This window comes from Euprymna scolopes, chromosome 8 (genome assembly GCF_053919585.1).
Source record: "Euprymna scolopes isolate OS-2025 chromosome 8, ASM5391958v1, whole genome shotgun sequence".
Taxonomy (NCBI): Eukaryota; Metazoa; Mollusca; class Cephalopoda; order Sepiida; family Sepiolidae; genus Euprymna; species Euprymna scolopes.
Genome location: NC_136489.1, coordinates 71,653,755 through 71,790,820, shown reverse-complemented (window position 1 = coordinate 71,790,820; position 137,066 = coordinate 71,653,755). Strand labels below are relative to the sequence as shown.

The 137,066-nt window shown below is 36.0% G+C and overlaps 3 protein-coding genes and 1 non-coding gene across 4 annotated transcripts in view; 2 read left to right on the top strand and 2 right to left on the bottom strand.

Annotated features, from left to right (window-relative positions):
- LOC145283614 (uncharacterized) overlaps positions 1 to 4,400 on the top strand; it is a 181,805-nt gene extending 177,405 nt beyond the window's left edge. Inside the window, exon 15 of the mRNA XM_080132555.1 lies at positions 3,064 to 4,400. Coding sequence (XP_079988681.1) covers positions 3,064 to 3,126 — 63 coding nt within the window. The 3' untranslated portion in view covers positions 3,127 to 4,400. The remainder of the gene's footprint in view (positions 1 to 3,063) is intronic.
- Positions 4,401 to 15,395: 10,995 nt separating this feature from the next.
- Positions 15,396 to 91,181, bottom strand: LOC145283611 (MICOS complex subunit Mic60-like). Its single transcript, XM_080132553.1, has 13 exons — positions 91,053 to 91,181; positions 69,210 to 69,295; positions 50,580 to 50,771; positions 46,681 to 46,762; positions 43,529 to 43,568; positions 41,439 to 41,666; positions 40,045 to 40,184; positions 39,162 to 39,259; positions 30,836 to 30,971; positions 29,335 to 29,461; positions 24,723 to 24,946; positions 20,824 to 21,052; positions 15,396 to 18,311 (listed from the first exon to the last, which is right to left on the bottom strand). Exons 1-13 carry the CDS (start codon positions 91,089 to 91,091, stop codon positions 17,695 to 17,697), a joined length of 2,238 nt encoding a protein of 745 aa, XP_079988679.1. The 5' UTR covers positions 91,092 to 91,181; the 3' UTR covers positions 15,396 to 17,694.
- On the bottom strand, positions 40,750 to 40,942 carry LOC145284161 (U2 spliceosomal RNA). The gene has a single exon (XR_013868801.1). It is a non-coding gene; the product is annotated as a U2 spliceosomal RNA (small nuclear RNA).
- LOC145283612 (large ribosomal subunit protein bL35m-like) lies at positions 91,077 to 106,213 on the top strand. Its single transcript, XM_080132554.1, has 3 exons — positions 91,077 to 91,228; positions 104,061 to 104,268; positions 105,776 to 106,213. Exons 1-3 carry the CDS (start codon positions 91,201 to 91,203, stop codon positions 106,143 to 106,145), a joined length of 606 nt encoding a protein of 201 aa, XP_079988680.1. The 5' UTR covers positions 91,077 to 91,200; the 3' UTR covers positions 106,146 to 106,213.
- The last annotated feature ends 30,853 nt before the right edge of the window (positions 106,214 to 137,066 follow it).

The following is a 137,066-nucleotide window of genomic DNA, read 5'->3' as shown; positions in this document are numbered from 1 at the left end:
TCTTTTTTGGTTTATAGTCTTTGCGGTTGGGTATGCTAGTAACATATATCAAGGTTAAACTTGGAGCAAATACTTTGACAATCACCCCCAACCCCCATAAAATGGGATGTCTATTCCGAAAGCCATTCTTACCATGGCGAGGTTAGGCGTGTCTATTCCATACGACGTTCTTAACATGAGGAGGTTAGGGGTGTCAATTCCAAAATCCGTTCTTAAGATTAGGACGTTGGGGATTAGCCACCAACAATAATCGTAGTTTAATTTTTTACGAGTGAGGGAGGACATGCTTCCACCGGGCAGCGCCGGTTAACGAGTCCTGCTAGTTTATTTATATATAATTTATATTTATTTATTTATATTTATATATAATTTATATATATTTATATTTATTTATATGTAATTTATTTATATTTATATGTAATTTATATATATATATTTATTTATATTTATATGTAATTTATATTTATTTATTTATATTTATTTATATATAAAAATTTCTAATTCCAGGAATTTTTGTTCGTGTTATTGCTATTTTAACCACACGCGACTGCAATATGTCAATGTCCAAACAATAAACATGTTTTTTTATATATATAAACAAATAGAAACTCGGATAAATTGATACATGACAGATCATCGGACATCATTCGGTGTTTTCTGTTTTCTGGTTATTGATTTTTTCTCTATTCAGGAAATCGATATCCTATTTATTATAAAGCTTAGACTATTTAATGGGCAAGTTTACTCGTTTTTTTTTTTTTTTGTTTTTTTTGTTTTTTTTTTTGTTTTTTGTTTTTTTTGTTTTGTTTTTTTTTTCTTTTTGTTTTTAAAAAGGAAAACGCAATATTTGGAAAACAAAATACCATGTGTGACAGGTGTCTTCTCTTTTTGTTCAGCATAAAACTAATATATATATATCATGGTTTTCATTAGCTTATAATGAAATTCTTGTTTGATGACCTTGTTCACGAGGTCCTAGCCCTCCTCCAATATCTCTCTCTCTCTCTCTCTCTCTCTCTCTCTCTCTCTCTCTCTCTCTCTCTCTCTCTCTCTCTTCCATACTATGGCTAATATCAATTGAATTTTCAATCCTATGAACCAATTTTTAGATGAGACCTTCACTTCAGCCTTCCCATTGCCAGCTCCGTTTTGAGTTCCATCATCGCAGAAGATTTGTAGAAGGTTCCAACCTATCCAGTGTTGCAGCAAATCTTGGGAGCTGAAAAAAGCTGTTGGAAATAAGTTACACACCGTTTATTATGACTATGCAGTTTCTACAGCTATGTGCCTAGGAAACGGATTGTTAAGCCTGGCATATATGATATGAGAAAAGAGGAAAGAAAGTAGCAGTCCTAGTTAAAGTCAGTGTTCCTAATGATGTTGGCTTAAATAGGATTGAACGCGAGAAGATAAAGGAATGCTAAAAACAACATCAAAAAATAAAAAATAAAAAACTGGAATCTTAGAAAGATCTCCATAATTCCAGTAATTATAGAAACAACTTCAAAAACTACCTGGTGACTCGAATGATCAATACAGAGTATTTTAGTGAAGTTGGTCAAAACCTTAACTTGCTTGAGTGACATAATGTAGAGTCAACAGAAAAGGCTCAATTCTTCTCAACGACAATGAAAGAACACACGTTGCTGGACCGACCCTGCAGAAGTTGAATAAATTGAGCTACGAAACCCTGTCTTATCCGCCATACTCTCCAGACCTCTCACCTTCAGACCACCACTTTTTCAAGCATCTCGACAAATGAGAAATGCTTGAGAAATCTAAGCGATATAAAAAACGCCTTCAGCGACTTCATCGTCATCAGAACACAAGATTTTTATGTTATTGTCATAAATACACTTGTTTTGCATTGTTAAAAGTGATTTGATTCTGATGGCGCTTATTTGGATCAATAAATTTTTGTTTGAGCCGAGATATTTTCATCTGAATTTAAAAGTTAAAAATGGCAAATTTAAATGTTTCAAACTCATCTTCAGTGCCATATATATATATATATATATATATATATATATATATATATATATATAAGTTATGAAAATATATATGGCAATGAAGCTACACAAACGAACCTCAAAATATGATAAATTACATTGGGGGGGGGGCATTACAATGACGAAAAATTTCATTTAATTGTTTTTGGAATTAATTTTTGGTAGATCTTCATTTATTTTAGAGGTTTTGTCTACTGGGTTAATTTTTTTTTTTTTTTTTTTTGCGATCGCACGGGCATTCGCTTCTATTTTTATTGAAATAAAAGTTGTAATGATTTATTTTTAATTATTTTTTTTTCGGGGGGGGGGGTCTTTCCAGTGCTCAATATCCGGAAATAGTTTCTTCTCTTTGTATCCCTTCTGCCGAAATATCTGATGGAGAGGGTATCACATACTTCTTTTGGGGGGTGATTACATTTACTTGTTTTTATCCGTTCTTTTATTTTTTGGAAATTGTTGTGGGGGTATCCACGTTGCCCATGATGAAAATGATTAGTAAGCAGGTGTGTCCCAAACAGAACTTCATGTCAACCCAGGCAACGCCGGGTACCCATGCTAGTATATATATATTTATATATATAGTAATAAGAACTGTTCTATGGTGATAAGTAGTAAGATTTTACATCTAAAACACAAATAGGTTTTAAGGCTCCTCAAATTCATATTAGAATTGTCCGCAAGGACTCATCACCTAACAAATAAAGTATGAGATGAACTTCAGTTGTAAAGTTACACTCTTTTAAGTGCGGGTGATACGAAAAATACAATTGCAAGTTATCTAAGACTTCTACCCAGTTATGGGAACGAGATTAAATAAAGGCTTTTGTTGGAAATTCCATGAAGATTTTCGAGTTCAACAGAAAGATTCTAGAGTTCAACAACATACACCTGAAGAAGGTTGGAGGTTACATCAGCTGAAACGCTGTGTGAATAACACTCAACCCTCAAAATGAGAACAGTAGTTCGAATAATCTAAATAATAATTTTGTGATTTTGTTTCATTTTTTTTATATACATGTTTATATACTTTTTTTTCTTTTTTTTTTTTTTTCAGAGTTTAAAGTCACAGTTCAAACTAGATGCTATCCTTCAACTGAATATCAAAGATTGCAAATGAAGATGAATTTTGTTATTTTGGAAGAACTATCAACTATATTCGTTGAATGTTCATCGTTGTTTTGTGCAATTGAGAAGGAATCATTCATCGTATATAGAACAAGAAATTCTTATTAATATGAATCTTTAACACTGATTACTCGCCCCAAAAAAAAAAAAAAATATATATATATATATATACGAGCAAACAATTAATAAAACATGTTAAAAACACTTTGAAAAAGAGTTAAAAACATATTTAATCTGAAAAGGAAACACTTGATAAGTGGAGTCCTAATAGTTTATATATATATATATATATATATATATATATATATATATATATATATATATATATATATATATATATATATATATATATATATATACACACACAAACTGATTAAAAAAAAATAGACATTTTTGTAAAAAAAAAAGTTTAGGAAATTATTGAAAAGTAAAAAAAAAAAAATCAAAAATACGATGGATGGTGGGAAAATCAAAGAAGCAGACAACATAACGTTTAGCCCACCAACACACCGATACAGTGATATAATGAAGAAACTAACTGACAAATCAGAATTTTAAATATCTTTACATTTGGAATTATGATTGAAAACTATTTTTACTTCTGGTGCAAGAATCAAAACGAATATCTTCTAAAAATTTTAACTGATAGCAACCTTTTATTTTATTTATTTATTTTTTTTTAACGCACGCATAAATTATTCAATATTGTTCTTTTGTAAACAAATTGTTTAAAATTTTTTATATCTGCACAAATGTTTTATTTTTATGAGATTCTTCCAACAAGAGTCAAGAGTCGTGATCCACACTTTGGGTAGGGATGAAATGAATAACACAAAATGCTCAATGCTATACACTGAATCTTGGCCTTTTTGTCAAGATCAAAGTCTAGTATCTGTTCTTCAGATGCTGCAATTCCATTTCTTGTTCTCTTTCAGTGGAGGATCAGCCCTTCATAACTGAGACAATTTTTTTATTTTTGTACCTTTTCTCCACATTAAAAAACGACCCTGGTGTCTAACTCTGTTCCGTTGGGAGGCATAGTAAATAGGTACACTGAATATGAAATCTTTTTTCCTTATGAACTTTGTTCATTTTTGTTTTCTGTTAAAACTATTTACACAAAAACAAAGGTGGTTAAAAATGTTAAAACTAAATTTTATTATACAACTTTTTATACTTTGTTATAAAAATAATTTTATAAAAATTTTCTTGTAAATTGTGTCTATATTTTAAAATAAAATAAAATTTCTATTTGAACGTAAATAATGTGTCTGAACTCCTTTAAATTTTACAGTGTACACATATATCTGACATCTAGTTAGGTCAAGGCTACGCAATACAATGGAGTATGTATATGTCTCCACTGGACAATCTGAAAAACGTTGAATAATGATATGGAACAGGAGGAAGAAAGTTGCAACCCTAGTTCAAGTCATCATCCCTAATGATGCTAGCTTAAACAGGGCTGAAAAGGAGAAGATAAAGAAATATCAAGAAACCGAAATTTTAAAAATCTCCGTAATTCCAAGAATTATAGGAGCAACAGAACTCATGAAAATAAATTTCAAAAACTACCCAGCAAATACACCCGGTGAACCAAGTGCAAGAGAGATACAAACAATTGTGCTAAAAGTTGAAAAGCAGTTTCATAGTATATGTTTCATAGACGGATAGCCCTTGGAAAGAAACTTTGCTCATGGAAGTTCAACTTAGCTCCAAGTACATAGAAGAAAGAAAGGCAAATTATTTATTTATTTTTTTACACAGGAATCACCACTTATCAAGGCCCGGAGGCCACTCGAGGATAAGGGTTAATGGGTATACATTAGTCGATGGGATTATAGCGTAGTAAACATAAGTAGTGGAAATTTTGTAAATTGGATTACTTAAGGGGACGGTTCATCAAGAATTTGTTTATGTTGAACTTGAAGACCGTAAGATTGTAGTCAGCTGGAAAGCAGGCAATCTGAAGAGAGTTCCACAGGCGTGCAGTTCTAAGAAAGAAACTTTGTTCATGTAATCTACGTTTAAGTTTAGGTATTCAATTTATGAATAAGTACGAATTTGAAAGAGACTGCTCTGAATGTATGAAATCTAGTCAAAGAAAGAAAATATTTAATGTATTCACAAATATGGAAAACATAAAAACCTTGGTAATAGTTTGGCAAGATATATTGGCAGCAAAAACTAAAAGTTGGGGTTTTTGGCCGAAAAGCATGCATATGATGAATGGAGACAAAATAGCACCTCGTTTCGCAAAAAATCGAAATCTTCAAATCGTGTCTGCAGAGAAAAACAATTGCATTCTTCAAACTGCACTAACATTAGCGTCATCACACCCACATTAAAAAAAAAATCAGTTTTTCTTCAGTATTAGAGCAAAATTCAAAAATCGAAATATTAAATTTCAAGTAAAACCATGTCATGTCCCAGTAATGAACATATCCAAAAATTGTGAAAAATGATAAGGCAGAAAATTAATTATTATATTAATAAAAAGGCAATTAGTGAATATTGAGTTTTGATAAATTGGCCTAAAGCTTTCAGAAAATACTTAACATAATTCAATCCTTCTTAAATAAGAGAAGAATCCAGGTTGTCCTCGATGGCCGTATGTCAAAGCAATATGATACATGTACTTCAGGGGTCGATCCTTGGACCTTTATTACTCCTGATATTCATAAATGACTTCCCTGATAAAATTGTCGCTGAGAGGAGTATATTTGCTGATGACACCACGCTCTATAACAGGCACGAGGGGAAAATAAATTAACACATATCTAAGGAAATGGCAGAAACACTAGTGGAAGACATCTAATCTGTAGTTGAATGGGGGCAAAAATGGATGGTCGCATTCAATACTGCCAAGACTAAGCTTGTTTCCTTCAATAATTACAAGAAACCTTCACAACCACCAATAGCTATGGCTAATGATACATTACCTTAAAGTACTTCATTCAAACTCCTCAGCTTAACGTTCACAGGGAACATGAATTGGGACAGATACATTGAGTGCATTGCCGTGGCTACTGCAAGAAAGGTGGGATTTTTCTACCATGCTAGAAAGTCACTTACACCTGAAAACATCCTGTACCTCTATAAGGCCACCATTCGCCTATGTATGAAGTATTGTTACATTTGCACTGGTTCATCTCCTACTAGTCTCTCACTCCTGGACAGAGTTCAAAAGAGAGTCATCAACCTAATAGGTCCTGAACTGTCAGCTACGCTTCAGCCTCTGTTCCATCGACGAAATGTTCTAGCCCTCTGCCTGTTTTACAAGTATTTTAATAGATGCTTTGACGAACTACAAGCCTTTGTACCCCTCAACGTAAATACCCCCGACAAACCAAACAAGCAGCAAAATCCCACCCCTACACAGTAGAAATCCCCAGATGCCAGAAAGCTTTCTACTCTAATGGTTTCTTCCCCAGAACTGCTAGATTTTGAAATTCCCCTACGGGTTCCTGCTTCTCTGACTGTACTGACATGCAGAAGTTCAAGTGTAATGTAAACAGACATCTTGCTGCTCAACTCCCTACATAGTATCCCTGCAATTATGTCCCAGATAATAGCTCCCTATATCCAAGTGGCACTGAGCTTTGTTTGGGGTGAAAATGCAATAAAAAATAATAAAGATATTACCACCCTTGTTGCTATTCAAACTTTCCAGTTTCTTTTTTTTAGCAAAACTCAATTTTTGATAATTATCTCCAAAAATTGTTTACATTAATAATTAATTTCCTATCTTATAGTTTTTCATAATTTTTAGATATATTTATTACTGTGACATGACAATTAAATAGCATTGGTTTAGCTTGAAATTCAATATTTCTATTTTCGAAATTCGCTTTGATATTTGAAGAAAATCCACAAAGACGAAAGACTCTTAAAGACACGAAATTCGCAACTTGAATGGATTTCTTGATTCAATTTGTAGTTGCATAAGTGATGCGCCTAGTATGCTATCAGGGCTAGTAGAGACTTTCTTCAAGTAAGCTATCTTTCTTAACAGGCAAATCGAGAATTTGGGAGAATAGCGATTATTCTTATCTTAACTTGGTTGAAAAGTTCTTATAAGGTTCATGACAGAAATTTAGCTGAACCTGTAATTTCTTTTACAAGTTCTCAACTGGGAATTAATTCAAACTCCCCACAGTGGTGATTCATCCACAGAAAGCATGAGATTCCAAGAATGCTCCCTTAAATTAGAGATGAACGTTTCTTTCTCATTGAAACATAATTAGTATGCCTTCTCAAAATGAAACCATGTGTCACGCATGCATATAAAAAAAGAAAAAGGTTCAAATATAACCGTTGAAATGCAACAGTAGGAGTGTTCCAGACGGTGTTTTAAAGTTCCATTTGTTTCTGCTACAATGTAAATTAAAACAAATAATGAAGAAGCACAAAAAACTCCAATAACACTTCAGATCAAGGACGATAACTCCAAACTAAAACGAGGAAAAACGAGATTAACTCCCTTTAATAAGATTTCACAGAATAAATCAAACCAAATGAAAGTGACCATTTAAAATTCAATCACCTCTGTTACATGAGGCGATGTATTTGATGGATAGTGCCAATAGATTAGCTGCTACTAATGCAAAAGTTGGCGCCTTTCATGTTATCATTAACATCATAGCTGCAAACAATGTTATTCAGTGTTGTTTAAGATTCTTTATTCAGAATGATGTGTGAGCATCAGACAAGTAAATACTGAATGAAACTAAAATTTGTTGCGGGCCAGGATGTAAATATCCTAACTCGCTACAAAAGAAAATAATGAAACTAATGGAAAGAAGGAAACAAAACTCAATTGCTGAATAAAATAAACATGCTTATTTTCTGTCGAAAATAAAGGGCTTAGGTGGAAAAAGTGTTCATTCAGTCGTTGACGACTACGCGCGTGGAAAAGAAAGGAATGAAGTAGAGGAATGAGAAATGGCAGTCCCGCATGTAGAAAGGGAAAGAGAGAGAGAGAGAGAGAGAGTGTTGGACTCAGCAAAGCCATGCGTGCATGATAGCAGTCGTCCATGTGGAAAAGTCTTCAAGCCGAGAGCTGTGGACGTGAATTTGTCTGGTTGACGAACCAAGGCAAAAGGGAAGAAAGAGGTGGTTGAATGTTTGTTGTTGACTTTTATACTGGGGTCAGTGTTCTGACTGCGCATGTCTAGAATTCCTTTCAGGGAAAGTGACGTTTCCCATGTGTGCGTACATGTGCACATGTGTGTGTACATGTGTGTACATTAGCGTGTGTGTGTATGCACAGGAATGTGAATGTATATACATGAACGTGAATATATGTGTCTGTGCGTATGTGAGTGCGTACATGTGGGTGTGTGTATGAGGATGTGTATATGCATGCGTGTGTGTGCGTATGTGCGTGCATACATGTGGGCGTGTATATGTTAGGAAAAACATGTTCGAACAAATTTAATTATTTGTAAAAATTTTGTGCGATTGTGTGTGGGGAGAAGATGGATAAACTGAATATGAAGTTCTGTGGTGACAACATCCATGCTATGGGGGGGGGGGGGGTAATTTTAGTCTAATGATACTCGTGATTTATCAGATGGAAGTCATGCAGAAAATGCATTAACCTCAATGTTGAATCATAAAATTGAATCGTGCCTGCAATGAAATAAAAATTCGAAACATGACAACAAACATATTTGAAATATTAATAAAATTTAGGGAAATGCATTTTGTGGATCAAAGACGAAGGTCTTAAATATGTGACATTTATTTGGTTGATTTGTATTAGTATTTTGTTTTATGTTTTGAGCCATTCTTGAGACTCCAAAAGTGACAATCTTATGTCTGCCATTTTGTTGTTCTTCTAACTTAGCAACTCGGTACTACTTGTGTTTCCAATTAAATAAATGCTTAAAAATAAGTTAAACCACAAAACACTGCCCAGCTTTCTGGAATCACCTACTGACAAGGTTTGCTCCATGTTTTCGACAATTTTCTGCCAGTAGATGTTGCACTCATCTCTCACAGAACTATTCGAAGGTAGCAACAAAGTAATTTCCAATCAACAAGGGTAGCTTATTACAAATCTTGATGAGCTCCTTTAACATTGGAGTGATCACTTTGCTTCACTGTTTAACCATTCTAGCCAAACCCCTCAGATTCCAACTGTTTCTTTTTATGACTGTGTTATCACTAGAGCTGTGACAACAGCATATTCTTTTCAAGTTTGGACTCTTGAATGTATATCTGTTAATATCTTATATGTTTTTATATAGACTGATGTGGTTATTGGTTGATTAAGTGGGTCTTACTGTGTCGAATATATACTTGAGAGTCAAAAAGAATGAAAAGAATATTCTGTTGTTACAGCCCTAGTTATCACCCTTCCTCCCTTACTGATGAAATTCTGGATGCCATCAAAAAACTGAAACACAATAAAGCGGCCAGAGAAGATGGTCTTTCACCTGAAATCTTCAAATATTTTTCAAATGCGTTTGTCCCAACCATCCACCAAATCTTCAAATATTTTTCTAATGTATTGGTCTCAACCAGTCACCAAATCTTCACCCATATCTGGAAAACTGAAAAACTTCCACAGGATTGGAGTGATGCCGTTCCGCTTCCATTTTACAAGAAAGGTGATAAACGTTGTTGCAGTAATTATCGCAGTATCAATCTTATTGATATCAGTGCAAAGATCTTCGCTATTGAAGTAGTTTCAAAGACAAAGAAACACACAGACAAGACCAAACTAATGCGCATTTCAGTCAGGTCAAGGATGTATTGACCATTTTCACTCTATGAAGAATACTTGAGCATTGCTGGAGCTACCAGCAAAAATGACTATTGTCTCCTCCATTGACTTTGCTACTGCATTTCAGTCTGTTGACCATACAGCCCTGATGGCATGTCTTTGAAAGTGTTTGACCTACAAAGCCTAATATCTTTCCACATGCATCAAAGTATATGCGTATGATTAAGAGTCATATTTCTTTGACATTTACTCTGGCATCCGACAAAGATGCATTTACTCACCTATGTTCTTCAATTACGCCATCAGCTGGATGACATTGAACGTCCTGGGAAACTTTCATGGTTTACAAATATTGGATATCGACTATGCCGACATGATTACCATATTGGGTGAAATCTTCATTGACATACAATTGGCCCTTGACAAGATGCATCTTACACTTTAAAGATCAACATAAACAACCGGTTGTCCCAAACATGGAAAATGTTGAAGAAGCTGACCAGTTCAAATATTTTGGCTCTATCATTAATGCAACAAGTCAAGGGGAGGAAGGCATCCTCAACCTCATCAGTAATGCTCACATGACATTTTGTGGACTTCGATCATGGCTCTGGTCTTGAAAGGAAATAAGGCTGAACACCAAAATCAGAATTTATCAAACCCTCGCCTGCACCATTCTCCTTTATGGTTGCAAAACTTGGCTTGTGTAGGCAAGCAACCTTCACAAACTGGAGGTATTCGGCCATCGCTGCTTATGCATCTTCCATGTGCACTGGCAAAAGTTAATCCCCAAAAGTACAATTCACACTCATAAGATCCACTTCCTTCAAAAATCTCTCATTGCCAGATGCCTTCTTTGGTTTGGCCACGCCCTTTAACAGCACCCAGATGATTTCATCCGCGAAGTCGTCCATCCAGCATCATCACTAGGCTGGAATAAACGTTGCAGTGACCAACTCAAAACTTGGCTCAGGACAGTGAAACAGAATGCTGAACTGATTCTGGGCCCTCAACTTTTTGGAGTTTGTCACTGAAACCGCGAATGACTTACACTAATAACGGAAGCAGGCTTGAATCACTCTTTGATCAGCCAGTGTTTGGGATGCATTGAATTTGTTGAAAAGAGCTGACCCGACCGACCCAGGGTAAATAACACATGACCAAAAAGAACTTATCCAGAAGAGTAACTTATCTTTGGTAGCATTTATTTCTGATGTATATTTGTTTCCCTGACCACTTTTTCGATTCGTTGTCTATAGTAAACAAATGCTTATTAGTTCAACTTGAAAAAGTCAAAGTTTAAATAGTGTCGTTGAGCAGAAGAGAAGAAATAAACACAAAGTTTTTTTAGTTAATATGTAAATTGATGCAGTCCATGAAATGTTATGAAAACATTTAAACAGACTGAAATAAAAATAAAATCCTTTCGTCACTTGCCTTAAACTAGTTGATAGAAGGTTGCTTTAAACCTAATCAAGAACAGCTGTAGAAAGTTTTATATGTTTATAAATAAAGAACACAGAAGTAGGAAGTAAGGATCAAGTATATCAACAAAGTTACGAGAGATTGTTAATAAGAAATCAACTGGAAGCAAATCAAGTTCAATGAATAAAATGAAGTTTTGAGTTCATTTTAAAAACTGATGTTCTCTCTTCATCTTAACACTCAGACAACAATTAAAAACTAAATCAAAAAACAAGCTGGGGTATCCCTGTTGCAGGACCCCAGTCGAGGAAATGCTAAAACATGCATTCTACGAATGCAGCGAACTCAGACAGTACTGAGCATATATCAAGGTGATGGCTCGCATCGATCCCGAGCAACCTCACCCACTATGTCATCCACAGCACCGAGCCGCTGTGAGACAGGGATAGATGAATGGTGTTTTGTGCAATCCTGACCATAGTCAGAATAGTGATATGAACGTCAAGACTGCATGAGAAGCGTGGAGTTGACTCTTTTGCAGATCAGGATCTGATCCTCGTCTTCAAGCACCAGCTGAAGGTTAAGATCAGATGTGATAGGAAAAGATTACATCCAGCAGCTTGTGACAGAAGATGGATTAAAATAGCAAGTCTGTGCATATATAGAGGTGCCAAATTGGAGTTTGTGTTCTCCATCTGAGCATAGTGTGCACAGTTCCAAATATTCCCGGATTCCAGACCCCTGAAAGTGCCTACATTAGGTTCTTAGCTAGCTGAGTGAATGGCCCCTTCCATCTCCGATACAAAACCTCCAAGATGTCAACACCCCAACTTTTTTTTCATCTCCGGCCATCCCAATAAGTGATCTCATCTTGAAGCAACTTCATATACCCCTCCTACCTCATTTTCTTTGATCCTGTCTAGAATTCAGCTCTATTTATAGATCGATCTGCTTGTTTTCAGTCTTCATCAAGCTGGAGAACAGTAAATGCTCTACCATCTAGAGAGGGTTGAGAGGCTCCTACTAACATTGTTTTATTTTTTGGATCCCCCCCCCACACACACACACCAATGAAATAAATAAATAAACATCTTATACATTATTTATACTTATGTTATATGTATACATTGTATTCATAAAAAAAAAATTCAGGGAATCTTAAGTAGGGCAACTCCCGGTATGTTTGCAGGATTGTAGTGAATGATAACTAGGGCTACGACAACAGCATATTCTTTTCATTGTTTTTACTCTCGAGTTTATATCCATCACATTTAGACACAATTAATCAACCAAGGATTACATCACTCTACATAAAAACATAAGATATCAACGGATATATACCTGAGAATCAAAACAAGGAAAAGAATATGCTGTTGTCATAGCCCTAATGATAACCCTAGCTAGGACTAGCATAGGCCAACAAAACAGTAGTGATGAGGATGAGCATAGAGTCTTCCTCTCAAATTTTTGAGTGGCCTTGTGCCTAACTTTTTGTTTTTCTATTTTGTTTTTGTACATTTCAGAGAAATAAAAAAATATATAACTCAAAGAACAAGTTGTTGTTATCAAGTGATTGAGTATCATTTCAGTCAAGAGATGGGTATTTATTTCTCTCTCACGGTGAGAAATGTGACACAAGAGTTGGAAAGTGCGATTGAAAAGTTCACAACCATGAGGAAAAGCACTTGGACCGGCAAAAAGTGTCAACATTCTCCAGTAGAGGCGCATCAGGCGATTAGCAATAACCTAATCCCTTCTCAAAGAGAAGACAAAGCCTGGGAAGTTGAATCTCCTAGAACTACACAGGAATGCATTATTCTGCAATCAACAGGGAAAAGATCATTACAAGAATGATCTACATTTTGTTGATTTTGGTGCTGAGGTAAAACCGTATCTTCAACAGCATTAAGAAAGAACCACAGAAGTCAAAGCACATACTGGATGAACGAAAATGTTTACAAGTCTTTACCAAAGATTGATTTAGAAAGCCTGATTCTATTTTCATTATTGTGGCATCAAAAATCTCAAGTGTGTAAACAAAAAGAATTTGTATTCATGTTGAAGTTTTTCAACTACTGTAATTATTGGGGGGGGGGGTCTGATAGGAATTCTTTTTCTTTTTAATATTTCTATTTTTCAAATTTCCAAAAAAATTTAACATTTTTTTGTTTTAAGTTGCAAAAGTTCTTCAGGTGTACACTTTATAGTTTGTATTATTTTAATTATTCAAACTCACTGTTATTTTTACTCTAGAGTTGTAAGCCATGTTTAGTTTCAGCAGAGTTTCTGATGATTAGGTGTTCTACACAAGTCCTGGAGGTGACTGGTTCTCAGTAGACAGAACAAAAGAGTCTTCACGTGTTGACATAAAGAAAACACTTGCAAAGTTACTACAGAAAAGGTTTAATATTTATGGAGCAATTCTGGTTTCTGATTGGTTGGTAGCAGAACATGAATTAATTCGATTTGTCAGTTCCTAGCAGTATCGTCTATGAATAGAACCTCCCGACTGTGTGGGATCATACCCTATTATAAGGCAAAAATATTGCAGCACTCACTATGTTTTAGACCGATAAAATGTTAAATAATAATTAGTTTCAAGTGACAATTTTCTGGGGGTTGAAAGTTCAATCCTTAGTATAAGTGATACCACAAATATAATTTAGAATTACTTAACAGTTCTATCTGATTATTGGTGAGAGAACAAAAGCCATCTACCATCCATGGATTAAATGAAGGGTTCAGCTTGAGTCTGACAAGATGAATAGAGTTACATCATCCGAACTGCTGTGAGAATAACACTGAAGATGTGACAAATAAAAAAATACAATTAATCCTCATCTCAAAAATTCTGAAACATTTTAAAATTTATTATTTAAAACCATTTTCCCTTAACACACAAGACATACCTGCAACATGTAAAGGCAATTTTAAATGCTCTATCACTAAGAAATAATAATCGCACTTGGAAAGAGAAGAAGATAATGACAAAAAACACAGAAACAACAAATTAAAAATTGTCAAATATTTATTCATCTCAACTAGCAACTTTGTGAATATTACAATTTATATATATATATATATATATATATATATATGAAGCAAGCAAACGATAGCCATCACTATCAAGCTATTGATCTCATTCCTGCAAATTTTAGAAGAATTGCCAAGTCTCTTCAGTCATGTAATTTTTTTTTCTTTTTGTGCATCGCTAAATTCCAGTGAAATTTTGGCACAATCGTGCAACGATGAAACATCAACTGAAGTGAGAGATTTTGGAAATGCTTGGATCTCGTTTGTTCATTGCTATAATGGCGAACGTTTGAATCACAGACAAACAAAAAGGTCGAGTCACCAAAACTAAAAAGCACATTTTTATTCTTCGGTTGGGTTTTTCCTAGTGTTGTTCATTGATTGTGTCACCAGGTAAGAATAGCGTCATTAATATAATGTGCTGGAATTCTTTGGTGATTTAAAATCAGTTCAAGATTGTTTTGTTTTTTTTTAACAAATTTCTTCATATTCCAACAGTAAGGCAATTTCATAAAAAAAAAAAAAAATTAAAAAAAAAAATAAAAAAAAAAATAAAAGATTATTTTTTACTATTTGTGTGTTTTGTGTGGACATAAAAACTCAACTTCTCGGAGATCAAACCAAGACAGAAAATCTTGCACACACACACAAATATTATATAAATATTATATATAATAATAAATAAAAGGAGGTTTACATTAGGCCTCTTTTAATTATCATAGTCATATATAACTTGTTAATCTTTCTGACCAAATCCCCTTCCTACCCTTTCTCTTATAAACGGTAATTCCTGATAAGACAATTAACGTCAATACATCCTGAAGATATTTCCTAGAAAAAATTAAAATAAAAACATCATTTAAATCCATTGTTTCCTTTTTTTCCAAATAAGGAGATGAAAAGAGAGGAGAGGTGATCTCCATACATGTTTTTAAATATGAACACTAATCACAAAACACAATCTTTTGTTTAATAGTGGAAATTTGGCAAAAGAATCATAAATGAAAAAAAAAATGTTTATTTCTAAGTATTAAATGTTAAACTCACTTTTACTTAGAAAAGTATAGATGTTTAGCATTATTTTATTTTATTTTTTTTTTTGGTGGACTGATAAGACTGTAGTATATTTACGCACTAACAAGAATAAAGCAACAAAAAAAAAAAGAAGCTTCCCATTTCAATTATAAAATCAAGGGAGACAAATCTTGAAAAGTTTAAGAAAAAAATTGTTTTTACATCTTTTAAAAAATATTTGTTAGATAATTGCCTTAATCTTTGTAAAACATTTTAGAGGATAGTTTCTTTGTCCTTTTCCAGGTGATGTGTTAATATCTGTGAGTGATATCGTTAGAAGTCATTTAGCGAAAATAAAAAGCCCAAAGCTACTTTGGATGAGCAAGGTAGCACCATCCGAAAACGGCCAAACAAAGCATCCACTGTAACTTTTAATTTACTGTTTATTTTTGTTAAAGTTTCTCTAAAGATTTTCCTACTTCTGGAAAATGAAGCATATAAAGCGATCAAGTGGAGGAAAGTAGAGAAATTCAGAAAAAACTTTTAAGATAAAAAATTATCAAACATTTTAATAGATTTTTATCAACTTTTTATTCTCCCTCCCCCCACCTTCTGCAAATCATGTTTGTTTCTTTTTTTAAAGAGCTCTAGTTTTTCAAGTGGATTTTCTTGTTACTTCCCAGAAGAAAAAGAAACCAATTGAGCTTTTATTTTGTGTTGATGATGGAGGGAAGAGGACTTAGTTGAGACTGAGTTATTTTGAATTGAGATGCAACATTTTAATTCACGGATTAAAAAAAAAAGGCAAGATGCTAATTTTACAAGAGAGACATTTTTTACCATACACCCTTGTATAAGACAAAAACTAGGTAATACAAAAGCAGCCCCCAATTATATTAGTAACTGAAAGGAATGAATCTAGCATAACACCACATCTGGCATCACTCAAGCACAACACATTCCAAAAATGAGAGCTTGTGCAGATTACTAATGTTTTAAACACATTTCAGGTGAGAACATTATTCTCTACTTACATGTAATGTCGAAATAAGTACAAATTCCAAAAATTACGAATAATAATTACAAGTTGATCAATTTATAATTTTATTGCATGTTTAATGTTGAAAAGTTTTAGAGATCAAGGGGAGTTAACTGCAATCAATCATTTTGACTATATAATTGTAATTCTGTCAAAAACAAAATGTCCGAATAGATGTTTTTTTGTTAAAAATACATCTAGCACATTTTCTACTGGATCATTATTCATAATTTTTGGAATTTATACTAATTTCAATATACGTAATAATGTTTTCACCTGAAATGTGTTGGTTTTAAACATTACTAATCTGCACAAGCAAAAAAAAAAAAACTTTTATTTTTAAATGTACTTAATCTGAGAATAATTTTTTTGCCATGTTATATTAATTTTTTACAAAAAAAATACATTTATTTTTTCAAAGAATATTCATAACTTTCCAAATATTTTTATTTTGGAATCCGAACCAATTTACATATTCCATTTACATGTGGAAACGTGTGAGACTTGAGTGATAGTGATGTCAAGAGAAATACTTAGTGCTTATTTCAAATTAAACCTATTTTAAAAAACTAAATTTTTTTTTTTTAATCCTTATGATGTACATAAATGTTACAGAAGAAAGATATATTTAAAAAATCACAAATTGATCAAGTTTTTTTTTATATAGAAAATCATTTTTTTTATGATTTTTTAGTGATTTTAGTCATAAATTGTATTCATTACAATGCTGATTTTTATCTCATTAGTTCAAATTGAGTTGTCCCTTTTATTTACAAAATATAGAAGATCCAAACTCTACATCTCACCAAGTCATAAAATTTGATTATCTTCATTTAAAAAAAGAAAAAAAGAAAAACTACATAATTTATTTTGGAATTTGACATCTTCATTCTGTGACAGGTACATACAAAGGTTGTTTTTTTTTTTAAATTCTGTATTTTTGATTTGAAAATAGGTTTAATTCTAAATAAACACCTAATACTTCCACATAATTTGAGTAGTGAAAATAAATATGGACTTATTACAAAATATCCTTGATGAAAAATTCAAACAATAATGTGTTGATTAGTTGCTCCAGTTTATATGAAATAAAAACTTTTGTTAATGTTTCAGGTGTTATTCAGAAGTGTTTACATGTATTTTAATCCACCTCTACAAATTTATACAATAAGTACATCCAATCAGACACAAAAAAGGGAAAAGGTAGCCGTCAGGTAACTTAGGCAGATTTGTGATTACCTCTTTTTTCCTTATTCATTTGGGGGAGGGAGAGGGGGCTTTCTTTCCTATGTTTTATGTTAGCATCATTCGCAAACCTAGAATAACTTCCCCAGTCCTCGGGCTGCTGAAAATGCAATGAGAGCCTCGGCGGCTTGTCGTGTTTCAAGAAAGAGCTTGGCTTCCTGTAACCAATCAGAGGCCACAAATAGAGACTGGCCGTGCAGCTGGTTCATTAGACGGATGGCCTTCTCTAGCTCGCCTTTCTCGAGGAGGTGGTCGGCATTGGCGAGAATTGAGAACGTGTTCAAATCCTTCACGTCAATTTCCTCCTCGTCTTTGATGTAGGCAGAGTCAAAGATAATGAACGACTGCAGATACGAAAGAAGGTACTTAAATAACGATTCACTCGGTGACTGCACCATAGCAACAGATTTGCACACTTTCTTTACTTTGATAAAACGCTCTTTTAAAGCATCCTCCGTCCAAACACCACGCTCGATAGCCACTTCTGGTATGGACTCTAAAAGTGTGGTGACAAACGGATGATTTTGTCCGGCATCTGTCACTGTTTTGATTTCTTTTTTTAGGGGTTTCAGTTTGTCCTCAATCGATAAAGGATTTTTACGGCCTTGGCGCACAACACCATTCAGAGCAACACAAGCCAACCACAACTCCTGTGCTTGCTTGGCCAACTTCTCCGTCTCTGCTCTTGCTGTAAAGAAAGAAAAACAGTTTGAAATAAGAAATAAACAAATTGAAAGATTATTCATATTATTTGGATTCTACTGTTCCCATCTTGAATCTTATTCATACAACGTTTCAATCAATTTTATCTGTGACCTTCTTCAGTTTAATCTTATCAAACGAGAATCTGTATGACATTTCAAACAAAACGCTTTATTTAATTCATAGGGGTAGCATGCTCTCATTCCATCAGCCATGACTGGATAGAAGTCTTAAGTAATTCGCAATTGTACTTTTGAATTGCCCGCATTGAGAATTGAACCTTTAATCTCGAGGAATGTAACTTTCACATCTGAGTCAATAGAAACATTCCATAGTTTGACAAGATTAACCTGAAACTTTGTGTAAATAACACTCAAGATGAGAATAGTAGTCCGAAGAATACAAATAATATGAATAATAAATCCTCATCTCAAAATTTCAGACCCATAAATTAAAAGATGATTTAGAAAGAAACTTAACATTAGTTTTGTTATAGGTTCATCTGTATTTAAATGAACCACATGAGTTATTCAATGCAAAAAGGTTTTTGAATTTACATTTACGTATAATACCTACCATAAATGGTAGACGGCTACTGGAAGCGGTCCATTTTAAACAATTATTGTTAATTATTTGTTATAGACTAATTTCTGCTGAAGAGAAGTGTTTTATTAATTTATTTATTGCGGACTATTGTCCTCACCTTTCTTAGATGTCGTTTTCACAACGTTTCGGCCAACTATTCCTCTGGCCTTTGGGATCCGTGGCACAGTGGATAGAGACGTTGAATCTCGACGGTTCCAGGTGAGAATTGTCTGAAGATAGCAGTGTCAATCCTATTCAAAAGCCGGTCAGAGGCTTACTTGGCCAAAACGTGATGAGACGACAACAATTATGGATGGCAGTAATTGCTGAGAATGCAGCTAGGAGATTCGGAGTTCCTATCCCGTCGCGGTTACTGACGAAGGCTAGAGGAATAGGTTGTGAAAATGACATCTAAGAAAGATGAAGATAATAGTCTGCAATAAATAAATAATACTCATCTCAATAATGAATTCCAATTACATAATATAGAAAAGTGTTTTGCTTCACTAAAAAATGATCCTAGTACAATCAAACAAAATGTTTTGCAGAAATTCCGTAATTTTTGTGAAAGAAAAGGTTTTATCATTTGGGTTTATAAAACGGAGATATAACATATGAGAAATATTTGGAGTCTCCCCTTGCTGTTATTTAAGATCATTTGAAACCATAGTAGCAAGTTTTAGTTTTCCCACCATCAAAGCCAGAGATTTTGGGAAAATATCAGATATTTTGTAATTCATATGCAAAACTAGGAAAACAAATGACATTTTATGGCTGTAAAAAGTGCCAAAAATAGGTTCTGGATGATAGCTGATCCCTTAAATGTGCAACTTTAAAGGCAAATGACACATAACCCATTACACATTTCAAATCATTATTATTGTTATTAGTAGCCATAGTTGTTCATCCCTTTTTTTTTCGTTTTCCTAAGAGAAAGTTTATTTTGTGTGTACATAAGTTTGCTATCTCACACCTACAGTTTAATAAATTTGGGGGTTATTTATAGTTTAAGATAGCTAATTTGTCATTCAAACATAGTCTAAACAGGTCATCTGGGTTTCTACATGTGTTTACTTGCTGTACTATTTTCCACTCTATTATTCGTGACCCTCTACCTTCTTTGAGCTTTGAGTATTGTCCACCCACCCACCCCCACACATAATTTGTCTTTTATTTCTAATCTGAATGTTTTTAAAGTCTGTGTTATCTTTTTATCCTTATATTTATACAATGATAGGGTCTTTTAATCTGATGTGAAGTATTTAGCTTTGAAATGCCATGGCCTAAAGAGGTTTCTCCCCTATTCTCCTTTCTCTAACCCTTATTAACTTGATAATGTAATAAAGTTCCTTATTCTAATTTTTGCTCCTCCTAATCAAATACTTTTTTTTTTTATCTTAATAGGGTTGTCTTATTAAAAAAATTCTTTTACTATAAATTAAATATATATATATATATATAACATATATATATATATATATATACACACACACACACACATATATCATATAGATAAATATGAAGAGAAATGAAATACAAGATGAAACGGATTAGACGAAAATAACATAGAACCAACAGAAGCAATTTTAACATTTAATAATTCAAAAAACTTACAGCATATTCATCAGATTTTTGTCTAAAGCATTACTAGTCTTTCGTTTAATGACAATAAAAGCTAAAATGTTATTCATCAACATTTATTTAAGCGATAAAAAAAAAAAAAACGAACCAGACTGACTCATTCAATAATCACAATCAGACCTCACTGAAAGAATTAAAAAAATAAATAAATAAAAACGTGACTCACACGAAGTCCAAATTCTTAGAAGTCCTGATTTGTGGCAAATTCTCTGGACGAAGATTAATTACTTCCATTGAAAATAAATTCAAAAAAACAAAAAAAATAAGGTTACCTTCAACAGCTGCTTCAATTCCTTTAAGACGTCCAATCCAACCAGACATTTCCGTTTGGAAGCATGCCCGTTCTTCCAAGAGTTTAAGATTCAGGGTTTTATCAAATTCAGATTCCAATTCTTTCTTCTGCACATCAAGTACATCTTTCAGGTGGTCGCTATGTGCAGCAGCTTGACGGGCCAAATGCGCACGTAAATCTTCCTCAAAATCCACTCGGGCCTCATTCATCTGGAATGGACATTTTAACAGAGTTTACTTTGATTACCTACTTTTATTTTAGTTTCACTTTTATTGCTTTAGTTTTTCTTTTACTTCAAAATTATTCATTTTTTTTAAATAAGATTCTAAAAGTTTAATTTAATTATTACTCTCTTTTCATCATATATCTGGTCTGGCTTCGCAGATATCGATGATCATGGCTCATCAGTCTCTTCTGCATTTGGACTGTTCCACCATGATGTTCTTTGCAGTATAGTAGCTTGTAATTACTTGCTATAGGGACAGTGCTACAGTATACAGAGCAGGTAGTGTTAGCCATTGTACCGCAATCAGTATCATTTGCCTACACAACAAAGAGTTGACCAATTCAGGAAATCATCTGGCTGCTGAACAGTCCATCCATCACTTGCCTGCTGTGACATCACATACTCTGATGGTGGGTGGAGGGGGGATAAAGTGAGTACTTAACCTTACCCAAGGATCTTCTTTTGACTAGTGGAGGGAAGGAGCAGCTTTTACAAGTGTTAGGAATTCAAAAATAAAAAGAGGAAATAAGTTGATCAGCAGACAGAATGATTAATTGTATGTACAGACCCCTTCATACCCTCGAAAAAATTCCAGCAAAACCCTAACAGCCAGCCATAGTTCTCTCCAGAATGTGCCGCTGCCATTGCGCACAGAAATCACTATTTCCATTGCTTCAAACATATTGAGACTAAAGCCGCCTTCAGGACTGTCAGCAACCACTGTAAAAAAGTAATAAAGAACACGAGAGAGTTGTATGCCCAGTCCGTCAAGTCCAAAGTAGCTGAGCAGCAGTTTGGTTCTCACCAGTTTTGGCAAATAACAAACAGGGTCTAGAATAGAAGTGTGTGCTCTATCCCAACCATCATCAATGAACCAGAGGTAATCTTGTCAGCATCGGACAAAGTCAAACTCTTTGCCAAGAACATTGTAGCTAATTCTACCCTATGCGATCAGGGCCGCCAACCTTCCATATTTTCTCCTGTGTCTAAAAACATGCAATGCAACACAAATATCTGTGTGTGATGTTGCCAAGCTAATCAAAACCCTCGATTTCAGTAAAGCAACTGGCCCTGACGGCATTCCTACTATAGTGCTCAAAAAGCTTCAACCAGAACTTGCTCCCATACTATTTAAGCGTTGTCTTAAGAAGAATTGCTTCCCAGTACCCTGGAAAACCTTGTTTCATATTTAAGGTAATTGGTCATCTCCCTCTCAATATAGATCAGTCAGTCTCCTATGCGTTATGAACAAGTTGCTGGAATCTGTTAAATAGAGAAGTAGTCAACCACCTCAGCAAAAATAATCTCCTCAGTGATATGCAATATGGTTTCTGTTTTGTTAAATCTACAGCAGATGTGCTAACAGTTATATCTCATAGGATTAGCAAATCTCTCAGGGGAGGTTTCCTTTCTTGGGCAATTGTTCTCAACATATCAAAGGCCTTTGATAAAGTATGGCATAAAATCTCCAGCTACGGTATAGCTGGAAATGTCTTCTCAATTATTAAATCATTTCTCTCTGATAGGTTCATAAGAGTAGTGGTTGGTGGGCAGAAATCAGAAGCTCACAGTATTAATGCTGGAGTCCCTCAGGGGTCCATCCTGGGCCTAACTCTCTTCCTGATCTACATCAATGATCTTCCAAATCACATTCTAAAAATCATTCGTAGACATTTATGCTGACGACACTACCATCTATGGCAACACTTCAAAGGTTCTCTCTGATTTTCTCTTCTCTGATCTTGATCACATGGTGCAATGGGGAAAGAGGTGGCTGGTTAATTTAATGCATCTAAAATCAAGCTTCTATCTTTACATCATCAACACTCTGGTCCCTATCTAGCATCAACTGAAATGAATGGCTCTTGTCTTGGAAAGGCTCCATGTTTTGACAAGCTTCTGGGTCTGACCTTTACTCCTGATCTGAGATGGAACATGTACATCAAATCTATTGCCAAGGCTACTGGAAAAATAGTGGGATCGTTCTACTGCTCCAGTAGATATCTCACTGGTGATGCAATTCTTTACCTGTATAAGAGCCAACTATGTCCAAGGATGGAGTATTGTTGCCACATCTGGGCAGGAGCTGCTAGAAGCAGCTTATCTTGCCTTGACAGAGTTCAAAATAGACTTCGTAGCGTAGTGGGGGATGCCCTATTCTCTTGCCTGCAACCTCTTTCCTACAGAAGAGACGTTGCGAGCCTTTTTATGCTTTATCGTTATGCTTTATCGTTAGTGATCCAATCTATGGTCCCCCTGGCTTGACTTTCACGAAAAAGCACTCATCTAGCTGAAACCACTATCAATAATTTCCCCCATTCTTTATCTCTACCTAAACCTAAATTTCTTTCTTAGAAATGCACGCCTGTGAAACTCTGTTCACTTTTCCTGCTTTCCAACTAACTACAATATGGTTGTCTTTAAGTCCAGCGTGAACAAGTTCTTGATGAGCATTCCCCTTAAGTAATCCAATTTACCAAATTTCTACTACTTACGATCACTACAATATTTTCTCATTGACTACCATACACTCATTAACCTTTATCCTGTGTGGCCTCTGGACCTTGGTAAGTGTTGACTCCTTTGTGAAAAAAAAAAAAAAAAAGGTATAGGAAGTGAGATTGGAGGAAAGATAATGGAGAGGAAGTAGTTCACCAAGTGCTGTTAGTGATTGAAAATGTTTCTGGTTATTGTCAAAGGAAAGGAAGCTTCGTTGTGATAGCATTAAATGTTACCATCCATTTATGGCCACATTCCACAACAGACTTGGTGCAACAGAGCTGCTGACACGTATGCAGTGAAGATGAGCTAGTATGAGAGAGTTGAAATCCATGTGGCAACAGGACAAAAATTTTTCAAATGTAATTATGATGTTAGGCTGTGTAAAGTGTTAACTTTGGTCAAAATCGTCTGTTCCTTCTTTCATCAGATAATTTCGATTATCAATACTTATCGTAAACATTCCAATAGAAAACCTATCTAAGAATACTGCCAGTCACAAAGTATCTGTGTAAAGTTTCATAAAAATCGAGTCTATAGGGAAAGAACTCACACAAAACGTTCCTTTTTTATAATAGTAGAGATATACATATACACACATGCACATATATATACATATATGTGTGTGAATATGTATGTATAATTAAATAAGAGATGAGAATTCAAAATTAAATAAAACTTTATCATCAGATCAATATGGAAAAAAGAAAAAAAAAGAACCTCTTTAAGTCTAATGCTTCTGATCAGAAGTGGAAAAAAAAAACACAAAAGAGCAGGCATATGGACATTACCTTAAAATTGAGATAAAAACCTGGCTCTTTTTTCTCTTCTGATCAGAAGCATTAGGCATCGAAATGCCATGGCCTAAAAAGGTTCTTTCTTTTTTCTTTATTGATCTGATGACATATTAAAGTTTTATTGAACTTTGACCTCTCATCTTTTATTTTAATTACTCCACTTTTCCATGCAGAGCTTTTTTTTGCTATCTTTATAGTTTGTTTTTTCATATAGAAATTGCTCCAGACAAGGCATGAAGCCACTTGATGTAAGAAGAGCAAAAGATAATTATTGCAAGTACAAAAACTGCCTAGTGACCTTAGTCTTAAAAACATCTAGGTGATAGGATCATCAAAAGAATTCATTGAACTCCTCACCATGGTTTCTTTCTCAATGGCAAACTGGTTCTTCATATGCTGAATTTCTTCTTCAGTTTTTTCCCTTGCAAATTTGGCATCCTCATCTCTCAGTTCACGAACAGCATCTTGCAAACGTTCCTGCTCAAGAGCAATCTGCTTGGCCAGCTGTTTTTGTAGTTGGTCGATTCGCACGTGGGCGTGAGCGATCAAAGAGTTCAATTCATCTTCAGTCATTTTCTTGGCTACAAAAAAGGGATAAAAAAAAATCATTGATATACGTTTATTTAATACGCATATTTAGCTGTAAAAATGATAGATGCAACTCTACAGTTGAACAAACAAATACAGAAAATCTGTATTAGTCATGGAACAAAAAATGCTATATTCCAAAAATCACATAAATTGATCAAGTAGTTTTTTTATAATGGAAATCATTTTTAAACAATTTTAAGTAAAAGTGAAATCATTGGGAGTACTAGGCTTATCTTGCAAGTTTGAATTAATGTGGAGTTATCTGCTCTTGTTTTTTAAGGATTGCGACACAAGACGGTCTCTTTTTGCTTACTTATAAATATTGATTGTTTTAGTTAAAAGAAAACTACTTGATCAATTTATATGATTTTTGGAATATGATATTTTCATTTCGTGATGCAAACATACACCATAAAGGTTTTTCTGAATGTTTTTTTTTTTTTAATCAGGTTGAAAATGATATTTTTGTTATATATTAGTATGCCAGGGCAACTCCAGAAAATCCTGATCGATTATTATTATGATAGTGTTTCATAACTCTAAATGGAATGTCACTTAAAATAGGTATTTTATAATGAAATATTTATTTACAATAACTTTCGAACGTTATAAACCAAGCGACTTGGGAATGTCTAGATAAACAGTATAGATTATGTAAAAACATCAAGTAATAATCATAGTGCTACATCATGATAGGAAGATAGATCTTGAAACATGTACAGTTTTCAGTTAGAGTTGGATCATCGGAGAGAGGAGTTAGAGTTGAGGAGATGACTGGTCATAATGGCTCAAAACACCCGGGGGAGCTAGGAGTCCAACACCTATTAAGTGTAAGGAATCTAGGATCAGCATTGTGGCTTTCCAATGGGGAAACATTTGGAATAAAGTTGCTGAAAAGACAACCCAAGATTTGTTGATTTATTGGGTTGAATCTTTTTTTTGAAGCTTCCAGTCAAACAAGACCCAAGATGGACCAGGTATGTTTCCCCATTGGCCGATGTTAACCACCTCTCCCAAAGAGAAGTTATCTGTCCTTTGTTTGTTTATGTTCATACTCTCATCACTAGACTATCAAATATATCAACACTTAAATATATATACACTAGACGATAACATGCTCATAAATATATATAACTCCCATTTCAAACTTGAGCATAACAAAATAGCATTTTATAAAAATGACCGGGCACATCAGAAATAAGATGCATACAAAAATGGTGCTTTGAATTAACAGGGGAACTGACTAATCAACAGATTGCATGAACATCTACAGAAAAAAACGTTTAAATAACCAAATTACTTTGACGTGTACATAAAACAAACTTAGAATTAAATATAATGCACGAAAAATATTTTCTTAAATTTTTTATTATCAGAGTGAGAGAAATAATCTTTTCTTTATTCATCTATATTTCTTTCAAAGTCAATGTAAAACATACAACATACTTCTCTTTAGGAAAAAAATGATGCAATATTTCATAGCACAACTCTCACTTATGGATACTGACAATCTTCATATGGTCTCTACTATAAGTACCCGATTCTATAAAGAATCAGTGAAACCAATGCCAACAACAGATTAGAAGAGAGGTGACGATGGTTAAGTGGTTATCTGAGTGTATTAAGTTTGAATCCACTTCATTTCAGATACACTTCCAGTTAGAAAGTGAGTGTGTTTTTTTAACGCCATTTTAACCTTGGATCTGTCACTTTTCTGGAATTGAGGGTGTATAGTTTCTTTAGTGGTTGATTCTCTGATTTTGTTGAGAGAATTTTCGATTTCCTTTGTTTTGCTCCATTTGTGCTGGGTTGTTCATTTCTGATTTTTATTTGGCTGTTAAGATTTATTTTTAGTTCAGATAAAAATAATTTCAGTTTATAAAGTATGTTTTTTAGTTCTTTTGTTACGTTTGGGGTTTCTGGAAGGTGATTTAGACCATTGTAGTTGTGTATTTTGTTTGCTTGTAGGGTTATTGTTGCATATGTGTTTTTGGTGCAATTTGTTACTTCTTTACAGGTTTCTTGAAAGCTTAGGGGTTTTTTTGTATTTCATTGTCAGAATTTCTTTTTCTTCCTTGTATATTTCGCAATTTTTTCAAGCAAGAGGGGTATTTTCTAGGCAGTTTTTATATTTAGTTTCATTAGGACAGTCTTCTTTGTGATTTGGGTTTTTTTGACTGCAATTTCCACAGGTTTGGTTTCTTTGGAACTGGTCTTTGTTATGCCCAAACTTCTGGCATTTATAGCATTGTAGTGGGTTTGGAATGTACTGTTCTACTTTGGTTCTTTCATAACCTATATGGTTGTCTCTGGTGTTTAGGAAGAGCTAAATGTTAATATGTAGGTGTTTGTATATATTACCTTTCCAGCTTTCCTGATTATGATTCTTTTAACATCTGTGACTCCTTGGCTTATCAGTACTGTTTTGATTTCTTCTGTTGTGCATACTAAGATTTCTCGTTTTTTATAACTCATTTCAAGTAGTTTAATGTTTGATGTGAATAGAATCTGATGCTTTTTTCATGTAGTTTTTGTAGTTGTAATAAAGTTTTAGTTTATTTTTTTATTTTGTACTTCTACCAATATTGTTAAGTTTCTTAATTTTTTGACATTTTTGGGTGTTATTTAGCTTGATATGGTTTTTTGGATAGGAAGGGCAACATTCTAATCAGTGGTACATCAGAGGTAGCCTCCAGCACAATGAAGTGTGGGGAGGCTTTATCTTCATTGTCATTGTCCAAGTCTGTCTTAGACTCTATATACAGTCTTTTGGTTACTTTTTATTCATAATAAGGTTAGAAGGTTCATCAGCCATGCTCCCCCACCCACCTCGGAGTCCCTTATGGGGAAGAAAAATAAAGGGGTAAATTCCATACCCTCAGTTCTGCAGGGCTACATGGGGAAGATTCCAAGCATTCATATGTAGTTATGGCCACTCAAGTATGGGTTTCCCTATATTTTATTACTCTTGTTGGTTGCATTGATCCTAGCTTGATTGACCCTTCAGCCACCGCTTATTAAATCAGTTTGTTTTTTGGTCTGTGGCGAGTGTGGTTTTTTTTTTTTTTTTGTTTGGTTTGTCTGAATTAATGCTTGACATGACCAACCGATTGATTGGATCGGGTCTGTCTAACCTCTCGTCTAGACTAGTAAGGGCCAAAGTGGTGTGTTGCAATACTGTATCATTATTATGTCTTAGACATGTTCTGCTCAATCCAATCTTAGTGCATTACAGGTTGCCATCCACAGTCAACAGGTTGCCCCATTGAGGGACATTTATCCTCTGCAGGAGGGCAGTCAATATATTCTGATGCTCTATCAACTGGGTCAAAAATAATTTGTGAAAGGTTTTTGTTTTTTAGTTTTTCTGATCATATATTTGTATCTTCATATAGTCATTATTTTGTATCTTCATACATAATGTTTAATTTGATTTGGTTGCTTTATTTGATGGCATATTTTTAAATCATTAATGTTGGGACCTGCCATTTTGGTTAATAGTTTTGTGTTTCAAGTTTTTTATATCTTCAGATATTCCTTCCTGGTGCCTGTTTTAGTTGTCCTACTCCACAGCACATCAACCCTTTTGGAATATTTTTTGTAGAATCCATTTATTGCATTAAAATTGTTGCTTCAAGTTCTTCATATCCTCAAGCAACTACACATGATGTTTGGTTTGGTTATTTTGTTTCACAGTACATCAACCACTTTTGGATTATCCATGCGGAATTCAGCAACTTTGTAGAAAGCTTCTATGTTTCAAGTTTCCTATATCTTTCATCATTAGTTTGTAGTGCTTGGTTTGATGGTCTTGTCATGGATTCTATTATTTTCATTTTGTTATAATACGATGATAAAATATTAACATATTTAAAAAAAAATATATATTTATCATTCAGTTTTGGTAGTTAATGTGCTGCGAGTGTCCTGGATTCTGGAGTGGACAACATCTAATGACTGCTCTTCATGTGGTCTAAGCCAAAAGGTTGATATCAGTCATTGAAACATAATAAAAACTTGGTCAATCCAAAGGAAGAGTCATGGATGAATTACTGATGCCATAAAGACAATGTTAGATGTTTAGATAATATATTCCAAACAAGAATCATCATTATATCCTAAAAACATTCAAATTAACTTCATGAAAGATTGTCTATAGTTTTTTTTTCTGGGAATTAATCTATTTTTTAGTCACGCAAATTCATTTGATGTACAAGTTGTGTTCATGTTAGGATTGTAACATTTTTATTTTTGCGTAAATGTAGATTTTTTTAAAAATGCTGAATCAACAGAGATGAAAAATATTTGGAAATTCAAACATGTTTTGTTATCTGACTTATCATTTCAGCTCATGATAAATAAAATTTCATAGTCTCACCATTTTTCTCTCCAATCTTAACATTCGGAACAATGCTTTCGAGTTCCCTGCGAAATTGCTCTCGGCCTTGGTCGACCAAATGTTTATATTTCTCAACCATTTTCACTTCATTTTCAGCTTTGGACACCTTTAAAAAAATGTTTCATAAAAAATAATTACAATCAAATGTGTTTAATTAAGGAATACAAAAAATAATTCCAATAAAGGAATAATTCTAAAATGTATACTTGTAGAAACAACCAATAAAATATTATATTCAATGGATTAATTAATATCTGAAATATTCTATTTCTAATGAAATGGTTTGAAAATAGATAGGTTTTCTCTTTTAATTGAAAGTATGGTTTAGAATTGGCATAATTACAGATATTATGAGCTTTGTACTCGGCAGGTTAGAGAAACTGATGCAGTAGTCTTGACAGAATTCTAACAACCTCAGAAAGAATCCATATACCCCCTCCTCTCCAGCTATGGATTAAATAGGAATATAAACTCTCAATCTTTGTTTGTGCATCTAGTCTAGGAGAAGAAAAACTAACAAATAACACCAGTTTTTCTCTGCATATCCCAGCAGTTTTCAGCTATCTTGAATTTCTTGCTATTGGATTCAAGTAATGCGAGTTCAGGAAGGGTGTGGTTTGAAATTATGCAAACCTTACTTCACTGTAGCCTCATCAACACACAGACACCTTTACAGAGGGTATCCATTGTCTCTCCAGACTGATAGGAGGCAAACCATATTTCAACAATGAATTAGAAAAAATCTATTCAGCTTAAATTCTTTACAATATTTCCACTCATCATCAGAATATGCATCATCTGTGCCTGTATAACCACGTTTCAAGTCAGCATACCACCTCTTAGTAGTTGTTTCAAACAGAGCAGCGTCTGAATAACACAAAGCAAGCCATTATTTTGCTTCAACAGTATTTTTTCCCATCAGTAAAGAAACGCTTTATCAAGATACAAAATTCAGATATTCCATTGTTTTGAAAATTTTCAACAGTAGATTAACTTGAAATAACTGCCATTTGTAAATTTTGACATGTACCATTTAGTACTTAGTACTTTATAAAATCATACAGATTTTTCTTTTTAGTAGTATAGCCTACAGCTTATTAAATGATATGGTGTTAGTATTTTGATGTGTATTCAATAGTGCTTTTCTTTTTAATTAAATTGTTTGTTTCGTTTTTCAAAATCTAAAACAATGACACGCAATTATATATATAGTTTAACAAGTTTTCACATGCAAAACTTATAAACAAATCCTAAATATTAGGTCTGTACCTGTAGTAGTTAATTAAGCTTTCAAATTTTGTGTGAATTTCATAGATTTTATCCAATAAAAATTTCAATGGATTTTTCACATTTCAAATTATCGAAGCATGTTGAAAGAAATTTTTATTTCATAGAAAATATTTTGAAAAACATTTATTTTTTAGATATATTAAACGTTTTTTTGTTTTTTTTGAAAAAGAAAGATTTTTTTTTAATTCACCTCAGTTGAATATAAATTAAGACCGTGTGAAATTCGATTAAATAAGTCTTGTCCAGTCATCAAAGTTGCATTATGTTTGGTGTGAGGATTATTAAAGCCTTCATCCAGAGTCTTTCGAAGTTTCTCAAGTTGCAATCTGCAAGAAACAAAAAGAAACATTTTTTTTTCAAACATTAACGATTAACAATATCAATATAGAAAATTGTGAAAAAAAAAAATAAAAAACAGTGCAATCCCAAAAGTTCCCTGGAGTTACAAGTGTGTGTGTGGGGGGGAGGGGTATAACAATAATAATTGATGTTATAATTGTTACATGATAAGGGCTGTCCCCTTTTCATGTAAGTATAAAAATGAAGAATTTAGTTTAAAATGAAAATGAAATGGCATAGGCGAAATTCGAACCTCGTAATCTAGTTTAGAAATAGATTACGTGTGAGAATTTAAAAATGTAAAACAAAACATTTGTTTAGAAATAGATAAATATTTCAAGAAAAGAATGTGAGCTGTCAAGTTTATTATGAAATTTTAAATTGAAAGAATGCAGCTTATAAGATAATGTTTTTAACATATTGAATATAGGTTAAAATTCCTTTTGTAGAAATAGGAAAAGTTTTGGACACATATGTCCAGGACACGTGAAAGAATGCACATGTTTTAACATGTGTATGACGTCACGGAAAATAGAAAGTTCTAGGAATAGAGAAAAACTTTAGTTAGAAAACAGTCAGTGAGAAAACTCAGGGACAGTCAGACGTCTGGAAGCGAGACGTCACTTCAAGAAAAAATGTGAAACTTTGAATTCTTGATGATGGAATCACGGCCGTGTGAAGAATAAACCATCAAGTGTTTTTTGTAAAGCTCGTCTTGTGTCTTATGATTCTTAAAAAAGGTAAAGTCCAATTGTATTATATATTTGTGTTATATGTCTTTACATACACGTCTCAACATCATCATGTCCTCACTCAAAGAGCTTTCTCCTTCTCTTCCATTCTACACAACAAGGAATGAACATTTTAATATATAAGAATCTCTTATAACAGGAACTATCTCTCTAAGTCTCTCGTACAACAACTTATACAACTTCTCTCTCTCTTACAACATCCCTCACTGTAATAAGACTCTTTCTAAGAAACTCTTTCTAAGCATCTCTCTCTCAAGACAAACATCACTCAATAAGACTCTTTTAATGAGACCCCCTATATGTAACATGTACATAATTTGGTGCCGTCCGTGAACCAGTTTGCATCAGCGATGCAGGAAACCGAACCTGGGGTCGATACCACGAAGAAAAAAAAAAAAAAAAAACACAACGTTTACTACATGATCACAGAATGCGAAAAAAGAAAAAAGAAACACGTTTTAAAAGGGTCCAACATAATTTAAAAAATAAATAAATAATACCACGAAAAAGAAAAATTACACGATCACAGAAATGCGAACAAACAAAAAAAAAAACAAAAAAAAAATTGAACACACACACACACAGAGAACAAAAGATACAAGAAATATTAAAAAGAAAAAGAGAAAAGGCCGATATGCCGTAAAAGAAATCCATAGTAATGAATGGAAATATAGTAAACACGTCACCATGCGTAATTCATTGATAAATGAATTGGTTTGATAAACAAAAAAACACACACACACACACACGCAAATGCAGAGATTGGGGGTCACCCATTATTGTTTTGAAATTTGTATGAAGTGTCAATTAGAAAATTGTGTCAATATGAAATCGTTTGGACGAATTGTTGAATTTAATCTGTCAATCAAAACAGGAATTTTTCAAAGGTCGCATGTACTCTCTGAAACAGCGTGTAAAGTCTGTTTGGAAATGCATTTTGTGTTCATAGTTGAACTTTTCGGCTTTTTATTTTTTGTGTGTTCCATTTGAATTTTTTTTTTTTTTTTTTTTTAAAAAGGGACAATTGTTTTGGACAGACTGTTGAATTGTTGTTTGTTACAGATGATTTTTTTTTGTTGTTGTTGAAAAAAAGTTATAACTGTTGCAAAATGTTTAAATGTATTAAGGTATTTGTTTTTGAAAATGTTTTTATGATGTTGAACAAATATTGTAAATTGTCTTATGTAAATGAAATGTTATTGATTTTCACAGCAAGAATGCAAAGTCAGCAGTAAATATACATTAGATTTAAACAGTCTAGGTGAAAATAAAACAAGACAAGACGTATGGTTGGCTTACAGATTCAGTTAGAATTTTAGAAGGGGGACAAGAATTAAAATTACGTAAACGGGTATTTGGAGAGTTTTTAGATGTGATAAGCCGTAAGAAAGATGTTTTGTTTTAGCATTTGGTTTTTGTTGTTTTTTTAGAGATCCTAAAAGTTTTCTCCAAGAAAAGTGACTTGGTAGGGATTGATAAGCACAAGATGTGCCCCTATACAAAAAATTTGGGAACCTGGTTAATTAAGTGCTTAAAATAAGCTGGTTGCACGTACCGACTCCAAGCAAAGTGGTAAGTCTTGGCTTAATTAATAAACAGGCGTTGGAAAAAATACGAAAATTCTTAAGGGGACCAGTAAACCGATGAGAGGTAGTCCCGAGGCAATCACATATAGCATAATGAAGTAAGAGACAAGCAAAAATATGCCGTAGATTACTTAAGAAAGATATAACCTTGTATTTTTTTTAGAGATGCATGAATTTGGGATATATCTGCTGGATCTTAGAAGCTGGTGAGAGAATAGAAAAATCACAAAACAATCGGGCTATTAGATAAAATTTAGGCGCAATTAAGGTTGGGCGCGAAAAGGTGTTAGTTAGTTAGGGGTGATATTTCTAAATCCTCGTCGAAGTTTCAAGAATCCAAGCAAGGAAATCCGAGTGAATCCGTATGAGAGAAAAAAAGGTATATCTTAAACTTCTGAAGCCAACCACAAAGATTTAAGTATATGAGCTTTGGTATGTCCCATGTAAGATAGTTATAGGAAAAAAAAAAACAAAGCCATACTTGATAAGACTAACCATGCGGAAAGAATTGATCAGAACACTTTTGAGACGAAAGAAGTCGTCCATTTCGAGAAAGGTGAAAACCTCTAGTCTGCGGCATATGGGTGACTGGAAAATAGCTGATGTGAATCATAGGTAAAGACCCTACACCCAAAAAGTAAATGCCACAAAGATCAGAAAGGTTCTGATCTTATAAATAAATAAATAATTGTGAAGTCGGCCGTGAAGGGCTGACTGAAAGAGATTTTTTTTTCGTTTGTTTTTTTAGCCTGATCTTTCTAGCCGTGTGGTTGTGTAGATGTAAAAATGAAAAATGTACTAAATTTAAAAATGCATACATTTTTATTTTGTGAAATATGGAAGGGAGGGATGTTACATGATAAGGGCTGTCCCCTGGAGAATTTAGTTTAAAATGAAAATGAAATGGCATAGGCGAAATTCGAACCTCGTAATCTAGTTTAGAAATAGATTACGTGTGAGAATTTAAAAATGTAAAACAAAACATTTGTTTAGAAATAGATAAATATTTCAAGAAAAGAATGTGAGCTGTCAAGTTTATTATGAAATTTTAAATTGAAAGAATGCAGCTTATAAGATAATGTTTTTAACATATTGAATATAGGTTAAAATTCCTTTTGTAGAAATAGGAAAAGTTTTGGACACGTATGTCCAAGATACGTGAAAGAATGCACATGTTTTAACATGTGTATGACGTCACGGAAAATAGAAAGTTCTAGGAATAGAGAAAAACTTTAGTTAGAAAACAGTTAGTGAGAAAACTTAGGGACAGTCAGACGTCTGGAAGCGAGACGTCACTTCAAGAAAAAATGTGAAACTTTGAATTCTTGATGATGGAATCACGGCCGTGTGAAGAATAAACCATCAAGTGTTTTTTGTAAAGCTCGTCTTGTGTCTTATGATTCTTAAAAAAGGTAAAGTCCAATTGTATTATATATTTGTGTTATATGTCTTTACATACATGTCTCAACATCATCATGTCTACACAATATCCCTTCACTCAAAGAGTTTCTTCTTCTACACATCTAAGGAAAGAATGAACTTTAAAATAAAGGAATCTCTCATAACATGAACAATCTCTCTCTGAGTCTTACAACATCCCTCACTGTAATAAGACTCTTTCTAAGCTTCTCTGACTAAGACTCTTTTAATGAAACCCTTATGCAACATAATTCCCGCTACACACATACACAAAAAAAAAAATGTTGGGAATTTTAAAAAAAAGATGAGGAAAAAATATTTAAACAATGTATGAAAAAAGTTCATCAGCAGAACAAAAGTATAGAAAGTTGTTCACTAACATACACAAAAGATAGCTGAAATAGGATTGTTAATGAAGATGTGACAGACAAAAGACCAAACATAAATGTAGATATATTTAGAGTTAGTTTGCAGGCATTTTGACAAGTGACAATGAGTTTTGCGACAGCTTATAACAGTTAGGAAAAGATTACAGATAGTTATGGGTTTACAACGGTTGAGGATAGTTAAAAGTTTGACACAGTTGAAGGCAGATCATGGCTTGGACCAGATCAAAAAGAGTTTTAGAAGATCAAGTTGAGCTGACAAACACAACCTCGATAGAACGTAGACGTTAGTGTGTAGAGAGTTGATGGTGTCACACACCAAAATGTGTCAGATTTTGTTTTATTTTATTTTTATACTTATGAATCTGTGTGTGCCCTCCCAGTTTGGCAGTCGCCAATATGAGAAACAAGAATACGGCCAGAAGAAAAGGTGAAGGAGAAAAAGATATGAAAACAACGTTGGGGGCATCAAAGTAGCATATGGTCTTACACAATTATTTATCAAATCAAAATAACACTGAAAGAAAAAAACATTTTTACAAGTTTTGGAGCAGTTAGCTATATCTAGTCATAATCTGCTGAGGAAGTGTAGCAATTAAATTCCAAGTGTATAGGTCTAATAGCTTTAAAGTATTTAGCAGACAAATACACATTGAATATTAATATAAACTTGATAAGAAAATCAATTATATTATGATGATTATTGCAAAGAAACAAACAAGTGAAACTTGGTCAGATAGGAACTTGAAACTTAGAAGAGATAATACATGATTGGTCAAAGGGATGTAGTTGCACATTATGAACCGGCTTAGGAGTTCAAATTCTATCAACTTTTTATTGTGGTCATTTATACACTAAAATCATTGGGAAAAGTATGAACATGTATCTCTCCTCGGCTAAAATAGCAACTTTTGTTCAATTTATTGTACAAAATGAATCATACTCAAATGATTTTTTTTATATCAGTTTCTGTTGAAATATGAAGTATGAATATCTGATTATTTTCTGTAAAAAATTGGGTGCCAACTTTACTATCAGAAAGTACAATTTTTTTCTTCCATTTTTAAGATAGGTAAGAAATTGATCTTTCTCCCCACGCCACCCCAAGTCAAAGATTTTATTATTTATTTTTCAGTTTCTTATTGTGACTTAACTTTTGTTACAATATTTGTCGTATAATGGGGTATGATTCAGGAGATTCTATTTATAAACGATACTGCTAGGAACTGACAAATCAAATTAATTTGCGTTCTGCTACCAACCAATCAGAAACCAGAATTGCTCCATAAATATTTTTTAGTTGTTAGCAGGGTATCAGATTTGTTCTGTAAAAAGTAAACCATTATTAAACCTGAATGATCATCTACAAAATTCAACACATATCTATAATGTTCTCTGGCCATCGGTTCCACAGGACCGTTCAAGTCACAGTGCACCATTGATAGGATTTTTTGGCCTTCTTGTCTGGTATCTTGCTTTGATAATTTGTCATTTTCCCTTGCGTACAGACGTCGCAGTTGAAGTTTTTTGATGTTTGTATTTTCATTCCATCAACTACAGTCGGCAACCTTTTGATATCAAGAATATTGCAGTGTCCAAGAATTTTATGCCATGTCTGTGGATCATGGCAGGCAGTTTTCTATGGGACTACGCTATTTAAATAATATAGTCTTCCATTTTCTTTAATCTCGAATACAGTTCCATTTGCGTACACTAGTTTTGATTTATTGGGGCTAAAGTTTATATTTGCACCTTGTTTAGTGGCAGCTTGTATAGAAAATATATTCTGTTTAAATTTTGGGATTAGAAGAGCGTTTTCTAGAATACAGAAACATAATTTGGTAGCAGAGCGTAGTTCGATCTACGGACCTCTGGGTTATTTTCAATTATACATAACAAAATTAGAAATCATTTGGATCTTAAAATTTTAGCATGTAAAAAGACGCCATTTTTAATTGTGTTCAAATGTCAAACAGATATATATGTTTACAAAGAAAAGAAAAAAAAGAAAAATGGAATGTACTTTTACCTTAAAAGGGAATGGGTTTTTGAAAAAGACGCCATCTTTAATTGTGTTCAAATGTCAAACAGATATATATATATGTTTACAAAGAAAAGGTTTTTAAAAAAGTGACTTTTTTTCTTTTTTTTAGTTTTTTTTTTCTTTTTTACAAAACTGCATAATCAGATTTAAGAAATGGCTTCTTTTTCAAAAACCCATCCCCTTTTAGGGTAAAAATATGTTCCATTTTTCTTTTTTTTTCTTTTCTCTGTAAACATATATATCTGTTTGACATTTGAACACAATTAAAAATGGCATCTTTTTACATGCTAAAATTTTAAGATCCAAATGATTTCTAATTTTGTTATGTATAATTGAATATAAAATATATTTTTTATTTTTGAGCAGAATAAACATAAGGGACTTCCCCATTATAAAAAATAGGGAGGATGTTATAATATTTGTCATATAATGGGGTATGATTCCGCACAGTTTGGAGATTCTATTTATAAACGATGCTGCTAGGAACTGACAAATCAAATTAATTCACGTTCTGCTACCAACCAATCAGAAACCAGAATTGCTCCATAAATATTAAACCTTTCTTTAGCAATTTCGCATATGTTTTTTGTTTTTTATCACGACACAGAAGAATCTTTTGCTCTGTAGATTCCAACTCGAGAACTGTCTACTGCAAACTAGTCAACTGGCGAGACTTGTGTAGAACAACAAACCATCAGCAACTATTCTGTCTACTGCAAACCAGTCACCTCTCAGGACTTGTGTAGAATAACGAACCATCGGAAACTGTTCTGAAACTAAACATGACTTACACTATCCTGTTTCTGCATTAAATAATACAAAACGGATAGATTTGTCATGTAAGATTCAAATGAAAGAAAACCAATTTAAGATTTTAAAAATCTATTCAATTTCATTTGCGCTCAATTGAATATAAACACTAGGACAAAAAGTTGAGAAACTAAAATTTAAGAAATAATAAATAATTAAATGAACCGCAGAACTTCCATGATAAATATTTGTCCATTAAATTTGTTTTAATAAATAAAACAAATGTTTAAACTTGTAATTTATTTACTGTAATGATTTTAATCTTTTTAAAGCTTGTTTGTTTAGTTATTTTGTTTTACAGCATATTAACCCATGTCAGGTTATTTCATATTGAATCCAGTCATTTTGGTAAAACTTTTTATGCTTCAAGTTCTTTGTTATTGACTTTGCAAAGGGAAAGGAAAAAAACATCAATGTTTGATGCATTTTAGGGCAGGAAGCCAACATCTTCAGATAGCCTGATATGGTAGCACCAGATTTGAATTATTGTAAGCTAAATATCCTTTAAATAAAATGTATATTGCCACTTTAAAGTTGATGGCAACATAATTCAGTTGATGACAACTTGTTCAACTTTGAAATGGCCAAACAATTTTAATTTTTAGCACTCATCGACACCATATAACTTCTCTGCATGTCATCTTTTGTGATCTCATTTATTTAAAATCAGTGTGGCATGGTGATTTACTTCTATCACAGACACTCGATCTCAACTAAACCTTTATTTTGTGAAAGGAAACTACAACACGTAAAAGGGGAGTTCACTTTAGCCAGAACTCTAGAGACAAGAGAAGACAACTCAACAGTCTTAACTCAAGTTTATGAAACAAAAAAAAAAAACAATCAAAGTAAAACAAGTTTTCATTGCTACAAGTCTTTTAGAATTTCAGAAGAGGGTTCCAGCTTCATCAGACAATCTGCAACGTGTTCTCTGACTGTGGTCCATTGAGTTTGAATTTCCTTCTTCACCATCATTTCCTTCAGTCTGGACACGTCAACTCTCAAATTTCAGTCACTCACAATATTTGACAAATTTAAAGTCTCTACCAGAAATGCATTGTCTGCTTTATAAAGAACTTCAGGCAAACTAAGTAATCTGAATATCTCCTGACGCATGGCAACATACCAGTATCAGCCACTTTATTAAATGCAAGACGATAACAAAGATAATGACAATTACCTGGTATTCATGACTTTTTGCTCAGAGTCGTTCATGACTGCTTGCCGGATTTCATAAGCAGATGCCACTGCTTGCCACTGGCCATCTTTTTGCAGAATCTGACAAAAGGAAATGAATAAGAAAATAAAAAAAAAAATAAAAAATTTCTTAAAACAATTCAATACAAATTGGTCTTGAAAATAGAAGAAAATTATGCTTATCATATAGAAATAATTCAAAATACCAATTTATTATGGATAGAACAAAAAACTTGGATTTTCATTTCTTATAACGATAATTGAAAAATTAAATGTACGGTCATTTTTATGGAAAAAGAAAATGAAAAACAAAATAAAAATAACAGATTCTTAAAACAATTCAAATTGTTCTTGAAGATACAAGAAAATTAGGCTTATTATATTTATTATAGTTAAAGTACCAATTTATAATATGTAGAACAAAACTTGGATTTTCACTTTCTTATCATGACAAAGAACTAAATATATTGTCATTTTCCTGAAGACATTTGATAATAAAAGATGATTAAGTTACACAATAGCAAAAAGGCATAGAAAGGTAGAATCACTTCAAAACAAGGTAATCTTTTCACTGACGCAGACAAAGTCATACTCTAAAAATATTAACTCAATGTATTATAACTATTCTTTAAAAAAAATTTGCATGAAGGCAAACTGAAAAAGTGAAATTGGAATCATATTTAATATTTATTTTTACTTTGTAAATAAAAAATTTTTAATAGTTAAAATATTTTGAGAAAGAGGAGTAAGAGATAGAGGGTCTATTAACATTCCAAGAAAGTTTCATATTTGTGCATGATTGTTTAAAAGCAGCAGCCATAATTTGGAATGCTCAAATATTTATGAAATGGTGAAACGGTACTCACTGACGACGTGTCTTCCATGGCCGTCTTCAACAATGTTGCATGTTGCTTCACAGCCTCTATTCTTTTACCCATGGCTTCTTTGGCTTTGTCTGCAGCATCTTCAGTTGACCTAAGCAGAGACTTGACAATGAGTTCCAAGGCTGAAAAAAAAAGGGAGCTAATGTATAATTTTAAAAAATTATATCGAAAAGTAAAACAGATTGAGACAAAATTTGGTTATTTTTCAAAATTTTTTTTAGGTTTTGTCCACAAAAACATCCACACTTCTTACTGAAAATTACGAAGTTGGGTACAAACAGGAGCCATCCAAAAGTAAATAGGTATTGGAAGTTCTTAGATATAGGCAGTAGACTTGAAATAGATATTGCAGAATTAAAGCATATTTTGATGTATCTGTATGATGAAGAATTGCCTTGAGGTAAATCAAAACTTGCTCACTTAAAAAACATACAACATATCATAGTTGTATTGAAAACAAATAATCCAACACTCATTTTTAAAGAAAGCAACATGCATTGATTAACCAATTGACCATGGCTTGCTATAATGCTGGAGAAAATTTGGAGGAAGCCAGACAAGATAGAAAAGTCCAAGCAGCAAGATAAGAAAAGACAAGGCAATTAGGTAGTAGGTAAGTCCCAACCCGTGAGACAAAAAGAAACAAGTTGGCTACGAAGTAAGATCCAAAGTGAGTTCCCGGGGGTAAGAATCTGAGCTGAAAACTCCTGGAAGCAGTGCAATATCAAGCCAACCTGTGGAAAATGGGGAGCAAGCTCCTAACCCTTGACGGAGTTCCAAGAATCAGTTTAATATCGTGAGCCCTCCATGTGAGGGACCTATCAGAAATTAAACTGATAAGAACAAATACTACACTTTGATCTTAGCAGTAGGAAGCAGTTGTTTGTACATGTTTTCCCAATCTAACTAATTCACATAAAAAATCATACAGAATATAAATAAAACAATTAAAGTGAAAGACAGAACAGAGAGAGAAAGAAAAAAAAAAAAGAAAAAAAAAATTAAGATAAAGGATGAAAAATTCATTTGAGCAGTCCCAAATTTCTGGCTTTGGAAAATTTTGGTCACAATATTTTTGTAGACTGTGTAATCTCAAAAGAAAAATACAAAAACGAAAATAACATTAAGTTGTCTGAAATTACCAGGCACTATTTTATCAATAGATTTTAAAAAGAACAGAAAACAATTAAATCCAAATTGTATTTGACGACTTAGTTATGAGAAAGGATACTTTTAGCAGTGCCTCAAAAAATAAAATTGCTAAAAGAAAAAAAAAACATCACTACCACAATAGGCGCTCGTACCAAGAAGAAAAAAAAAATGAAGTACATTAAAATAAAAAAATCGTAAAACAAGAGGACGATTCAAGGACTGACCTTCATTTTCTGCAGCTTTCAAAGCTTGCCTTTCCTTCAGTTGTCGTTCAACTTCCGCCTTTTGTCTGGCTGTCTCTTTTGCTCGTTCCTCTTGTTCCTTCTTGTGAGCTAACTCTTCCTTCTCTTTCTCCTTCAACAACCGCTGTTCTTCCTTTATTCTCTTCTCCTCCTCGGCCTTCAAAGCTGCAACTAACTTTTTCTTCTCGGCTTGCTCAGCTTTTTCAGCCTCTGTAAAATCATGGCAATCATCATTGAAAATATTTCGTTCATAACAAAAAGGAAAAACAAATGTTACAATACACCAAAATCAAAGACAGACATTTCATGGCATCTTTTTATGAGAAATTGAAAAGGCCACCACTTGACAGAATCATGTAGACTACATTGTTTTGGACGTGTGAAGTGTAGTGGATGGATGCATCCATGCAGCAATGTAATGTAGTACACATTTACACACGGGACCCACACATTGTATGCAGTTTACATTGCAAAGAACATAGGACAAGTAATAACTCCACTCTTTTTTTTTTGTAACAACATTTATTTCCTCATTCTCCCGCCACGCATGACTTGCTTTCCTTTACGTACTCTCTCCTTTTTTATCGTCTTTTTCTTTTTCCTTACTGTGACATCATTTTGTACACAGCTCAGTATTTGCATGTGCTCTATTACACCAAGATTGCAGTTCCTGATAGACAGAGGAAAGGTGATGGTGACGTAAGATCTCAGAAAAGGAAATAGGGATGATCTTAAAGTCTCGAATTTCAACCAAAACCTATCCCTGAAACGAACACACTAGCTAAACACTCTGAAAAATAGCTATCAAACCATTTAACGTCTGTGACAAGTAGAGATGACATTAAATGATGATGATGCAAACCGAGTGAACAAAGTAATTTACCTGCAGCGTTGCACCTTTAGATCAGCATCTAATTTAAATTCAGGTGTATTTTCTGTGATGCATTTTGTAAATACAAGTTTGCGATGCATTTTGCCATTGTTAAGGCAAAATAGATATCTACCATAATGTGAAGAGTTTGTTCATAGCTACGTAGACTTTTCCTTCTCATTTCTCCTCTCCTGATTCAGTAGATTATATATTCTATAAATAAACAGCCTCAACATTTTTTTTACATGAAAAATACTCATATTTTATTTAAAACTAGCACGGTGGTGCCAGACCTTGCCAATCGTAAAATACACCTTAATATATTTTAATTTATGTAGCTTCCATGTTTATTATTACAGAGTCAATCACGCTGTGAACAATTTGCTAATGTGTTCATAGTTACATAGACCTTTCCTTCTCTTTTCTCCAATAGATTATATATTCTATAAATAAACAGCCTCAATGTTTTTCTTTACATGAAAATCCTCATATTTTATTTACAACTACCAAGGGACTGAGGCACTTGACCAGCCGTAAAATATACTTAAGTATATTTTAATTCATGCAGATTTTGTATTTATTATTACAAGGCCAATTTTTTTATTGAATAGTATATATATATATATATATATATATATATATATATATATATATACACAGTACTCATTTCAAAAGTTTATAATAAAATGACCTGGGTGCTATCAGCTAGAATTGAAATCAAAACATTTAGTGCTTCAGCCACATTTCCTCATTTAGCGCTCCAGCTGTGCTCACTACTGTTTGAGCTAACCCAACAGATAGATTAGAAAGATTTAAAATTAAACAACTTCTAGCTATGATTTAATATGCGTATGCATAAAACTAATAACAATATATCAACAAGTTTAAAATGAACATTTTGCATTTCAACTTATCAACATATTTCTGTAGACGTTATTCATCCATCCAAACAAAGGTTACTCATTATAAACCATCCTTGGTGTAAGATTTCTATTTACTGTTAATTTCAATGTTATGTGACCTGTAGTTTAAGAGTTTATCAGTTAAACACACACACATACATTTACTGTTTTATTTATATAGATAATCAAAATTCACATTGCAAAAAATAAACTTTTATATAAAAGAATACTAAAAAAAAAATTTCAAGTTGAAAGCAGCAATAATATTAAGGTAAAAAATTTGTTCATTAAATCCTTACCTTTTTTCTTTATCTCCTCTGGGTCAGGTACTTTGACAACCTGAAAATGAAAATGTAAATAGCAATTATTAACATAATTTCATGTTCTTATGTATATTATTATCCTTCATCCCTTTTTAAAAAAAATGGGATCAACTCATCAAGATAAATAATAAAAAAGTAGGGTTTACTTTAATTTAATCTGAGGTTGCTGTTGCGTTTGAACATAGAACCCAAACTAAATACACTTTCATAACCTTTGGGCAATAATCAAAGTGTAATATCTGTTCTGCCCAAAAGATGGTACAATAATTTTGTAGGAGCTGCATTCAGACTAGACACACACAGAATGGAAATATGTCACAAACACCTAGAAGTGCTTTTGAAATAGACTGTTATAACCATATATATATTTTAACAGGAGTACTTTAGTAAGTATGTTTCAGTTTGAACAAAGATGATATAATAATATTGTGAAGTTTACACCAAACAAATTTAGCACAGTAGCAATATACAACAGATGAAGAATACAACAGTGGAATTTCCACAGGTCCCACTAGTAATAATGGTACTTGTACAGTTTAATCAAGATATTAAAAAATTAAAATATCAAAAAAAAAAAGTTTAAATTGTACGTATCCATTATGGAACGAAGTTCTCCGAAAAAAATTTCACTTAATTTCATCAAGTAGTTTTTGTTTTACAGCAAAAAAAACAATTTGTTATGATACTGAGCAAAAGATTCGATTTTTAGTAAGGAAATCTAGTATTAAGATGGGGAGGGAGTGTCGGCGCTTTACATGGAGTTATCTCCCGTGACGTTTCTAAAATCCAAACAAAAATTTTTAAAAAATCCAAGATGTCTGCCTTCAATGTGCTGTCATAAAAACGTGTTTTTTCCGCTGTAAAAACAAAACTACTCGATCAAATTAAGTGAAATTTTTTTTTCGGAGATCTTCAGTTCAAAACGGATACGTACAATATAACCTTTTCTCGATATTTTCATTTTTTAATGCCTTGATTAAACTGTACAAGTACCATAATAATAATAGCCAGTGGCATTTGGTTTAACATTGTTCCCTCGTCTTTTATTGTTACACTTCTCAATGAGTGAACTAATCTGGATTCTGTGGCACTACAATATTTTTTTTTTTATTTTTATATTTGTTTGCTTCAAACAAGGCATATTTCCACTTGGATGTAAGGGGCTAGTATTTGAAACCATGTTTACAGGAGACTATGTAAGGAAATGAGCAAGATGTTGCTTTACATTATATTTAACTTCTGCATGTCAGTACAGTCAGGGAAGCAGAAAGCAGAGTGGGAATTCCAAAGTCTAACAGTCTAAATGAAGAAGCTATTAGAGTAAAAGGTTTTCCAGCATCTAGGGGCCTCTATAGTGAAGAGGTTGAATTTTGTTGCTAAACGGGTTTGTCGGGGTATGTATGTCAAAGGGGCACAAGTGTTATGAATCCATTAGAGCACATTCCATTAAAATATTTGTAAAACAGGTACAAGGATGCAACATTGTGGTGATAGAACAGGAGAAGTTTTCTTGTAATTGTTAAAAGAAAGATGCTTAATCTTAGATTGATGCATTTCGTCTGCATCCATTAAAGTGACCAGAAGAAATAACTATTTTTATTTGTAAAAGCAAAATTAAAATTTTCAACTTTAAGGATATCTATTAAGACATTTTTAACTGGAAACTTGATCATGTTTGCAGTTGAACAGGGTTCCATTATTCAAGACCAGAGGTCAATGTTGTGAATATGCATTTGCAAGTGATTTTTTCCAGTGGTGACTAGAAATAAAACGTTCATCTTTTGGCGATTGTTTTCTTTTTCAGGGGCAATCTTCCAAAGCTTCCAAAGCTTAATGAAAAATATCTTTTCAACCAATTTTTGTTTAAATAAAACAAGCAAAGTCAAATTATTTAAACAATGTTTAATAGAACAATATATTCTTTTTTTTAACGAAGAATGAAGAAATTTGAACGTTTATATTTTCTCAATATAAATATGGTGCTTATTTAGAATTACACTTACTTAAAAGAATAATGAAGAAAACTTTTTATGATGTACGTACTTGTCACAGAATGAAAATGTCATATTCCAAAAATCATGTGGGTTTGGCTAGTAACTTTTCTATTTGGCTAGTAAACGAAAATATTTAGTTGCCAAAGGTCAACTGAAGATAAATTTGTCCGTAGAGCCATGAAGATATAAATTTAAATAAGTACTCATCTATCACAGAGTTAATGTCTCATCTGCAGCAGTTTAAATCTCTTAAATGAATTACATTCATTCATAAAATGGAAACCAATTATGTCCTGCTCCAACAATGAACCTTGTGAGACAAAAACACTATTGCTTGTGGAAATACTTTTGATTTCATTGCAACTCAAAGGAGATAGAAATGAAAAAGACTATTAAAAAATTTTAAATTCAAAACATTTTTTTATTTTAATTACTAAATCAAAAAAAGGAAAAGAAATAAAAAGAACTATGCATGTGTTGTACTCCTAAATCCGAATTCAGTGAGTTTTCCAATGTAATCCTTATATGAGTACAAGAGAAAGAAAATAATTTATTGTTGGGGTGTTTAATATTACTAATATACACCACTTTGACTGCAAAGTTTTATTTATTTTGTCACATACAAAAATGACTCTAAACAGCAGTGAGAGAAAGCGAGAGAAGATGGAGAAGAGAGGAAAAGAAGAGAGAGAAAGAAGAAAAAGGGATACAGAGAGGTAGAAAGAGGAAAAGAGGGAAAATAGTGGAAGAGAGAGAAAGAGAGAGTGAGGAAAAGAGACAGAGAGAGTGAGGAAGAGGGGATGAAGAGATGAGAACTAAAGAAATGGGGAGAGGGGGAAAGAGAGGGGGAAAAGTGGGGAAAGAGATAGGTGAGAGAAAGAAAGGTAAAGAGGGAAAGGGGTAGTACCTATTCACATGAGACAGGCTAAGCAATGTCGTGAGTAAGCAAACACTTTCAAAAAGGTATCGTACATAATAATAATAGCCAGTGGCATTTGGTTTAACATTGTTCCCTCGTCTTTTATTGTTACACTTCTCAATGAGTGAACCTTGTAAATATGGTAATTATTATTGTTGGTGCACAATTGTCCTTGCGCAAAAGTAATTTATATTCCCAATGAACAGAGAACTGACCTTCTTGACTGCGAGTGCAGGCGGTGCAGGTGGTATGGCTGGAGCACGAGATGGTTCCTCCTCCTTTTTAGCCCATGGTAAACTGAAATATAATTTTAAATAGTCTTGACACAATTCACACATAGAACATTGTATAAGATCTGGACATTGAGTATGCTGAATCTGCTCGCTTTATAATTAGCTCATACCGACACAACCAAGTTACTAAAATACTTAAAACTATGATGTAACATTTTACCATGTAATAACATAAAAATTACTTTAGAAGATTTTTTTATTTCTTGAAACATCTTTACTTTCACAAGTAAACATTGGCATTTCAGAATTAAACCCTATGTTGCAGTTCACAGTGTAGCCCAGTGCACGCCTGTGGAACTGTCTTCCGTTTGTATGCTTTCCAGCTGACTACAATATGGTTGTCTTCAAATCCAACGTAAACAAGTTCTTGATGAGCCGTTCCATTTAAGTTAACAAATTTGCCAAATTTCCATTACTAACGATTACTATATTGTCCAATTGACTACTGTACACTCTTTAACCTTTATCCTCGAGTGGCCTCTGGGCCTTGATAAGTGGTGATGCCTATGTAAAAAAAAAAAAAGATGAAAATGTGACATTAATTAATATATTTATGTTATGATGTTCTGATTCAAATATTACTGGAGATGAAGGTTAGTCATTTCAGTTTTCACAACGAAATTAGTAATTGAAAAGAAAATGGTTGACTGAATAAAAAAGCTTTTTTTTTTCATTGTTATTTTTATTTAAAAAATAAATAAAATAAAATTGCTTAATGCAAACAAAAGCAAATGTACATTAAGAATCGTACCAAAGCGCATATGAAACAATCTATATATATATATATATATATATATATATATATATATATATATATATATATATATATACAGCTTTTAATCGCAAATCTTTATTAGTCATCAAAAAACTGACTAGATATATAACATAAATAGATAGTGAGTTATGATTTTATTTTTTGTAGTAAACAATCTTTTGTAAGGCAATCTATATCAAGTATTAGTTCTTTTCCATGAACAAACTTCTTCAAGGGTTTTGGAGATACCGATAACCATATAGATTTTTTGTTAATGAAAATAGCTCTAGACAATGCATAAAACCACTTGATGTGTGTATTTTAGAATGGGAATGCATAATTAAAATTGGCTTTAGTTTCCCATGCTCACCTTTTTCAAGGTGAAAAATAAAAATCAATTTCTTTTATTCCTTCCTTTATTTGTACACATATTTTCTTTAACATTTGAACAAAATTAAAAATGGCTTCCTTTTTTACATGCTCAAATTGTAAGATCTAAATGACTTCTGTTTTTATTTTACATGCTGTAACTTTTATTTTACATATTTGAATAATATATATATATATATATATATATATATATATATAATATATATATATATATGTTTTTATTTTACATGCTGTAACTTTTATTTTACATATTTGAATAATATATATATATATATATATATATATATATATATATATATATATATATATATATATATAATATTTAATTCTGGGACTTTCACGTGCATATCCAAGCTGACCTAATTATTAACGCTAACTTTCGCGCTTTTTGTCTGGGTCAGTTTGACCTTGCTTTTCAAATTTAAACTTTCACCGCTTTTCGTTTTTTTTTGTTTTTTTTTTTTTAACCTTAATTTTTTTGATTCATCCAGCCTTGACAGACGTGTTTTAAATTTTATCTCCAGTGCTTTTCTTTTAATGATTTGGAATTCATTCCATTTGCGCTTTTTTCCAAGGAACTCTGCCTTTTGGATTATTTTGGACCATTTGGAATTTACCCATTGGATTGAAATTTTAAATTCGACCGTTTTGGATTTACCATTTTTGGATTTTTACCCTTCACCGGACTATCCATTAATGTGAAATCTTTTTATCATTTTTCTTTTGCCTCCTGTTCCCCTTACCTCACCCTTTTTTTTAACCAAGTAAGATCTGTGACTTACTTGTAGTTTCATTAAATACTTTTATATGCAAAATCCGATCCTGCATTTTGCTAATTCCTGCCCTCTGATGAGAAGGAGAGTATTTCTTTGAAACTCCGCGGATTAAGGACTATCCACTTATCTTGTGCTTCCTTTTTTAAAATTAAATATGTTTTTAACTCTTTTTCAAGATGTCTTTTAACATGTTTTATTAATCATTTGTTCATATATATATATATATTTATTTTTGAACAGAATTAAACATGAACTGAAAGTATTTTCTCATTATATAAAAAAAAATAGGGGAGAGGTTACAATATTTTTGATTGATAATGGAGTATGCTCCCTAAAAGTTGGGAGGTTCTATTTATAAAAAATGCTGATAGGAACTGATGAATCAAATTTACGTTCTGTCATCAACCAATCACAAACCAGAACTGCTTCGTAAAAATTTAATCGTTTAACATTCCAGCACATCATTTTTTCATATCAACATGAGAGGGATCTTTTGCTCTTTGCTTGCGAAATTATAAAGTCCAGAACCTGTACAGAACAGCAACACACTGAAAATTCTTCATATCCAGGACTTGTATAGAATAACTACCCATCGGAAACTCTTCTGAAATTAAATATGGTTTCCAATTCTATTCAATATGGACTAATCAAAAAACTTTGTGAATTTATTTGAAATGGTCTATCCTAAACCTTTTAAAAGCCAAATTTTTCTTCAATAAACCAGTGGAACCCAGTTGACCTGAATCTGCAAATCAGTACCGCTGGGAGCCCCACTGTGGGCGCTTATCTCTACAACATCTCTCTCCACTCACACAAACTTTAATAAACACACACACAACTCATCAACATTATTATGTCAATCTGTTAAACTTTATTCATTGAAATATTCCCAAGCTTTATCACTGAATATCTTACTAACATAAAAACAAAAGAACATTAACTTTCAAACTTTTAACATTAACTTTTAAACAACTTTCAATGAATTATAATTGCAGAGAAGTTTTGAATACGATTTTCCTGAACCCTTAATTGATCCAAACTTCTTCTAATGTCTCAGCTAATGAACTCCCTCGTTTTTACAAGAACTCTAAAAATATTCACAAACATTCTATGCTTTTCTATTGCTGTAAACCTTCCATTATAAACATCTATAAATTATTTCTTTTGTGAATATATGCCTTCTTAACTCATTATTTAGTTTTGTTGACTGTATGACAATGTCTTTTGTATTTCTGACATTTGAACTTGCAAATCTTTTTCACTGAAAATATTTCTCTGAAACCGGTTCAAACAAAAAATGTCACCCATTACAAAACCAGTGTGAATCCATTTCTAAAAATTGGTAACCTTCATCCATAAAACTGGTGATCAAAATCCCATACATCCATTTTGTAAATAAAATAAATATATATCTTCCTTGATAACAACAATTTTTTTATCCATTACTCCCTCTCTCTCATTCGCCTCTTTCCATAACTTCTCATTGGCTCTTTACTCACTTTATTTACGTTTAGTAATGTCATCTCGTGTACATGGTAACAAGATCCAAAGAGTAACTAGTAAATAAGTTCTTGATGAGCCGTTCCATATAAGTTATCAAATTTACCAAATTTTCATTACTAATGATTACTATATTGTCCAATTTCTACTGTACACTCTTTAACCCTTATCCTTGAGTGGCCTCTTGGCCTTGATAATGTGGTGATGCCTATGTAAAAAAAAAAAAAAAAAAACCAACAGAGATGCCTACAGTTTGGTTTTGCTTCCAAGAATCAAAGAAACTCATGTGCAATAATTTTAAATTAGTGGAAAAGGTAGACATTAAACTACAGCCACTAATCAGGCAGAAACCAGATAGCAAAATAGATATATATATCGACAATGAGTTAATGTATACTTACTATTGTTGTAGATGAGGAGGTAAAGTCGGAAGAGGTAACTTTGAAGGTAAAGCATTTAAGATGGGATCAAGCACTTCTTTAGAATATGGTACGGCATTTTCAATGGATTTTCTGTTTGCTGGGTCATACCAAGCATATCCAACAATGCCACTTAATCCAGTAACACTGATCCCTAAAATCCATTTGCCAATTCTGAAAAAAAAAAAAAAAAAAAAAAAAATTAAACAAAGTAAAAAAAAAATTTTTTAATATATAAAATTGATTCATTCTCATCTAAGGATCTTCAGTTTAGAGCATTGATTGCCAAATTTTTTTTTTTTGTTTGTTTTATTGAAAAAAGTTTCGTTTTTATTGATTAAATTTTTTTTTTTTTTTTGATGATGATTAAATTTTTTTATTATGTTAATAATTTTTCCAAAATAATCTATTTCCATAAGTCCCTTGCCATCACACAAGGGCAAAGATTTTTGTTTTCTTCATTAAAACTTAGATGTTGAAAGACGACATAATAATGAACATATCATTGGCTCGGATGATAGCTTGAGAGACGTGTTGAAACATTCAAGTCACTCATCTTTGTTTTTTTAAGAGGTTAAAGGTCAGTTGAGGAAAGATGTTTAAAGCTATGTTGACCAAAAAAAAAAAAACAATTGAAAGCATTATCATCTAACAAGGAGAGGGTACAATACGCATAAGAGAAAATAAACTAATTTTGCTAATGTAAGATATCTTTAGAAAAGACACTGTAGAAAGACATTGAACAAAAAATAGTAGAGAGATGTTTCATATAGCTAGAAAAGAAAAAACATTATACAAGAAAATGTGAGTGATTAGATTTAAACTATGTTTCTTTTTTAGGCATCTGTATTTTCGTAGGTGAATTTACAATCAAATATAATCTTGTTATTTTTAATAATTATTATTTCTTCAGATTCTCTTGAAAATCAAAATGCTGAACTCCTTTGCTTCAATATTTTACATATTTCATTTTCGAAACATCTCAATATCACAAACCAGCAGGGAGATCCAACATTTCTCAGGATTGAATGATGATCAACAAATGTTTAACACTTGCAATACTTTTATTATCTGTGAAATCAGTGAAATCACCCATTTTTCAATCAAATTGATTGTCTGCTCTAGTTGGGGATCCACCACAGTGCACCAGGAGTAAGCTTCACATGCCTCCCCACAATGACTTTGTTCACAATAAGTTGTAATCTATACTGCATCAGAGAACCTACTGTTGGTTTCATGAAATTATTTTTATATGATGGTTTGAATTAAAGTTTAAAATGCAAAAGTCAAGTATCACGGTTCAATTGTGCTCTAAACAGAAACATTTCAAATGTGTCTCTGTCTTATCAAAGAACCTACTGTTGATTTTATAAGCCAGGCCTTCCTGCTTGTGCAGTGATAAAATTTCCCAAATGCATTTGTGATGTTAACTTAGGTTGAAATCAGACTATTCTTTCTTTGATCAAATTTTTTTAGATTACCAATTTTTATTACTTACTGGAGGCATTCCGATACAAAATCTAACTAAGAACACCCCCAGACGCATAAAGTACATTTGTGTGAAATTTCAAAAATATCGGCCCAGCTGTTTCAAAATCCATAGGAAATAAACTCTCTCTCATACTCACAAAGTGTCTTTTACATGTAAATAGTGATATTATTTTACTGCAAATTTTCTTTTCAAGAACATTTGGCTGACATGTACAAGATTTCCCTCATCTGAAGTTTTTTTGGGGTTTTTTTTTTTAAATTTTCCGCAAGTAATTAAACAGTAAATTTTAAAATTGTATTTTTATCGAAATTTTTTATTTACTTGTTCCATTTTTAGCAAGAATAATCAAAAGAACTGTGTTAGTCAATAACACACAACAACAACAACAACAACAATAATAATAATAATAATAGCAGCAACACTTACCAAGGATCCAGCTTATGCACAATACAGACACCAGATTGAGCTGGACTGAAGGCTTGTATTTATGTACAAGCATATCCAATCAGGTGATTCAGCCAATCACAATCCAAGGAATAGACTGGCCCATGTGTGCACAATGGAATCTTCCATTGTGCCATAAATAGTTCTCCTCTTTCATGAGAAGTAACTTTAGTCTTTGTCTGACTACGACTTCATCGTTCGAGTTACATGGTTAAAAATTTGTTGGTTCGTATATTGTTATTCTGCGCGTTATATTGTTAATATTTTGTTATCACCTTGTTAAATTTGTTATTGCTTATCTTCTTCTTCCCCCGGCACTACTTTTTCAATTACCGGACTCTTTTTTTTTATTTTTTTTTTTTGGACTGTTATCTTTCTCTCCTCTTGTTATACGCCGGCCATGGCATCTGCCAGCTGTGTGCCGACGGTTGAGGTGAAGGAAGATGAGGCATCAGGTGGATGGACAAAACCACCAAAAGTAAAAATTGACGTGGTAAAATTTGTCGAAGACGCAAAGAAATGCGTTGAATTTACAACAGAAACTGGTATTAAGTTGGAACAACCGCGGTTACAGGAGTTTGCTAAGAGGACTATTTCTCTATTTGTAATAGACCGCAAAACAAAAAAATTAATAAGATCAACGAAAGATGTTGTCACCAAATCAATTGCATCAGCAGGTTTAAGAGCTGAGCGAATTACAAAATGTAAAGGATACAACACATGGGCAGCTCTTTTTAAGACGGAAGACGAATGCATAGCTATGACAAAAAAAGAAATCATTACCAATGAGTACGTTCTGAGGATGGAATACTTAGGAAGGCGAAGAACTACAGTGTCCATTTTTGAAGTTCCTGGTGCTGTCCCCGGGGAATACCTAGCCGCTTTCTTACTTAAGTTTGGGGACATAACCGGAATAGAGGAGGACTATTATAATGGAGTATGGACTTTTGACATTCTGCTTAACGCAGAAGCATTTTTACGTATACCATACTACCTGGAGGCTGGTGTAGAGAAGCTGCCAATCGTGGTCGCAGGCAGAAGACCAGCATGTTGGATATGTGGGGAAGTCGGCCATCTCACTTACACATGCCCCAAAAGGAAGCCAGCTGTAAAAATTATCCCTACAAATGACCGGAAAATAGGTTATGTAGAACCTAAGGACAATTCCCAGACACCAGCAGAAGAGAAAAACGAAATCACACCTGAGGAGTTTGAAAAGACTTTTAATTCAGAGAAACAATCCCCCAAAAAGGACAACTGGACACTCATCCCTCTTTCAAAAAAATCCCCACCCAAGACTTATGCTAAGTCCCTCTCTAAAGAAGAGAAAATTGAAATTAGAACAAGTAAAGACCCAGGGGGCAATAAATTCAAAACCCTACTTAAACTAAAAGAGACTCTTGATGAGAAAAGGAGAAAATCTGAGGAGAAAGAGTTCCCTGAATCCTTTTTCCCTGAAAAACCGACCTCAAAAGAAAAGCAAATCCCTCGCAAAGCCTTACTAAAGCTTCTCTGCCCCATAGAGACACCAAAATGACATCTCTAGGTTCTCCCTCCAAAAAGACCCCCAAACCGTCACCATTCTGCTCGCCAAACAACACGCCCAAGAACACCCCTCCCCCTTCTCCAATGAAAACAGACATGCCCCCTCCTCCCCCCTCAGATAAGAAAAGACATAGAAGCCCCTCTGTAGAGACTGAATCAAGGAAAAAAAAACAACCCTTCTTTAATGGGAAGGATGTGTGCAAGATCACGGCGGAAGTAGAGAACATAATGAAGTCCCATAGCAGGAAAGAATACAGAAACCTCCTCGCTTTCAAATCATACCAAAAAAAAGACATTACTAACCCTGAAAATTTTAAAACAAACCATATACTAACAGTTGTCAGGAAACGCGAGGAGGCCAAAGGACTATGGACTATGCTGGAGGAAGCAAACTCTGCTTTCAACCTTTATCCTCCAGCAGCCTATTTCAACGACAACGATTTAATCGAAATTAGAAAACGATGTGTTGGACGGGTCCCCATCAAACTCCATCCTTCACTTTATAGGGCAGTTAAACTAACCTTCCCCCTAGACATCGGCGGTCTGTCCCCTGACGGGTGTATCACCACTGAGATGACCACTGGATCATTGGGGACAGCTGTCGGTGTCTTGACACCGTCTATGTTTGATTAGGTTTCTCAACCCTAAGTAACTCAAGATGGCTTCCTTAAGATTAGCTAGTTTAAATGTCCGAGGGTTGAGGGACGCCTCTCGTAAACTTCGAGTTGCACGCGACCTTCAACGCCTTGGTGTGGATATTTGTTGTATACAGGAAACTCACTTCATTCCTAGTGATTATCAGGGTGTGCTCCTTAGAGACTTTCAGCTCTATTCAGCACATTATGATACCCATGCAAGGGGGGTTACCTGGCTAGTTAAGCGCACTCTTGATGCGTCGTGTGACCCTATTTATGCAGATCCAGAGGGAAGATTGCTCGTTCTAGATGTTACCGTAAAGGATGTGGCATTTCGTTTTATTGGGGTTTATGCGCCCAATAACCATACTGAGCTAGTTTCCTTTTTTCGGCGAATCGAGCCTTTCATGAATTCGTCTCGACGGTTAGTTTTAGCGGGAGACTGGAACGCGGTCCTGGATCCCGAGTTAGATCGCGGGGTTAATACCAGAAGGGATACTAATCAGAACCGGGATGCTAAAGCGTTTCGAGACTTTGTCGACAAGTTTGATCTTGTCGATAAATTTCGGAACGAAAAACCCGGGGATTTAGCATGGACTTGGACAGGTAGACGCGGCTCCGATTCGGTGCAACTTTCGAGTTACATCGATCGGTTCTTAGTTAGGAGAGTCGACTTAGGGCTTTTAGACTGTCCAAGTTTTCATAGTATAGTTTATTCGGACCACAGGCTTGTCCGGGTTCGAGTAAACTTAGATAGTGTTAAACCTAGGATGGCTAGTTACTGGAAGTTCAACACGTCGTTGTTCGATGTGAAGGATTTCAGGGAACAGCTTCTACTAACAATACAGAGGGAATTGACGGGGGCTATCATCGGGAATAAGTGGTGGGGCAACCTTAAAAAAGTCATTAGGTCCTTCGCTGCTGATTTTAGTCGCCGGCTCAAACGTAGTTCTAGAGCAGCAAAAGCGGCGCTAGAAGATAGATTAGAAAAGGCGGTGGAGGAGGGGGATAGTGCTAGCTATACTGTAGTTAAGGTTGAACTGGACTCCTTGGATAACAGGGAGGACCAGGGAGTATTAGTTAGGGCTAGATTAAAAAGAGCGCCAAACGAGGCAACAAACATGGCCGCGTCATTGCGTGCGGAGGAGTTTCGACGTTCTGCAGATCGACACATCGCCAGTGTCACATTGCCGGACGGACGAACCGTAACTTCAAACGACGGAATCTTGGAGGGTTTTCGGACTCATTTTCAGGAACTTTTTTCCAAGGAGCCCGGTCTGACTATTGAACAGTTTGACACCTATTTAGCCGACTTTTCTCGCCTGGAGGCGACCGAAGCAGCTAGGTGTGAAGGTAGCATAAAAGAGGAAGAAGTCATTGAGGCCTTGAAACAGGTCGGGCTAGACAGGACCCCTGGGATAGATGGTCTGCCCTACGAGGTGTATTTGAGGCTGTCGCCCATTTTTATCCCTTTGCTGACCGTACTTTTTAACTCCTGGTTTAGGAACGGGTGCATACCTCAGTACTTTACCAGGGGGATCATTAAATTGTTACGCAAAGATAAAAATGGAGGGGATGGGATAGGTAATTTCCGGCCCTTAACGATGTTAAACACAGAGTTAAAGATTTTGGCCAAGATCTTAGCAAATCGTCTGCAGATTGTCTTACACCGTCTAATAAGTCCCGAACAGACTTGTTCTGTTAAGGGCCGGACGATTCAAGACAATTTGCACACGATACGCTTGATCGTAGAAAAAGTCGACACAGAAGCCGCGCTGATCAACTTAGATCAGTCCAAAGCATTCGACAGAGTAGACCATCGTTACCTAGAGGCTGTTCTTCGCTCGGCTGGGTTTGGTCCCCAGTTTCGCTCTTGGATTTGCCTCTTGTATGCCAACCCTGGTGCTATGGTAGAAGTGAATGGGGTGAGGTCGAAACCCTTCATGTTAACAAGATCGATCCGTCAAGGTTGTCCGTTATCCCCAATGTTATATGTGCTGGCGCTTGAGCCATATTTGCGCCAGCTTCGGGTGAATCCGGTCCTTCGCGGGATTACTTTGCCAGGTGGCTCTACCCCGGTAAAGTATACCGCCTATGCTGACGACGTGACTGTGCTTGTAACGAGCAGTGCCGAGATTAGAGTCGTTGACATAGAAACAAGTCGGTATGCCAAGGTCACAGGGGCCATAATTAACTACGTTAAGTCTATTGGCTTACGTATCGGTGCCTGGAGGGGTATGCCCCTTCAGGGACCCTTTGGTTGGACTGATGGGCCATGCAAGCTACTCGGCGTCTGGTTTGGCCCCGGTCTCCAGCTGGAGAAAAATTGGTCGGAGGTATTGGAAGCGGTCAAGGTCGCATCTCATTTGTGGGCCTTGAGAAATCTGTCTTTGAAGGGTCGGGCGGAGGTATGCAATTCTCATATCTACCCCCTGATCCTTTACCGTCTATCAGTACTTCCACTCCCGGAGACCACACTAGTTGATCTGGTGCGTGCTCTTTTTGCATTCTTATGGCGCGGAAAGCAAGCCATGGTTACTCGGGAGGTCTGTTACCTGCATCCGTCTGAAGGCGGTCTGGGTATGCCTAGTGTGCAAATACGTAGACACACTCTTAGGCTGATATACCTGGATCGAATGTGTACACCAAGTGAGGGAAACGGTGTCTTCTGGATAGAAGACACTAAGAAAGCCTTTCAGGCTTTGGAGAGTGTGCATTCGGCTGGAGGGGAGGCACACAAGTTGTTCCGAAACGAGTGCCCTTTCTATCGCGAGTGTCGGCAGGCCTTGAGATTTCTTCTACGGGTCCAAGAAAGCCTCTCTGACACCCAGCTGTTGTCTCGCAAGGCGCTATATCGGGCCTTAGTGAGGGGATCCGTTCGAGACGAAAAGATTGAGGAGTTCGGTTTTACGAAGGAGGAGCGCCGCTTAATATGGCCTTGGGCGCCTGGGTCGAGCTGCTTCGATAATTACGAGGCATCACTCACCTGGCTGGTAATACGAAATGCCCTCTGGGTCGGCAAAAGACTTTACGCAGCGGGTTTTACGGAGACACCCAATTGTGTCCGATGCGGAGAATGGGAGGAAGACCTTGATCATGCTTTCTTCCACTGCGCCATTGTTCGACCGTTGTGTGAGTTAGTTGAAGGCTTCACGGTTCGCATGCTGAGCGAGCGGTTTTTTGTGCTGGAGTCGGTTTCCCCGTGCTGCAACTGGGCACCGACCATGAAGAAAGAAGAACGCTATGTTTTTCTGTGTTTACTAGCAGTTATGAGAGGCGTGATTTGGACGACGCGACAGAAGGAGGTTTACGGAGGTGAGACCTTCACTGCTCCCCAGCTTGTCCTCATTTTCAAATATCGATTGAAAATGCGAATTAAGCTGGAGAAGGTGAAACTCACTCCTGTGAATTTCAACGACAGGTGGGTGAAAGTTTCGCGATTGTGTAAAGTGAATGGAGCTAATCTTGAATTTCTTTTTTGAGTGGCTTAGGTTTTTTTAAGGATTTTGGGTGACTTGATCAAACATAGACATGCATCGGACCTCCTAGAGTAGGCTAGTTAGGCATTTTTGTTCGATTTTTAACTTAGCTAGAGTATGCATGCTATCATCGCCCCAATCCCCTTTTTTTGGTTTTCCCTGTCCCAGCGTCCCCTTTTGTTTTTTTTTTTTGTTTTTTGTTTTTTTTTCCCACTGTTGGTTCGATAACCCCCAATCCCGGCCCCTTAGGTGACGGATAAACTGTTTTGCCAGAGATGTGGGCCATTTTTGTTGTGTTTGAATAAAGTCAGTTTGCGTGGGACCCACATTTTTTCGACTGGCAAAACTTTTTATCCGCCACAATTAGTAGTGAGGGGGTTCTTTTTACTAACCACCTTTTAGCATTGTATATTTTTCATCCAATTTTGTAAATAAGATTTTTATCCCCCCCCCCCACATCATGTATATATATTTGTAACTTTCGGGGTTTAAGTAGGATGTCCACAGAGTGATTCTGGTATTTTGGTGAAAGAGTCTAGTTAAGTTAACGTTATGTTAGTTAGGTCAACATTAACCCCCACCCCCCTTTTTCGGCCTTGTGCCACATTTTTATTTGTGTAATTTTATTTTATCAAATAAAATAAATATTAACTTTAGTCTTTGTCATCTTGGCTACGACTTGTTAGAAATACTCTTTTGGTTCGTATACGATATTTATTGCGCTGTTACTGTTATTATTATTGTTATACATTGTTGTTAAATTTGTTATTCCTCTTCCTCCTACGTTACTTGTTATAAGACTGTCGTTTTTGCTTTCTGCCTCCACCGGCGATGGCGGCAGCCACCGGGACGCCGATGGAAACTTTACCAAACATGAATCCCAATGATAACATGGAAAAGCAGGGTTGGACAAAGCCTCCAGCCATAAAAATCGACGTGAAAGATTTCATTGAGAAAGCTAAGCTGTGTGCGGAATTTGTTACAGATAAAGGTGTCAAGCTGGATCTTCAAAAGTTGGAAGAGATCACCAAAAAAACTATCCTTCTCTTTGTTGTAGACAGAAAGACAAAAAAGTTAATTCGTTCAACAAAAGAACAAGTTGCAAAGCTAATCGCGACAACAGGCTTGAGACCTGAAAGGATAACGAAATGTAAGGGCTACAACACCTGGAATGCCCTATTCAAGACCGAGGAGGAATGCATTAATATGTCCAAAAAGGAAATTATTACTAAAGACCACATATTAAGAATGGAATACATGGGAAGAAGAAGAACAACAGTTTCAGTTTTCGAGGTTCCAGTGACTGTCCCTGGTGAATATTTATGTGCATATCTCCTCCAATTTGGAGAAATAACAGGTGTTAATTTGGATGGTTTTCAGGGAACATGGACTTTTGAAATTTTACTGAATAAGGAAGCTTTCAGTAAAATTCCTTATTACATTGAAGCTGGAGAAGACAAACTACCACTAATAGTAGCCGGACGCCGCCCAGCATGCTGGCTATGTGGAGAGGTAGGGCACCTCACTTTCACATGCCCCAAAAGAATGCAAACAATTCGAAGCCCGCAACAACAGACAACCAAAATAGGGTACAGTTACGCCACTAAAGACTCTACCAGTACTCCTCCCGTCACAAGCACTCACACAAGTCCAATCAAGAGACTCTCACTAGACCATTTCGAGCAATTGTGCAATACAACAAAGGAATCGCTAGCTAAAGCTCAAGAATGGACATTGGTGAAAAATAAAAAACTTTCATCCTCAAAGTCTTATGCACAAAGCCTGGAGAGAGATAGAATAGAAGCAATGTGTTCAAAGGATCCAGGAGGCAACAAATTTAAAGTGTTAAGCAAACTAAAAGACCGACTAGACCAAGATCGCAAAACTGGAAAAAAAGAAACCAAACCTTTCCCTAACTCTCTCTTTCCAGACTCTTCCCCAACAAAAACACGTCCATCCCCAGCTAAGGCATTACCCCCACCTGTCACTACAGCATTACCAAAAAGAGAAAAAAAAATGACAACGCTTGCCCCCAAAAAACAATCAACACCCAAACCATCTCCTTTTAAAACCCCCTGCAACACCCCTCAAAATACCCCTCCCCCTTCCCCAATGAAAACTGATATGCCTCCCCCTCCTGCTCTCTTGCCTCCTGCGACCCCGGGGGAAAAAAAAAGGCCCCGAAGTCCCTCTACGGAAGCTAAATCCCGGAAAAAAAAGCTCCCCTACTATACAGGCAAGAACGTATGCAAAATTACCCCGGAACAGGAAACTATCATGAAAAATCATAATAGAAAAGACTATAGGGCACTTTATGCTTTCAAAACGGTTAAAAAACTTGAAGTAGTGAACCCAGAAAACTTCAAAACTGCAAAAAGGCTTCTTACGGTTATAAGAAACCAGGAAGAAGCCATAGGCTTATGGTGCATGTTGGAGGAAGCAAATTCAGCATATGACATTTTTCCTCCAGCTGCATTTTTTAATGATAAAGATTTAACTGAAATCAAAAAGGCATGTTATGGGCGGGTCCCCATAAAGGTTCATCCATCTTTATATAGGGCCCTCAAATTAACATTTCCATTAGATATCGGCGGTTTGTCCCCAGACGGGTCCATCACCACTGAGATGACCACTGGGTCTATGGGGACTGCTGTCGGTATCTTGACACCGTCTATGTTTGTTCAGGATTCCCAACCCTAAGTAACTCGAGATGGCATCTTTAAGATTAGCTAGCTTAAATGTCCGAGGGTTGAGGGACGCTTCTCGTAAACTTCGAGTTGCACGCGACCTTCAACGCCTTGGTGTGGATATTTGTTGTATACAGGAAACTCACTTCATTCCTAGTGATTATCAGGGTGTGCTCCTTAGAGACTTTCAGCTCTATTCAGCACATTATGATACCCATGCAAGGGGGGTTACCTGGCTAGTTAAGCGCACTCTTGATGCGTCGTGTGACCCTATTTATGCAGATCCAGAGGGAAGATTGCTCGTTCTAGATGTTACCGTAAAGGATGTGGCATTTCGTTTTATTGGGGTTTATGCGCCCAATAACCATACTGAGCTAGTTTCCTTTTTTTCGGCGAATCGAGCCTTTCATGAATTCGTCTCGACGTTTAGTTTTAGCGGGAGACTGGAACGCGGTCCTGGATCCCGAGTTAGATCGCGGGGTTAATACCAGAAGGGATACTAATCAGAACCGGGATGCTAAAGCGTTTCGAGACTTTGTCGACAAGTTTGATCTTGTCGATAAATTTCGGAACGAAAAACCCGGGGATTTAGCATGGACTTGGACAGGTAGACGCGGCTCCGATTCGGTGCAACTTTCGAGTTACATCGATCGGTTCTTAGTTAGGAGAGTCGACTTAGGGCTTTTAGACTGTCCAAGTTTTCATAGTATAGTTTATTCGGACCACAGGCTTGTCCGGGTTCGAGTAAACTTAGTGTTAAACTTAGGATGGCTAGTTACTGGAAGTTTAACACGTCGTTGTTCGATGTGAAGGATTTCAGGGAACAGCTTCTACTAACAATACAGAGGGAATTGACGGGGGCTATCATCGGGAATAAGTGGTGGGGCAACCTTAAAAAAGTCATTAGGTCCTTCGCTGCTGATTTTAGTCGCCGGATCAAACGTAGTTCTAGAGCAGCAAAAGCGGCGCTAGAAGATAGATTAGAAAGGGCGGTGGAGGAGGGGGATAGTGCTAGCTATACTGTAGTTAAGGCTGAACTGGACTCCTTGGATAACAGGGAGGACCAGGGAGTATTAGTTAGGGCTAGATTAAAAAGAGCGCCAAACGAGGCAACAAACATGGCCGCGTCATTGCGTGCGGAGGAGTTTCGACGTTCTGCAGATCGACACATCGCCAGTGTCACATTGCCGGACGGACGAACCGTAACTTCAAACGACGGAATCTTGGAGGGTTTTCGAACTCATTTTCAGGAACTTTTTACCAAGGAGCCCGGTCTGACTATTGAACAGTTTGACACCTATTTAGCCGACTTTTCTCGCCTGGAGGCGACCGAAGCAGCTAGGTGTGAAGGTAGCATAAAAGAGGAAGAAGTCATTGAGGCCTTGAAACAGGTCGGGCTAGACAGGACCCCTGGGATAGATGGTCTGCCCTACGAGATGTATTTGAGGCTGTCGCCCATTTTTATCCCTTTGCTGACCGTACTTTTTAACTCCTGGTTTAGGAACGGGTGCATACCTCAGTACTTTACCAGGGGGATCATTAAATTGTTACGCAAAGATAAAAATGGAGGGGATGGGATAGGTAATTTCCGGCCCTTAACGATGTTAAACACAGAGTTAAAGATTTTGGCCAAGATCTTAGCAAATCGTCTGCAGATTGTCTTACACCGTCTAATAAGTCCCGAACAGACTTGTTCTGTTAAGGGCCGGACGATTCAAGACAATTTGCACACGATACGCTTGATCGTAGAAAAAGTCGACACAGAAGCCGCGCTGATCAACTTAGATCAGTCCAAAGCATTCGACAGAGTAGACCATCGTTACCTAGAGGCTGTTCTTCGCTCGGCTGGGTTTGGTCCCCAGTTTCGCTCTTGGATTTGCCTCTTGTATGCCAACCCTGGTGCTATGGTAGAAGTGAATGGGGTGAGGTCGAAACCCTTCATGTTAACAAGATCGATCCGTCAAGGTTGTCCGTTATCCCCAATGTTATATGTGCTGGCGCTTGAGCCATATTTGCGCCAGCTTCGGGTGAATCCGGTCCTTCGCGGGATTACTTTGCCAGGTGGCTCTACCCCGGTAAAGTATACCGCCTATGCTGACGACGTGACTGTGCTTGTAACGAGCAGTGCCGAGATTAGAGTCGTTGACATAGAAACAAGTCGGTATGCCAAGGTCACAGGGGCCATAATTAACTACGTTAAGTCTATTGGCTTACGTATCGGTGCCTGGAGGGGTATGCCCCTTCAGGGACCCTTTGGTTGGACTGATGGGCCATGCAAGCTACTCGGCGTCTGGTTTGGCCCCGGTCTCCAGCTGGAGAAAAATTGGTCGGAGGTATTGGAAGCGGTCAAGGTCGCATCTCATTTGTGGGCCTTGAGAAATCTGTCTTTGAAGGGTCGGGCGGAGGTATGCAATTCTCATATCTACCCCCTGATCCTTTACCGTCTATCAGTACTTCCACTCCCGGAGACCACACTAGTTGATCTGGTGCGTGCTCTTTTTGCATTCTTATGGCGCGGAAAGCAAGCCATGGTTACTCGGGAGGTCTGTTACCTGCATCCGTCTGAAGGCGGTCTGGGTATGCCTAGTGTGCAAATACGTAGACACACTCTTAGGCTGATATACCTGGATCGAATGTGTACACCAAGTGAGGGAAACGGTGTCTTCTGGATAGAAGACACTAAGAAAGCCTTTCAGGCTTTGGAGAGTGTGCATTCGGCTGGAGGGGAGGCACACAAGTTGTTCCGAAACGAGTGCCCTTTCTATCGCGAGTGTCGGCAAGCCTTGAGATTTCTTCTACGGGTCCAAGAAAGCCTCTCTGACACCCAGCTGTTGTCTCGCAAGGCGCTATATCGGGCCTTAGTGAGGGGATCCGTTCGAGACGAAAAGATTGAGGAGTTCGGTTTTACGAAGGAGGAGCGCCGCTTAATATGGCCTTGGGCGCCTGGGTCGAGCTGCTTCGATAATTACGAGGCATCACTCACCTGGCTGGTAATACGAAATGCCCTCTGGGTCGGCAAAAGACTTTACGCAGCGGGTTTTACGGAGACACCCAATTGTGTCCGATGCGGAGAATGGGAGGAAGACCTTGATCATGCTTTCTTCCACTGCGCCATTGTTCGACCGTTGTGTGAGTTAGTTGAAGGCTTCACGGTTCGCATGCTGAGCGAGCGGTTTTTTGTGCTGGAGTCGGTTTCCCCGTGCTGCAACTGGGCACCGACCATGAAGAAAGAAGAACGCTATGTTTTTCTGTGTTTACTAGCAGTTATGAGAGGCGTGATTTGGACGACGCGACAGAAGGAGGTTTACGGAGGTGAGACCTTCACTGCTCCCCAGCTTGTCCTCATTTTCAAATATCGATTGAAAATGCGAATTAAGCTGGAGAAGGTGAAACTCACTCCTGTGAATTTCAACGACAGGTGGGTGAAAGTTTCGCGATTGTGTAAAGTGAATGGAGCTAATCTTGAATTTCTTTTTTGAGTGGCTTAGGTTTTTTTAAGGATTTTGGGTGACTTGATCAAACATAGACATGCATCGGACCTCCTAGAGTAGGCTAGTTAGGCATTTTTGTTCGATTTTTAACTTAGCTAGAGTATGCATGCTATCATCGCCCCAATCCCCTTTTTTTGGTTTTCCCTGTCCCAGCGTCCCCTTTTGTTTTTTTTTTTTGTTTTTTGTTTTTTTTTCCCACTGTTGGTTCGATAACCCCCAATCCCGGCCCCTTAGGTGACGGATAAACTGTTTTGCCAGAGATGTGGGCCATTTTTGTTGTGTTTGAATAAAGTCAGTTTTCGTGGGACCCACATCTTTTCGACTGGCAAAACTTTTTATCCGCCACAATTAGTAGTGAGGGGGTTCTTTTTACTAACCACCTTTTAGCATTGTATATTTTTCATCCAATTTTGTAAATAAGATTTTTATCCCCAACCCCCCCACATCATGTATATATATTTGTAACTTTCGGGGTTTAAGTAGGATGTCCACAGAGTGATTCTGGTATTTTGGTGAAAGAGTCTAGTTAAGTTAACGTTATGTTAGTTAGGTCAACATTAACCCCCACCCCCCTTTTTCGGCCTTGTGCCACATTTTTATTTGTGTAATTTTATTTTATCAAATAAAATAAATATTAACTTTAGTCTTTGTCAAGTTATCCACAACTTGAACGCTGACCGAAAGTCCACTACACAATCCAACAAGGTTTTAGTCTGAATTGGTTCCATTATTCCATTTTTTAACTTTTCTTTGGTAAAAGAAAACATGTTTACAAATATTTTCAGAATTTCCACAAAAGGAATTCTTTAATGTTAAACTAAGCCTCAATCTGACTATCATTCTTAGTCGATTGATACAGATCTTTCGATTGATTCAACTACATTGCAACTCACTCTCTTACTATGCCAATGTGAGAAACTCATCACACCAGATTAGCGATGTCCAATCATTCACTCTTCTAATGGCAGATTCCACAAATTGTTGGTTCAGCAGAGCTCCTTCCTTGGGCAATGCATTCACTTGGCCATCATTGTGTTTTTACCAGAAAAGAAATGATGTCCTTTATTCAGATTCTAAACAGTTGGCATGATTATAAATCAGCAGGTGTTTTTTGAAGTCCCTAGCAAATTGGTAATGTAACTCAATGTAGCCAATGCTTAAAAATTCTATAAATTATGAATACATTTGTAATATTGTCCAACAATTAAATAAATTATTCTTTTCAAGTAATATTCAATTCAAAAATCCACAAATCCTTTAATGAGACCCAAAATATAAGCAATTTTCTTTTCTATAGTAATTTACAAAAAGAAAGAAATTATTAATTTTAGATAATAAAATAATACTTTTTTGAAATTATAAATATTTTCTTGGGTAGAAGTGAAAAGTAATAATCTGAATAAATGCTTTCTCTTTCTCATTTTATTTTTTAACTTATGGGCTTATTTGACATGCCGAATTTGGTTCACAACATAGTTTAGTGGTCCCTGTTTTAGATTGTTCCATATCAAATACCAAATTCTATATGGTTACAAAATACTTGTCAGCTTATAATAATGCAATGTGGACATCAATGCAGCAGGGGTTCATTTTTGCTAACAATTTAATCCTTCAAGGAAACACTAACTTTTTTATCAAATCTTATTAGTTATTCTAAGCTGGCCTGTTTATATAAGCCATGAAAATGTGCTAAAAATATGTTTAAATTTTAAATGATATTTTAGTAAAATTTAACTTAGCTCTGTAATATTTTAGGTTAAATTCATGAAATTTGTAATATTTTAGGTTAAATTCATGAAATTTGTAATATTTTAGGTTAAATTCATGAAATTTGTAATATTTTAGGTTAAATTCATGAAATTTGTAATATTTTAGGTTAAATTCATGAAATATGTAATATTTTAGGTTAAATTCATGAAATTTGTAATATTTTAGGTTAAATTCATGAAATTTGTAATATTTTAGGTTAAATTCATGAAATTTGTAATATTTTAGGTTAAATTCATGAAATTTGTAATATTTTAGGTTAAATTCATGAAATATGTAATATTTTAGGTTAAATTCATGAAATTTGTATATAAACAAACCAAGCATGTTTACTTTACTCCTTTACTAGTGAAAAATTTACTTTTCACTATGACTAATGTTTGTGCAAAATTTCGAAAAGATTCAAGGAGTGGTTCTCGAGAAAAGTGTGAACAAATGAATGGACGAACAATTTGGGGGTAATTTTACCCCTATAATGTCCCAGGGGGGAGGGGGGGCAACCAGAGTTATCCTAGAAAATTCATCCTGGCAGCAACTTACTTTCACCATGACTAATATTTGTGCAAAATTTGAAAAAAAAATCCAAGGCATGGTTATTGAAAAAAGTGCGAATGGACAAATGAGAGTGAATTACTAGGTCCAATCCTTCTTTTGTCGGAGAACCAACAAAATTAAATTTTTTCCTCTTTCTAATAGAATTTTTTTTTTATTGCATGATGAATGCTTTTTGCAGGTTGATTTGAATTTTTTAAAACAAATTTTTAGATGTTTTTTACATATGTGTCAGTCAAACTTTTAAAATGATATTATAAAAAGAAAGTTCAACTTGGTAGTCAAAGTTTTCATAAAAAAATTCTAACCTGAAAACTTTAATTCCTAAAAACAAAAATGATATTTATATCACTGCAAAGAGAAAAGTAATTAAATTAGTGTTGTTGTTTGGGGGGGGGCTTCTGTATAACATGAAGGGGAAGTATATATGATGCATACGTGTCATATATATATATATATATACATACATGTCTAAATTCGTGTATTGTCTAATCTAGTTTATTCTATTGTTCCTTGAATTGCTGCATGTATAACACGTACGACAGTGTTGATATATTAGCAGATACAGTTTAACAACAAACATGTAACATTTACAACAGAAAGGGACACAAAATAGTTCTCTGGGATTTCACATCGGCCAATGGGAGAAACATAACTGATCCATCTTTGCTCTTGTTTGACAGATCCTCTGAAAAGCTGCAAATGAAAATTCGTACAACTCAAAGTCTTGGTGGTAATTACAGCAGCTTTATTCCGGATGTTTTCCCCATTGGAAAGTTGCAACACTGCTAGACTATTGCCATTTCTGATCCCTCTACTGAGAACCATCACCGTCTGTGGATCATCTTTCTCCCCTCACTCCCAACTAAAAAAATGGTACGTGTCTTTCAACCACTACCTAAAGTCCACGTCACTTTAACTGACCTCTACATAAGACTACGTCAGACTGTACAGGTCAAACCTATTTTTAAATTATTGTTTGTTTTCTAACATTGTTTACTATTAAAACATCTTAACATAATTAATGTGAGTGTGAGGTGGGTGCAGAGTTAATCAACGTTTGTTTCTCTAAAGCCTTCCGGTGATGATTAGCAAGTGTTTAAATGAGACGATCCTCCCAGACATTATCTCCTCCTGTTTAATCAAGTGGGGGAGGGGGGGTGATAAGCAGGGGAGAGGGGACTTCCGGTGATGACATCATTTCTCGTCAAATTATGGTTGGAGATTATCATCACATGAATTGGCGTGTTAAATGAGATAATCCGCCCAGACATTATCTCCTCTTTATTCAGCTAAGGATGGAGGTTATAGGCAAAGGCGGTAACTTCCAGTGATGATGTCATTCCCCTTATAATTATGGTGTTAAGTCAGGGACAACTTAAGATTATCATCACATGAATTGGCGACTGTTTAAATGAGACAATGCTCCCAGACATTATCTCCTCCTGTTTATTCGAGGGGAGGGGGTAGTTGATAGGAAAAGTGGTAACTTCTGGTGATGATGTCATTCCTCTTCAAATTATGGTGTTAACTGGAGGACAACTTGAGATTATTATCACATGGATTGGTGAATGTTTAAATGAGACAATCCTCTCAGACATTATCTCCTGTTGTTTTGAGTCAGGGGAGTGATACGCAGGGTGGTAACTTGCGGTGATGACATCATTCCTCTTCAAATTTTGGTGTTAAGTAGAAGGATGACTTGAGATAATCATCACATGGATTGGCGAGTATATAATGAGACAATCCTCCCAGACATTATCTCGTCCTTTTTTTCAAGAAGGGGTGATAGGCTGGGGAGTCACTTCCGGTGATGACATCATTCCTCTTCAAATTATGGTGTTAAATGGAGGGATGACTTGAGATTATCATCACATGGATTGGCGACTGTTTTAATTAGACTTCATCTCTTCCTTTTTATTCCAAAAAAGTAGGGGGGTAAGAGGAGGGTTACTTCAGGTTATGACATCTTTTTTCATCAATTTTGGGAAGTGAGGGACGACTTAAGATTAACAAAGTGCTCAATATCCTAGATAGAGCAGGTGTGTTTAAGCGAAGCGTGTCCTCAAAGAAATAATTACTTTGTTATTGTGCTGTGGTATACGTTATTCAATGAAAAATGCCCAATATCCGGGCAACACCAGATAGCCCTGTTAGTTATATTTATAAAGATGTTTCATTTATTTGAAGTTTTATCTTCAGTTATACACAGCATGAGTTGATCTTTTGTTCAGTAACACAATTAATTCAAATTTTCAAAAAAACATTAAAACCTGTAAAGAAACAAATCTATTTACTGTTGACATGTCATCCATTTGTGTATGTAACAATGTCTTTAATATCTAATGAATACGTGTATACAAAGTATGGAAATATTTATTGTGTCCTGCATGTATATAAAATGTTCATTGTCAGAACACCAGTTTATCTGCAAAACTTGAACAATGAACAAGTGTATATTTTTTGCTACTTCAAGATACAAGTGAAAAGAATGTTAGAAAGCCTTGGATGTGAACTTACGTAGCTGTAGAGGAAGTTGGGGGTTGTGTTGAGTACTTCCTTCTGGCTATTATCAGGTGGCGCCGCCGCCCAATGCCACGGACGCACTGAAATAAGAAAAGAAAAAAAAGCTGAAAATTTCAAGTCACCTGGTTTTCCAGCCAATAGAAATGCAGCAAACAAAAACAACTTAAAATATTGATTGTTGTTAGTCAACAGATCAACTCAATAAAGGTTATAGAAATTAGTTTCGTAGTTCACTTTGATTATTCACTCACTCTAATCATTCAGTTAGCAAAGGGAGAGTACTCCTATTGGATTGATATGTTAAATGTTTCTCAAAATACATACATTACCAACAATTCACAATGATTGAAACTTTAATATTTCACACATTTTGTCAAAAAAGTGTGAAAAAAATAGATACTTTTAGAACAAAACAGTAAAAGATTTGGTTAAATATTATAACTGAAAAACATGTTTATAGGATTATTGTACAAGATAAATGGCACCCAGTAGAGTTTATAAATCTACCAAGGTTCTTTAGTCCTTTTTAATTTAATCAATTCAGAATTATTCGTAGCCATAATTTCAATAAGACGGTGATCAATCTGTGAATCAATTATTCCATCCTCACAGGCCTTGCCCCCCAATTTTCGGAGGGAGCAAGTTTATCACTTTTTGTCTGAGGCGCTATCATCGGGGAATATCGACTGGACTACTCAGACTTATTTTTGCAGAACCAGAGTGCTCCTCTTTTAGGGAGCGTTCATTCATTCATCCCACCTTCCAACCTTGTGTCACATCCTTTTGCAGTGGGAGAAAGGTAAATTATTTCATTCATTTATACACTAGAATGTCCATTCGTGAACTTGCAATCAATCTGGGAATGAACTTGCTCATCTAAGCATAATAGAACATTCTAGACTTAATATAAACTGGCGTTTTAATGTTCTTGGCAATTTTACTCGTTGCTCAAGTCGTCATACAGTTGAGCACTAACTACCAAATACTAATCTTCTACCTTTTCTGGATGAAAAATCTTTTTGTATTTGTATCTACAAAAATCAAGTAGCCATTAAACAGAAAGATGACACGCATCTATACATTAATAGGATAGTGTGTGTGTGTGTGTTATTTATTTTGTGTGTCATGATTACATCCGAGTGACTGTCGTTTAATTGTTATGGATTCCATTTCTTGTAATAAATAATTTTACCAAGAATTTTTCATAAGTTTTGGTTTAGAGTATAGCTGATGGCACTTAAGTCATCAATGTTTTTATAAATAATTTTATCAAGAATTCTCCAAAAGTTTTGGTTTCCGTTATAGCTGAAGAAACTCGAGTTATATATATATATATATATATATATATATATATGTTATAAGTTTTGGTTTTGATTCAAGTTGATGCACCCAAGTCATATGGATATATTTTTTTATTTTTGAAATCGCAACTTTATAATATATAAAAATCAATAGAGCATTAACTCTATAATAATATATATGAAATCTGCAAGAATTAAAATAAATACCATATTTAAGCATACTTTACAACCGGGCCATGCCAGGCATCCCTGCTAGCTTAGATAAATACTTTTGCAGTTTTAACAAAAGAGTTACAATAATATCAGAGTGTCTCCATTTACATTGCACATCTACAGAATGCCAACATCAATATATTACATATGAATGAGTCCCCTGTAGAATTTCCACAGGTCCCACTAGTAAATCTCTAATAAGTCAACCTTTTTTTTATATCTGTTAGTCACTAGTTAGACTCTAGAATTATTTGACAGAATTGCACACAATTTAACATGAACCACTTATGGAATGCTGAGTGTGTCATTTAGGAAAAGTCTAAATCAATACAACTAATGCTAAAAGTACTTAGACTCCAAAGCTATTAAGTAAGATTTACAACAAATTTGATATGAAGAACTTTTAGAATTTCAGGAGTGTCAGAGGATCAAAATTATACTGATATTGCTATTGCTGCTAATAATAATAATAAACACTTTGCGCCTCCAAAATTATTAGATGGACTTGCACTAATCTTAGCATGAAGATCTATCAAATATATCATAGGGAATCAAGGTTAATATACTAATACTATTAATAATTATTACAAAATTTGTAGGCTCTAAAACTATTTGTTAAAATTGCACTAATCTAATATAAATTTGTTGTTTTTTTTTGTGTACTAGAAGTGTAAGCCATTTTGAGTTTCAGAACAGTTTCAGATGGTTCGCTGTTACACACAAGTCCTGGGAGGTGACTTGTTTGTAGTAGACAGTTCCACAGAACAAAATATTCTTACCGTGTCGAAACCTAGGAAAAGAACATGTGAAATTGCTCCAGAAAAGGTTTAATATTTATGAAGCAATTCTGGTTTCTGATTGGTTGGTAGCAGAACGTGAATTAATTTGATTCGTTAGTTCTTAGCAGCATCGTTTATAAATAGAATCGTCCGACTGTGTGGGATCATACCCCATTACAACTCCAAAATATTGCAACACATATTAAAAACCTTTTTTTTCTATTTATTTAAAAAGAAAATACAACTTTGTTATATATAGGTTGTGGAATTTCATATTCTTTTAAACATTCATTTTAATTAATTTCCTATTAGTTTTCTCGGTTTTCTTGTGGGATGATCATCTTTAGTATACTATCATGTGTAATTATATTCATGCAGATATTCTATGATTTATACTTGCATAATATTTGCATAAAAAGGTTATAGTAAACACAAACCTCTTTCTATATATGTGCATATATATATATTTGTTTAAAAGATTTTGGCTACAGACACGAAACTTCATATATAGGATATTCGAACCTATGCAAAACTTTATATTTGGGTTTTAGCTTGGGAAAATCGGTGCAAAAGTGTGAAAATTAAAAAACTGAAATTTGTTAGGTGAAGGTCAAACAACGACATTACGAATATCCATGCATAACGTAATAGTTATTGGTTCATGTTTTCATTTTTAGCCTTGCAGCAAACATGTCTTCATAGCTCAGGCATTAACATCAAAGGAAAAAGTAAATCATAAGCTAAATGTTTTCGTTTTGATTCTCGGTGGTGGCGCATGAGTCATTTTTTATTTTTAAACTTTTTAAATCATTACTATATATTGGGTCCAATATAATAATAAATACGAAATCTGCATTAATTAAAATATCATACTTAAGTATATCTTTTTTTACATTGAGCCATTCAGAAACAAAGTTCTCCCAGTTTGACACAAGGTCACTAGTTCAGAGCACTAACCTTCAATTTTTACTTGTACTACAAACTTATTTTGCTTTCTATGTTTCTACAACATTTAAGAATTGTAGAATATAAGAAGACAAGAATAAGATTCAGTCAAGCAAAAAAAAAAAAAAAAAAAAAAAAGCCACTTAAAAGAGATAAACAACATTTGGTAAAAGGAATTTATTTTAAGATTCTAACAAGCAAAGTGTGAAATAAAGCAGATGGCAGAGGAGATAGAATAAAATAAAAAGTCATTTATTTAGTAGCAGGCAAATCTGGTGTTGCCAGGGAATGAGTATTCCTTCACCCAGCCGTGTACCCCATATTACCATTTTAATCTTTTTTTTAAAGTTCTATAATGTTCAAATTATAAAGATTTTTGTTTAACTATTGTTGTTTATGAATGGACAGCGCAAAATCAGTACGATATTATTGAAAAATAACTCTAGTACATTCATTCATGAGTCGCATCTTTCGTTTGGTGCGGATTGCCAATCCACGTGACTTATTTTTCACCATTCCTTCCGATCAAGGGCAAGTTGGTTGACAGATGCCCAACTGTTGTAAGATGTCCAATCAAAAACATTTTCTCTCCACCTTCTCCTTGGCTTTCCTCTGCCTCTTTTGCCTTCTAGCATACCCTCAAAGCAAAACTTTGACAGGCCAGTGGATGATCGTTTGACATGGCCAAAAAGTTTAAGGGTTTTACTTTTGATTTTATCAAATAGAGGCAGTAGGCAATAGTTTGACGGAGGGTAGATATTTTGTTTTTTTTTGATCAGGCGATGTCCCGTAATGAAACCCATTACATGATTTTGAAACACCTCAATGTGATTGATTAGTTGTTTAGTCCATGTGATGCAATCAAGGCCATATAAAACTAATACATACTAAATACCAAAATTAAATTTCTCAAAGCTTCACCAGAGAAAATTTATGTACGATCTTGCTATGAGAGAGGAAGATTGGTTCAAACTGTAATTATTTTTTTTAAACTCTTATTAGTACTTGAAGGAGTGATAACCACACGTGCTACCCTGCTCGACAACCAATGTCAACCCTAACATTGTTTCCATGGACTTCTCCTTTACTTTCTCTTACATCCTCTCTCCTGGTTGTGTCATCAGTGGCTGCTGGGAGGGGGGGGTAATACACAGGTTCACAGATATAAATAAAATAAAACATCACAGGAACAAACTTCGACACATTCTGCAAATATCAGTTGCACTCTGGGTATGTGTGCGACACCACTGACCCTCTACATGCTAAGGTTCGTATTTATGTTTTTTTGAGGCTATGTTCATCAGTTAATGTTAGCTCATCTCAATTTTCTGGATCTGGTCAAAGTCATAACCTGCCTTCAACTTCAAACTCGCAACTGTTATCAATCATCGCAAACACAAGACAGTCCATAAACTGTTTGTGTCATAGACTGCTGCAAAATTTATTGCCACTCTAAAACTAACTCTAAACTATACTGACTGATGTATGATCTTTTATGTGCCACATCTTAATTAACAATCCTATTCAGCTTCCTTTGTGTACCTTAGTGAACAACTTCCTCTGCATTGTTCTAATGATAAACTTATTTCCTGTTTTTTGTTCTATTTTTTTCTTTTTTAGCTTCCTAACACTGGAGAGAAAAAGAAAATATATATTTCCTGTCTGATTTCTTCATTTTTTTCAAGGAATATAGATGTTTCACACACCCCACTACCACCCAATAAATCACACTGAAGAGGAAAAAAAGTAAGGATCAATCACTTTTTTCTCTCTGACCATAAGATCTGTGTCCTACTTTTTATGCACTTACAGACCAACAAAGACATTAAAGGGTGTAATAAAAATGATTATCAGTTTTATGTTTGTAATCCTGAATTAGGCGGATTCTTTCACCAGACCTTGGATACACTTCTCATGCTTTTGTTATTTATGTTTCAGGTATTGTTCGGTGATCTTCATTCATCTGATTGATCTCAAAACTTATCCATTCTTTTGATCCCACATACATGAGGAACAGATATTCAATGGGCTGTATCTCCAAAGCTACTGGATCAATTCTTACCAGATTTGGAACAGATGTCCTCTGCACTGACAAAAACAACACCTCTACAAAGCTATCTAAGAGATGCAGTATTTAGATTTTTGTCATTCATGAAGAGAGGTCATTTAGTGAGTTAAGAACTATTTACTTTCACATATCATATATTGATAATCTTGGAGAAGCCGTTGCTTATGGCATCCTAAATGAATTATTAGATATCAGACATCCAAAACAGGCATGAGACACAGATCCAGAACAGTCTAACTCCAATTGCCTTCCGTCATCTCGAAGTCTCAACAAGAGATAAAACTTAATAAAATTGAGGATAAACAGTGTTGATATGCATGATACTGCTGTACACCTGCAAAATTTGGCCTCTGTGCAAATAAGATCTTTACACATTCGAGGTCTTCAACGTGTATTGCATTCAACAAATCCGTCTCTATGATTAAATCTCAAACCAAACCACTCATGCAAGATGCAATATCTTCGTCATATACAGAGGTTCTTCTGAATAGGAGATTTTGTTGATATGATTATGTTCTTCCATGCACTGAGGACAAATTCATCTGCAAGTTTGTATTCCCAATCGTACCCACTCTCATCAGTTGGAGGAAGCACAATTGAAAATTTGAATTGGAATAGTGAAGACAGACATGTAGCTGGTGGTTGATCCCTACATTTTTTGGTGTTCAGCGCTGGAATCAAGAATGGCTGAAGTATGCTGAAGACTCAACTGCCGATCAGCATGGGTGGATCACTTTGATGCAGGACGCAGTGAACTCATCATGCCATCACAGTTATAGTTTTATAATCATGGCAGGTCAAATAAAAAGTTCAGTTTGAAATTCTTGGAACATTACCAACAAAAAAAAAAAAGTATCCAAAGAAGGTCATTGAGTACAAAAGACCAAACATTATATATATTACGAGAGTCATTCCTATTTTTAACTCAAAAACTAAAATGTTGAAGAGCTACAACGATGGGAATGGTACCATTAAAACAAGTGACCTTTTGTACTCCAGAATTTATTTTTTCTCCTTAGTTACCACAATCTCAATTAACTTTTGCCAGCCGGTTTTTGATGCCTCAATCGTATAAGTCAGAAGCAGGCCTTGTCACTCACATCTCTACCACCACTCTGAAATCGACGAACCCATCTCCTATCTGTGCTGACATCAACTGTATCGGCTTTGTAAATGTTCAACATTGGTGAATTTTGATTATTTCTATTTTTTTACATAAAATGATTCAATGATGACAGGTGTTGCTTTTAATACTGATAACACAGAGGCAATTTTCGAGCTATCAGAAAGCAAGACTTACATAGTTTAAAAGTTTGGAGTGGACATGGGCTCGCTCAGGGAAAGAGTTCTTAATTAATATAGCAGAGATGAGATCAGGCCTACATGCCTTAGAGGTGTCTAGTTTTTTTTTGTTTTTTTTGGGGGGGGGGGTCAGGATATTACAGACATAGGTGATTTGCAGATCTTTTTTTTTTTTTTTTTTTTTTTATTACATTTTCACCCCAAACAAGGCAAATTGCCACTTTGGTGTAGGGGGCTACTATCAGGGGCAACAACTACTGGGGTACTATGTAGGGATTTGGGCAGCAAGGTGTCGGTTCACGTTACACTTGAACTTCTGCACGTCAGTACTGTTGGGGAAGCAGGGACCTGGAATGGAATTCCAGAGTCTTGCGGTTCTGGGGAAGAAACTATTGGAGTAAAAAGATCTTTTACATCTAGGGACCTCTACAGTGTGGGGGTGGGATCTAGTAGCCTGTCGGGTTTGTCGAGGGTGCTCGCGTCGTGGGGGCACAAGTGATTGCAGTTCATCAGAGCATTCACCACTAAAATACTTGTAGAACAGGCAGAGGGATGCAACATTTCGTCGATGGGACAGAGGCTGAAGCTTAGATGCCAGTTCAGGGCCTATCAGATTTGCGACTCTCTTTTGAACCTTGTCAAGGAGCGAGAGACTAGTAGCAGATGCACCAGCCCAGATGTGGCAGCAATACTCCATACATGGGCGAATGGTGGCCTTATAGAGGTACAGGATACTTTCGGGTGTTAGTAGTTTTCTAGCACGGTAGAGAGAGCCTACCTTTCTTGCAGCGGCCCTGGCAATGCCTTCAATGTAATTGTTCCAACTCATGTTTCCTGTGAACGTTAGGCCAAGGAGTTTGAAAGATGGACTCTCAGATAAAGGGTCGTTGGCCATTGCTATTGGTGGTAGAGAGGGTTTCTTGTAATTATTGAATGAAACTAGTTTAGTCTTGGCAGCATTGAACGCGACCAACCACTTTTGTCCCCATTCCACTACAGATTGGAGGTCTTCCTCTAGTGTTTCTGCCATTTCTTTAGAAATGTGTTCATTCGTCTTCCTGTCGTGTCTGCCATAGAGTGTAGTGTCATCAGCATATATACCCATCTCAGAGGCAATGTTGTCGGGGAGGTCATTTATGAATATCAGGAACAATAGAGGTCCAAGGATAGAACCCTGGGGCACTCCCGCATTTATATCATATTGTTTAGATGTGCGACCGTCGAGGACTACCTGGATTTTTCTCTTATCTAAGAAGGATTTAATTATGTTAAGTATTCTACCAGTGATACCGTAAGATCTAATCTTCCTGAGGAGACCCTCATGCCATACCCTGTCAAAAGCCTTAGATATATCTAGAGCTACCGCTCTGCCTTCCCCCGCTTTGTCCAGTGATTGGTATATACGTTCAGTAAAGGAAAATTTGGGAGAGTGGTTTGTTGGAGGTGAACCGCTAGGTAAGCAGGTCAGCCATCTTTGTTTCCATGCAAGCGACTTCATGATTGTTGGATACTGGGGAAATAGTTGCTTATTCATTATTCACATTATAATTTTCCAAAAATCACGAGTTCCTAATTTATGCAACTTAATATGTTTCTTGGTCATTTCGGTATGCCTTTTCCTAGCTGCAGTTATTTAACTCCTACAGTTACTTTTAGCTTTTATAAATTTTTGCCTATTTGTACTTGACTTATAGTAGACAAAAATGCTCGAATGCATATGGTTTTTGAATAAAGGTAGCTGCATAAGTTGAAATGAACCATTGGGAGAGTGGGGCTGCTATAGTACTTCTGTGTCAGAACATGTGCTTCTCGATGTCTGCTTTACATCATTCAGTTGACTCATTGTTATGGAGAGAGGCGAACGAAAATAAACAATGGTGACGACCTGGATCCTTGACGTCAAATCGTTTATGGTTCAGACCAGACAAACGAAAATAAACAATGAAATCCCCGGGCTGGTGACGACCTGGATCCATGACGTCAAATCGGTTATGGGTCAAACAGAGGAGGTCAAAGATACTTCAATAAAAGAGAAAAGAAAAACAAAGCAAGACAGAGAAACAGCCAGCTGAGGGACAGTTTGTCACAGTTTGCAACCCCCCTACCACTACCCGCCCCCTTACCACTGTCATTGTGTTGAAACTAGTATATTAAATATCGTAAAATAAACTAAGTTGTTTTTATAAAAACAAAGTGTCTCGTATTCATTGATAAATGAATTAACTGTCCATTTTAATCGCTAGACGATCATCAAACAGACATATACGTAACATCATTTGTACGCTGTTCAGCAGGAAAAGAAGATATTATTCCATTGGACATTTCCAATGGTTTTCCAATCAACCTTTTTGAAGTATCTTGCCATCTTGAATAAAGACTTTTCAGCTTGAGAGTTAAGGGTGATGTCTAAGAATATCACAAGGTGATCAGCATTCTAGAGAGGCATATGAGCATGTGTCACACATAATCCTCAGGAATAGATCAAGATGTGAGGCTTGCTGATACTATCTGGGAGGAAATATGTCAGGAATGTCTGAATAAGGGAAACAATACGTGCTGTTACCAGCTACATATGTATAACTCAAGAAACCAAACCAATTATTGTAAAATTAAACTCACCAAATATATGTACTTGGGTGCTGGTCTGGTATATGAATTGTGTAAAATAATCAACAGAAAAAAATGGGGTGAAAAAATAAATACTGAACAAATATTTGTTACCAAAGGCAATAAAAGTAACTTTTATACCTATCTATACAATATTTTACTATTTTTAAGTCTCTGAAAACTTCTTTTTTTTTTTTTTAATTTACATTTACTTTTTTGTTGTTTAAATACGCTCTGGTTAGTGACAAAATTAAAAATGGCTACCTTCAATTTCCTGAGTTTGTAACTTTTCATCAAATTTCTACTTTAGATTAGACAGATAATTAAATTTAATTGCGTTTGGAACGATTGTCGTTTTGGGTTTTTGTTTTTTGTTTTGTTTGTTTGTTTTGTTTTTCGGGTTTTTTTAACCCCTAAAGTTTAACTAGCGAAATTATCTTAAGGATAGATTAAGTCAATTTAAAATTTAAAAATTAGGCACAGCCAAAAATATAGAAGAAAAACCAAGTTGTTTTGTTTTTTTTAAGAAATTAAAATCTATTATTCTTGAGCAACTTTTTTTTTCAGAAAGATAAAAGCCCGAATTTTACCCTATGAAAAGCAGAATAATATAAAACTTTTTCTACTATTCTTAACAGAATTTCAAATTTCAAATTTTCCGAAAAAACACAATTCACACAATTTTTGTCGCAATAGATAGCATGTTTAAATATTTTTTTTTTAAGTTTTATGAATCATTTTTTTTGTGTGTTTTTGCTTAAATAAGATTTAACATGATTTGCTATAAGAATATGCAAAAATATTAGAAGTACTTGAATTTTAAAAATTCCATCTTTTATCTCACTCTATAGATTTTGCGTAGCGAAATTAAAAAATCCAAAAGTTAATGATAGTTCGGAAGAAACTATGGTAGCCTTTACAGGACTAAATGAAGTTCATTTAGTCCTGTAAATTTCCATGTATTTTTAGCATTTGTTTCGATGATTAATTGAAGAATCAACTTTATAAGGGTTTAATCTTTTTTTCATAAGCGATACATTTGTTGCCTACATAACCCCTAAAGTTAAGCAATGATGTGGCTGGCCAGTACCAGATGAGTAACCATTTTGAGAATGCTAGACGCTATATGTGTTTCAGACAACACCTGCATCTAGTATCATGCTTGGTTGTCTTGACCCTGTCTTGCCATCAGGACTAAGTGCTTCTGGACAAGAGATCGTAGTAGATGCAAGTCCGCCTTACTTTATACTAAGTCAAGTGTAGGTCACAGCATCATCAGATACCAGTGATGTTCCTATTTACTTGCCTCCCCAGGAGAGCAGAGTTAGATACAAGATTGGTTTTTAATGTGGGGAAAATCAGGCTCCCCAAAATGAAGTACTCTGGATAAGAGACAAAAAATTAAAATTGCTCCAGTCTAGAAAGATTTCTCCTTCATTGAACGAGAAAAGAATAACTTAAGAGTAGCATCAAAATAGAAAGTACACTCTGATCTTAGCCCAAAAACCAGTGACATTTGTGGTCTTTATCGACAACGATGATATAACCTCCCTTCTTCATTTGTGGACATATATTTTTTTAATGTAACCAAAGAGGCAAATAGTCTTTTTTAAATAATTGAATTAAATTAAAATTCCAAACGCCATTTATAGTAAAATACCTTCAATATTTTGTTATTTTCGCTTTATATTTTTTCCTTCACACTATTTTCTATCAAACTTTAAATTATTCACAATAAATACCTATAAATAAAAAATAAACTTAAACTGATTTGTTTTCTGATGTTTTTGTTTTAACATAAACCATATATTCATTTATTTTCATGAATTGAAAGTATTTTTAATTTCATGATTACAATCATTTTCCCTTTTGTAACCTGTGAACCATATACTTGTTCCATAAACCATAGAAAACTTTTTCCTTAAATCATATAAAATTGTTTTTTCCATAAATCATATAAAAATTGGTTTTTCCCCAATTTTTTATCGCATAATTTGTGAAAAAGACTTTCCTTAGAATTTGTTGGCCCTTAAAAGGGCCACTTTTGGTAACCCTCTAAGGTGGGGATGCACCTTCTTGAGACTTCAATCAACCATCATCAACGGAAATCCATATCTTCACAGATGGAAATTACTGCCAGTTCCACTACTGGTAACACTTCTTTATCACCAACATCGTAATCATCTGGCTTATGGTAAAATATAACATAATTTCGAATGAGGATTTGCTGCAGTTTACCATATCTTTCGACTACACCATCTATTTTCCAGTAATGATCAATGCTTCAGGACTAAGTGTTTCTGGAAAAGAGAGCGTAGTAGATGCAAGTCCGCCTTACTTTATACTAAGTCAAGCGCAAGATTCCTAGAAGAATCCTTTATATTATTTTATTAATTTAGCGATGAAAGAAGCTTATAACAGCACAGTTTGAGCAACCAAAAATTGTGGCATCGTGTAGCAACAGACTTGGACATAATTTTGAAAAAGGAGAAATAACAACTTTTTGTAAATATGAACAACTGTTTGTAGGTCTTATGGTCTACCATAGGTGAGTTAATATCACATAACGACAAATTGCCCCCAAAAATCATTGTATTTTTATCAAAATGCGCAATTATTTATCAGTTTTTTTTCTTTTTTGGTATCGATTCTTCAAAGCAGTTCTTATTTAATGGTATATTAGCAATATTGCGCTCAATAAAAGAAACTTATTAATTTATTTTTCAAAGATTTAAAAGTAGTGTTTTTCATGAAAATAAAAAAATATATATATATATATATTTTTTTTTACACAGGCATCACCACATTATCAAGGCCAAGAGGCCACTCGAGGATAAGGGTTAAAGAGTGTACAGTAGAAATTGGACAATATAGTAATCGTTAATAATGGGAATTCGGTAAATTTGTTAACTTATATGGAACGGTTCATCAAAAACTTGTTTATGTTAGGCTTGAAGACAACCATATTGTAGTCAGTTGGAAAGCAGGAAAACAAAACAATTCAACAGGAGTGCAGTTCTAAGAAGGAAGCTTTGTTCATGGAATCTACGTTTGGATTTAGGCACAGATAAAGAGTGGGGGAAATTAGTGATAGTGTTTTCTGCTAGACGGGTGTTTCTTGTGAAAGTCTGTCAAGAGGGGACCATAGATTGGAGCTCAGCCAAGCACTTGCCATAAAAATAATGAGAAAGCAAACTCGCAACATCTCTTCTATGAGAAAGAGGTTGCAGGAAAAAGTAAAGGATATCCCCTACGAGACTACGAAGTCTATTTTGAACTCTATCAAGGCAGGACAAGCCCTTTCTAGCAGCTCCTGCCCAGATGTGGCAACAGTATTCCATCCTTGGACGTACCTGGCTCTTATATAGATAGAGAATTGCATCAGCAGTGAGATATCTACTGGATCGATAGAAAGATCCCACCATTTTTCCAGAAGCCTTGGCAACAGATTTGATGTACATGTTCCATTTAAGATCAGGAGGTCAAGCCCAGAAGCTTGTCAAAACTTGAGGCCTCCTGAAGACGAGAGCCATTCATTTCAATTGATGCCAGATGTGGATCAGAATGTTGATGATGTAAAGAGAGAAGCTTGGTTTTAGATGCATTAAAAGTAACCAGCTACTCCTTTCCCCATTGTACCACGTGCTCAAGATCAGAGGAGAGAGAATTGGAGAGAACTTGGTCGTTTACTGTCTTAGATGTGCTACCATAAATGGTAGTGTCATAAATGTCTACAAATGATGTAAGGATGTGATTTGGAAGATCATTAATGTAGATCAGGAAAAGAATTGGGCCCAGGATGGACCCCTGAGGGACACCAGCATTAATAATACTGTGAGCTTCTGATTTTTGCCCCCTCAACTACTACTCTTATGAACGTATCAGAAAGAAATGATTTAATAATTGAGACGACATTTCCAGCTATACCATAGCTAGAAATCTTGTGAAGTAAACCTTTATGCCATACTCTATCAAAGGCCTTAGATATGTCAAGAGCAATTGCCCGAGAAAGGTTGCGTCCGTCGACAGTTTTGTAAATATGGGCGCTAGTTCTGGTTGAAGTTTTTTGAGTACTATAATTGGAATACCGTCAGGGCCAGTTGCTTTACTGGAATCAAGGTTTTTGATTAGCTTGGCAACATCACGTACAGATATATGTATATCACATAGCATGTTTTCTGATACAGGAGGAAATATTGGGGGTTGGTGGCCATGGTTGCAAAGGGTAGAATTAGCTGCAAAGAGTTTGGCTTTGTCTGATGCTGACGTGATTACCTCAGGTCCATTGATGATTGTTGGGATAGAGCACACGCTTCTGTTCAGGATTCTGTTTGCTATTTGTCAAAACTGGTGGGAACCAAGCTGCTGCTCAGCTACTTTGGACTTGACGGATTGAGCATACAACTCTCTTGCGTTCTTTATTACTTTCTTACAATGGTTGCTGGCAGTCCTGAAAGCGGCTTTAGTTTCCATACATCTATTACATTGGAAGCAGTGGAAAAAGTGATTTCTGTGTGCAATGGCAGCAGCACATTCTGGAGAGAACCATGACTGGCTGTTAGGTTTTTGCTAGAACTTTTTTGAGAGTATGAAACGGTCTATACCTACAATTAACCATTCCGTCAGGTCTGATACTATAGAGGACACATCCTTTTTAAACATGGAACGCAGAGGTAGATCTGATATAAATGTACGGAAGCTATCCCAGTCAGCCTTAGTGTATCGATATACTGTACGATGGAGAGGTATGTCAGGGGACTTATTACATTTCATTTTTAGCTTAATTGATACAACAGAGTGGTCAGAAAATCCAAGAGGAGACAGAACAGAAACTGAACATAGTTCAGGGCAAGTTATGAGAAAAAGGTCTAGTAGACTCGCATACTGGCCGTCATTGTCGGGCACACGGGTGGTTTTGTGTACAATGTGAGTGAGGTCATAAGCAATGGAGAAATCATGACAGAGCCTCCCCTCATCATCAGTCTTGTTTGAGTGGGTCAACCATTCGACGTTGTGAACATTGAAGTTTCCACATACGTGAATGTTAGCTGAAGGATAAGCAGATAGGACGTGGTCAATTTTCTCAGATATGCTCTTAAAGATAGTAACTCCGCTGTTGTGGGGGCGATAGAGAGTAAATATAAATGCAGTAGTGTGAGCTAATGCAACCCGGAAGTACATATAGGGTAAGTTAGGATCTTCTCTGGAGATGTCTCTACCACATGGAAAGCCATCTTTAATATAGGCACATATTCTATGCCCATGGTGATCTTGGGGGTCAGATTTAGAAGTTAAGTTAGAGTATCCTTTAATTGCGAACTCTTCTAGGGAAATAGCCTGTCCAATGCCAGTTTCGCTTAGAAATAAAAGGTCTGGTTTAGTCTCCTGTAATTGGGTTTCAACCTCTGGAAGGTTAGAACGTAGACCCCTGATGTTGGAGAAGGAGACATGGTAGTAGGGGTCTACGTTGGAAGTTGGAGAACCGGGTTTAATCGTGTATTTTTTCTTGAAACTTGTCATGACGGAATTTTGGAATTTGTGGACTAGATCGTCAGATTTACTTAGAGCAGGACAGAGAGGGGAAACTAAAAGAGAGAAAGAAACAAGGAATTTTTTTAAATGTTTTGTAGCACATGATAAGGTAAAGCAGTAACAATTACCCACTAATATGGCATCAAGAGGCCCCACCAGAAGCTACTGCATGGTCCAGAATCCATTCACCAAATGACAATACAGCGGCCCAGTACTTTGCACCTGCTGATAGGACAACCTCCTTAGTGGTTAATCCAAGGTTCGGGTCCCTGACTATCAGGCGGATAACATCAGCCCAGATAAAACGTTTACCTCCAGTTCCCTTACTAGTGACATGGCTACAAGGATAGACATAGAAACAGAAAATTTCCGCCATCTCTACCAACTGTTCGCGCAAAATACTACCAACCTAGAAAACAGCTTCTTCTCCCTTTGTCAGAAAAATCATTCATTAAAAAATGAGGACTGAGGGATGATTAAGGAGAAGCGAGAGTAACGGGAGTTGCCGATAACGCATCCACAATGCGTTTTCTACTCTCCATTAAAAAAAATAAATAAAAAAACTATTAAGTATTCTACTTATAAGAGTCCAACGGACAACGGGAAAGTATGGTGATAGATTCCCCTCTCACGAACTAAAAATGAATACAATTACCTAATCTATTTTTGCCATCAACTTGGTAGATAAATAAACATTTATGGACGAGAAAAAAGCTAGCATTTAATAAAACAGAAATACATAAATTAAATACTGAAATGAAATGTAGTTATTAATATTTGGATCTAAAAATAAAAAGTATGATTAATATAGAAGTCACTTATCTAAAAAAAAAAAAAACACTTCCGTCTCCAAAATGCAAACTGTAGAAAAGAATTTAAATTTTAACAACAGCGTTCAAATGACTTCTTTTTTTTTTTTAAATTAACCGTTAAAAGAAAAGCGTGATTTTAATCTGGACTTTAGCTAGTCACGTTTTAAGAAACTTGCGATATAAAAGAAAAGCGGATGGGGGAGGGGGGGTCTTCCGAAAGTTAGTTGGTGACGAGCCTATGCAATATTTAAGATCAACTTGGTAGATAAATAAACATATTTTTTTTTTTGCTAATCTGAAAGAATAATTATTATTAACATATTCACAATACAATATATTTTATTCAGTTTCGGCTGATTATTTTAAACATATTTGTAACCACAATGTAAAGAGGGGGGGGGGCAATATATATAAATATATAAAAATATCGATTATGAAAAGCAAAAAAAAAGTACACCATTATAAAGTTCATTCTTCACTTAATAATCGGTGAAAATTTCATATTGATTGGATAATTTCTTGATTTTTGGAAGATTTTTAAAGAGAGACTCCGTCAAAAAATACTTCCTCCCTCCTTCTGTTTTGGCCGTGGCTACTAAAAACGCAAGAACAAATCTAACGAATGAGATCGGCATTTAGTAGTATCAAAATGAAAGCGTGATAATTGCTCGCTTCGTAAATGTCACCTTTAAGCAAATAAAAAAATTTTTTTTAACCATGACACAGCACACCCGATCCGTTAAAATCTATAGTTTTTCAAACGTTGTTTAAAATTGAGCAAAAATTTAATCCATGCACACAAAAACAAACATGGCGAACAGTGAAAACAATATGGAATATTGGGTAATAAAAAAGTCTTACTATCATAAAAGCTACTTGTCGGCAACAATTTTAAATGTGATATGCATTCAAAACAGACCCGAGTACAACTTTTAAAAGATAAATCTTTAGTTGGTACTCTAGAGCACATAGACCAAAATTTCTTCAGATTACTAAAGTTTGTAATTGTAAAGATTAGGTACTGAATTTCAGTTCCGGTTACTGTTTCCCAGATGGTGTCAATTCAGAAAATGTCCCTTCTGATTACCTTCGTCTCACATAACGTTAAGTTATGGTGAAACTCGTGAACTATAATTCTTTTTGGCTATGTTTACGATTACCGTTTCCGCTTCACTTCCTGTTACTCCGTTTTTAATTGGGTTTTTTTTTTACGTTATTGAATTTAACTTGACAATCTAAACAAAAAAATAACATGGTCCGTATTTTGCATGCATGTTATGGAACAGCCGCCTGTTCTCGTGAGTGAGTAAATATGAGATAGGATAGTCGAGGATTCGAATTTGCGAAGCTAGATTTGGAATTGAGAATTCCGATCATAAGTTAAAATAAATACAGAATACATAATGTTATTGAAAAGATATATGTTTATAGAGAAAGAAATGTAATGAAATGAAATTAAAATAAGGAATCTAGATCAGAACAATAGAAAATATTAAACATATTTGTAAAGTAGGTTAGAGAAATCGGAGTTGAAACATGTGAGTAACAATGCATGCTTAAACACGGACACATGTCCTGCCATGTGTCTAATATGCACATGTTGGTCATGCAATGACGTCATGGGTCTCAATATAGAGAGCTTTGGTCAGTCAGTCAGGTGTAGGAATACATCATCTCCTTTCTATTTTCAGATTGACTGATTGGCTTTTGCATGACTAAATTATTCTATATGGCGCTGCGAACAGGATCGCCAGGCCAGCTCGTTGATTCGGCATCCTGGATCGAATTTTTCAACAGGGCAGGCACTCCTAAAAGTGAGCATGCCCGTTATGCAAAGATCTTCCTGGAAAACCACCTGACAGAAAATACTATTTCAAGCATTACAGCGGAGCACTTAAGATGCATGGGTATCACAGCCATTGGGGATATCCTTACAATTATGCAATACGCGGTAAAATATTCCTAGGCTCCTGCAATGCTCCCAGTCCTGCAGCAGACACCCGTACCAAATTATAAGGCCACTACAACAGCTCATCTTCCAAGGATCACCGCAGACATGACGCCTCAACAATTTCGAAAATTGTGTGTTGACTGGGATGTATATAAGCAACTTACCAACTTGCCTATATCACAGGTCACCGCTCAGTTATACAGCGCTTGCGATAAGACTGTACAAAATGCGATTGTCAGCTCATTCTTTGAATTGGAGGAGGCAGCTTTGTTTGACATTTTGGAGTCATTAGTCACCAAGCGCGCCAACCCTGCAGTACACAAAATGACCTTTAGCAATCTTTGTCAGCATGACAATGAAACCATCCAGCAGTTTGTTACTCGTCTTCGTGCCGCTGCCATTGATTGTGCGTTTTCCTGTCCAAATTGCCAGAGTGACGTTGCTAATGAAAACATCAAAGATCAATTTATACGGGGTATTTCAAATCAACTGCTGCAAACAGACATTCTCGCAAAAGCCAATCAGTTGAAAAGTATTGACCAAATCGTGAACCATGCGGAGGCTTTTGAATCTGCCCTTCGCGATCAAGCCAAGCTACAGACATCATCTGAAACCTATGCCGCCCGCAGTTCCAATTATCGCAGACAGTGCAAGCAGCCCACAAAGAATTGCATCGGCTGTGGTAGTTCATCTCATGGTGTACCGGGAAAGCCACCACGTCACACCAGTTGTCCGGCATGGGACTAGACCTGCATGAATTGTCATAAGCTCAATCACAACACCGATGTTTGCTACCACACTAGTAGGGAAAGTAGCCTCATCGCCCATGTCAAATTCTCTGAGCAGCATAAACAGTTCATTTTGCCCACACCCAATGTGGATGAAGTTACCATGACGCTTACACCAAACTTAAATTGTGTGGAACCAGTGCAACTTTCCGTTTTTCCAGACAGTGGTGCCAATGTTTGTCTTGCTGGGTCACGGCATATCTTCGCTCTAAAGATTCAACTATCACAGTTACGCCCATGCTACAATAAGATCAGAGCAGTTGGTGGAGGCATGCTAGTCAGTCGGGGGTGGCTGCCGATCACTTTCACCCTCAGGAGTCGGTCTACAACACAGCCTCTCTACATTGCTGACAATATTGCAAAATTGTTCTTCAGCAAACAAGGTTGCATGGACTTGGGAATACTCTCACAGTGCTACCCGCAACCTATGAAAACTCCTGCACCTCCAGAGCCTGCCGTCCTCATCGCCTCAGCAAACACAGCATGAAGTCCACCACCAAAACGTCCAGAAAACTACCGTTCTCTCCCACCGAAGACAACATTCCGAAACTGGAAAACTATATCAAGGAAAAGTTTTCCCTAAATACATTTAATACTTCTGTTCCATTTCCAGTCCTCTCAATGCCACCAGCCTCTATCCACCTTAAAGACAATGCTAAACCAAAGGCCAGACACATTCCAATCCCAGTTGTGCATCATTGGAAGAAAGAAGTGAAAGCGGGGCTGGATAGAGATGTTGCACGCGATATAATCAAACCAGTCCCTATTGGCACTCCTGCGACTTGGTGCAGTCCAATGGTCATAGTAACAAAACCAGATGGATCACCTCGACGCACCGTGGACTTCCGCCATCTCAATAGTCAGGCATTGCGAGAAACACACCACACGCCATCCCCATTTCACGTCGCGTCTCAAGTGCCAGCAAACACAAGGAAAACTGATCGACGCCGTCGATGGCTACCATTCTGTGCTCCTCGATGACCAAAGTCAACCCTTGACCACATTCATTACAGAATGGGGTCGATATATGTACCGACGTATGCCTCAGAGTTTTTTTTTGCTGCTGGCGACGCATATACCCGTCAATATGATGAATTATTATCTGACATACCACGACAGTTCAAAATCGCTGATGACGTTTTTATGATGCGTGTATCGAGGATCACTTTTATCGTGTTTGGGATTTCCTCACATTCTTATACACGAACGGTATCGTTGCTAATATCAGGAAGTTTCAGTTTGGACACCGCACCGCACCGTCGATTTTGCTGGCCTCTCGATTACTCCAGATGGCGTTGCCCCGGCAGCAAAGACGTTATCTGCAATTGAAAATTTTCCGACCCCAAGTGACATTACTGGGACTCGATCTTGGTTTGGTTTGATTAACCAGGTAGCGTGGGCATTCTCCGTCAGCGACGTTTTACAACCATTTCAGGATTTAATAAAACCACACCAAACATTCTATTGGGATGACAACCTTTCACAATTGTTTGAAAAGTTGAAGTACAAAATTATTCAACTTGTTAAAGAAGGTGTACGTTTATTTGACATTTCATGAAAAACTTGTATCCATACATGTATATGTCAAGTTATGTCACGGTAACATATATTGGGCGAATTTCGAACAGTATTTTGTCTAGTTTATTATTTATAACACCTTTTCCCAAACTTACCGTGTTAAAGAGAGAGTCGGGTCGGGTGCCATTTTGTAATTTTCCAATACATCGGTAAACACTGCGTGTTTTTCGAGCTGAATAAACATGTTACATTGAATAAAAACACAAAAAATGTATCCAGTTTGGTAGAAAAGTAACTTATCTTGCCTTTGATAACATTTATTTGTTATATATTTGTTTTTTGACAACTTTTTCGAATCTATGTGTACCGTACCAGTAATACAAACCCAAAAAAAACATATCATAAAACTTTAAACTTGGGAAATACGATTTAAAAAAATAGCGCGGATCAGTAAGTGCACTGCACTGCACTACTAGCACCAAAAAATCTAAACTGCTAAAAATCATTTTTTTAAATTCCTGTTAAAAACCATTTAATAATAAAAAAAAAAAAAAAAATCTGTCTTCTAATATTGTCAATTTGAATATTTCATTGTCATTAATAAAATGACGCCAATTTCACTATCCAATCAAATGGCATTCTTACTACCGGTGTAAACACAACTTATGTCTTCATCATATTTTTGTTTCTTTAAACTGCAAAAGGGCCGATTTCTCCCTCTGGTCTTAACAACAGGTGCCCGAAAAAAAAAAATGGCGTCTCCATTTTGGGCGATAACACTAGGCAACAAAACCTCTTTCATCTCTTCTGCCGAATTGTAAGCACCCTATTTTTTTTTTCGTAGTTCAATCACATAAATTATTTAGAATATATTACTATATTTTTTAATATATTTTATTATCTAATTTTTATTTCACGTGTACGATGAAACTGCTTGTCTACCACAGTAAATCGAAACTCTTCTAAAATAGAACAAATAATTTGCTGTGGCAAGCTAAAATGCAGAAATGTTCAAACATCTCGCTGCACAACTTCACAATTACTTAATGTCATTACGGATTCACAGTAACTTTTTACGTCTTGATGGCAATGTGCCTTGGTCGGGGTGAATTAAATAAATAAAATAAGAAAAGCGGATAATTAAGGAATATCAGCGTGGTTCATGCAGAAAGTGGGGAACGGTATTTTTTACGACCTGCCCCGTGCCCCGGCCCAGCGTGGTATAAATACCCCAACCTGGTGATGTTAAGAACGGTTTCCGGAATAAACACCCCCAACCTCCCCATGTTAAGAACGGCTTTAGAGGTTGGGGGTGTTTATTCCGAAAGCCGTTCTTAACATGGGGAGGTTGGGAATGTTTATATTACGCTGGGGAAGGTCGTAAAAAAAAAAAAAAAAAATATACCAAAAATTTAAAATAATTTCTGTTTAAACAGAAAATTTTATTTGTATTAAAAGTAAAAAGATGCTTTTATTGCAGAAATAAATCCCCAGATTTTACTTTTTAACAATCAATTTATCCTCGAGTGGCCTCTTGGGCCTGATAAGTGGTGATGCCTATATAAAAAAATTATTTTAAATGAATAAAAAAATTCATTTTATATTTATCTTATAAAGAAAAATAAAGTAAATCTGAGAAAATGACGAAATGCTGTTGTTAGTCGCTTTGATAATAATAACACTAGGCAACAAAACCTCTTTCATCTCTTCTGCCGAATTGTCGGTGACATTTAAAAAAAATGAAAAATATACACAAAACAAACAAACTGCGAAAATGTAAAAACTGAAAAATAATAAACGAATAAAGGTGAGAGAAAAGTCCTCATGTTAGAAAGAGGTGATCCCGGGTCGGTTTTGATCTGTGAGTGAAGGTCGAAGTTTACACGTAATAATTTAAGACACCTAAGCTTTAAGAAATCAACAAATATAACAAGATGGGGTGTTTCTGCAATCGTTAAGCATAAAGATATTTTTCTGAAAAAAAGGCTGCGAGGATGTACACTAAACTAATGCTAGCTTACCCTTAATTGCGCAGGGACTCCTTGGGTAAATTTCCACATCGCTGAAAGATTAAGTTGCCGACCGGAAGTGAACGACACTCAAGACCGGAACTTACCTAACCGAGTTAAGTTATCTCCCTTGAACGAAAGGTCATTTTTTTTTGTAAATATGGCGACTTTGAGAAATTGCTTTCGAGGTAAGTTCAAATAAAAAAACAAAAACTTATTAAATTTGATTATTTATTTTATTGTAAATATATTTAAAAAAAAAAAAAAACACTTCGTTCACGTATTACGGTTTTTGACTAATTTATGCATCAATACTTTTCCGTAATTTAAGTTCTATATATTTTGGATACTCACCCGACCGAGTGCTCTCGGTGAGTGTAGTGTCTGTTGCGTTCGATCTCAGACATCCGCCTTCGAAAAGAGTTGATGGTTTATTTCTGGTGGCCCGAGGCTGAACGTAGACGAGGCTGGTCACAACGAATTTTACAGTGGTGACTGGTGACCTTTTGAGGAGAACTGGATTATATGAGATGATCGCTGGAATATCATATGGATTTTGAATTGTTGATGATTGTATTAGCCCTAATGGATTTGATAGCAAATGTCTCAGGCTATCTTAATTCTGCATTAATTATTCCGATTACATAAGACATCTACATCCTTTTGGCCAAGATCGAAGTGTAGTATCTGTTCCGCCAGATGCTGCACTTAAGATAGTTTGTACCGGCTAATGGAGGGGAAACCCTCTATACTGGGACAATTATTATTTTTGGTAACCAGAGTGACCCCTTTTAGGGGAGCTGGTTTTTACCTCACATTAAAAACGGCCTTGTGCCTAATTTGCTCAGTGGGGGAGCAAATAAATACCATCTGTTCTTCAGATGCTGCACTTCCATTTCTTGTTCTCTTTCGGTGGAGGAGAAATCCTTCACGACTGAGACAATTTTTATTTTTGTACCTTTTCTCCACGTTAAAAAACGACCCTGGTGTCTAACTCTGTCCCGTGGGGAGGCATAGTAAATAGGTACATATAGTATTTCCCGGGGGGGGGGGGCTTTGGTAAAGCGCCGAAAGCGGTGGTTTCTCTTCGGATCCAATGTTCTGCATGGTATATAATATACATCGACTTATGAGCCTCTACATCGTTGTCGATATTTTTTTTTTTTTTTTTTTTTTTACATAGGCATCCGGCATCCCCGCTTATCAAGGCCCAAAAACCACTCGATGATAAGGATTAAGAGTGTACAGTAGTTAATTGGACAATATAGTAATCGTTAGTAATGGAAATTCGGTAAATTTGTTAACTTAAGTGGAACGGCTCATCAAGAACTTGTTTACGTTGGACTTGAAGATAATCAGATTGTAGTCAGCTGGAAAGCAGGAAAACGGAAGACAGTTCCACAGGCGTGCAGTTCTAAGAAAGAAGCTTTGTTCATGGAATCTACATTTAGGTTTAGGCACAGATAAAGAGTGGAGGGAATTATTGATAGTGTTTTCAGCTAGACGAGTGTTCCTTGTGAAAGTCTGGCGAGGGGGAGGCATAGATTGAAGCTCAGTCGAGCACTTACTATGAAAATAACGATAAAGCAGAGAAACTTGCAACATCTTTTCTGTAAGATAAAAGTTGCAGGGAAGAGGACATCTACAAGGCTACAAAGTCTATTTTGAACTCTATCAAGGCAGGATAAGTCCTTTCTAGTAGCTCCTGCCCAGATGTGGCAACAGTACTCCATCTTTTTTTTCTTTTTTTTTTTTAAATTACATTTTCACCCCAAACAAGGCAAATTGCCACTTTGGTGTAGGGGGCTACTATCAGGGGCAACAACTACTGGGGTACTATGTAGGGATTTGGGCAGCAAGATGTCGGTTCATGCTATACTTGAACGTCTGCACATCAGTACTGTTGGGGAAGTAGGGACCTGGAATGGAATTCCAAAGTCTAGCGGTTCTGGGGAAGAAACTATTGGAGTAGAAAGATCTTTTACATCTAGGGATCTCTACAGTGTGGGGTGGGATTTAGCAGCCTGTCGGGTTTTTCGAGAGTGCTCACGTCGTGGGGGAACAAGTGATTGCAGTTCATCAGAACATTCACCACTAAAATACTTGTAGAACAGGCAGAGGGATGCAACATTTCATCGATGGGACAGAGGCTGAAGCTTAGATGCCAGTTCAGGGCCTATCAGGTTTGCGACTCTCTTTTGAACCTTGTCAAGGAGCGAGAGACTAGTAGCAGATGCACCAGCCCAAATGTGACAGCAATACTCTATACATGGGTGAATGGAAGCCTTATAGAGGTACAGGATACTTTCGGGTGTTAGTAGTTGTCTAGAGCCCACAGATAGAGAATTGCATCAGCAGTGAGATATCTACTGGATTGATAGAAGGATCCCACCATTTTTTTCAGTGGCCTTGGCAACAGGTTTGATGTACGTGTTCCATTTAAGATCAGGAGTAATGGTCAAGCCCAGAAGCTTGTCAAAATTTGAGGCCTCCCCAAGACGAGAGCCATTCATTTTAATTGATGCCAGATGGGGATCAGAGTGTTGATGATGTAAAGATAAAAGCTTGGTTTTGGATGCATTAAAAGTAACCAGCCATTCCTTTCCCCATTGTACCACGTGCTCAAGATCAGAGGAGAGAGAACTTGGTCGTTTACTGTCTTAGATGTGCTACCATAGATGGTAGTGTCATCAGCATAGATATCTACGAATGATGTAAGGATGTGATTTGGAAGATCATTAATGTAGATCAGAAAGAGAGTTGGGCCCAGGATGGACCCCTGAGAGACTCCAGCATTAATACTGTGAGCTTCTGATTTTTGCCCATCAACTACTACTTTTATGAGCCTATCAGAAAGAAATGATTTAATAATTGAGAAGACATTTCTAGCTATACCATAGTTGGAGATCTTGTGAAGTAAACCTTTAGGCCATATCCTATCAAAGGCCTTCGATATGTCAAGGGCAATTGCTCTAGAAAGGTTGCCTCCGTCGAGAGATTCGCTAATCCTATGAGATATAACTGTAAACTCATCTGCTGTAGATCTAGCAGAACAGAAACCATATTGTGTGTCACGAAGAAGGTTATTTTTGCTGAGATGGTTGATTACTTCTCTATTTAACACATATTCCAGCAACTTACTCATGATGCACAGGACACTTATTGGCCTGAACTGAGAGGGAGATGAGCGATCACCTGAATTCTTAAATACAGGGTATACTGATGAGATTTTTCAGGGTGATGGGAACCAATTCTTAAGACAATGTTTAAACAGTTTTGTAAATATGGCTGCTAGTTTTGGTTGAAATTTTTTGAGTACTATAATTGGAATACCATCAGGGCCAGTTGCTTTACTGGAATCAAGGTTTTTGATTAACTTGGCAACATCATGTACAGATATTTGTATATCACATAGCGTGTTTTCTGATACAAGAGGAAATATTGGGGGTTGGTGGCCTTGATCGCAAAGGGTAGAATTAGGTTGTCTGATGCTGACGTGATTACCTCAGGTCCATTGATGATAGTTGGGATAGAGTACACACTTCTGTTCAGGATCCTGTTTGCTATTTGCCAAAACTGGTGGGAACCAAGCCACTGCTCAGCTACTTTAGACTTGACGGACTGAGCATACAACTCTCTTGCGTTCTTTATTACTTTCTTACGATGGTTGCTGGCAGTCCTGAAAGCAGCTTTAGTCTCAATACATCTATTACACTGGAAGTAATGGAAAAAGTGATTTCTGTGCGCAAAGGCAGCAGCACATTCTGGAGAGAACCATGGCTGGCTGTTATGTTTTTGCTCGAACTTTTTTGAGAGTATGAAACGGTCTATACCTACAATTAACCATTCCGTCAGGTCTGATACTATAGAGGACACATCCTTTTTAAACATGGAATGCAGAGGTAAATCTGATATAAATGTACGGAAGCCATCCCAGTCAACCATAGTGTATCGATATACTGTACAATGGAGAGATACATCTGAGCACTTATTACATTTCATTTTTATCTTAACTGATACAACAGAGTGGTCAGCAGATCCGAGTGGAGACAGAACGAAAACTGAACATAGCTCAGGGCAAGTTGTAAGAAAAAATTCTAGGAGACTTGCATACTGGCTGTCAGTGTCGGGCATACGGGTGGGTTCGTGAACAATCTGAGTTAGGTCATAAGCAATGGAGAAGTCATGACAGAGCCTCCCCTCATCATCGGTCTTGTATGAGGGGGTTAACCATTCCACATTGTGAATATTGAAGTCTCCACATACGTGAATGTTAGTTGAAGGGTAAGCAGATAGGACGTGGTCAATTTTCTCAGATATGCTTTTAAAGGTAGTAACGCCGCTGTTATGGGGGCGAAATCTATCTTTAATATAGGCACATATTCTATGCCCATGGTGATTTTGGGGGTCAGATTTGGAAGTTAAGTTAGAGTATCCTTTAATTGCGAACTCATCAAGGGAAATAGTCTGTCCAATGCCAGTTTCAGTTAGAAATAATAGGTCTGGTTTAGTTTCCTGTAATTGGGTTTCAACCTCTGGAAGATTAGAATGTAGACTCCTGATGTTGGAGAAGGAGACATGGTAGTGGGGGTCTATGTTGGATGTTGGAGATCCGGGTTTAATATTTTTTCTTGAAACTTGTCAGGATGGAGTTTTTGGATTTGTGGACTAGGTCGACAGACTTGCTTAGAGCAGGGCATAGAGGGAAACTAAAAGAGAAAAAGAAATGAAGAAATTTATTTTTTTTGTAGCACATGATAAGGTGAAGCCATAACAATTACCCACTAGTATGGCATTGAGAGGCCCCACCAGAAGCTACTGCATGGTTCAGAATCCATTCACCAAATGGCAATACAGCAGCCCCAGTACTTTACACGTGCTGATAGGACAGCCTCCTTAGTGGTTAAACCAAGGTTCAGGTCTCTGACTATCAGGCGGATAACGTCAGCCCAGATAAAACATTTACCTCCAGTATCCTTACTAGTGACATGGCTACAAGGATAGATCTAGAACATCTCTGGCGACTGTTCGCACAAAATACTGCCAACCTAGAAGACAGCTTTTTCTTCTCCCTTTGTCAGAAAAATCACTCATTAAAAAATGAGGACTGAGAGACAAATAAAGAGAAGTGAGACTAATGGGAGCTGCCAATAACACACCCACAATGCGTTTTCTACTTCCCATTAAAAAAAAAGTATTTTATTAAGTATTGTACTTAATAAAATTCCAATTGTCGTGTTTAAGGGCAAGTATGGTGATAGATTCCCCTCTCACAAACTAAAAATAAATACAATTGCCTAATCTATTTATGCAATCAACTTGGTAGATATAATAAACAACGTTTATGGACAAGAAAAGCTATTATTGAATAAAACAATCAAAAATAAAAATATAAATGAAATACTGAAATAAAATGTAGTTATTAACATTTGAATCTAAAAAGATAAAAATTAAAATTAATATAGCAACAACTTATCTCGAAAGAGTTCCATCTTCAAAATGCAAACTGTTGAAGGGAAATTAGCTTTAAAAACATCAGTGTTCCAAAGACATTTTTTTTTAAATTAACCGTTAAAAAAAAAAGTGATCGTATTCTGAACTTCAACGTTTTAAGGAATTGCAAGATAAAAGAAAATATTGGGTCACCTTAGCTTAGTTTTGAGTATGGCTTTTGTTTTCATTATCCTCATATGTGTCTCACGCGCCAATTTCAGGAATTGCTTCTGTAAGTTTTGGGGGTATAATGATTCTGGCTATGAATATGACTATCCCTCGTTTTGTTAGGTCATTCCCCATGTGTTTTAAGGGTTTCGTTAACTTATATTAATCGCGTTGATAAATCCTTCGCCAATCGCTTCTTTGGGTGAGACTACTTTTTGATACTCCAAGAGAGAATATGCTGGATTATCTTTACTGTCAACTCAAAATACAATTGCAAATTACTTAGGACTTCTACCCAGTCATGGCTGACGGAACAAGAGCATGCTACCCTCATAGATTAAATAAAGGTTACATTCAAAATTCCATGCAGATCCCCAAGTTCGGCAGAAAGATACATGAGTTCAACAAGATTTACTTAAAGAAGGTCAGAGGTTGAAGCATTATGAAAATAATATTCAAGATGAGAACAGTAGTCTGAAAAATCCAAATGATATATGAATCAACTAATTTCTGTGCTAAATCTGACTCTGCTATAAATAAAAATTAGTAATTGATCTTTCCATAATATTTCAAATTAGAAGTTAACATGCTATGTATAGCAAGAAAGGTCTCCGTGTGATGATGAGGTCCCCAAACAAGGTACATTGCCACTTTGTTGTAGGGGGCTACTATCGGGGACATAAGCATCAGGGGTACTGTGTAGGAAGTTGGACAGCAAGATGTCGGTTCACGTTGCACTTGAACTTCTGCATATCAGTGCAGTCGGGGAAGCAGGGACCCGGAAAGAAATTCCACAGTCTAGCTGTTCTGGGGAAGAAACTACTGGAGTAGAAGGCTCTCTTGCATCTAGGGATCTCTACTGTGAAGGGGTGGGATTTTGCTGACCTATCAGATTGGCGACTCTCTTTTGAACCTTGTCTACGAGTGAGAGACTAGTGGCAGATGCACCAGCCCAAATATGACAACAATACTCAATACATGGGCGAATAATGGCCTTATAGAGGTATAGGATACTTTCAGGCATTAGTAGCTTTCTAGCACGGTAGAGAGAACCCACCTTCTTCGCAGCGGCCCTGGCAATGTTCTCAATGTAATTGTTCCAAATCATGTTTCCTGTGAACGTTAGGCCAAAGAGTTTAAAAGATGTACTTTCAGATAAAGAGTCATGACTTTCAGATAAAGAGCCTTATGAGTTCCTGGTCAATGATAGCTCTTTTTCTGGAGTCTTTGACCTGTTGTAGATCATCAGAGAGGCCAGAGCACATTGTCCTTATATTTCAGCTAATTGCAAGATTTATGGTTTTGTTTTTCTTTGTCTGGTGCAGGGTTTTCGGTCTACTTGTTGATCTTTTCCCTAGATCCAAGCACCCATTGAAGCAGACAGATACTATTTTAGGAAGGGACTGTCCAGTTTGAGACAGGCAGTAGTTGACCAGTGGAACTGCAATGGTTCCTCCCATACTCAGACAAAATCATGGGAATATATCAATCATTGCTAGCTTACAACTCATAACTGCTACCTCATGTGTTGTTTCTGATGCTGCAAATATATATGAATCAACTAATTTCTGTGCTAAATCTGACTCTGCTATAAATAAAAATTAGTAATTGATCTTTCCATAATATTTCAAATTAGAAGTTAACATGCTATGTATAGCAAGAAAGGTCTCCGTGTGATGATGAGGTCCCCAAACAAGGTACATTGCCACTTTGTTGTAGGGGGCTACTATCGGGGACATAAGCATCAGGGGTACTGTGTAGGAAGTTGGACAGCAAGATGTCGGTTCACGTTGCACTTGAACTTCTGCATATCAGTGCAGTCGGGGAAGCAGGGACCCGGAAAGAAATTCCACAGTCTAGCTGTTCTGGGGAAGAAACTACTGGAGTAGAAGGCTCTCTTGCATCTAGGGATCTCTACTGTGAAGGGGTGGGATTTTGCTGACCTATCAGATTGGCGACTCTCTTTTGAACCTTGTCTACGAGTGAGAGACTAGTGGCAGATGCACCAGCCCAAATATGACAACAATACTCAATACATGGGCGAATAATGGCCTTATAGAGGTATAGGATACTTTCAGGCATTAGTAGCTTTCTAGCACGGTAGAGAGAACCCACCTTCTTCGCAGCGGCCCTGGCAATGTTCTCAATGTAATTGTTCCAAATCATGTTTCCTGTGAACGTTAGGCCAAAGAGTTTAAAAGATGTACTTTCAGATAAAGAGTCATGACTTTCAGATAAAGAGCCTTATGAGTTCCTGGTCAATGATAGCTCTTTTTCTGGAGTCTTTGACCTGTTGTAGATCATCAGAGAGGCCAGAGCACATTGTCCTTATATTTCAGCTAATTGCAAGATTTATGGTTTTGTTTTTCTTTGTCTGGTGCAGGGTTTTCGGTCTACTTGTTGATCTTTTCCCTAGATCCAAGCACCCATTGAAGCAGACAGATACTATTTTAGGAAGGGACTGTCCAGTTTGAGACAGGCAGTAGTTGACCAGTGGAACTGCAATGGTTCCTCCCATACTCAGACAAAATCATGGGAATATATCAATCATTGCTAGCTTACAACTCATAACTGCTACCTCATGTGTTGTTTCTGATGCTGCAAATATATATGAATCAACTAATTTCTGTGCTAAATCTGACTCTGCTATAAATAAAAATTAGTAATTGATCTTTCCATAATATTTCAAATTAGAAGTTAACATGCTATGTATAGCAAGAAAGGTCTCCGTGTGATGATGAGGTCCCCAAACAAGGTACATTGCCACTTTGTTGTAGGGGGCTACTATCGGGGACATAAGCATCAGGGGTACTGTGTAGGAAGTTGGACAGCAAGATGTCGGTTCACGTTGCACTTGAACTTCTGCATATCAGTGCAGTCGGGGAAGCAGGGACCCGGAAAGAAATTCCACAGTCTAGCTGTTCTGGGGAAGAAACTACTGGAGTAGAAGGCTCTCTTGCATCTAGGGATCTCTACTGTGAAGGGGTGGGATTTTGCTGACCTATCAGATTGGCGACTCTCTTTTGAACCTTGTCTACGAGTGAGAGACTAGTGGCAGATGCACCAGCCCAAATATGACAACAATACTCAATACATGGGCGAATAATGGCCTTATAGAGGTATAGGATACTTTCAGGCATTAGTAGCTTTCTAGCACGGTAGAGAGAACCCACCTTCTTCGCAGCGGCCCTGGCAATGTTCTCAATGTAATTGTTCCAAATCATGTTTCCTGTGAACGTTAGGCCAAAGAGTTTAAAAGATGTACTTTCAGATAAAGAGTCATGACTTTCAGATAAAGAGCCTTATGAGTTCCTGGTCAATGATAGCTCTTTTTCTGGAGTCTTTGACCTGTTGTAGATCATCAGAGAGGCCAGAGCACATTGTCCTTATATTTCAGCTAATTGCAAGATTTATGGTTTTGTTTTTCTTTGTCTGGTGCAGGGTTTTCGGTCTACTTGTTGATCTTTTCCCTAGATCCAAGCACCCATTGAAGCAGACAGATACTATTTTAGGAAGGGACTGTCCAGTTTGAGACAGGCAGTAGTTGACCAGTGGAACTGCAATGGTTCCTCCCATACTCAGACAAAATCATGGGAATATATCAATCATTGCTAGCTTACAACTCATAACTGCTACCTCATGTGTTGTTTCTGATGCTGCAAATATATATGAATCAACTAATTTCTGTGCTAAATCTGACTCTGCTATAAATAAAAATTAGTAATTGATCTTTCCATAATATTTCAAATTAGAAGTTAACATGCTATGTATAGCAAGAAAGGTCTCCGTGTGATGATGAGGTCCCCAAACAAGGTACATTGCCACTTTGTTGTAGGGGGCTACTATCGGGGACATAAGCATCAGGGGTACTGTGTAGGAAGTTGGACAGCAAGATGTCGGTTCACGTTGCACTTGAACTTCTGCATATCAGTGCAGTCGGGGAAGCAGGGACCCGGAAAGAAATTCCACAGTCTAGCTGTTCTGGGGAAGAAACTACTGGAGTAGAAGGCTCTCTTGCATCTAGGGATCTCTACTGTGAAGGGGTGGGATTTTGCTGACCTATCAGATTGGCGACTCTCTTTTGAACCTTGTCTACGAGTGAGAGACTAGTGGCAGATGCACCAGCCCAAATATGACAACAATACTCAATACATGGGCGAATAATGGCCTTATAGAGGTATAGGATACTTTCAGGCATTAGTAGCTTTCTAGCACGGTAGAGAGAACCCACCTTCTTCGCAGCGGCCCTGGCAATGTTCTCAATGTAATTGTTCCAAATCATGTTTCCTGTGAACGTTAGGCCAAAGAGTTTAAAAGATGTACTTTCAGATAAAGAGTCATGACTTTCAGATAAAGAGCCTTATGAGTTCCTGGTCAATGATAGCTCTTTTTCTGGAGTCTTTGACCTGTTGTAGATCATCAGAGAGGCCAGAGCACATTGTCCTTATATTTCAGCTAATTGCAAGATTTATGGTTTTGTTTTTCTTTGTCTGGTGCAGGGTTTTCGGTCTACTTGTTGATCTTTTCCCTAGATCCAAGCACCCATTGAAGCAGACAGATACTATTTTAGGAAGGGACTGTCCAGTTTGAGACAGGCAGTAGTTGACCAGTGGAACTGCAATGGTTCCTCCCATACTCAGACAAAATCATGGGAATATATCAATCATTGCTAGCTTACAACTCATAACTGCTACCTCATGTGTTGTTTCTGATGCTGCAAATATATATGAATCAACTAATTTCTGTGCTAAATCTGACTCTGCTATAAATAAAAATTAGTAATTGATCTTTCCATAATATTTCAAATTAGAAGTTAACATGCTATGTATAGCAAGAAAGGTCTCCGTGTGATGATGAGGTCCCCAAACAAGGTACATTGCCACTTTGTTGTAGGGGGCTACTATCGGGGACATAAGCATCAGGGGTACTGTGTAGGAAGTTGGACAGCAAGATGTCGGTTCACGTTGCACTTGAACTTCTGCATATCAGTGCAGTCGGGGAAGCAGGGACCCGGAAAGAAATTCCACAGTCTAGCTGTTCTGGGGAAGAAACTACTGGAGTAGAAGGCTCTCTTGCATCTAGGGATCTCTACTGTGAAGGGGTGGGATTTTGCTGACCTATCAGATTGGCGACTCTCTTTTGAACCTTGTCTACGAGTGAGAGACTAGTGGCAGATGCACCAGCCCAAATATGACAACAATACTCAATACATGGGCGAATAATGGCCTTATAGAGGTATAGGATACTTTCAGGCATTAGTAGCTTTCTAGCACGGTAGAGAGAACCCACCTTCTTCGCAGCGGCCCTGGCAATGTTCTCAATGTAATTGTTCCAAATCATGTTTCCTGTGAACGTTAGGCCAAAGAGTTTAAAAGATGTACTTTCAGATAAAGAGTCATGACTTTCAGATAAAGAGCCTTATGAGTTCCTGGTCAATGATAGCTCTTTTTCTGGAGTCTTTGACCTGTTGTAGATCATCAGAGAGGCCAGAGCACATTGTCCTTATATTTCAGCTAATTGCAAGATTTATGGTTTTGTTTTTCTTTGTCTGGTGCAGGGTTTTCGGTCTACTTGTTGATCTTTTCCCTAGATCCAAGCACCCATTGAAGCAGACAGATACTATTTTAGGAAGGGACTGTCCAGTTTGAGACAGGCAGTAGTTGACCAGTGGAACTGCAATGGTTCCTCCCATACTCAGACAAAATCATGGGAATATATCAATCATTGCTAGCTTACAACTCATAACTGCTACCTCCTGTGTTGTTTCTGATGCTGCAAATAGTGACACTGAAGTGACCTCTCCGAGTGGAGATCTTGAGCTACTTGGACATTAGGATTAGGATTCTTGGACTCACTGATAGGGACCAAAAGGAGAGCTGAATAAGACACTTGGCATCTGGTTGGCTGCAGGAGCTGCTAGGAAGAAGTAATTGGAATATCTAACCACCTTAGGGGCTTCACTTCAGATTTACGGATTTAGTTTTTTTTTTTTCTAGTGCATGGGCAACAAAAAGTGCTCAGTATCCGGAGAATAGCTTCTTCTCTTTGTATCCCTTCTTTCTGCCTGGTGGAGAGGGTGTCACATACTTCTTTTTTTTTGGGGGGGGGGGTACATTTCATGTTTTTATCTGTTCTTTTATTTTTGAAATTGTTGTGGGGGTATCGATGTTGCCCACAATGAAAGTGATCAATATCCTTAGTATAGCCGGTGTCTTCCAAACAGAACTTCATGTCAACCAGGACAATGCCAGGTATCCATGCTAGTGTATATATATATATATATATATATATATAATCAATAAAGCAATAGTGATTGGTTTGGTAACAAATAGTTTTTCTTTTTGATTTGGTTTGATAAGCATATCTTTTCCCAGATATCTTAATTACCTTATTGTTTTGTCTAATGCTTATCAGTTTCCTCATTTGTTTATCTTTCAATAAACTTTACATCCTCAGGTACGAGTCAGAGTGTTATTCTGTTTATCTTCAAATAAAGTTGACTTAATTTCCTTAAATCTCTGAAAATCAAACATTTGTCAATTGGCCTCTCGTCACACATTCCAGCATCACCACGGCCTGTAGTCTTATACATCATGTGCTACATATTTTAAAACAATAAACATTATTTACACTTTAATACCAAAGCCATTTGCAATTATGATGCTCTAAAATTTGAAAAAAAAAAACATGGCATTTATTTTGTTGAACTTAATATTTTTCTGTTGAAGTTTTCTTTTATTTTCTATTTATCAGTAGTGTTTTTATAAAATAATTTTTCATGCTATCAAAATTATTGTATCATATTGTCTTGAAGTTGAAATTCTACTATTGTATCGCATTAACGTTTAAGTTCTGTTTCTCTAACAACCCTATTATTCTGATATTTTTTTCTTCAGATTCTTTGGAATTTTTCCCCAAAAATATAAACGTAAGTTGTGTTAGAAATACTAAGAATTTTGAAAAATATGGATTAAAAACATTTGGATTATTTCAAGTACGATTCACACTTTGGGTGTTATTCTCACAAGGTTTCTGCTGCTGAAGTCTCCAACCTTCTTCAGGTGTATCTTGTCAAACTCAAGAATCTTAATGCCAATTTTGATGAGATGCACCTGAAAAGGCTTGAATGTTACATTGGTCGAGACATTGTGAAAAAAACATCCAAGATGAGAATTGCGGTTCAAATAATACAAATTATCAATCCTCATCTCAAAAATTCCAAAACATGATCCATACAAGTTTGCTAGCTTTGTTAAGTTCGCAAACGAAATAAACTAATCATCATCATTATCAATTAACAATAAGATTTATACATTTTAATCTTTTTGCATTTCATTTTTATTCATTTTCTATTTGTAGGCATTGCCATACTTGGTCGGAATGTTGTAAAGCCTCTAAACCTGAATATTTCTTCAAAGGTAGCCGCAAACCTCTCAGCTCCCTGCAAGTCATTTCAAACCCTCAGCATTGCACAGAACTCCTTATTGAAACCCGTGTTAGGATCTAACTTCCATTGTATTTTACCAATTCGACAATTCAGCTGTTTTGCAAACACATTAACGAAAGGGTTAGTAAAACGACGTACAATTTCTCTCTTTACATGCATTCATTTACAAAAATTGGATTTTTATGGTTACAAATAACAAATAATTTAGGATTTATCTCCATCTCACCTGAATACTGTCCCTGTCTAATAATAGTAAAGGAACAGTGGCAATAGGTGGATTTGCATAAGATATAAACCTAAATAAGTGACATTAAGATAAGCATTCATAAATGTGTTAAGCAGAAAAATGGAATGAAAAAAAACAGTGAATCCTACAAAAACACCAGCAGCAGCAGCAACCTCTTAAGTTTGAACCCTTCCTTATCATGGTAGGTTTGGTGGTCACATGGTAATGTCAGAACTATGCTATCTTGAATTCTGATTCTTAGCAGGTCTATTCAAGGTGGACAGGTTTGACATCAAGCAATATTAGTACCACAACTTGACTTTGTTGAAAATCCAAGAAGTGTCAGCATCAGAATTTGTCATCTTCTGGTTGTCTTTGCCTCTGCTTCTGGCAAAGAAAGATGTACCAAGCACAGAACAGCAAATCACTGAAGTAAAAGTGGCAACGTTTTTTGTTTCTTATGTCATTCCTTTGTGTGCTCTAGGCCAAATCTTCCCCAACTTCGTATCCAACAGTTGTTGTACTATACTGAAGCGGAACTCAACAGGTTGAACCGACTTCCTCTGAAGGAGGAAGTTCATGTGCATATGAAATTCACAAGCGGTTCCCAGTTGCATGTATATCCCTGTAAGGGGAGATGGCAACGTTAGATTTTTGCCGCTCTTGCAGGGAGATGTCGACATTATCCTACATACAGTACCTGGTATTTCCAGTTGCCCATCTGATACTAATCAAACTCAATATTGCTTAACTTTGGTGATCTAAAGAGAACCGTTGTGTCAACATAATTATGCTGTATATTATTGTTGGCTTCCAAAACACTGCATCCTTTAAAACTCTCATGTTTCGGAAAATTCACCAAAAATTACATTTTGTGCCCCCCTCCATACATTAAAACGAATCTTGAAAGTTTATAAAAGAATAAATTTTTGATAAAAAAAAAGTTACAAACTTCTCGCTAGGGAAGATTAGGCATAAGGTCAGTTTTTTTATGTAGGAAAAATCCAGCTCCTTAAAAAAAAATCACTCCAGATTGGGACAAAATTAAAATTGCCTCAGTCTAGAATGATTTCTTCATGACTGACTGAGCACAGGAAAAATTGACAAGCACGTTTTGTTATAGATACATTTTTTCATTAAAAAAACAGGCAAAATAGTTTTAATTCAAAATAAAAAGTTTATTCACAAAAGAAAAAAAAAGTTTTGCAAAAATAAATCCAAAAAATGTACATAAATATTATTTCAAAGTCATTGGTGTTGACCTAAATGCGTCCTTTTTGTATTTACTGATTCTAGGGTGCTTCAAATCTAATTGATTCCAAATTGAATTTTCTGTGGTTGGATTCTGATAAATTTCTCATATTCTTGTGACTAAAAACAGACTTTATTTTTTCTTTTCAGAAAGCTTTTAGATGCAAGCCATCTTAATGCAGCGCATAAAACAAGTGTCAGAACAAAAATCATGTGCAGCTTGAAAAAGGGCAAAGCTAAATCGAATTATGCTGTGCTGAGCCGTTTCTATCGACTTCGCAGTGGTCTTTGGATACGAGCAAGATCTGGCCGCGAAAACAAAAAGTGGGCAAAAACAAAGAAAAGAGTAAAACGGCTTCAAAATGTTGTGTTTTGTAATAAAACTCAGAGTAAGCTTTTAGATCGGATGGTCACACCATATTGGATGAGAAAAAGATATTTCCCTGATGACCCTTATGAAAGTTACCAGGATAGAACCAACTTAAAATATAAACCAACTCGTCCAAGATATTTTCCATGAAATTTCTGATTAGAAGCCCTTAATTTTTGGTATTAAACATCTATTATAATAAAATGTGTTGCATCATTTGTCTGTTTTTTTTACAGGTTATACATTTTGTACATTGATCTTAGTTGATTTTTAATTTTTAATCAGTTCATATTGGTACAGTGGTAACATCACCAGCTTTGAATACTACAGTTTTGCTTTCGGTTTTGATTCTAGGCTATGGCATCCAAATACTTTATTTTACTTTTGAAATCACGACTCTATAATAATATATACGAAATTTGGACAAATTAAAATATATTTAAGCATATTTTATGACCAGGCAAAGCCGGTCGCCCCTCCACCCCTCCCTGCTAGTTATTACATAAAACATTTAAATTCATGATCAGGTGATCAGCCATTACTTCTTGACCTCATGCAGTTACCTCCCCTATCTATCATAATTATTCTGTTTATTATTTAAGTAAAACTTGCAATTTTTTTTTAAGCAAATTTCATTTTCTACTTTATCATTTTTCATAATTTTCGGATATGTTGCTAACTTCAACATTACATGATGGACAAAGCCAATCAATCCCCTGAGGTAAACGAAAAAGAATAGCCTGTGATGTACATAAAAGTTCCAATTAAAAACTGAACTGCTTTAAGGCGGATTCAAACTGTTGACTTAATGGTTACAAATGATAAATTATTAGTAGCTCCATATCGCCATCCACAGTGGGCTAGCAAGTGGACATATGGATTTTTAGCAATTTTCTCAAATCATTATGGAACTTATATATTTGAATAGCTCAAAGACAGGAGGCAAAAAATGGGCTCATTTGTCTTCTAACTTCAATTATTTCTCAAGATATGTCAGTTTGAAGTTCGCAAATTTTGAATTTTTGCGAAATTGCGATTACACTGATTTTACCAAAGAGTAAATTTGGGTGCACCTGAAGAATTGCTCAAAATTTCTTCCAGAAACCCCTAAAGATGTCTTATAAGCCCCTTAGATAATACCAGATTCACTAAATTTACTTCATTATAAAAAAAACTGTAACATATGAACAAGTTTTTAGCCTGTTTTCTTTTTTTTTAATTTTTTCACAAAATTAATCATAAAAGTGAGTATTTTTTCCATAAAAAAAGCCCAAAATTTGTCCCTGGCCAGTATATTTTAACGAAAGATTGCAAAAAAGCCTCGAGATGAAATTTCTCATGCTTCACAAATAAGAATCTAGACATAGAAAGCTATCATAATCCGATTGAGGGGGGGAAAATTCACTCGGGAACCGTTTTAATTCTAACATACTGAAAAAATTTGAACTTGCCATTTTTTTCGTAATTTTGGACAACCCAGAATGACCATTTAAACCATTAATCCAGATAATTCTTGTCATTCTTACTCAAATTTCATCATCCAGGCCACGTTTCCTATGTTTTTAAGGGTACAGAATCCAAATCTGGCATCAGAAAACCATGAAACTGCACTGTTTTCTGGAAAATCCTGATTATTAGCCTTTTTTAAGCTATTTTCAGTTAAATATTGGCCATAAATTCGACAAAGAGCCAGACTTTGATGAAGTGGTACTCTTGCATAATTTGACCCGAATTCTCGTGATTTCCCGTCAAGCCCGAATCGGGCGAGACCGGCAATCATTGATGTTAGCCGAGTGGCGTAACAGACGCAGACTAAGGAAAAAAGCAAAACAAACCGAAAAAAAATACAAATTATCAAAAAATAACAAAAAACCTACCTTGAAAAAAGCAAATATGTTTATTTAGTTTATTTTAGTATTTATTTATTTTTTTTTTGCAAAATATTTATCAACAGCAAGTTATGTAAATATTGTTATCTTCAAGAAAAGGTTGTTTACCCGTATAAATGTTAGGTGTAAGTACAATTTTTTTGTTTTTCTTTAACCGTATGTTTTTTCTTGTTTTTCATTTTATTTTCAAGACTTTTTGTTCAGTCAGCCTGTTTTTTTTTGGGGGGGGGGGGGATTACACAGAAATAGAAAAAAATGTTTTTTTTTGTTTTTTTTTTCCAAGAAATTTTTTTTTTTTTTTTTCGGTTGTTAATTGCCAGCGAAAGAACTGCCTTGAGATGAGGATTTACGCAGACATTCGTTTACTCCTGAAAGATGCTGGAGCTGATATTCTTCCATCGTATGACAAACTGTTGAAATTTAAGAAGGAGCAGGGGCCAACAGTACAAAAACTTGCAACTCCATACAGAGGTGTGAAATACCATTATCTCCAGTGCCTGCAACTTACATCTGCCCAATTGTTTGCATCACTTCAGTTGCCCGCATTCCACAACTTCAACGAGATCCGACCGAAAACTGCTCACCCAAGGAATCGATAGTAGTGAATTAAGAGCAAAGATTGATCAACTGGTACTGCATATGGCTGTTATTTTAACCATCATTTGTTATATTATGGGAGCTCTAAAAAGGGGTCTGTTGTGTATGTGAATATATTCCATAACGACATACATGTTGAATAGTTGGGTTTTATATTTTATCTGTATATTCGTGTACGTGTAATTGCGTGTATGTATATACTTCATATCATTTAGTTGATCGTCTAGTGTGTATATTTTAAAATTATGCAACAGTTCTAACAGGACGTATCAAAACGGTTGTAGACAAACAGTTCTTTTTAACAGCTGTATAACACAACTCATACCTGAATTATTTACGAACATTTATTTTTATGATCTGGTCGGCATTTTCAGAGATTACACGTTTTTACATCTTGGCTGCCTGAAATGACGCCGCTCCTGGCGTCATTTTGAGGCGTCCGTTCTCTCTGATGTCCAGCTAAAGACTGCCTAGAATCTCCCCAAATCTACATACATCACGTGTCTCATTACGTCGCATCATTACGTGTCTCAGACCAACCTGATGTAACCCCAATCTCGTTATTTGATTATGCAAACCCAAAAATAATGCTATTTTCACATTCCTTTTGTGATTTATTATATTATATGTCAATAATTTTTTTCCCCAATTTAATTTTTTTTATTTTTCTAATCATAATAATTGATCCAGCAACCTGCTGTCGCTTGAATCAATTAATAATAACAATAATAATAATGTTTTGACCCTTGGTCCTGCTTGCCACAGTTAACATAGATTCTACGTTATAATCACAGCCAAAGGGTCACAACATGTTGGTTCAATTCCATGGATTCATATCACTCCAAGTGCTCATGCTGTTTTAGAGCACAGTGCTGAGTTAATTGCAGAAAATGGCAACATTAGTCTGCTCAACTATACAGAATCTGGTATTGAGGCAGATAATAAGTTCCTATGTCAGTATCGGATAAACAAGTCTTGAAAGATAAACCAATTTAACAATTTATCAGATTATATTAACGGACTCTGTGACAAGTGTGATCCCATTGTTTAAACTGCAGACATTACAAGTCATTAGGTCACAGCATTAGAAGTTGTGAGCAACTTAAAACTGCAATTCATGATTGCAAAATATGAATATTTGTTGTGCTTTTTGACTGATGATGATGCATGTTGAATTATCTGATACCTTGAATTAATAAACTAATTTTTTCATTTATCTAAAAGTGTAAGCCATTTTGAGTTTCAAAACAGTTTCAGATGGTTCGCTGTTACACACAAGTCCTGGGAGGTGACTTGTTTGTAGTAGACAGTTCCACAGAACAAAATATTCTTACCGTGTCGAAACCCGGGAAAAGAACATGTGAAATTGCTCCAGAAAAGGTTTAATATTTATGAAGCAATTCTGGTTTCTGATTGGTTGGTAGCAGAACGTTACTTAATTTGATTCGTCAGTTCTTAGCAGCATCCTTTATAAATAGAATCGTCCGACTGTGTGGGATCATACCCCCATTATAAACCCAAAATATTGCAACATCCTCCCTATTTTTTTATAATGGGGAAGTCCCTTGTGTTTTTTCTGCTCAAAAAGAAAAAGCTGTTTTCTAGGTTGGCAGTATTTTGCGCGAACAGTTGGCAGAGATGGCGGAAATTTTCTGTTCCTATGTCTGTCCTTGTAGCCATGTCACTAGTAAGGGTGCTGGAGGTAAACGTTTTGTCTGGGCTGACGTTATCCGCCTGATAGTCAGGGACCCGAACCTTGGATTAACCACTAAGGAGGCTGTCCTATCAGCAGGTGCAAAGTACTGGGGCTGCTGTATTGCCATTTGGTGAATGGATTCTGGATCATCCAGTAGCTTCTGGTGGGGCCTCTCAATGCCATACTAGTGGGTAATTGTTACGGCTTTACCTTATCATTAGCTACAAATAAAAAAATTTAAAAAATACTTCGTTTCTTTTTCTCTCTTAGTTTCTGCTCTCTGTCCTGCTCTAAGTAAATCTGACGACCTAGCCCACAAATTCCAAAAATTCATCATGACAAGTTTCAAGAAAAAATACACGATTAAACCCGGTTCTCCAACTTCCAACGTAGACCCCTACTACCATGTCTCCTCCAACATCAGGGGTCTACATTCTAACCTTCCAGAGGTTGAAACCAAATTACAGGAGACTAAACCAGACCTTTTATTTTTAAGTGAAACTGGCATTGGACAGGCTATTTCCCTAGAAGAGTTCGCAATTAAAGGATACTCTAACTTAACTTCTAAATCTGACCCCCAAGATCGCCATGGGCATGGAATAGGTGCCTATATTAGGGATAACTTTCCATGTGGTAGAGACATCTCCAGGGAAGATCCTAACTTACCCTATATGTGCTTCCGGGTTGCTTTAGCTCACACTACGGCATTTATATTTACTCTCTATCGCCCTCATAACAGCGGAGTTACTATCTTTCAAAGCATATCTGAGAAAATTGACCAAGTCCTATCTGCTTATCCTTCAGCTAACATTCACGTATGTGGTGACTTCAATGTTCACAACGTCGAATGGTTGGCCCACTCTAACAAGACCGATGATGAGGGGAGGTTCTGTCATAATTTCTCCATTGCCTATGACCTCACTCAGATTGTTCAGGAACCCACCCGTGTGCCCGACAATGACGGCCAGTATGCGAGCCTACTAGACCTTTTTCTCACAACTTGCCCTGAACTATGTTCAGTTTCTGTTCTGTCACCTCTTGGATCTTCCGACCACTCTGTTGTATCAATTAAGATAAAAATGAAATGTAATAAGTCCCCAGACGTACCTCTCCATCGTACAGTATATCGATACACTATGGTTGACTGGGATAGCTTCCGTACATTTATATCTGATTTACCTCTGCATTCCATGTTTAAAAAGGATGTGTCCTCTATAGTATTAGACCTGACGGAATGGTTAATTGTAGGTATTGACCGTTTCATACCCTCGAAAAAGTTTCAGCAAAAACCTAACAGCCAGCCATGGTTCTCTCCAGAATGTGCTGCTGCCATTGCGCACAGAAATCACTTTTTCCACTGTTTCCAACTTAATAGATGTATGAAAACTAAAGCCGCTTTCAAGACTGCCAGCAATCATTGTAAGAAAGTAATAAAGAATGCAAGAGAGTTGTATGCTCAATCTGTTAAGTCCAAAGTAGCTGAGCAGCGGCTTGGTTCCCACCAGTTTTGGCAAATAGCAAACAGAATCCTGAACAGAAGCGTGTGCTCCATCCCAACTATTATCAATGGACCTGAGGTAATCTCGTCAGCATCAGACCAAACTCTTTGTCAAGAACTTTGCAGCTAATTCTACCCTTTGCGATCAAGGCCGCCAACCCCCAATATTTCCTCCTGTATCAGAAAACACGCTATGTGATATACGTATATCTGTACGTGATGTTGCCAAGCTAATCAAAAACCTTGATTCCAGTAAAGCAACTGGCCCTGACAGTATTCCAATTATAGTACTCAAAAAACTTCAACCTGAACTAGCGCTCATACTTACAAAACTGTTTAAACGTTGTCTTAAGGAGAATAGTTTCCCATCTCCCTGGAAAATTTCATCAGTATGCCCTGTATTTAAGAATTCAGGTGATCGCTCATCCCCCTCTCAGTACAGGCCAATAAGTCTCCTGTGCGTCATGAGTAAGTTGCTAGAATCTGTGTTAAATACAGAAGTAATCAACCATCCCAACAAAAATAACCTTCTTAGTGACACTCAATATGGTTTCCGTTCTGCTAGATCTACAGCAGATGTGCTTACAGTTATATCTCATAGGATTAGCAAATTTCTCGACGGAGGCAACCTTTCTAGGGCAATTGCTCTTGACATATCTAAGGCCTTTGATAGGGTATGGCATAAACGTTTACTTCATAAGATCTCTAGCTATGGTATTGCTGGAAATGTCTTCTCAATTATAAAATCATTTCTTTCTGATAGGTTCATAAGAGTAGTAGTTGAGGGGCAAAAATCAGAAGCTCACAGTATTAATGCCGGTGTCCCTCAGGGGTCCATCCTGGGCCCAACTCTTTTCCTGATCTACATTAATGATCTTCCAAATCACATCCTTACATCATTTGTAGACATCTATGCTGACGACACTACCATTTATGGTAGCACATCTAAGACAGTAAACGACCAAGTTCTCTCCGATTCTCTCTCCTCTGATCTTGAGCACATAGTACAATGGGGTAAGGAGTGGCTGGTTACTTTTAATGCATCTAAAACCAAGCTTCTCTCTTTACATCATCAACATTCTGATCCACATCTGGCATAAATTGAAATGAATGGCTCTCGTCTTCAGGAGGCCTCAAGTTTTGACAAGCTTCTCGGCTTGACCATTACTCCTAATCTTAAATGGAACACGTACATCAAATCTGTTGCCAAGGCCGCTGGAAAAATGGTGGAATCTTTCTATTGATCCGGTAGATATCTCACTGCTGATGCTATTCTCTATCTATATAAGAGCCAGGTACGTCCAAGGATGGAATACTGTTACCACATCTGGGCAGGAGCTGTTAGAAAGGACTTGGCCTGCCTTGATAGAGTTCAAAATAGACTTCGTAGCCTCGTAGGAGATGTCCTTTTCTCTTCCTTGCAACCTCTATCTCACAGAAGAGATGTTGCGAGTTTGTCTCTGATGTATCGTTATTTTCATGGAAAGTGTTCGACTGAGCTTCAATCTATGGTCCCCCCTCACCAAACTTTCACAAGAAACACTCGTCTAGCTGTAAACACTATCAATAATTCCCCCCACTCTTTATCTGTGCCTAAACCTAAACGTAGATTCCATGAACAAAGCTTCTTTCTTAGAACTGCACACCTGTGGAATTGTCTTCCGTTTTCCTGCTTTCCGGCTGACTACAATATGGTTGTCTTCAAGTCTAATGTAAATAAGTTCTTGATGAGCCGTTCCATATAAGTTATAAAATTTACCAAATTTTCATTACTAATGATTACTATATTGTCCAATTTCTACTGTACACTCTTTAACCCTTATCCTTGAGTGGCCTCTTGGCCTTGATAATGTGGTGATGCCTATGTAAAAAAAAAATATATATATATATATTTTTATATTTACTTAGACATAACAAAAATTAGAAATCATTTGGATCTTAGAATTTTAGCATTTAAAAAGACGCCATTTTTAATTGTGTTCAAATGTCAAAAAAGAAAATTACAAAGATTTTTTTTTTTTTTTCCTAAGCAAAAAGTATTAGTAGGTTAAAGTGTTAATACAAATAAAATGGATACAGTTTAACGTCTTGTCCAGGACTATTTTTTTTTTTTTTCATTGTTTTATATATAGAAATCTATATACTAAGCATTATCCCTAGGGTTTTCCGCTGATATTCATGCAAAAAAGTAATAGCCTTCTCATAAGTGGAACTTCGCTGGTCTGTATTTTTAATATATAGAAATCTATATACATACAGGGCAGTGAAAGAAAAAAAAAATTATTCAGTCAAATTCACCAACAAGTTTTGAGAAAAAACGTTGTAGCTTTATCTCGTTTTCTACGAAATGGCATTTTATATCCATATGCCTAGATCTTTGGTTGATCACCGTGCTCTGTGCTAAGACTATACTGGCTTGATTATCACAATTAATTACCACGGGGATTGTAATCAATTCTGGCTCTAAAATAGTCTTCAGGATATTTTTAAGGTAGAGTGCTTCCTTGGTCGTGTGTGTGATCGCTATAAATTCTGCTTCACACGTAGAGAGAGATACAATCTGTTGCTTTTTAGATTTCCATGAAATAATAGGCCCATTTTCTGAGAGTCTGAAACAATATCCAGATACACTCCTGCGATCTTCTTCGTTTGCCCAGTCTGAATCCGAAAAACCTTCTAATTTTAGGGGATTTCTTGATTTTCTAAATACTAACTTCTGCTCCTTAGTTCCTTTTAAATAACGTAGGACTTGTTTAGCTCTGTTTAAATCCTTCATTGTCGGTCTTGATAATTTTTGTGACAGTTTCGTTACTGTATAGCATATGTCGGGCCTGGTTGCAGTCATCAAATATATAAGACTACTTATAATTTCGCGATATTGTGTGTCATTTATTATTTCAGATTCTGTGTGTATACTTTTTATTAATATCATTTTCGACCGGTGTAGAGCGTTTCTTGCACTCTCCCATTCCAAATTTTAATAGTATTTCGTCGATGTACCTTGATTGAGTCATCGTAACAAGTCCTTTGCTTTGAGTAAATTCTATCCCCAGAAACCAGGATATTTTGCCAAGATCGGTCATTTTGAATCTTTTACTTAATTTGTTCTTAACATCAGTCAACATTATGTCACAATTTGATGCGATTAAAATATCCTCGACCCACAAAACCAAAATCAGTAGTTTATCGTCTTTGTGTTGGGTATATAAACAGAGGTCTACAGCGCATTGTCTAAATTGTTGTTTAATAATATAATCATGGAATACCGTGTTCCAACACTGAGCACTCTGCTTTAGACCATATTATGACTTGTTAAGTCGCCACACGCTATTTTTATTTTTCATTATAAATCCCTCTGGAGGGGTAATATAAATTTCACAGTCTATTGGGGCATTCAAATAAGCATTTTTTACGTCCATTTGATGGATGTTTAGGTTATATTGTGATGCGACTTGTAGTAAAACTCTGATTGTCGTTAGGTTTGTGGTCGGCGAAAACGTAGAAAAGTATTCTTTACCGTAAATCTGAGAGTACCCCTTAGCAACAAATCTTGCTTTGTTCTGTTCTACGCCTGATGCTGTACTCTTTTTTGTAAAGACCCATCTGGTAGAAATAACATGTTTATCTCTTGGGAGAGGCACTACCGTATAGGTATCATTTTCGGTTAAGGCATCTATTTCTTTTTTCATGGCAATTTTCCATTCATCACACTGTTCTGAATTAATTGCTTCGTTGAAGCTTTTTGGCGCATTTTCCATTGAACAGCAATAGTCGATTTGATAATCCTTTATATTGTCGACCACAAAAAGATCGGGTCGTCTTCTATTTCTTTCGGGATATCTCGACTTTATCATCATCATCATCATCATCATCATCATCATCATGGACACTCTCGTCTCCGTCATTTTTATTGTTTTCGTTTGTTCTAATTATTTGAGGTAATATAATTCCATCCTCTTCATATGACGGGTTTTTGAATTTTACAATTAAACGTGTCTGTGAATTTTACACACCGGATTCTTTTTATTTTATTTTTTTCGGGAAAAAATATTAAATTGGCTGGACTGTTTTTATCGTATCCAAGAAATATACCTCTGTCAGCTTTAATATTCAATTTACTCTTTTTCTCTATATATGCGAAGCAAGTTGAACTAAATATATGCATTCTGCTTAAATTTGGGGTTTTTTTTTTAGTTTTTTTTTTTACCGCGGAAAGATTCATATGGAGTTTTAGATAGTGTTTTGTTAAAACACCTGTTGCGTATATAGGCTGCCGCCATAAGTGCATACGTCCAGAGGTTTTTAGGGAGTTTTGATTCAATGAGTAGGCATCTTGCCATTTCAAGAAGTGTCCGCCACGCACGTTCAGCAGTCCCGTTTTGGTGTGGCGATCTAGGAGCTGATGTTTCATGCCTGATATGATGGTTAATTAGTAAAAATTCAAAGTCTTTATTGGTAAATTCAGTACCGTTGTCAGAGCGAATACACTTGATTTCACCGTAGGGGGCCATGTCGGCTAGATATTTCTTAGTTGCTAGCAGCATATCAGATTTATTCTTTAAAAAATAAACCATTATTAAACCTGAATGGTCATCTACGAAATTCAACACATATCTATAATGTTCTCTGGCCATTGGTTCTATGGGACCGTTCAAGTCACAATGCACCATTGATAGGATTTTTTTTTTTCTGGTATCTTGCTTTGATAGTTTGTCATTTTCCCTTGCATACAGACATCGCAGTTGAAGGTTTTTGATGTTTGTATTTGCATTCCATCAACTACAGTCGGCAACTTTTTGATATCAGGAATATTGCAGTGTCCAAGAATTTTATGCCATGTCTGTAGATCATGGTGGGTGGTTTTCGATGAGACTACGCTATTTAAATAATATAGTCTTCTATTTTCTTTAATGTCGAATACAGTTCCATTCGGGTATACCAGTTTTGATTTACTGGGGCTAAAGTTTATATTTGCACCTTGTTCTGTGGCAGCTTGTACAGAAAATATATTTTGTTTAAATTTTGGGATTAGAAAAGCGTTTTCTAGAATACAGAAACACTATTCACCTGTATTGTTCTTTAGCGAGATTTTCGCATTGCCTCTTTTCAAAACGATATCATTGACTCGACTACCGTCAGCTAGTTCTACAAAATGATTTTGTGGCTTAAAGTTGGGATCAAAATTGATAAAATCAGATTCCTTTGTAATCACATGTGCCGTGGCCCCACAATCGGCAAGAAAATTATTATTGCTTGTTGACGCATCAAATGTACACGAAAATAAAAAATGTATGTTCGCTAACAGAGCTCTCTACATTTTTAATGTAGTCGCCATTTTGAGTCCTGTATCCACATTGGAAACTCTTGTGATTAGGTCAGTTCAGTGTATAAAGAAATAATTTTGGGTTTTCCTTTTGATAAATGATGCTCTCTCAATATGTTTAATGCTTTGTAGCCATCGTCCAGGGCTTCTCTCATTACCAGTGATAGACTTCAGTCATCTAAACACTGTATTAATTCCGCAAAGACAGTTGCATTCTTTTCAATGAAGTCGGGGTCGTTTCTGTTTTCAGGTTGTGTTTCTAGTTCTTTGTGTAGCTTTTGGATTCGTAGATATCCCAGAAATTTAACTTGCCACAATTCGAATTTTGATTCAGATCCATCGAAGTAAAGATGGTGCTGGGTGCCTCTAAAAGTGTAAGCCATTTTGAGTTTCAGAACAGTTTCAGATGGTTCGCTGTTACACACAAGTCCTGGGAGGTGACTTGTTTGTAGTAGACAGTTCCACAGAACAAAATATTCTTACCTTGTCGAAACCCGGGAAAAGAACATGTGAAATTGCTCCAGAAAAGGTTTAATATTTATGAAGCAATTCTGGTTTCTGATTGGTTGGTAGCAGAACGTTACTTAATTTGATTCGTCAGTTCTTAGCAGCATCCTTTATAAATAGAATCGTCCGACTGTGTGGGATCATACCCCCATTATAAACCCAAAATATTGCAACAATTTAGTAGTGTATTTTCTCATTTTAACTGAATATTTGAAAAGCTTGTTTCATGCAGTATCAAATAGAGGTCCCATTTGTCTTCTTAGCTTGAATAGTTTTAAAGATACAGGCATTTAAAGTTTGTCCATAAATGCCTAAATTTTGTCTGCCAGCAAATTTATAATGTTTTGGTCCATGGACTCTTAAAAGTAAGGATTTTTTATGTTGATTATCAGCTTTCCAACATCCTACCATGGTATACTACCCTATTTGATATAAAAAAAAATGAACTCAAAGAGCTAAAAAAGCATAACCACTTACTTTATAGGTATACATAGGTAAATATCCATCCCCCCCCCCCGCCAATTAAGCCCACTGTGCCATCTCATCTCCACCAGCTTTCAGGACGCATCACCATGGAATCCACATGACTGCTTCAGTATTCTCAATCTTGTATGATTTTTTTGGCAATTCTTGTACGTGCTCCCATTCTTTTTCATGTAGATTGTCGATGAATGTGACTCTTCTATCTCAATTGGAATGATCATTTGAAGGCATCCAGAGAATAAGTTTGCTGGCTTCCTCTTTATGATGCCGCATTCAATGGCCTGCTAGCCACATCATTCTCTGTTACACTTTCAATAATACTTTAGTGATTTCTTCAAATAAACTCAGTAACTGGATAATTTATTGTACAATTACTGTACTATTAGTACATAATTTATTGTACAATTTTTGTACTATTAGTAAGTTTTTAAGGTAGGAATCTTATTATCAATAGCATACATTACAAGAGCTTTTAGTTCTAAATTTCTTTTTATGATATATGTTGAATTCCACCGTGTGGTCACATTTTGAATGAGTTTGTTTTTTCAAATCAAGCTGATCCTGTATTTCAGTTAATTTGCTAATTGCTAACAGAGAGTAATTAAATTGAGACTATATTTCTATTACTTGTAATGATTGTCTTAACAGCCTGTTGGGAAAATAATGAGTCATTTATTGAGAGTTGCAATGTATTTATGAAGCATAATAGTGATTCTAAACCACATTCCCTGACAACAGCACCATATTTGTTCATGAATCCCGCAAGACTTGGAAAACTTTAAGATTTTATAATCATCCAGAACATTGTGCAATTCTTCACTTGTTCTTTACCTGTTTGTGTACCAGGCAATGGAACAACTCTAAGCACATCTTTGCACTGTTCAGAGTCATTTAAAAGTCAATGACCTGTCAAACTCAGAAAGGGAGCATTATCTATTGTAACTGTCCAAATGTCTGTAGTCCACAAAATGCTACTAATTTCAGTGAGAATCAATAGAATTTGTGTTTTACTTTTGTAAATATATCGAAACTTATTTTACAGTGAAGTACTGTAATTTGAACAAAGTTTTGCAATAAGCCTAATTAAATCCAATGTCAGATGTTACATAATATGATTGAATATCAACAGCAATCATTTCTCTTATCTTTTGTGACCTGTGGTCATTAATATCGTAAACGTTCTTTTTGGCCACTTGTTCCTGGAATGTTTTTCTCTGAATATTTATTGTGCTTCCTTTTCTTATCTACAATTTTTGCTTCTTTTGAATGAACCTTTCTAGGATGGTGTACAATATTAGTCATTATAAAAGTTTTTGCTGATTTTCCACCCTTTGATGTGATGGTTTGACATAACTTGCAAGCAGCTGTATTCTTATTTTTTGGGATTAACATCAAAATATTTCCAGCAGAAATTGGTTGCCATAATGGTTGAAAGTTGTTAATATTTAGTTAATTTTCTATGCATGTAAATTATTTATGTCTGATAAATAATTTATCTCAATAAAATATGTCTGACAAGTAATTTATCTCAATAAAATATACATTATCTAAACCAGAAAAAAAATATATGTAGCAAGAGTCCAAAAATGAGGAACAAGAGTATAACTGATGAAGAATGCTTTATTTTTGGTTCACACATCATTGCAATTTACTGTACAATTCTTCAACATGAAAATTGAAAGATGGAGTAAGAATTTTTTTTTTTGACAGTGATATAAAGTATAAAATAATAATATTAATTCAATAAAAAGGGAAAGGAGGGAAATTTTCCATATGCTTACATCTATTTGTCTCAAATTCAGTGCAGTTGTAAAAGTTTATATGTTAACAGCACACCATGCCTGTTATTTGATAATATAGTGTAGATGATGCATGTCTCTTTGATAAATTTTCACTGGCAAGCAAAAAAGGGAGTTAACTTGTCTTCGCTTACAATATAATTTAATTAATATTTTAATTAAAATTTTATGACAACAAAATTTACTGATAAATTGGCATTAGAAAACCTATTGTCTGATTAATTGGTAATCGGCTAATTTGCTAATCGGTGCATTTCTATTGTTTATTAATGGTAATTACTAATCTAAATAAGAATAATACACTAATGCATTCATGTTTCTGGATTTTTGAGATGAGAGTTTGGATTATTTTTACTAACGTTCTCATCTTGAGTGTTATTCTCACAATGTTTCGACCAATGTAATCTTTGACCTTCTTCTGATTTATCTTGTCAAATTCTGGAATTTGGACAGAATTTCACAAGAATCCATGGCATAACAGCTTGTAGTGGTACTCAGGTCTGATTAGATCCCTTTTTCCACCACAAACAAACAAATAAATAAATAATTTTAAAAAAAATCAAATATGTGAAATAAACTTTGTTTATTTACACAAAAGTAAATAAAAACAAATCATTTTTCTGTGTCCAAAAAGTGTGTCTTGAAGGCAGTTCTTATACATGTTTTTTTTTTTTTTTTTACACAGTAATCACCACTTATCAAGGCCCGCAAGCCACTCAGGGATAAGGGTTATTGCAAGTACATTACGTTAGTGTGGAGATTTGATGAAGTGTTTACTTAAGGGGGCGATTCATAAGGAATTTGTTAACGTTGGACTTGAACACATCCAAGTTGTAGTCCAGTGGGAAGCAGGCAGACAGAACAGAGTTCCACAGGCGTGTAGTTCTAAGAAAGAAGCTTTGCTCATGGAATCCGCGTTTTGATTTAGGCACAGATATAGAGTGGGGGAAATTTTTCACAGTGGATTCAGCTAGATGGGTGTCTTTTGTGAAAGATTGGCGAGGGGGGACCAGAGATTGGAGTTCAGACGAGCACCTGCCATGGAAATAACGATAAAACAAGGATAGCAGGCAGACGGAACAGAGTTCCACAGGCGTGCAGTTCTAAGAAAGAAGCTTTGTTCATGGAATCCGCGTTTTGATTTAGGCACAGATATAGAGTGGGGGAAATTTTTCACAGTGGATTCAGCTAGATGGGTGTCTTTTGTGAAAGATTGGCGAGGGGGGACCAGAGATTGGAGTTCAGACGAGCACCTGCCATGGAAATAACGATAAAACAAGGATAGGCTCGCAACGTCTCTTCTGTGGGAGAGAGGTTGCAGGGTAGAGAAAAGGGCATCCCCCACTAAGCCACGAAGTCTATTTTGTACTCTGTCAAGGCAGGATAGGCTGTTTTTAGCAGCTCCTGCCCAGATATGGCAACAGTATTCCATCCTTGGACGTACTTGGCTTTTATATAGATAGAGAATTGCATCAGTAGTGAGATATCTTCTGGAGCGGTAGAAGGATCCCACCATCTTTCCAGCGACCTTGGCAACAGACTTGATGTATGTGTTCCATTTCAGATCAGGAGTAAAGGTCAAACCCAGAAGCTTGTCAAAACACGGGGCCTCACCCAGACGAGAGCCATCCATCACAATTGATGCCAGATGGGGATCAGAGTGTTGATGATGTAAGGATAGGAGTTTGGTTTTATATGCATTAAAAGTGACCAGCCACATCTCCCCCCACTGAACCACGCGCTCGAGATCAGAGGAGAGAGAATCAGAGAGAATGTTGTCATTTACAGCCTTTGATGTGTTGCCGTAGATGGTCGTGTCATCAGCATAGATGTCAACGAATGATTTAAGTATGTGTTTAGGGAGGTCATTGATGTAGATCAAGAAGAGAGTTGGGCCCAGGATTGACCCCTGAGTGACTCCAGCATTTATATTGCAAGCCTCCGATTTTTGTCCATCTACCACTACTCTTATGAACCTATCAGAGAGAAATGATTTAATGATTGAGAAAACATTTCCAGTTATACTGTAGCTGGAAATCTTGTGAAGTAGACCCTTATGTCATACCTTGTCGAAGGCCTTTGATATGTCAAGAGCAATTGCCCTAGAAAGGAAGCCTTTGTCAAGAGATTCACTAATCCTGTGGGATATAACCATCAGCACATCTGCGGTAGATCTTGCAGAGCGGAAACCATATTGTGTGTCACTAAGAAGGTTATTCCTGCTGAGGTGGTTGACTATTTCTCTATTTAATATGGATTCCAGCAACTTACTCATGACACACAGGAGACTTATTGGTCTGTACTGAGAGGGAGATGACTTATCACCTGAATTTTTAAATACAGGGCAAACTGATGAGGTCTTCAAGGGAGTTGGAAAGCACTTCTCCTTAAGGCATCGCTTAAATAGTTTCGTAAGTATGGGAGCAAGTTCTGGTTGAAGCTTTTTTAACACTATAATTGGGATGCCATCAGGGCCAGTTGCTTTACTGGAATCTAGGTTCTTGATTAGCTTGGCGACCTCATGCACGGATATTTGTATGTTACCTAGCTTGTTCTGTGTTATAGGAGGAAATATGGGGAGTTGATGGCCTTCGTCGCATAGGGTAGAATTAGCTGCAAAGTTCTTTGCAAATAGTTTGGCCTTGTCTGATGCTGACAGGATGACCTCTGGTCCATTGGTAATGGTTGGGATAGAACGCACACTTCTGTTCAGGATCCTATTTGTTATTTGCCAAAACTGGTGGGAACCAAGCCGCTGATTAGCTACCTTGGATTTAACAGACTGGGCATATAGCTCTCTTGCATTTTTTATTACTCTTTTACAGTGGTTGCTGGCAGTCCTGAAAGCAGCTTTAGTCTCAGTGCATCTATTACGTTGGTAGCTATGGAAAAAGTGATTTCTGTGCGCGATAGCAGCAGCACATTCTGAGGAGAACCATGGCTGGCTGTTAGGTTTTTGTTGGAATTTTTTAGATGGTACGAATTGGTCTATGCCTACAATTAACCATTCGGTCAGATCTGATACTATAGAGGACACTTCCTTTTTAAACATGGAGTGCAGAGGTAAATCAGATATGAATGTACGGAAGCTATCCCAGTCAGCCATAGAGTATCGGTATACAGTACGGTGGAGGGGTACGTCTGGGGGGGCTTCTTACATTTCGTTTTTATCTTAACTGATACGACGGAGTGGTCGGAGGATCCTAGAGGAGAATAAACGGAACATGAACATAGCTCAGGGGAAGTTGAGAGAAAAAGGTCTAGGAGGCTTGCATATTGACCGGGTGTATCGGGCACACGGGTGGGTTCGCGAACAATCTGAGTGAGGTCATAGGCAATGGCAAAATCATGACAAAACCTCCCCTCATCATCTGTCTTATTTGAATGGGTCAGCCATTCCACGTTATGGACGTTGAAGTCACCACATATGTGGATGTTAGCTGAGGGATGTGAAGACAGTATGTGGTCTATTTTCTCAGATATGCTCTTAAAGATAGTAACTCCGCTGTTGTGGGGCCGATAGAGGGCAAATATTAATGCAGTGATGTTAGCAAGTGCAACCCTGAAGCACATATAGGGTAAGTTAGGATCTTCTCTAGAGATATCCCTGCCACATGGGAAGCCATCCTTAATGTAGGCACATATTCCATGCCTATGGCGATCTTGAGGGTCAGATTTAGCTGTTAAATTAGAGTATCCGTTAATTATGAACTCATCTAGGGAAGTGGTCGGCCCTATTCCAGTTTCACTTAGAAATAATATGTTTGGTTTCGTCTCCTGTAATTGGGTTTCAACCTCTGGAAGGTTGGAACGTAGACCCCTGATGTTGGAGAAGGAGACCTGGTAGTAGGGGTCTACGTTGGAAGATGGGGTTCTAGGTTTAATCGAGTGATGTGAAAGTTATTTAGACTATTTGTTGAATTGACAGAAAAAAAAGCAGTGAATTTCCTTTGTCTTCTTAGTGAGAAAACAGGATTACTTTTTTTGTGTGATATGAAAAAGAAAGAAGAAAGTAAATGTCTTTGTGCTGCTGAATATCTGTATTATTCTTTGTGTGTTTGTGTGTGTGTGTGTGTGTGTGTGTGTGTGTGTGTGTGTGTGTGTGTGTGTGTGTGTGTGTGTGCGTGTGAATAGGTGTGTTTTGTCATGCTGGCGAGAACAAGTAGCAATGACGACGTTGGTAAGAGAAAAGAGAGGTAGAAAGTACATGTTCATGCGCATGGCTGAATGTCTGCATTATTCTCTCTGTGCATGTGTGCGTAGATGCAAATAGTTGGGTATTGTTATGCTGGCGAGGAAGTAGCAATGAAGATGTTAATGAGAGAAAGAGAAAAAAGTGAGTGAGTGAGGTTGAAAAGAGTTCACTCATCGTTTAAATATTTTTTGATAGGATCCCAGGCGAGTTGGAAAAAAGGATTTGAAAATTAAGTCTTTCTTTGAGTGTTGATTGGTTAAAAAGTCAGCGTCTTTGTCACATGATATGCTTTCAACTACGTCCGCCAAACAAAACACATTTTAAGTTTTCTTCCCCGCAGAATTTGCGTGGGCGTATTTTTTTAAATCTTTGCGCCTCTGAAATCTATTAATTTCGTTTTGCACGCGTAATTGGGTTTTTATTTATTTATTAATTTTTTTTTAAAACAAGAAATGAATGCATTTTTTAAGTGTGTTTACCCTCACAAGATAAAGTACTAGGTAAAATTCAATTCTTAGAGGTTGAAGGTTTAATTTTCAGTGCGGGCAATTCTAAGAATACAGTTGTAAATTACTAAAGAGTTCTACACAGTTATAGCTGACAGAACGAGAACATGCTACTCCCATTAGTTAAATAAAGGGTTTTGTTTGAAATTCTGTTCAGATTCACTTGGTGTTCGATAGAAAGATTCTCAAGTTCAAAAGAATACACTTGAAAAAGTTCAGAGGTTACATCAGCTGAAATGTGACAATAACATTTGTAGAGGACTAGGATATATATATATCCTAATCCCGTTACAAAAGAAAATAATGAAACGAATGGAATTAAGGAAACAAAAACTCAATTGCTGGATAAGATAAACGTGTCGTTTATTTACTGTTGAAAAATGAATGTTTTAGGTATAACATGTGTTCATGTCCGCGTTCGGATGTAACCATCGTTTATTGCGGGACTGGTGATGTAGAAAGAAAAGGAAATGTATGTTCAACTCACGTTCGGGTCACTATCGTTTGTTCGCGCATGGGAAGAGAAGTGAGTAATGTAGTGGAAATGGGAATGATAGGCAAGCGTGTAGACAAAGACAGAGGGTTGACATCAGTAAAGCTGTGCACCGTGTTAGCAGTCAGCTATGCAGAGGTGTTCTCTGGCACAAGTTGTAGAGAGAGAGAGAGAGAGAAAGTCAATCCAGGTTATGGAGAAAGAAGGTGTACGTAGTGTTTGTTAACTTTTTGCCCCACATGGTAGCAAGTGACATGAGGCGCGCGCCTGCCGAAACGGCGGCAGCTGGTCCGTAGACCACTCACCTGAGAAGGCAAGTTGGAAAAGGGTTGGAAACAGCTTGTCTCTTGCTTTTATAGTTGTTTCCAGTGGTCTTTTGTGCATGTGTGGATTTCCTTTGAAAGGGGAAGTGACGTTGTCCATGTGTGCGTACGTCTGCGCGTATGTGAGTACATGTGTGTACGTTAGCGTATGTGTGTATGCATGTGAATCTGAGGGTATATACGCGAACGTGAATATATGTACATGTGTGGACGTGCGCGCGTATGTTTGTGTGCGCGTATGTATATGACAAGTAATATAGCTTGAGATGTGAACACGTGTTTTGTGTGAGACTAGAAAAGGCTCGCGCACATTCAAAATGAGAACAGCAGTTACAAATTAAGCCAGTCATGGTCATATGTACATCATCACATTTCATACACATTAAAAGAAAATGAGAAATTTCGATCAGCAAAGCTGGTGATTGGTGACTAATCTTATGTCATAAATAGATAAAAATTGACTATTTTTACCTATTTTAACATGAATTGTTCCAAAATTAATGAATATAGTATCGTTGACTAAAATGGTACAATTTTAAACAAATGCATTTAAAAACATGACATTCGTTTTATTGATTTGAAAAGTATTTAGTTGGCAATTATTTTTATGGTAAAAAGATACGGAATGTTTATTGTTTTAAAAAAGAATTAAATTGTTACAATTTTAAATGAATAAAGAAGAAACATACTTGTTTTATTTAGCTTTAGCTGACAATGACAACTATTTTTATAGGAGAAAAAAAGATGCAAAATAAATAAATGTTAATTTTTGTTTCTTTCTAAAAAGACACAATTTGGTGACAATTTTTCACATCGATCAATAAAAAGATAGCATTTTTAATTCCATTAATCAGCAGATAACTGCTATCTGTGGTCTTAAATAATTTGTCCTTACGACAATATCATTTACAGCATATTTTTTCACATGAAGAGTTTCACTTTCATAAACTTTTTAACTAAATATAATAGGATTTACTTATATTAAATTTTTTTTTTTAGTCATTTATTAAAACATTCACAAGAATCGGTGTTTGTTTGGAATAATAATGAAAATTGAAAAATTAAATTTCAACTAAAAGTAATGTTATCTACTTAACTGTAATGTTGAAATTAGTAACATATCCGAAAATTATGAAAAATAATAAAGTAGAAACTGAAAATTGCTTTAGAAAAAAATTGCAAGTTTTACTTAACTAATAAACAAAATAGTTCTTATGATAGGCAGGGGAGGTAACTGCATGAGGTCAGGAAGGAATGACAAATCGCCTGATCATGATAGTAAACATTTTGTGTAATAATGTAGTAATATTTCGACATGGCAATTAAATAGATAACATTGCTTTTAGTTGAAATTAACATGAGAATTAAGAAGATGTGAGGTGCCTTCAATAAGTTTCCAGACTTTTTTTCATATGGGCACTTTTATTGATAGTACACACATAAAACTCAAGTCCCCTTCGGAGTAATCTCCTCCAGCTGCAATGCACTTGTACTGTTCCAACAAGTTCTGGAAGCCCCCATGGAAGTCCTCTTGTGTAAGTGTGTCAATGACACTCATCACAGCCTCTCTCATCTCCTACATTATCTTATAACAACAGCCTCTAGGGAATAACCAAAAAATCACAGAGAGCAAAGTCTGGACTATAGAGAGGGTGAAGAACCGTCTTGATGTCCATCTTGGTCAAATAGTCTGTGACAAGGATGAAGTTGTGGACCGGTGTATTGTCATGGTGGAAATGCCACTGACCCAATTTGAAGAGTGCTGGCCTCTTCTGACAGAATCTCTTCCTGAACTCCCTTAAAAACCTCAACATAGCATTCCTTGATGACTATCTGCCCAGCAAGAACCTAGTGCATGTAGATCATGCCCATGCTGTCAAAAAAGGGATCATCATATGTTTCAGGATGGATTTGCTTTGTTTGGCCTTCTTGGGTTTGAGAGAATCAGCATGCTTCCACTGGGAACTCTGTCTCTTGGTCTCTGGGTCATAGCAGTAGATCCAGCTTTCATCGCAGGACACTAGCGCATCAATAATTGTGGGATATGAATTGATCAGCTTGACCATCTCCCTGTTGTCATGACAATGTATTTCTTTCTGATTTTCTTTGAGCACCCTTGAAACAAGTTTCACACAAATCTTCCACATCTTCAGTTTCTCACAAATAACTGTGTGTACAGTTCCCACACTGACATCAAACTGTGCACTTATTGTCTCTATAGACACATAACAGTCCTTATCCAGAAAATAAATATATATATATAAAAAAAACTCACCCAGAAAGACATCCATTTATTTAAATATATTTTGTTTAAATACGTTCGTTTTTACATTAAGAAGTTTTGCATAAATAAAAAAGTTTTTGTTTTTATCCTTAAAAGTTTTGTAAATATTTAATATTAAAGAAAATATTTTCTAAATATATATTTTTTCTTTTAAATCTCAAAAAGTTTTGTAAATATATTTTTAAAAAATCTTGCTCACGAACATTCGGACATGTCTGGTATTTGACGTGTTTACAAACAACCAATGGCAATGTCAAGGTCGAACAACCGGTGTCACTTGAAATGTGCGCCTATTTTTGTCATCTGCTACCGGGGTATTTAATCTTTACTTGATCCCAGTCATCTCATAAGATGTATAGCAATAACTGAATTTTCAAGAGTCTGCAACAATTTTAAATGCTTGTACAAAAAAGTCTGGAAACTTACTGGAGGCACCTCGTAACTTTACTTTTAGTTGAAATTCAATTTTTTTTTTGTTGTTGTTGTTGTTGTTGCTATTCCAAACAAGCACTCAGGAACCTACTAATTCTAAATATGTCATTGGTTTTGCAATTCTGAATTTTTTAGATGAAGTATGAATGTTTGTATTGCTTTGATTATTCAGACAATTATTCACATCTTGAGTGTTATTGGCCCAACGTTTCGGTCATTGAAACCTACAATTTTAGTCGGGTATAAAATCTACGGTTTTGTTTTGTTTTGAGGTTTTTTTTGGGGGGGGGTTCAACTAAGGGGGAAAAATAATAAAAAGTGAGCCCAGGCCAAGAGAGATAATCCCTTAATGAAAATTTTTTTCTTAGAGTCGCCTCCCTTGCACCGTGTTTTTAAAGAAAAAATGAAAACACGGGTAAGCTGTCTATCCACAATTTTATAAAACATTTCTTCACTAATATTGACAATTAGCATAAGGATTCAGTTAAAATTGAATCATAAGAAAGTTTTAAAAAAATACTCTAGAGACCCTTGAAAATTGACCCTTTTTTTTAATTTATGGAAACACCCTCAAACCCATTGGTCTGATTTCTTACAATACAGAGTGAACCTCTTTTCTTTAGTTGAAAAAGAAAACATGGATTTACACTCGACGAAGGCCGTAGGTTTCAACGACTGAAACGGTGTGCCAATAACACCCAAGATGTGAATAATTGTTCGCACAATCAAAACAATACTGTCATTGGTTTTGTTTGGAAATCCTGGACAGCAAGCACTCACACAAACACATCAACTGTAGATAGAGATATTTTGGTTGGAAATAAATCACAGTACCCTCCTTCTCTTCTCAAAATTTATTTCTTTTTAAAAATATTTTTATTATTATTATTCATATCACATTTTCAGATAATAAAATACTTTGAAAAAATTAATTGTTCAGTTTTTAACAAGATGTTTATTTTTTTTATATAAGTATGACATAAAATAGTTCCCCTTCTTTTATCAGTCACTCGTTAAGTCAAACCTTTTTGGGGGATTTCTAATTTTATATAAGAAATATATAGCAAACTGACTCCCTCCCTATCCCCAAAAACAGATTCATTAATTTTGCTTGAGAATGCACCCTTGACAACCGATGCATGGACAGACAGACACAAATGCACACATAGACATCTTTACTTTATATGTAGAAATGTCATGCCTAATAGTATTTTGATTTGATAAGTGGTATATGAGTCTGCACAGATAAATTAATCAAAGTATAGACAATATATATATATATATATATATATATATATATATATATATATATATATATATATATATATATATATATAATATTATTTTATTATTAATGTCAGCTCCTTTCCTAGAACTGTTTGCATGTGGAACTCTGTACTACTGGCCTGCTTTCTAACTGACTACAATATGGTCATCTTCAAGTCGAATGTAAACAAGTTCTTGTTGAGCGCCCCTCTCAAGTAATCAAATTTTACCCAATTTCCCAAGACTAACATTCACTATGCTGTTGTCTCACTGACCACCATACACTCATTAACTTTTATCCTCTGAGTCTTGATCAGTGATAACTCCCGTGTAAAAATTTTTTTATTTTAAATAGTAAATTAAGTTTTAAACAAAGATATAAACAAATAAAAAGGATCGTTTTTAAAATTGGAAATTACGCAATTCCAATACCTCGAAAAGTTCCAATTCTTCATATTCCAATTTGGATTAAATTGTACCAAAAAAAACTAAATTGTTTGGAACAAATTCCCAACATCAATAACATATTTGTACACCTGTCATCATTTACTTTAACGTCTATTTTACATACTGGCATATGTTGGACAGTGTGCTTCACGATTACATATGCACGCATTCTTACAGAGGATATCCATTGTCTCTTGAGACAGAACAGAGGTCATTTTAGCTGATATAGAAGCCTCTTAAGAATCTACTACTGAGTTTGGTCTTCTGTATTATAACCCAGGAAAATGCCGACCAGAAAACCACTATGATTTGACCCTCTGCCATGAATATTAAACTACCTTTATTTGTGTCAGCTATCAAATAAGCCGCATTATTTTCTTCTTTTTCTTCTCTTCACCAACAACAGGGAATATGTTTTCTCTTAATATCAGCAGCAGTAGTAGTTCTTTCTTCTCTTCGCTGATAACAGAGACATTTGCTCTTAGCATTAGCAGTAGAAGTAGTTCTTTCTTCTCTTCACCAACAGCAGAGACGTTTGCTCTTAGCATTAGCAGTAGTTCTTTCTTCTCTTTGCTGACCACAGTTAAAAAAAACAAATAGGATATAAACCAGCAACCACCCAAAACACACGTGGACGACCAACCGTCTAAAAATGATCTTTGGACCAAGAAAATTTCACTCCTTTTATTTAGATATTTTGCATTGGCAACAGCAGCGATTTTGCATAATCACAACATTTGCCTCAAAATCAAATGCTTCTAGAAAACAGTGGCCGCATGCAAACCTAGATTTAATGTAATGTGAACAAACATCTTGCTAAACAATTCTCCACTTGGGATGCCTGTCCATAAATCTGGCCCCTAATCTTAATAGCCACATAAGTTGCAGTGGCAATATACCATGTTTGGGGTGAATCAAAAGTAAAAAATAAATAAAATGCTGGAGTTGAATTAGAATTTCACAGTTAATACTTGAACATATTCTGTGTATCACAATTCTTATTAGTATTTATTAATGTTAGCGCTTGAAACAATGTTCAAACAATGCTTCTGTTTGTATCATGGTTGCTTTTGATCCTAGATCAACTAACTGTGTAACCAGATAAGTGCATCTATTTGCATTACTGGATCAACTGGTCAGTTGGTGTAAACCCAAAGTAGTAATAGACTAAGAGACATGATAAAAGCTTTTAATGGGATTATAATGAATGATAGAGTAATTGGGTAGCTGTAACCATTATAATTAAAGCTTAGTTAAGGTTGTTGGTCTTTCAGATTTTCAAAACAGAAAGTCTTTCAAGTTCACAGAAGAAAGAGTAGATGGCGTTGTTATTCATATTCTTCACACTATTGTTCACATCTTGAGTGTTATTTTCACTACATTTCAGTCGATGTAAAACCCAACCTTCTTCAGGTGCATTTTGTCGAACTCACGGAATCTGTCGAATTTGAGAACCTGCATGGAATTTCAAACGGAATTCTTTATTTAATTAATAGAAGTAGCATGCTCTCACTCCACCAGCCATGGCTGAGTAGAAGTCCTAAGTAATTTGCAATTGTATTTTGAGTGTCGCCTGCATTGAAGATTGAACCTTCAACTTTCAAAAGTAGGTTAGTCTAAGCTTAAAGTGAAAATAGACTAAGCAATGATAAAAGCTTATAGCTAGTTGTGGCTGCTTATGGTTTATTTTCTATGCCATCACCACAAGAGTTTCAAGGCTGGTTGCCAAAAAGATCTACCTCCCATTTTTTTGTTGTTTTTTTACTCTTGTTCATTCCATGGATGTAAAGGGCTACGATTTAGAACCAGACGAGCTAGATATCTGTTCGCATTACATTTAAACACTTGCACATTAGTACAATCATAGAAACAGGGAGGGAATTCTAAAGCCTAGCAGTCTAAGGGAAAAAATTATTAGAGTAGAAGTTTTCCCAGCATCTAGGGACCTCTACATTGAAGGGGTGGGATTTTGCTGCTAAACGAGTTTATTGGGGTTATGTGCATTGATGGGGTACAAGGGCAATGAGTTTGTCATGGTACGTACCATTAAAGTACTCGCAAAACAGATCCATGGATGCAACATTGTCGAGATAGGACAGAGCTTGTTGTATGATCTATTAGTTACTCTTTTTTGAATCCTGTCCAAGAAGGAGAGACTTGTGGTGGATGCCAAGATGTGATGACAATACTCTACATATAGGCAATTTGTAAAGATATAGGATACTCTCAAGTGTGAGTAATTTTCTAGTATGGTAGAGAGAGCTCTCCTTCTTTGCAACAGCCTTGGCAATGTCCTCAATGTATTTGTTTCAATTCATGTTTCTTGTGAATGCTAATCGAGGAGTTAGAAAGATGAGCTTTCAGTTAGGGTTTTATTAGTCATGGTCATCAGTGTTTGAGAAAGTTTCTTGTAATTGTTAAAGGAAAGAAGCTTATTATTAATAGCATTAAATGTTTCAGAATTTTTTGAGCCCATTCGACCATTAAGTAATGCAAAGGTTGGGTTGAAGAGGTCTGCCCTTCCTTGCCTGGTGGCTCCCTTGTTGTGTGAATTATCAACATTCATCTCTAACCTCCTAACCTCTCGCTAACACGATAACAGTAGTTTGCCAAGAAGAAGAGGAGGGGGAGAAGAAGACTGGGTGGTGGTTTTACGCCCTTTTTGAATCAGATCAAGTGTGGCCATCCTCAAAGAATGTTCGCTCACAGCATTTCTCCTTCAAATTTTGACATTAAATTTATAGAAAGTTTGCCTTTTAGAGAAAGGACACATTATAATTTCAACATATTTTTTCATCCCCTCTAAGTAAAAAGCAAATAGGTTTTACTAGAGGGAAAGGTATTCGTTTCAGAGAAACTACCAAGAAAAGAACATTTTAAATAATTTAATATAGCAAGATAGCTTAATATATAATCTGAGCAGGTTAAGTTAAAAATTTGCTTGTCAACTGGCGATTAAGTGGAAACTTATCCATTGAAGAAGAAAGGAGTCCCTTTTCAAAAGAAAAGAAAGAATACATATTTTGGAAGAAACTTTTTTCGAAAGAAAAATATCGGAAAAAGGACTGGAAAAGGAGGACTCATTTATGAAGCTCTACTTTATATATTGAATTTTTATCATAAGTTTTCTTTGCAGTCTTTTGCAAGTAAGCTACTTTGTATTTTTTAATTGTCAGATTTTTATTGCCGTCTTTTATGAAAAACTAAGATGAATTTCTGTTTTATTTTAGTACCACTTGAGGCAAATATTCCTTTTAAAACCACTGTCTGTACCCTTTTTATGTGTGTTTATTTTATTTTTTTCATATTGTTAATGTGGGTGATTTTTCAGCCTTTCTTTGGGAAGCAAAAATAAAAGGCATTTTATTCCCTTTTAATAAAATTAGAATTTTAATTTACTTCTGGGTCTAATTTTTATTTGTTTCTTTTTTTTTATTGCTACCTTGCTTTTTCCATTTTTTTTTTCTCTTCCATTTATTGTCCCCCCCCATCATCATCATCATCATCATCATCATTGCCACCTTGAGCCCACCAGCATCCACGGTCCTGGGTGATTCGCTCCAGTTCCCAACAGGAGTAGCTGGTCTGCTTGGCGTCCATCTCCAGTTAGTCTTTGGTTGGCCTCTTTTCCTCTTCCCCTGAGGGTTCCAGGTCAGCGCCTGGCATGTGATGTTTATTGGTTGTTTCCTCAGGGTGTGCCCGATCCATGACCATTTTCTTCTAATCTCTCTTTCTGCTGGTACTTGGTTGGTTCTCCCCCAGAAATCTGCGTTACTGATGGTAGTTGGTCAGTGGATCTTCAGCATTCTTAATAGGGTTTTCGGCACTGAAGCATCCTTTTGGCTTTGACCCCAGCACGTCATATTCTCTGCAGGTGCAGGACCTTCCTCTCCCAGAACCAGAGCCTCTTGGGTTTTTGTGGATGCTTTTGTAGTGAGGAGTTCGTTTTTCAAGGTGAGGATGCTGGCCCCACACCCAATCTTACCAGGAGGTAGGTAGAGTGCTCTTAGTCTGGCCTCTCCATCGACCAGTCTGGCATGGGTGGCCCTACCAGGAGACAAATCTCCTGCCAGCTTAGCTCTGGGAGTCACTGAGACATGCAAGCTTCCCAATGAATGCCAAGGTTGCACTCCCTTTGTTTTTCCTTCATGTCTTTTTATAGAGTGTTGTGTGATGAGCAAATATACCCATCTCAGACACAATTTTATCAGGGAGGTTGTTTATGAATATCAGGAACAATAAATGTCCAAGGATCGATCTCTGAGACATTCCGCATTAATATCATAATGTTTGAATGTATGTTTATCAAGGACAACAGAGATTTCTAAAAGGATCTAAATATATTAACCAAATTATTTATTTATTACATTTTCACCCCAAACAAGGCACAGTGCCACTTTGATGTAGGGGGCTACCTACTATCAGGGACCTAAGTTGCAGGGGTACTATGTAGGGAGTTTAGCAGCAAGATGTCTGTTCACATTACACTTGAACTTCTGCATGTCAGTACAGTTGGGGAATCCGGAAGAGAATTCCAAAGTTCTGCAGTTCTGAGGAAGAAGCTATTAGAGTAAAAGGCTTTCTTACATCTAGGGATCTCAACTGTATAGGGGTGGGACTTCGCTGCTTGTCGGGTTTGTCAGGGGGTATTTATTAGTCAGGTTTGTCGGGGGTATATATTAGTGTGAGTGTTTTTTGACTTTCTGATCAAAGTGTAATACCTATTCTGTTGTTGGATAGAGGAGGAGACGTCCTTCTAGGCAATTTTTATTTTGTTCCCAATACATAGTGTACATTTTTGGAGGAGCAAGATTTCACCCTCATTAAAAACTAACCTTGTAATTAACTTTGTCCTCGTGATGCTCCACTGAGATTGCTCCAGTTCTCTCCAAACTTTTCAACAAATGCCTTAACAAATCTTGCTCTCCTCACTGCTGGAAAACCGCTTTTGTGGTACCAGTTTTCAAGAATTTTGGCAAAAGAACTAACCCATTAAATTATCACCCAATTAGCCTTCTCCTGCTTTTCAGCAAAATATTTGAGTCCTTAATTAATTAAGCTCTAGTCCATCACCTTACAGCTGCTAAACTTCTGAACGGCAAACAATATGGATTTAGGCAAACCCGTTCTACAGCAGATATCCTAACTGTAATCTCTGAATGTATATACCATTCACTGGACAAAACAGGGGAGGGTAGAGCGCTATCCCTCGATATATCTAAGGCTTTTGACAGGGTATGACACAATGGTCTTCTCAGGAAAATTAGATCATATGGTATCACTAGAAGAATACATAATGTAATTAAATCCTTCTTAAGTAAGAGAAAAATCCAGGTTTTCCTCGATGGTCATAGATCTAAACAATATGATATAAATGCGGGAGTACCTCAGGGGTCTATCCTTGGACCTTTACTATTCCTGATATTCATAAATGACCTCCCTGATAAAATTGTTTCGGAGATGAGTATATTTGCTGATGACATCACTCTCTATAACAGGCACGAAGGGAAAACAAATCAACATATATCTAAGGAAATGGCAGAAACACTAGAGGATGACCTGAAATCTGTAGTGGAATGGGGACAAAAATGGATGGTCACATTCAGTGCTGCCAAGACTAAGCTTGTTTCCTTCAACAATTACAAGAAACCTTCTCTACCACCAATAGCAATGGCCAAAAACACATTACCTGAAAGTACTTCCTTTAAACTCCTCGGCCTAACGTTTACAGGGAACGGGAATTGGAATAGATACATTGAGAGCATTGCCAAGGCTGCTGCAAAGAAGAAGTGCTCTCTCTACCGTGCTAGAAAACTACTTATGCCTGAAAGTATCCTGTACCTCTATAAGGCCACCATTCACCCATGTATGGAGTATTGCTGTCACATTTTGGATGATACATCTGCTGCTTGTCTCTCACTCTTGGACAGGGTTCAAAAGAGAGTCACTAAGCTGATAAGTCCTGAATTGTCATCTCGGCTTCAGCCTCTGTCCCATCGACGAAATGTTGCATCCCTGTTGCAATATTTTTGGGTGATAATGGGGTATGACCCCGCACAGTCAGGAGATTCTATTTATAAACGATGCTGCTAGGAACTGACGAATCAAATTAATTTACGTTCTGCTACCAACCAATCAGAAACCAGAGTTGCTCCATAAAAATTAAACCTTTTCTGTAACAACTTCACATATGTTTTCTTCGTGTCAACACGGGAAGAATCTTTTGTTTTGTGCGTTCCAACTCAAGTTCTGTCTACTGAGAACCACTCACTTCCAAGACTTGTGTAGAACAACTAACCATCGGAAACTGTTCTGAAATTAAACATGGCTTACAACTCTGCCTGTTCTACAAGTACTTTAACGGTGAATGCTCTGACGAACAAAAAGCACTTGTACCCCCTCGACGTGAATACCCCCGACAAACCTGACAAGCAGCTAAATCCCACCTTTTCACAGTAGATATCCCCAGGTGTAAGAAAGCCTTCTACTACAATAGTTTCTTCCCCAGAACTGCTAAACTTTTGAACTCCCTTTCAGGATTCTACTTTTCCAACTGTACTGACATGCAGAAGTTCAAGTGTAATGTGAACAAACATCTTGCTACTCATCTCCCTTCATAATACCCCTGCAACTTATGTCCTCCATAGTAGCCCCCTACTTCAAAATGGCACTGCGCCTTGTTTGGGGTGAAAATTGAATAAAAATAAAAAAAAAGAAGGCAAATAAAAACGGACATCTGTTTCTAGATTATGAGTACTAGAAAAGAGTACTAGAAAAGATGAGGCCACCAGTATTTTTATACTGCCCAATTTGGTCTGCAGATCTCAAAAGGTTGGGAATGTTTGACCTATACTGCCTCCTCCGAATTCTGCAGGTCCACTAGCACCATTTTGTCTCCAATCTAAGCACAATGGAGGATTATCCCCTTTACCAGGTGCTTTTAAAGGGACTTTATTAGTTTGGCTACACTGCACACTGCAACACAGGAGAGTTCCTCTATGAAGTAATAGCTCCAGAACCACTCCAAGATTGGCAAAGACAATGAAGAGGTCAGCTGAAGATATGGCTACACAAAGCCAATGTCAAGTCTACCTCTGGTTCACAGTTCTATGGTGTTCACCATTGGTTCCGGGACTGACTGATTATAACTATCTTGGCTGCTGCAGATTGTCGTGCATGGTCTGTGTTCATTCAGAACACTGCGTTCTATAGGAGGAGTCAGCTCAACTCATCCTGGGTGAATGTTGGCAAGTCAATATTTTTATGAATTCATCTCTCTATGAGGGCAAAGTTAGACACAAGGTTTTTTTACTTTTTTTTTTTTGCTAAATTT

Bases quoted from the DNA above. Each gene is read 5' to 3' on its own strand.
- LOC145283611 (XM_080132553.1), bottom strand. From the start codon at position 91,091: ATGTGGAAATTTACCCAAGGAGTCCCTGCGCAATTAAGG. The intron at 39,260-40,044 runs GTGAGTACCGTT...TCCTTTTGTCAG, and splicing joins CCATGGAAGACACGTCGTCA to ATTCTGCAAAAAGATGGCCA. The intron at 18,312-20,823 runs GTAACCTTATTT...CTTTCTTTACAG, and splicing joins AATTGAAGCAGCTGTTGAAG to CAAGAGCAGAGACGGAGAAG.
- LOC145283612 (XM_080132554.1), top strand. From the start codon at position 91,201: ATGGCGACTTTGAGAAATTGCTTTCGAG. The intron at 91,229-104,060 runs GTAAGTTCAAAT...TTCTATTTGTAG, and splicing joins TTTGAGAAATTGCTTTCGAG to GCATTGCCATACTTGGTCGG. The intron at 104,269-105,775 runs GTTAGTAAAACG...TTTTCTTTTCAG, and splicing joins GCAAACACATTAACGAAAGG to AAAGCTTTTAGATGCAAGCC.